The following is a 121,896-nucleotide window of genomic DNA, read 5'->3' on the forward strand; positions in this document are numbered from 1 at the left end:
TTTTTTTAGAACCGGAACGTTTTAATTGTCAAATTGATTTTCTCACAAGAAATGTGGACATTCCATTCCAGTACACAGTGCTTCTCAAAGGTCGCAAACAAAAATAAGGAATTCTTCCTTGGGATATAATTCCAACCAGCTCATATATTCTGTGTTAAAATCAATATGCTTTTACACAATTTAGTAAAACCAAATGCATAACTTTATTATTATTGATCGTGTGTATATATATATATAGTGTTACAAAGTCTATAGTGCTGGCAAACGGTAAAGCAAAACTTTAGCAGAGAGACATACATCGATACATTGGGTTTTGAGGCTCCTGCTGCAAGTTTAAAGGGGAATGAGATATACGACAATTGTATGCTAGCTAGATGTGAGATGGACATTGTGTGACTGACAAAGAGAGGCCAGTTTACCGCATCCCAGAGAGTGGGCTAACGCTCGTTATTCACACTTAGAGCTACGGGGTAGATGTGGCACCGTTGGGGTCATACTCTTGTGTGCATATTTGTTAATTAAAATAGCAAGATACAAGAATTATGTTAACTAAGTAGAGATGAACTAAAACAGCTGTTTCTTGATTGTAAACTTTCTTTGTGCTTGGTTTGAGGAAAATGTTTGATTACAGTTCAATGTAAGAACGACCACATCTCAGTCAACTTAGCCAAGTTCAAGAGATAACAGTTGCTCCCAACTAAACTACTACATCATTTAAACATTTTCACTATAGTCTACAGAGAACTCTACTACAGCAAACCACATAATCTACAGGGATACATATCTATTTTATGCCACTACTTAGTGCTCCTGTGGGCATGAAGAGTAAAGGTGATTCCTTGATTGGCCACCGTGATGCATAATGCATTTTGAATTATCTATGACAGGCATAGGTAGCCTTCGGCACTCCAGATTTTTGGACTACACCTCCCATGATGCTTTGCATTATTGGTGTAAGAGCATTATGGGGGATGTAGTCCACTACATCTGGGGTGCCGAAGGTTGCCTATCCCCGATCTTTGACTTTTTCAACCTTGACTTGCATATGGCTATGGCTAATAATTAGACCATCCTTTTTAAAATGAGATTATTATTTAGGTAGATTATAGATGCCATTTCCATGAAGTCCATAAAATGTAACCTTTTTAAGTTTGACTGACCCATTGCTTTGATGACCAATAGCTGTGTAGTTTGAGTGTTTAGAAGCACAATTTTATTATATGCAGTGGAACATAATACATCTTAATGCTATAAATACAAGTGACTCAGATTGAAATTATTCTCCTTCAGTTTAAAAAAGTCTAACGTGTAATTATGATGTCAAGTGTCTTTTTTTATAATATTATTTCGGGTTTCAAAATGAACACTGTTTATAAGACTAGATGACTCAATGTCTGGAGGTTTTTTTTGCTACTTTGACATTTAAAAAAAAAAATTAAATGTAAAGAGAATTAAAATGCCGACTATCATTTGATAGAAGAGAACACATTTATGTGGGAGTTATTGAAGGTGATAAAAGACAATTTTTTTAGGGAGTATTTATTCTTTCTATGCTCTTAAAGGGGCATTACAGACATTGCGCAGATAATCTTTACAATATGAAAAAAAAACATGTCAAAAGCATTAAAATATAAAAAGGAAGTGGGACAGAGAATATCGAGTTAATATGATGATGATGTAGCAAAAAAGTGAGCCTGGGGATCCAGCACGGGAGGCAGCCTGTGGGGTTAAAACATTTAAGAACGGTTTAACCCCTTAAGGTAAGAAAGCGCCATGGGGCCTCCTGGCAATATAACAACTTCATTAAGACTAAGCTTTCTGACCTAGGGATAATCATCATGTTAACTGTGTGACTGATCCATAATATCTTAAAGGGACCGGTATATAAAACAGCAATATTTACATTTGTCAGAGAACACACCACTAATGGCTGTCAGAATGATATCTTAAGGTCTTCTTATCCATATAATATCCATATGATGAACACACCACCAATGGCTGTCAGAATGATATCTTAAAGTCTTCTTATCCATATAATATCCATATGATGAACACACCACTAACGGCTGTCAGAATGATATCTTAAATAATAATTCCATTATGCCAAACACCAACTGTGTATTGCATTCACAGTGAGTCTGTCTTGCACATATTCCTTAAATAGGTTAAAGATTGACAGATGTCCGTATAGGGTCCATGAGTCCCTTATGAAAGCTTCATGCATTACAAGAGAATACAATAATTAATGTTTTCACAAAATATTTCTGAGAATCCACACAATAAACTGTCGATATAAGCTGTAGTCTTTTTTTTTCTTCAAATCAATAGAAAATGTTGTGATCGTTCACATAATATGCAAGATTCAACCAGATAAATTTCTTAACAAAGCCTATTGAGCCGGACCCCATAGGGAATGCCAAAGGAAGTTCTCATCAAAAGCTTATCATTAAAAAAAATCGTTCTCCATTATTTCTTTGTATCAGTATAGTGATAGAGTTACGTTTTTTTTTTTTATTTCATATTTCTGGCCGGAAATTTCCCTTGGCATTTACTTTTTTTGTTAGAATGAATGCACTTTATTTTCTGTCTCTGAATGAAGCCCCCACATCACCATCTTTGGGGTCCTTACACCATGATCTTTCTGTTTTACTGTTTTGCTACATTTATTTCTGGTCATTGTTACCTATTCTTTCTGCTATGTTTTTTAACCCCTTAAGGACACATGACATGTCTGACATGTCATGATTCCCTTTTAGTCCAGAAGTTTGGTCCTTAAGGGGTTAAAGGAACATTATAGCGTTACTACTGTAGTAAACTGTATCTAGGTATGTATTGGTGAGCAGGGGCCATTGGGTATCTATTGACTAAGAAGGGCCACTTTCCTCGCCTATAAGCAAGCAGGGTACACTTTCCTGGACATTTATTGGCAAACAAGGGGCTGTGGTTCTTGGTCGCTTATTTGCGAGCAGGGGCCACTTTCTTGAAGGGGTTCTTAGGTTCCTAAGTTAGTCTGTTCTTAGGCAATTGGTGTTAAAATCTGCAACAAAAAAAAACCCGTAAGAAACGTGCAAAACTATTTGCCTTAATTCTAGTTAGGCAAAAGGCTTTTGCCTTGGCAAATGGTGTTTTAAAGCTAATAAAACTATTTTCCTCAGCAAAAGCCAAAAACTACTATTTGCCTATCCCATATTCACAATTGGTACCATTGGAAATTAAATGGTCAAATGCAAACCTATTTCAGTTATTTATATGTCCGTTTTACAGATTGGCAGCTGTCTCACAAGCGGTTGTGGGACAGTGGGAGCATGGATCATTTGTTCAATCAGAAGAGCCTCTAGCAGAATCTCCCACTGCTGTTCCAGTGTGCTGGTCACACATAAGTTACTACATTTGTATCCTCCTGATTCTATAGTGCAAGACCAGCTCCTGGAACTATTGCTCACAACTTGGTGACTCCTCCTGTGTGTGTGTGTGTGTGTGTGCCTTTCTGTGTGATTTTCTAAATCTGTATGCGATTCCCAGTGTACACCTCAGTCTACGGTATAATGTGTGTGTGCGTACTGGTATGAAAAATCTATTTACATACTGCATACCAGCACAAAATAAACCTGGATGATGTTGGTTTTTTTTTTTTTCTAAAATCCTTGGTAGTGATGTCGTTAAATTAATTGTTATATATATACTGTATAAATATAGTTTAATTACATGTCAACCTTATGAGTGTCAGAAATGTGGAAACACATCCTATGTGTTATCTTTATGGAATGCATTCTATACTTATCTTAAAAAATTGTTACAATTCTCCACCTTCCATCCTCATACTCTAAGAGCTGTAGGAGGCTAGCCAGGCACTAAATTAAACCACATTATAAAAAAATAATAATTGAGAAATATTTAGTTTATGCCTAATTTTAGAAAGTGCATCCTGCCTTTAGATAGGTACTATTCTATGGTCGCTACACATTAAAGTGGTCAAAATGATGAGAAGTCATTCTGCTCGTTAAATAGTTACTGGTTATGATGACAGTTGTGCCCTGGCACGGTTCCCGAGTAATGGGGCGAAACGTTTTGCAATGGTTTTCCCTCTTACCTGGGTCTCCACCAATCTCCAAGGCTCCTAGCTCCTCTGCTGATGAGTTTCTCGCTTCTGCAACACTGTAGAAGCTGGAAGCTGATTCAGTCGTCAATCATTGGCTGCGAGTGTCAAAAGCATTTGCACAGAATTGACATTAGACCCTAATGACACTCCCATCACAAAAAAAAAATGTGTTACACCTCTGGCAGCAAAGAAGTTTAACTCCATATGTGCAGCATTCCGAAGCAAAACACTGGACACATAGCAGGTGGGGGATCTAATAATAATAATAATAATATACCGGGGGTCTAATGTCCCTACCCCTGCCCCCACCCATTGTCGGTGGGTTAGGGCTCTAAACAGGGGTCAAGTCCTGGGGAATAAAGTGAGGGAACTCACCCAAGATCCCCCCCCCCAAAGAAATAATAATATACACATGTGTGTATATATATGCGTGCACACACACACTGACAGGTGCACACACACACTCAGACACACACATACACTGACAGGGAGACAGGCGCCCGCCGAGGGGTCTTCTTGGGCCCCCCATGACAATAGAAACACGGGAGGCATTTGTGGGCGGCCACCCACCCTTACAATAAATCAGTCCCACTTACCCCTCACCTAATCATATTGAGTAATAATAATAATAGAGTAAGATAAGTTAATGGAGAATGATGCAGTATTGCTGAAATGATAGTAACTAATATACATGTTTCTAAAAATTAGCAAAACATAAACAGAAGATGTACATGGATTACGTTATGTTCCAGCAAATCATCCCACCTAGCAAAATAATTGTGTATTTATCATGCATTTTAAACTGTCTAACTCGGTGAACAGGGCCATATGTTTTGCATAATACTGCCAATGAAAACGATATAAAATATGGAGATTGCACCTCACTGGCAGCTTGCATATAAGAAATAATCTGGATATTCTTCCCTGGACTTTTAGTTTATGCTAATGGTATGCAGATGTTTTGCAGGACAAATACAAGAACACAGCTAAGCAAATGAAGATATGCAAACTAGGAAGGATATGAGAAAACGAAATGATATAATAGTACAAAAAGGTACAATGCATGTTAATAGATGCAACTCTGCTCTCTCTGCAAAGAAACGCCTGCTGAAGTGGTTATGGTGCCAAGTGTACCCTGGATATGATTCTGAGTCTCTGTGAAGTTACAGTAACACAAGTTTTAAAAATACATAATTCTAAATATACAGTTAAATAAAGTTACATTTAGATGTCTGGTTAATTTATCTGTAAATCTGTTTCTAAAAGAAAATTCATTAAAATGAGAACTTACACTTGGGTTTTGAATATCAGACCGTGCTGAAAAATGTTTATTAATATGTGTCATAGGACAGAGGCTACACTATACAGTAATATAACGGCTATTGGCCGACAATGAGTTTCTAGCGTTCTTATAACTCCAAGCAATTCTGATTATAAGGTTCCAATTGCTACCAAGAGCAGCAGACTTTATGACGGTACAAACCAAAGAATTTTCAATACATATACATGTCGTTACAGGACTGTAAAAAAAAAATATCAATAAAATATACACCATAGTAACATTATAACTAACTTTTACCACACTTACACAAGTCTCTGCTTTACATCCCTAATATTGACCTCGTAGATTGAAGAGAGGCCAAATGTCAAGAGCTATCTTAAAAACACAATAACATGTTAACTTTTGCTTCAATAATACTAACGTGCATTTTATGCTGTTCAGTAAAAGTTGGATTCATGGGAATTAAAAGTAAATTCAAAGTATAGGAAAACAGTTGAATTAGAAAAATTCTGCACGTCAGCAATGTTTTCAGTTTGGAAATTGTTGCTTAAAATCTTAAAATCACTTTGAAATGACATAGAATTACCAAGAATTTACGTTAGTAAATAACCCTGTTTATCATTATGCAACCAATCAACCATTCAACCAATCAACTAGCAATTGTGTTTACTAACTAAAAGCAGACAGTTCTGCATAGAAAAAGGCTAGTTATCTCTTTCATTTACTCATATGGAAGTTCCATCTATAATTCCATATATACACGTCTCCACTTGAAGGTTCAGTTTGGCTCAGTTTGTAGGGGGCACTTGTCACGTGGGCTTGTATAACCACTGGTTCCTCAGCGGTGGCCATCCTGGAATGTAGGCTTCAGATGAGATTGCAGAAAGCTCAAATCATCTCAGAAGGGGTAATTGCTCATGTCGCTTCTGCAGGTAAGTATCAGGTTGTACAGCGATGGTGACCAGGATAACCCCCATCGACCCAAGAAGAGGGATATGGGACTCATTTCAACCAGAGGAGGTCGGCCGCAAAACCCAGGCGGGCCAACGCCAGGCCGCACTTCAGAACTATTGGAGCTTCGTGGCTGCAGAATGCAGGACAGCGTTAGCAAATTACCCGGTTGATCCAAAACACTATCAGGTCTAGGCCTGAGGCAAGATATTAGTTGGGGTATCCCTTTTAAAGGCATTAAACCAATTTAGATGCAGAGCACGTTCTTTCTGCTTCTGGTCAGTATGGCGGTCAAGCACCGCCCCCAGTAATTCTATTTCTTGAATTCCACTGTACATGTCAACAGGGAAAATTAGTGATATCTATAATATTAATAATATATAAATACTGATAACCATTATAGAACATGTGTACATGACATGCAGACACATTATACACTACTATTAGAATGGGTTCCCCATGACATATTGACATATTATTCACTACTATTAGAATGGGTTCCAATGACATATTAACATATTATGCACTATTAGAATGGGTTCCCCCATGACATATTGATATATTATTCACTACTATTAGAATGGGTTCCCCCATGACATATTAACATATTATTCACTACTATCAGAATGGGTTCCAATGACATATTAACATATTATGCACTATTAGAATGGGTTCCCCCATAACATATTGATATATTATTCACTACTATTAGAATGGGTTCCCCCATGACATATTAACATATTATTCACTACTATCAGAATGGGTTCCAATGACATATTAACATATTATGCACTATTAGAATGGGTTCCCCCATAACATATTGATATATTATTCACTACTATTAGAATGGGTTCCCCCATGACATATTAACATATTATTCACTACTATTAGAATGGGTTCCAACGACATATTGACATATTATACACTATTAGAATGGGTTCCCCCATGACATATTTAGAATGTGTTCATGTAATATATTGACAAGTTATGTACAACTATTAGAACGTGTTCATGTGACATATAAACATGGATTATGTACTATTATTAGAAAGTGTTCAAATGATAGATATGTTATTTACTACAATTAGAGAGTGTTTACATGATGTATTGACATGTTATGCCCAACTATCAGAGCAGGTTCCCATTAAATATAAACATGATATGCACAACAATTAGAACTTGCTCACATTGCACAGACACTATAAGAACAAGTTCACATTACATGTAGACACACATTATCCACTACTATTTAATAACATTGCTAATAAATGACATGTTCACTTTCACGGTTAATCACTTAGGTTCAAAATGTATCAAAATAAAATCAGAATGGGTAAACTGAGGCTGTATTAAAACCATTGGCCGTGGCTGAACTGGACAATATTTGCCCAATAGCTATTTAAGCCTCAGTTTTGGATTTAAATTCAGAGTTTGGTAAAAATAAAATCCTGTTTAAGAACTGTGTAACGGTTTGATTTGTTATTAGTAACTTTTGCCTCCAGTAATCACTGACTGAAGATGTATAGGGATCGTAATATGTTTGTTATGTTGTTTCGATTGATCAGAAGAAAATGACACAGAATTCAAGCATAATATGTTGCGTGAAATGAGATGTTTATACAAAAGTGGATTTTTCATCACAATCTCTGTCTCTCAAATTGATACTGGCAGTTATTGCAGATTCATAGTGCATCGAAAGATGTTTTACTTTCTTTATGCATTGTGGAATGTGACCACAAAAATACATATATATCCAGGGGTTGACACAGCTGTTCAAGCTTCCGAGCAGCATTACAATGGTGAACACAGCATCTAAAAAAAAAGGATTTGGAAAACGATTAATTAAAGAAATACTGATGTGTTCTACTTTTTTTTTTTTTGTATTAAAAATTGCCATAATATTTTATTTTTTATTACTTAGCAGATGTGACATTAAAATCATTTCACAAATCAAAAACAAGACTTGTTTCAGTTTTGTAATGCTGCTAACATCTTCTGCATATTGTAATGGCCAGCAAACGCATGGACAAGCCATTATTTTAGTTACTTTATGGGAATACTTCCATGCTGATGTGCTAAGATCCTTATGCTGGAAAATAACTACAAACTATTAGGAAATAAGTGAAAGTAAGCACCCACTACCCAATAATGTTCCAACACTTGTTCCTTGTGGTCAGCCTAAGGCACACCTTTGCAATAATCATACCATCTAGTCAGCATGTTGATATGCCTCACCTGTGAGGTGGATGGATTATCTCGGCAAAGGAGAAGTGCTCACTAACACAGATTTAGACAGATATGTGAACTATATTTGAGAGAACTAGGCCTTTTGTGTACATAGAAAAAGTCTTAGATCTTTGAGTTCAGCTCATGAAAAATGGGGGCAAAAACAAAAGTGTTGTTTATAATTTTGTTCAGTGTATATGTAACAAAACGAAAAGAAAGAGGGCATATCGACTAAATTGTCAAAAATAAATGATGACTAAAAAGTAAAAATCTAGTAAAAAGCTGCAAAGGTAACCCTGTACAGGTTACAGGTAACCCTGTAGCTAACTTGTGTCTTCGAGGGCACCTGTACTATCGTGAATAGAAAGTAATCTAGCTATCTAGTGGTATGAACAGAACCGATTGCAACTTGTAGTTAGAGATCCTTGTGCTGCATTAGTCTTCTATTGTACAAAAATTGAAACATCGGCGTCAGTGTATCGCTGCAAGTTTAGTTCAGTTCAGAACCCCAAAGCACGTTTCGCCGGTCAGGTGGCTCTATTTAATTTTTTTTTAAAAAATAATAATAATATTTCACATGTCTCCACTGGTGATCTGTATAAACTCCAACAGAAAACAAAAAGAATGCAAAAGGGAGTCAAGAAGGTAGTCTTGGGGGACTCAAATTGAGACAGGTTGGGAAAAAGTAGACCTGGATAATGAGAACCTAACTGAACTATTTAAGGAATATGATGGGAACCAACCAAGAATGATGTTTTGAAGGCCAAGGTTATGGACGGCTTGAAGAAAGAGTGAGTGGGCAATACTGTCCAAAGCAGCTAAAAGGTTCAGGAGTCAAAAAAGAGTAATAACCTTTGGATCTAGTGGTTAGTAAATCATAAGTCCCTTTAGTAGGACTGTTTTAGTAGAGTGAAGAAAGGAAACCAGATTTAAAAGGGTCAAGGGGTCAAGGGGAGAGTTGGAATTGAGAATGTTAGTTAGATGGTTAAAGGGACACTGTAGGAACCCAGACCACTTCAGCTCACTCAAGTGGTCTGTGTGCAACTCCCATCACCCTTTAGCCTGAGCATGTAATTATTGCAGTTTTTATAAACTGCAATAATTACCTGCTAGGGTTAAGTCCTCCTCTAGTGGTTGTCTAACAGACAGCCACTAGAGGGACTTCCGGGTTCTTAGACGACTTTTGGCCTTCTAAAATGACGCTGGACGTCCTCACGCTATGCATGAGGACTTACAGCGTCGCCGAAATCCCCACAAGAAAACACTGAATAATGCTTTCCTATGGGGAAATCGTAATGCGAGCGCGGCCATGCCCATTAGCTCTCCCCCGCTGGCGGACGTCGGCGGGGAGAGGAGCATGAGCAGAGCTAAACCAGAGTTTGTTTACCTGGAACTAAAGTTTCTCTTTAAATATAAGCTGCTCTATGAAGCAAAGGAAGGTTGTGATATGGGGCAGAAGTTAGAACAAATTTGATTGTGATCAAGTCATTGTTTGGGCAGTGCTAACTTACAATATATGTAAAGACTGTGAAATAATTGCAGATTTTATTTTATCGTTCATTATTTTAAATCGGTTGTTTTGCATATATTTGAAATGCATTATCTGTACAATACAATAAAAATGCATAAAAATTGGTAGAAATTTTTAGAACTCGGCTATTGTTTCAACTTTCCTATTTTAGACTAAGATTCACAATCCCTTGGTCTACAAATATGAACCTTATTCTGATTTACAATGAGATACACTTTTAAATGTTAAACATATAAGCATCATGATTTCTAACTGAATTTGACTCATTTTTTTATGATAAAAACTGAAACAAAGAGCAAAATATAGTAAATAAAAAGGTAAAACCATACAAGTTGAAATGGTGTCTTAAAAAGGAAAATCATTCCTAATTAAAGGGACACAATAGGCACCCAGACCATCTCATTGAAGTGGTCTAGATGCACTGTTCTTGTCCCTTTACCTCTGCAACAGATATGGTCCATATTTCAGCTGGACTGGGTGCAGTCGGATGGCTAAAATTCAGACCCAGTGGCTGTGGTAAGCTATATTTTTGACCACACAGCTAGATGCAGTCTACCACTATCCCAATCCACATTTATACAAAGTTTGGTGTTAAAAAGAAGCATTACTGACTAGCCCCTAAACTTTGTTTAATGTATTATTCCTACACTTGACTTTCGTTGACCAAAGGAGGAGCTTAAGTCAGATCCATTTCCTATGTCAAGGAGGAGTGTGAGCTTTGAAGGAAAACTTTCTTTGACACGGGAAATGGCTCTGAATTAAGCTCCTCCTTTGGTCAAAGAAAGTCAAGCTTAGGAAGAATACATAAGATAAAGTAGTCCCCACTTTGTCTTATGTTTTAAAGAAAACTAGGAGAAAGGTAAGTTTGGCGAGACAGTGCCGCTTTAAGCTGCACTGTAGCTTACGTTACAGCTGAAATCTGGCTTTTTCAGAGCCTGGACTGCAAAATCCAGACTTTGTTAAAAAATTTGAACTATGTCCGGGTTTATAATTCCGGATGGCTCATAGAGCATCGAATGGTTTTGACCCATTCGGTACAGAGCCTTTCGGGCTTTAGTGAATTACCCTATATTTGTCTTGTGTTGCAGTGACCGTCTTCTTTTGTACATCTTGCATAATATAAAACCTTGGAAACAAGCACAGATGATAAACTTACAGAAGAAGAACATATACAGATGGTTGTTTTTTTCTCAATGTCAATTTCTAGAGCAAATGCAAGGCATTCATTTACCGGAGATTAATCCAAGGAAAACAACAATCATGAAGAAACATATTTAATAAAAAAGAACCATATATATATATATATTTGAGTTTGACATTTCGATTAGTGCCATAGCAACATTTCAATCAGAGATCTTTTTATTACCCTTGCAACCACTAGTTAAAGGCAATGTTTACAGCGTTTATTTAGGAATAGATAGACTTGAAAGCACACATCAGCTTACAAAACAAACAGGATCTTCAGAAATTCTGCTTTCATACTCCAGCTTAGATTTACAGTGTTACACCAAGTCCGGGACTTAAATACCAAAACCCAAGAGACAGTCTTTTGAAAGAGGTAAGTTTGTCTTCAGAATTAGATGTGCAGTGCAAACATGATACAATGTTATCGAAGCTAAAGACTGAAGATCTCCTTAAACCTTTGTAATAGTGTGGCTCAGAGCAAGCAGGAGTATTGATCTTTTCATTCGTACATTACAAAGTGTAGTTTTGATTAGATTGTTTGCCCCCGTATTACCAATGGATTTTGTACGTTTTAAACATCAATATAATGGTAACATGTTTATCCATGATGTTAAGTCTATCTCTATAGTTCATTTAGTTCAGGGCCTTATTTTAAATGAACACATTTATCATTCTCAGCATGCTATACAAGATGTTGTGGGGTTTGGTAAAGGTATATATTCAAGGAACACTCCAAGCACCATAACAACTACAACTCACTAGGAAAGCCTTGGCATCCCCCTTTGTATTTAGTTAAACCATTATAGAATGGTTCGACCTCTGGGGGTCCATTAGGCACTGCTCTTTGCCACCACTACTTACTATAGAGAAGCTTCTGTTGGCTCTCCTGAGTTAGAGGGACACTACAGGCACCCAGACCATTTCAGCTCATTGAAGTGGTCTTGATACAGTGTCCCAGGTCCCTTAACCATGCAGTGGTAATTATTGCAGGTTTTTAATAAACTGCAATAATTGCCTGCAAGCTCTATGAGACAGCCACTAGAGGGACCTCCAGGTAATTAGGTGACTTTTGGTTGCCTAACTGACACTGGACGTTCTCACGCTATGCATCCAGAGTCACCAAAGCCCCAGAGAAAAGCATTATACAATGCGTTCCTTTGGGGGGGGGGGGGGGGAGTCCTAATACGAGAGTGTTGCAGGTCCCCCCATGGTCTGATGTCGAGAGACATTGGCGCTGGAATCACAGACGAGGTTTTAAAGCTAAGTCACAGAAGGGGTTTTTAACTGCTTCTGTACCACGGGGGAGGAGGTGGCGCAAGGGAGCTATAGTGACAGGAAAACAACTTTGTATTCCTCAAATGTAAATAGTGGTTATAACAGAGACCCAGAGACAAGTATGTGCACCCAACACACTGACACAAATATACTTATAGCCTGTCAATGTTGGTAGCTGGGTACTTGGAGAAATTATCACCACTCTGCTCTCTCTTCCCAATATGGTTCCCCATGGTATGCAAGTAGGATATTAAAACCTCCACTTGTGAGCCAGTGGTCTGTTTCAGTGGCAAAGGTGACCGACCATGTGAATTCTCACCTCTCAGATCACCTCTCAGGTCACCTCTCAGATCAGCTGCTCTCCCTCCACTGAGTGAGCCCCCCATCCCTGTCTTCTCTTTGCTGCTGGCTATATCCAACCCTTGGACCCAAGGAGGCGCCTATATGATTATACGTTGACTTGCATTCTACAGAGAAGTGAATGCTGCTGACTGGGTCAGTGAGAATTCACATGGTCGGTCACCTTTGCCACTGAAACAGACCACTGGCTCACAAGTGGAGGTTTTAATATCCTACTTGCATACCATGGGGAACCATATTGGGAAGAGAGAGCAGAGTGGTGATAATTTCTCCAAGTACCCAGCTACCAACATTGACAGGCTATAAGTATATTTGTGTCAGTGTGTTGGGTGCACATACTTGTCTCTGGGTCTCTGTTATAACCACTATTTACATTTGGAGAGTCACTTGAATATTTTAGAGGTGTCTCTATACATTTTTTAGCGCACTAGCACTTTTCTCTTTTCTGTATAACTTAGTACCATTTTACCAGGGTACATTGCTGGTGCTGCTTCTTTTATTTTATTTTATTATTATATACTTTTTTTGTCTATCAGTTTGAATTTTGCGCCAATTTATCTTATTTGTAAACTTTGTATTCCTGGCACTATTGTTTACCTTTAGTTCAGACAATGTAGTGTTACCTGACTGGCTGAGAGCTGATCACTCTCAGCCAGTGAGCTAAGTGCTGCCCTGCTGTGCTTATCTCAGTAAAAAGTGTTTCCAACTCTGCATAGGAAGGAGCAGAGGGGAGGAGCAGCAACTAATCAGCACTCTAAGCCGCATAACCACCAGGATTCATGTGTCCTCCTATTTTAAAGAGTGAAACTGTTGTAATGGTTTGATTTATCACTCCCTGCACTGCTGGGCTTAGTTCAGTGTTGAAAGATTCCGGCTCTCACTGGGCAGTAGTCAAGGCATGGAGCGGCGCCCAGCAGACTCCAAGTAAGAAGTCAAACCTTTCAAAAATGGTCTGACCCTTAACAATAGGAGGGGGTCTTCCAAGGCACTCCTGGCACCATATCCACTAAATTGTGTTGTAGTGGATATGGTGCTTGGTGTATTCTTTTAAGTAGCAAAATATATGACCATAAGGATTATAAAAATTGCTTACATTTTTTTTCAATTCTGAGCTTTTGTCCTAAATTGTGCTGCTTTGGTATTAAAGGAACACTACAGGGGAGGATATTGTTAATGATCTCAAGACAGCTGGGACCATAGTCACCAAGAACACAATTGGTTACACACTACACCATGAAGGACTGAAATCCTGCAACGCCTGCAAGGTCCCCCTGCTCAAGAAAGCACATATACAAGCCGTCTAAAGTTTGCCAATGAACATCTGAATGATTCAGAGGAGAACTGGGTAAGAGTGTTGTGGTCAGATGAGACCAAATCAAGCTCTTTGGCATCAACTTAACTCGCCGTGTTTGGAGGAGGAGGAGGAATGCTGCCTATGACCCCAAGAACACCATCAAACATGGAGGTGGAAACATAATGCTTTGGGGGTGTTTTTCTGCTAAGGGGACAGGACAACTGTACCGCCAACAATGGTTTTGCCACCACGTACTAAGTCGAAGGAGTCAAATACTAATTTTACTCATTGACATGCAAATCAATTTATAACTTTTTTGACATGCGTTTTCCTGGAATTTTTCTTTTTTTTTGTTATTCTGTCTTTCACTATTAAAATACACTTACCATTAAAATTATAGACTGATCATTTCTGTGTCATTGGGCAAATGTTCAAAATCAGCAGGGGATCAAATACTTTTTTCCCCTCACTGTAGTAAAATCTAACTTTTAATTCAGTCTGCTGCTGCTGTCTCTGCCCCTGATCTGCCTGCTTGGCTGACATAATCAGTAGTAGCGATCTGAGCCAATCACAATGCTTTCCCATTAGATTGGATGTGACTGTAAAGGGGGCAGATCAGGGGCAGAGGGTGGAGACACTAAATGTCAGTCACACTGTGCAGCACTGCCCCAGGAAGCACCTCTAGTAGCCATCTTAGGAGTGGTTAGTGGATGTATCCCTAGGCTGTAATGTAAACATTGCATTTTCTCTGAAAATACAGTGTTTACAGCAAAAAGCCTGAAGGTAATGATTCTACTCAACAGAACAAATACAATAAGCTGTAGTTGTGTAAGTGTAGTTGTTCTAGTGACCATAGTGTCTCTTTAATTGATTAAAATTAAGCACAGTTTGAAAATTGTAAATCCTAGGCCAAAAAAAAGAACATTTACAGAGCGATGTGTACTGTAAAGAGCTATTTTATGTAAAACCATTGTTTAACTGTGGGCTAGTCTAACACTGCATTTACGGCAATACATGCTTTTTTTTACAATTCTATGCACAGTTACATATACAGTATGCGGTCATAATATTAACCTACACTGTTGTAATCAGGGCATGCTGTGTATTGAAAGTAAGGAAAGGGGAAATTGTAATTTTCTAGGAGTTTAAACATAATGTTGACTTATTGCCTATACTTTACAAATACGTATTTGTGAGATGTGAAAAAAATTAAATGAAATGTTAAAATCAATACCGTTATATTCTGTAAGTCAGTAAATCCATTTTAACTCCCCGGCAGTCATTGTTATAAGCTCTGTCCTTTACGCGTCGCCTGGCCGTCAGTTAATAGAGAGCATTCAGATAACAGGAGAAATTAAACAGTGTTTCTATTTCTCCTTTTCATTTGCAATGTGTTCCCAGAATGTGCTTGAACGGAATGAGGCTATGATATCGTTAGCAATTTCACATGGGAAAAAAAAAGGTTAAATGGAAATATAGTGCCAGAAAAACAGAGCTGTTTTCCTGACACTATAGCACCCTATAGAAACCACCAACTCCTCCCCTGTGCAGAAGGCGTTAAAGCCCCTTCTGTCACTTACCTGGGTCCAGGCTTGGCTCTGCCTCTTCTCCTCCACCGCCGACGTCAGCTGGCAGGGGAGACCTAATGCACATGCGCGGCTGGTAGACAGCCACTAGAGGTTTAGTTAACCCATAAAGGTAATTAATTATTGCAGTTTTTTTTTTTTATAAACTGCAATAATTACCTTTATGGGTTAAGCTGGGAGAGGTATGTGTGTATGTGTGTGTAGGTTTCTTGTGGTGTTGCCAGGGCCGGATTAAGAGCCTATTGGGCCTGGTGCTGAGAATTATGATATGCCTAATTACAGAATCTTATCGACAGAAAACATTAAAAAAGTCAAACCTCCCAAGCGCCATGTATCTGGTGGAGGAGGTGCTGGAGGAAAACACACAGGATATAGCTATCAGCAGAAAAAATACCCTATGCTAATACCTCACTTTCATCTTTCATGTAAATCCATACCCCCTAACAGCAGTATCTGGTGAAGCAAGATGTCGGTGGGCGGGGTAAAAGGGTGGGCTACTAATGTGAATCACGTAACCAGAATTGCCAACAAGGACAAACATGCCCAAAAAGGGGGCGTGTCTGCATAAATAATTATATGGTCAGCCTGGTGTGAATGTACATCAGGCTGCCTGCCAATCATGCATGCTGGCCAACTAAGGGCATACTATGCAGACAGCACCCTGAGCTTGACATAAATGTGTCTAATGATGTGCTAGCTGATGATGCGCTTTCTAAGGACTGTCCTCTAACACTCGCTGGTCCACTCCTCTCCTAACCTTCTCACTAGTAGGCAGAAGTTCCTGTTATACAGTCTGGGACAAAAAAAATGTATGTAGTGAATGCAGAAGAAAGGGAACATGCCACAGTGTTAGAGAGACTGAAGCAGCAAAGTCAGCTTTACCTTAACTAATTTCACTGTCAGCCAGTCCACACCAGGTTGTTCCCCTACATCCCTTTTATGTTTCTATACTTAAGCAAGAGTATGTGAAGAGTATGATTAATATATATATATATATATATATATATATATATTAATCAATGAGCCTATTCCTTAGGAATGGGCCTGGAGCTGCAGCTCCATCAGCCCCTATGTTTATCCAGCCCTGGGTGTTGCATGTCTGGGGGTGGCTGCTTGTTGTGTTGCATTTATAGCTTATGGTTATAGTGGACTTATATGGAGTATATAGGGGCTATACTGGGTGACAAGGGCTGTAGTAGCGTGACAGGGTTGCAGTGGGGTTACAGGGGCTGTAGTGGCATGGCAGGGGCTGTCATTAGGGTGACAGGGCTCTACTAGAATGACAGGGGCTATAGAGGGGTGACAGAGGCTATAGTGGGGTGACAGGGCTATACTGGGGTGACAGGGCTGTGATGGAGTGACAGGGGCTGTAGTGGGTGACAGAGGATGTATAAAAGTGTATCCCCACTCCCAAAGCTTTACCTTTGGCTAGAGAGGGCGATTCTGATTCCCTGGTGGTCAGGTGGGAGATACAGCATGTTTGCACCGCAAGTGGGTGTAGACAGCTGCTTTCAGTCGACGACGATAAATTACTAATTTCTTTCTAAGTGTATTTTGATATTAATATATATATATATAATTTAATTATAAGTGTAAATTTAAATGTATTTATTTATAATTGGATAATTTTTTATTAATTATATATTGGGGGACCTGCCTGACAACCCAGGCAATACTCTTGCAGCCTCCATCAGCCTCTATGTTTATCCAGCCCTGGGTGTTGCATGTCTGGGGGTGGCTGCTTGTTGTGTTGCATTTATAGTTTATGGTTATAGTGGGCTTATATGGAGTATATAGGGGCTATACTGGGTGACAAGGGCTGTAGTAGCGTGACAGGGTTGTAGTGGGGTTACAGGGGCTGTAGTGGCATGGCAGGGGCTGTCATCATGGTGACAGGGCTCTACTAGCATGACAGGGGCTATAGAGGGGTGACAGGGGCTATAGTGGGGTGACAGGGCTATACTGGGGTGACAGGAGCTCTAGTGGGGTGACAGAATCTATAGTGGGGTGATAGTAACTACACTGAGTTGATAGGGACTATACTGGGAAGCAGGAGCAGTAGTTGGGAGACAGGTTTGTAGTGGGGTGACTGAGGCTGTAGTGGGGTGGCAGGAGTTATACTGTGGTTACAGGGTCTATACTGGGCTAACAAGGGCTGTGGTTGGGTGACATGGCCTATAGTGGGTGACAGGATTGTAATGCGATGACAGAGGCTATACTGGGATGATTGGGGCTGTATCGGGGTGACAGGGCTGTAATGGAGTGACAGGGGCTGTAGTGGGTGACAGAGGATGTATAAAAGTGTATCCCCCCTCCCAAAGCTTTACCTTTGGCTAGAGAGGGCGATTCTGATTCCCTGGTGGTCAGGTGGGAGATACAGCATGTTTGCACCGCAAGTGGGTGTAGACAGCTGCTTTCAGTCAATGACGATAAATTACTAATTTCTTTCTAAGTGTATTTTGATATTAATATATATAATTTAATTATAAGTGTAAATTTAAATGTATTTATTTATAATTGGATAATTTGTGTATTAATTATATATTGGGGGACCTGCCTGACAACCCAGGCAATACCCTTGCAGCCTATCCAAGTCGCAGTGTCACGGGACTCGGTGATTCAGATAGACTGCAGGGGAACCTGGGTTATCAGGCAGGTCCCCCGATCAGGCAAAGCTAAATCGTTGGGGCGTCCTATGCTGCCCCAACAACGTTAAAGGCCTACTTTTATTGGACAGCATAGCACGCCCTAGTGTCAGAAAAGGGTTAAAGGATGAGGATATTTATATTTATTTATAACATTACAGTGTTTATTTTAAAGATTAGACCCAGGGCCCTTTTTTTGAAATGTAAAATTCTTATAATTCACCTCTAATCCAGAGCAATCCACGTCTCACTGCAGCAGATGCTTCTCACATTGTGAGACCATCAGTGATCCTGGGCCAATCCAATGCTTCTCATAGAGGAGCATTGGGACCCTTCTGTGTGCATATAATAATTCCCACACAGTGCCAATCTGTCACTTCTCATAGGGGACATTATCTCAATACTTCTCTATGTGGAGAAGTATCAGTGTTCGGCATTGCTCATTGTTGTGCATTATGCCAGGTGTGATGATGTTGAATACAAAGACTTCCAATTATTGAAAGCTTTAACTATTAAGTGACTGTCTGATTGAGAGCTACTAGAAGCAAATTGTCTGACAAATATAAACGCCAATGTTTACAATTTACATTAGGTTTATGCATTAAGATGTAGTGGTTTTGATGCTTAGAGTGTCCCTTTAAATGCTTAAAATGGACAGAGCTAAAAATATGAGTCCAAAATAAAATTTGATGGCTTCCTACCCAAAGCACCATCCTTATCCTCCTTCAAACTCTACCCTTGCAATATTCACTTGCTGACACACTCATTAATACGTACAGACAGACACATACATATATATGCTCACAGCATATATATATAGAGAGATACACGTACAGGCACACAAAGGCAGAAACTCACACATACATACATAAACACAGACAAAGCACACACAGGTACATATATATATATATATATATATATATATATACACACACATATATATATATATATATATATACACATATAGGCACACATAAGCACACACAGACCCAGGCATATGGGGAAAAAATGCTCACACATGCACATAATATAAAAATACAATCTCTCGTTCTAGATATCTAACTAACTATAGGTTAACGGTTGTACTCTTGCAGAGGAGAAGGCAGGCGGTGGTGGCTGGTTAACTGTTGCAGGACCTATAGCTGCAAGGCTCTGCCATATAAATACTGAATGAAAGCCTTACCTTTGGCCAGTCAGTTACCTGCCCTGACCCTTCTTCCTGAGTCTCACTCACACTGCCTGGATTTCAGCTGTTTAGCCCCCAAATCTCTGTGTGGCTATTGCTGCCAAGTTGCTCCCCTTGCTTGGTTTGCACATTGGGTTGAGGTCTATGGGTCGATAGTGATAGAGATGCAGAGGCACAATGCACCTCTCTATCAAAACTGTGCTACTGTCACTCCTAGCATATTAGTTAACCATACAAAGGGTTTCACATCAACCCACCTGCCAAAAAGATACGGGACCAAAGAGTCCAACATTTGGGGCTGTAACCCACTCCAAGCCACGTAGTGACGTCCCTGCCAGACAATTCACCCATGTTGCTAATCCACTTAGTATATTGTGTATTTTATTTCAGAACTGCTAAGACATAATTTTCCATAGGACATTCAAATAATGGATCAGTGGAAATCAAGTAATGGAAAAGGAAGATAAAAACTTACTTTCGGTAAGACTACTGGGAAACCAAACTGCCCATAGCTGGACAATAAAGAATGGTGTCCAACACAAAACATATGCAAACACGGTCACCAGGCTCATCTTCACTGTCTTGATCATTGCCTTTGATATGCAATTAATACTACTAGCCCTTGATGCTATACTTTGTGGTTGATCCCTACGCTCCAGGTCAATGTGTTTCTTCACGTATATGTTCATTTGTATAGTTCTACAGATTTGTATCTGGCATACAGTAAGTGTAACCACTGGAATGAAGAAGATAACAATAAAAATCCAGGTTACGTACGCCATTGGGCCCCAAGGTAAAATGAATTCAGCCCAGCATTCAGAAATGCCTGGTGAGATTTCCGACTTGGAAAAAATAAACAACTGCGGGATGCTGAAAATGAAGGAAATACACCAACTCGTACTGACTCCAGCATTCCACAAAGATCGTTTCTTTTGAAATGTTACCATCGGATAACAGATTGCTTGAAACCTGTCCACAGTCATGACTACAATCATATACGTAGACGCAAACATCCCAACAACTTGCAAATACTTTACGATTCTGCACACGGGATCTGGTCCAATGAAGACATCTGTAATATCCCAAATTAGTTGTGGAAAAACTTGAAAAAAGGCCACCACCAAGTCGGCGAAACTTAAATGTAACATAAACACATGCATCCGAGATAGCTTTTTCCTTCTTTGCCATAATACCAAAATGAGAGTGAGGTTTCCCACAGAAGCTATCAAGAATATCACTACCAGAATTGCAATCTCAATGTGAGCTAGCTGTTCGTCTCTATCAGCCCGGCTGTTTGAATCTGGCATTCTGCTCATATTTTTTTCACTGTTAGAAAGAGGGGTTTCTGTCTGAAAATACTTTTCTTGCAGAAGAAACGAGCAGTTCTTCATAGTCAATCAAACAAACAAAATAAAGGAAAATGAGTACAGAGATAGGTTGACTGCTATATTTTCTCCAAATTGGTGTAATAATGGTGGCTTCACGGGATCACTTAAAGACAAAAGTATTACCTCGGAAAGCAAAGCAGAGGAAGCTTCCTTGTGTGTGAATAGACTTGCAGCAGTGGTTGTGTTCTTTGTTAGAATGCTCTCGCTCGATGTGTACTCCTCCTCCTTACCAGTTTTAGGAGCTCTGTGCAATTGCTGTTCACTTTTTTTCTTTAGAATCATTTAATGGGCCAGCCAATAAAATTCCCAATGAAAAAAAACCAAAAAAAAACGGAGGATAATGAAATATGACGAAAGCATGGAATAAATAAATGTCAATTATAATTCACTGGAACAGGCACTTGTGTTGTCTAAATATAAAAACTGGGGATAAAGTGCCAGCATTCTGAGACAAGATACATCCAAACAGCATACTGAAAAACCCTGCATTCTATGATATGCAGACAGGGTTATTCACAAAACATTCAAATGTAGAGAATTGATTTACAAATTGCAAAATTAAGGTTAACATACATAGCCAAGCTGGCATGAAGAATCAGTACGTGTTTGCATAAATTGTGCTATCCTTTTTCAATTCAAAGTTTTCTCAATTACCCTGACAGAGTTACTCACTAAAGTGTAATTTGTCAAAAATTCAAAGTGAATTCAAACAGGTGTGAATCCAATGGGTGAGCACTGAGCACCGGAGCACAGATAGCACAGATACCCATGTCAGGTTACCCGATGTGGGTACCTGTATCATAACTTCTTACTCTTGCTTTGAGTATAGGTAAAGGACAAGGTGAACAGCAGCCAAACTGACATTTCATCATTTATTTTATTCATTGAGATAGTGTGCACAGCTGAGTGGCCTTAGACAGGAGATAGATGTCCATATCGGTTAAGCCATGTTTTTTGACCACTATGAGTTACACTTAATAGCTACGGCTATTCATGTAATTCCGTTCAGCATATTAAAGTCACACTTGATCAGGTAAGCATTTGCTGAGGTGGCAACCTTTTCAATCATATCGCCTTACCCTCAAGAATGCATACAGCATTCTCTCCGTCCATTAACCATATGTGATTTTGCACTTTTTTTTGGTAAAGTTTTTATTTTATTAAATGTAATATTTGACCATACCATTTTCATTTCTTTTATTTGCATTTTTTTTCAATATTACTTTTACTTTTTTATATTCAAATTTTATTTTTTTATTTTAATATTATTATTTATATATATTTATTTATTTTCTTGTACTTTTTTCAATGTTTATTTTTCAATTTTTTTTCAATTGTGTTTTTTTTCTTTCAACATAGTATCTATTTTATTCATGCATACCATTTTTATTTTTTATTTTGATTAATTTTAAAACATTTTATGATTTTATCTTTTTATTTAAGTGAATGTAATCTCACTTATTGTGTTATATTTTTTTATATTTTCCATGCAACCTACTATGTTTTTCTTTTATTTATTTCTCTTTAATAACTGTAATTGTAGTTTATTGTTAATGTGTTACTATAAACCTTTTGTGAAAGTGTAATTTTCACGGATGGCCCCCTTCTCTATTTGCAACAAAACTGGCAAAAAAAATGGTATTACTCACCTGGAAGCCAGCGCCGAGCAAAGCTCCCAGCTCTAGTCTTCCGGACCCCCTCTGGCATCATTGGGGCCATGTACAGTCCAATCACAGTTATATTAAAGAAGTGGGAAGGTAGCGCAAGAGTGGGTGGGAAGAGAGAGTGCCTGCAAGAGGAAGATTTTTTGAAATATATTTTTGCAGTGCATAGAGGTACAATCAGTCAATAAAACAACAGGGAAAAAGACAGGGAGGGAAGGCCCAAATAAAATACCTTGTGAAGTAGTGGAAGGCGATGAGTACAGAGCCATTATTCGATATCTAATATGAAGAACCGGAATGTCACTTTCCCGATGTCATGGAAGCTCCCGTGTCACAGCTTGCTGGAGAGGCATAACAGCTAGCCTCCTGCCCACAGACTATGGGCCTGGTCACAGACTTTAAAATTATATATAGGATATGGGGGTACATTGTGTTAATGTTGAGTTATTATGTAAAATGTTGAGCTAGATGAAAGCTATTGTGTTAAGTGTATTATGTAAAAGCTATTGTGCTATGTGTCTTGGTGTCCAGCAGGAAATTAAGTTATCATGTCTTGACCCAATTATGTCCCAGACTTCCAAGCCACTTATGTGTGACTTCTCACACCTTACAGAGTAGCTCTGCTGGGGTCCCAGCTTCCAAGAGGATTTTGGGTTGTAAGCTCTGACGTCCTATACAATCAAATTAACCCCTTTTGAAATTGACAATACCACCTCTACCACACAGCCAGTTCATATATGCACGAACTTTTGTTTTACCAAACCGATCTGAGTGCTTTTTGGATATGTTGTGCACTCAGATCGGTGCTATTCGGGAATATAATTTTTGTGGGGTTCCAATGCTGTTGTCATGTATATTTGTGATATGTAAAAATTGTATGTAAGTTTTCTTATTTGAGAGATAATTGGATTAGCTTAATTGGAGCTCATTTATCTCTCAAACACAATGGCTTGTGGGGAGGAAATCCCTGTGATTTTGTATTAGAAATCTCATGCAAGGGGCACTGCATAATAAGCCGAGTGTGGCCTAATAAAGTTCAGATTGCTGCTTTTACCCAATATGACTGGTTGCATCCATTGTATTGGGGAAACTCTACACAAAGGGAATACTTTCACTATACTCAGCTCATCTGGAATTATGACTAGTGGAGGATTGAAGGAATAAGAGCAATAGACTCACAAACCCCTGACACCTGACCACAGGAAAAAACTGCTTAGGGGATGGGAAAAGTAAAAAAGGGAATGAAAAATTAGGGAAAGAAATAATTTGATTAGTGAAAAGGGAGATAAGAAAATGTATCCAGAGACTTGTAAAGGAGAGGAAGAAAGATAATAGAAAAGATGGGGGAAAAAAGAGGAGAGGAGAAAAGTGTAATCAGTTTTACTTAAGGGTCAAAGGCAGTCAGGTCCATAAGAGGAAAATAAAAATCTAATTAGAGTAGTATATTAGCAAGGACTGAAGGGTTCCACATTGTGTCATATGATTAGAATCATGAATCTGAGCTGTGAGCTTGTCCCTTGCTTCCTCAACATTCCAAAGAACCATAGTGAGACCTGTAATTGTATCATCTACCCAAAGCTCGGCTATAGTTCTTTGTGTTGCTAAGGCTACTGTTGCAGCCAGTTTATTCTCTGCTCTCATGAAAAAGTCAAGAGGCTTTGATAACAATAAGACCCAATGGATCTAAAGGGAAGGCTGACTTCTCAGGAATGTAAAGTGCAATCTTTCTTTTTTTACATCATAAGACAATTCTTGGAATGGTTTATACAATAAGAAATTCTAACCGTTTAAAACCGGTATATACTTTATTGCCTTTAATTAGTAAAGTCATATTAAGTTTGCTGTGTAATTAAGGTGAAGGATTTTTTCACATTTTTTTTCTCCCACCATGAGCTAAAGTAATTCATGGCACGTAGTCTTTCTACAGAATTACTAGAATGAAACGGTGGTATTCCTATCTAATGATGTTGCAAACAAGCACCATTGAATAGATATGAATATATATGTATTGAAATTCTTCTGCATGTGTACCTCATTGCATACTCAAAAAATTCAAGTTACTAAATGTTTAATATTTGGAAAATGTATGCAACCTGACTATTGCAATTAATTTTCCAATTAAAGGACAACTGCCACCTCCAAACTATTTATAACTAAATAATTATTGTTAAAAAAAAAAAGTTTATGTTAAAAAAAAATGAGAACATCTCACCATTTACAGTACATGTTCCTTATGTGAGACAGCATGCCGCCCAACTGTCCTGCTTTTAGTGGGAGAGTCATGTATACAGAACCCGTGGCAACAATCTGAAACACCGGCGCTCATGAGTGCGTGACATGGTCTATACCTTATGAAGGTAAAGACCAAATAACCATCCCATTGGATCACCAAAGATCAATGTGCAGCCTCTCCCCCTGAAAGGTGATAAGAGGGAGAGGGAGCAAATGTGATACAAATATATATAAATAAATTAATTAATTAAGCCCCCATCATACGCCCTATACACACATTACACTTACACACAGGCCCTAAATCAACAGTCACACACCACACCCCACACGCACACTGCACCCCTAAAACACACATGATGCACCCCTCACACACACCATGCACCATGGTGCACACACAAACACTGCACCCCTCACTCACACTGTACCACTCACACACACATTGCACCCCTCACACAAAAAACTGCACCCCTCAAACACACTGCACCTCTCTCACACACACACGCATGGACCTTCTCTCTCTCTCACACACACACACACACTGCACCCCTCACTCACACTGTACCACTCACATACACACTGCACCCCTCACACACACACACACACACTGCATCCCTCACACAAAAAACTGCATGCTCACACACACTTTACCCCTTACACACATTGCACCTCTCTCACGCATACACTGCACCCCTTACACACATTGCACCTCTCTCACACATACATGGAATCTCTCTCACACACACAGCACCCCTCATACACACTACATCTTTCATACACACTACACCCCTCATACTGGTATAAGGGGTGCAGTGTTTGAGGAGTGCAGTGTGTATCAGAGGTGCAAAGTGTGTGAGGGGTGTGATCAGGTTGCATGCGGCACTCGGATAAATATTGTTTTTTAATGCGGCCCTCGGATTACCTACGGTTGGAAAGCCCTGCCCTAAACTACCATCACCCACTCCTTGCCGATTAGAACTGATCTCCCTTACCAACACCTAGTATAATTCATATCCCAAAACCACCTATCTGTTTATACTCATTTAAATTTAGAGATAATCTTCCTCAGTTCCCAAGATCAATACAAACGTTTTAATAAGGTAAACAAACAAAAATCCCAAGGTTTCCCTGGTATGCTTCTTTTCAAATTATTTTTCTGCTGTTACTCAGTTCTTTTATTTACTCTCTGGCACATCAGTTTGTTGATATTTAAAGCAAAAACCATTTGATTTCACAGCTGTTTAATAAAACATGAAATGTGATCTACACAGACTAATGCAATTAAAACAAAATCTCAACTTAGAATTTTCTTCTTCTAACAACCATCTGTTGAAATTATTTCAGAGAAATTCCTTATATTCTCTAAAATAGTTTTGCAAAAAAAAAATAATATATATGTATAGTATTAATTATGGCTATAATGCTCTCTATTACTCTAGTACTGAACCATTATATGCTTTTTTTTTCTTCTTCCAGGAGATAACTTTTCAAGCTTGTAAATAGAAAATGTCAGAAACACGCAATAGACACATAAAAGAATATGTTCCCCATTGACGCTTTAGCACTTAGCTGAATATTGTACATTAGTGATTCCTCCTTGATAAGTAAGACAAATTAAGGTACTCTTCCTCTGAAAGCATCTCTGACTTCACAACTGTTCTAGAAACAGCGTTCAATCAAATATAGGCTATAACCTTTATTAAACCCTAGCTGCTGAACCATTTTATTAAACGAAAAAAATACACCTGGCACCTAGGGATGGTGCTATAATAATAAATCGTCAATATTATTATAAATATTCTACATTTTTAGTTAAAAATGCATATTATATAATGTTTGTCATGCTGGTGCTGCAAATTATTTTATGGGCTTTTATGGACTGGTTCTACTCCCCTTTTTCCTTGGATGTCATAATGCAAATGACATACTGTTACTATACACCATAGTCCTGGATTAGAGTAATTTTGGACCTAAAGTGAAGTAATGCTTTCACTCCAATGTGTGCTCTGTTAAGGGTTAACTTGTTAGTATGGTTTCATAGGAATAATCGTATTAGATATTATTCCTTTTAGTTGAAGGCAGCAAAATGAATTATTAGTGTAGGACTCACCTAAGAGATTTACCTTAACGCTACAGCGTAAACGTTAATGGCCACTGCAGTGGTTCGAATAACCTATTTTATTTAAATAGGGATAGGTACAGGAAACGTTTAATTTTTTTAGTAAAGCTAAGGACTACATGGCCAAAGTATAACCCTATCTGTCATTCTTCGGGGGTTGAGGGTCTTAGGATTGGTATTCTGGTAAGCAGTCTATGGCACCATCTCGTGGGGTCTCTAAGGTAATCCGTGGCTGGTGGCTAGCCTATGTGCAACATGTGCTGTATACCTACCAGGGCCACCATCAGAAATTTTGGCCGTCACTTCCTTCCAGGACTAGTTGTGGCTGCCATTTTTAAAGGGGCCCCGGTCGTGCTATTAAAGGGCGGCAAAGCTGACCAGGCTGACCCTGAAAACATATGCTGTGCGGGCCACGGTGCAGCTGCACCAGCGGCAATTCCGCTGCTACAGATGGGGAATGTGGGGCCTGGGCAGGTCATGGTTGTCATCCCCTGATGGTGGCCCTGATACCTACAAGGTGATGAGTAGCCATTGCAAAGTAAATCACATTACAAAAATAGGTTCCTTAGACAAATAAAGCATTTTAAGTAAAGAAAGTTACAGAAAGCTGTCATTAAACATGATTTTCTTTAACTCCAAACAAATCTTTAATATTAGTTAGTTACCAGTTTTTAAAGATAGTTTATAGAGTTTTGATTTTTTTATATTTATTTATTCTTTTAGCTAATGTAACCATTTTTCTAACACAACCCATTGCTGTTAAAACTTAGGTTAAGAGAATTTCCATTTTCCATTTATGGGTGCAAAGAGCTTCTCCGTTCACAGCTAGTATGTTCTTGATGTCAGCTCATCCTCTATGTAATTGGATGAAGCTCAGATGTTTTTGTAAAAGGTTCTTTAAATTAAAGCACTGTTTCATGGGAGACACTAGCTGACTATGGGCTAAAAGAGGCACATTGAGTTGTTTCTCACTCTGACAGCACCTAGGTGATGTTCAACTTCTTATACGTTGGTAAACATGATGAAATTTGTATTGTCATATATAAACAAGAAGAACAGAACCAAATTGATTGTACCGATGAAGTAACGGAGTTGAATTGTTACAGACTTTAAAGTTCTATTTCGCAGTTGAACGTTTGCACTGTGATTGGCACTATGATTGGCCATGGCCAATTTACTGTATTATAACAGCGACGTACATTTTGTTGCATTGCCTTTTTACAAACAAAATGAAGGAGGATAAAGTTGCAGGCTGTCAACTGTAATTTTATGCTATTTACACCCATTGACTGTGTATTGATCAGGCATTACAATTATTTTTGTACTTGGTCCCTCGTTTTAAGGGAACAAAATAATTTGATAGACTAGCAATCCAAACGATGAAGTCATGATTTGTGAGCCGTACTGTCTGTTCGTGCTCTTGTATCATGCTTGTAACTCATGCTCAGAACCTTTGTTCTACGTTTTGCTTGTCAAATTTAAATAATAATAATAATAATACAAAAAACACATATTTCGTACTTTAATGCAAACTGTTTTTTTATGATGACTGCCTGATGTTTGCGTCTTAGTAATATCTTTTTGTATCTTACTTGGCAATACTCTGCTAAGCCTGTACTGCGGCCATGTTTAGTTGTTCTTTGTTTTTTATGCAATATTAACCAATGTTAGCACAAATGTATATAACGAAAAAAGAAAAAGAAAAAACGGTGCAGCACAGTATAACCCAGCCCTTGTTGGCTTAGTAGAAAAAAACTTGACTGGTTCTCTGGATGGGACAAATGAGCATATTCTTAGAGTCTTGGTAAATGGGAAGTCTCAATGTGAAAAGGCCAGTTCTCATGGCAGAAAGGCAAAATGAGAATGCTCTCAGAGTCTGATGGCATATGGACAAATTCAAGATAAATAGGCAGATTGGCGTCATCTCTTGGTGGAAGAGCACAGCCTCTCAGAGATTAGATACATTGGCAGATTTTCATGGACAGATTCTTCATCTCTGGGTGAAGAAGTAGATGATCAGCTGTGACAGGAGTTTAAGAAAACCTGCAAATATGTGTTGCCCAGGAGCATGCCAATTGTGAGGATAGCCCTGGAAATCAACGAGAAGGATTTGGGAATAGTTGCATATAAAAAAATATGTTTTAAAGGGGTCATTGATTCATTTTTTTATAAATAAAAACATGTTCTACTAAAATTCAGTGGTAACATATCAAGGTCTACTAAATTAAAGCTGGACATCGAAAGACAGACAAGGAAGCTGAGAATGCCAAAAAAGGGTTGCTTTACACTATTAAAAAAATTGTTTTGAAAGGTATATGTTGACATATAATAAACAGTTTTCAAGTGACCTGCTCATTACAAGAAATATAAAAACATTGATCACCTATTTTGGGTTGAGGAAAATATTTCACCAACAGCAATGGGACGGATCTTCAAAGAGAGAATGATAAATACATGGAATGCTCTGACACATTCAGTATTTACCTTTAAAAGACTGATGCTTTTATCAAGGATGACATTGGAAGATGAAATGGACAAAATTAATACTAGATTGTTGATATAATGATGAATCTGTTTGATCATTTGGAGCCAAGAGGAATTTCTTCATTTTTGAGTTACAATTACTAGTAGTTTTGAACTGGCCTTTTCACCCTCTGTTGAATCGACAGCACCAACAGTAACATGTATGATAGTCTTTGTTTTTTTTTCCATTAAATATTACCAGCTTGTATAATACAGCACAGGTCAATTACTAGACTTGGCGATTCATTCATTCTGTCAGAACTGCAATTTGATCAAATTTGGGATGATCGGTAATCTGTCAAATTCACAAATTGTATCCAAATCCCGAACCAGCTAAAACACGCAATGGCTGATCATGTGGGTTTCTGTCATGATTTTGAATTCAGCCACCAAAAAAGAGATGACTAATGGAAAAAAGGATGATTGATGATTAGGGGACAGTCACAAAATATGGATTTTATTGACAGATCACGTGAGAAGTGAGCAAGCGAGGGGGAAAAGGGAAACAAACAACTCTACAGTTATATATTTAACAGATATTTTTTGCTGTTACTCTTGTTTTTTCCTCTATTGGATATTTGTTCTCACATGATCTGTGACTGTAATAAGTGGTAAAATGCTCCTATGAGTGTAGTGCAAAATATATAGATCATTTTATATTATGCATATGTTTTTTTTTTTTTTACCATTTGTATGTTTATTTGTTTTTCTAAAAAAAGGAGTGGGGTACAGAAAGGAAAAGAGGGAAGAGAGGGGTGTCAAGTATAATAGTACAGCATAAGTCACAGTGTAATCACTGAACATATAATAATACAGTAATACCATAATGTGCCACCAAAAGTCGCCTAATGACCCAGAAATGCCTCTAGTGGCTGTCTGGTAGACAGCCACTAGAGGTGGAGTTAACCTGCAATGCAATAATCGCAGTTTCTCAATAACGGCAATAATTACAATTGCAGGGTTAAACTGACAGGGACACTTGAAAAAATGAGTTCATCAAACTTGCAATTTATAAAGATTGTAGCCATTTGGTTAAAAAGCTAATGGCTGTACAAACATTTCAGAATCCCATTAAATACTTAAATACAATATAAATACTTATAGAAACGCATTTCCACATGGGCATCGAACGTCTCATGACAATTGAGTTTCACTCAATTGTTAAAGCAGATGCACCTCAGACGTATGCAGTATACGTCACCAATACTAATTGCCTACCGTGTGCTCGTCACATGTTTTTTGGGCAACTGTATATAAGTTTTTTCTGTTATTTTGATCTTAAGTTCTTCTATCTCAAGTTTTTTATCTTTGTCTTGTTCGAGGGAATCATAGTGCGGACACATAGGGAGGCCTGTACCCAGAGCCCCGGGGAGGTGATAACTGACAGGGGGACTAATTCAAAGGAGAAAGAACTGCAATTTAGCAATACTGGACAGCATAGTAAGTTGTACGTAATAAAATGGTGTTGACGTTTCTATCATTGAACACTAAAGGACTCAACTCCCCGAATAAACGGAGACTGACACTATTGGAAGCGAAAAGGGCTAAAGCCCAAATTGTATTCTTCCAAGAAACCCATTTCCAATGGGGTAAAATACCTAAATTTAACTCCCCTCTGTATCCTTTAGACTTCCACTCCTGTTTCTCTAAAAAGAAGCGGGGGGTGTCGATCCTTATTGGGAAAGATGTGGCGTTCGAACTAGTAAAAAAGCGTACAGACAAACAGGGAAGATACTTAATTATACAATGTTTGCCGAATAATGCCCCGTACACCTTAATTAACGTCTATGGCTCTCATACAGCACAAGCTACATTTCTCCTCAATATTTTTAATGCACTGGACGAAGGCAGATTGGGGGACGTAGTGATAGGTGGGGACACGAATTCCATTCTAGGTACTCAACTTGATACATCTTCAGCACACACAGTGAAAGCATCTACTGAGACGGGCAGGAAAACAACCTCGGGCACCTCAATCAACTTCTCTTAGAGCAGAATTTTATAGACCCATGGAGGGTGACACATCCGCAAGAAAAGGATTTCACGTTTCACTCAGTGGCACATAACTCGTACTCCCGAATAGACCGCTTTTTAATACCAACCTCCTTGATTAGCAACGTTGTCAACACAACTATAGGCTTTATAACGTGGTCGGACCATGCACCGATTATTCTCCACCTGAACGAACAATTCCCTGCTAAAGGGAGAGGAACTTGGCGGCTTAACGAAAGCTTGCTCAGTGACCCCCAAGTATTAGAAGACCTACATAGAGAACTGGAGGTTTATTTTTTGACCAATTCTCAACCAGACACACCCACAGAAATTCTGTGGCTAGCCAATAAGGCATACATTAGGGAGTACTAATTATGCACGTGAGTAGGGCCAAAGCCGCGCGTATAGCCAAATATATAAACCTCACTAGCTGCCTCACAACACTAAACACACTTAATAAACAAACACCCTCAAAGATGCACCTTAGAGAGATTACAGACGTACGAGCGCAACTTCAAGAACTAGAAGTGGCTAAAACGAACTTCTTCCTAAGAAGACTTAAAGCAAAATTTTATGAGCAGGGAAACAGAGCAGGGAAAGTACTTGCATCCAGACTTAAAAAACGTAGCCTAGTGTCACGTCTAAACATTTGTTATGAAGGAACACAACTGCAGATTTCTTATAGTTTGAATATTTATTATCAAAAGTAAAAGGTATTGACTTTAAGTCCAATTACAGGTACTGTAGCTTTAATTAATAAACGATAACTGAAGTCCACAATTACAGGCACTGTAGCTTTAAGTAGTAAACGATAACTGAAGTCCACAATTACAGGCACTGTAGCTTTAAGTAGTAAACGATAACTGAAGTCCACAATTACAGGCACTGTAGCTTTAAGTAGTAAACGATAACTGAAGTCCACAATTACAGGCACTGTAGCTTTAAGTAGTAAACGATAACTGAAGTCCACAATTACAGGCACTGTAGCTTTAAGTAGTAAACGATAACTGAAGTCCACAATTATAGGCACTGTAGCTTTAAGTAGTAAACGATAACTGAAGTCCACAATTACAGGCACTGTAGCTTTAAGTAGTAAACGATAACTGAAGTCCACAATTACAGGCACTGTAGCTTTAAGTAGTAAACGATAACTGAAGTCCACAATTATAGGCACTGTAGCTTTAAGTAGTAAACGATAACTGAAGTCCACAATTACAGGCACTGTAGCTTTAAGTAGTAAACGGTAGTAATTAGCAAACACTGAATCAGAAAGAGTCTCTTAGTAGTATTAATGAATTAGGTGATAAGAAGTTACAATAGCTGTTCCATAGACTTTAACTGTAGCAAGACAGATGCAGCTAACTGAGATAAAGTATGAGTTGAAGTTAGCTGTAACGGGTTTGTTTTATCGAAGGACTTTGGAGACAGGAAATAACAGCTTTGAGATGCAACGCTTATCACAGAGGTTTTACTTAGCTTCCGGCACATAGAACCCTGGTTCCCGAGATCTCCTCAGAGGCGGTTATCCTGGAAGGAGAGAGTTCAGCTTTAGTCGTGGATGAGGAGAGGTGAAGGGAACTTGAAGTCTTCTAGTCCGGTCCGGTAACAGAGGGTTTTCACAACGATGTTGTAACCGGTTCGTGAGTACGGAACGTAGTTCAATAATCCAGCCTCGATCAGCTGGTGCGGTCGGATTAAATAGGGAGACCGTGTCATAAAGGGGTGTGGCTAAGCTCCGTGGAACCAGGAAGTAAGAGGATACCATAGTTAAGGCATGACAGTACCCCCTCCTTAATGAGCAACCTCTGGGTGCTATTGACTTGGTTTAGAAGGGTAACGCTTGTGAAATTGGGAAATCAATTTGTCAGCATGAACGACAGAGGAGTTTTCCCATGTATCTTCATCAATTCCATATCCTTTCCATCTGATGAGGTATTGTAAAGAGCCACGATGGATCCTTGAATCCAGTATACTTTGAATTTCGTATTCTTCTTCACCCTGGACCAATATGGGATCAGGAGAAGTAGTGACATTTCTTTGGAAAGGGTCAGGATGATGAGGCTTTAGCAAGGACACATGAAAAACAGGGTGTAGCTTCAAAGTAGGTGGAAGTTTCAATTTAACAACATTACGGTTGATAACCGATATTATTGGAAAAGGACCAAGAAAAAGGGAACTTAATTTCTTTGATGGACGGTTTGTAGAGATGTTCTTTGAGGAAAGCCAGACAAGATCACCGATTTCATAGGAGGGAGGAGGTTGTACCACCAAGAAGTCCATAGAAATGGATTGCCAAGGCCGTTCAGGAATCGGTAAATTCAATAATTGACCGAATGGTCGATGATGGACATGTTTGGATCTTTGGCATATAGAACAAGATTTGACATAAGATTCAATAGTTCGGTCTTGACGAGGCCACCAATAGTATCTCTTAGACAATTCAAGGGTCTTTTTCATACCTGGATGACCTGCCAGAGGAGAATCATGAATAAATTCAAGTACTTTAATTCTGAAAGAGGGAGGTACATAAATCCGGTCTTTAAAATAGTAGAGACCGTTTTTCTTGGATAATTTCATTGATTTAGGAAGTTCAAGAGCATCTTCACTGAGATCTTTAATGTCGTCAATAAGAGAAGATAAGATTCCAATGATTGTAGGAGGAGGAAACTCCAGTTCGGTGTCAGAACAACATGAGGTTTTAGCTGGTTCTTTAGTAGACTGAAGAATTGGAATACGTTGCAAGCATGTTTTCTTACAATAATCGGAATTGAAGGCAAGAGAGAAGGGAAACCATGAGATTTGAGGGTTGTGGTTCCTTAACCAGTTGATCCCTAATATAATAGGAAAAAATGGTGATGAGATAACATCAAATATAAGACTTTCAGTATGAGTATGATTGATGGTTACTTTTAGAGGGATGGATTAATGAAGTATTGGTCCCGATGAAATGAGGGACCCGTCAATCACTTTAACAGGCACAGAAGTTCTTTTACGAACACAAGGAATTTTATTCTTTGTTACAAAGGCTGAGTCGATGAATACTCCATTTGCACCGGAATCGATAACAGCCTTGGTTATAATTCTTTTATTGTCCCACTGTAATACAAGAACGATAGGGGACATTTGAGTATTTGCTGTAGAGGGAAGTACACTTAGGATGGAAGAGGCATGAGACTGCCTACTGCCTTTTATCCGTTTCAATAAAGGACAATCAGAGACTAAATGAACTTGAGAGGCACAATACATGCAGAGGTTTAATATACGTCTTCGATTTTTCTCTTCAGGAGTGAGGGGACTTCTTAATATCCCTATTTCCATAGGTTCGATTGGGTCAGATGGGTTGTCAGGAGGCTTTGGAGGATGAAATGATTTTTTCCCAGTTGAAGTTGAGAGAGCCTTTTCGGTCTTTCTTTCTCTAAGCCTTCTGTCAATGCTGATCGATAGATGAATTAGAGCATTCAAAGTAGTAGGGAGTTCTATTCTGGATAGTTCATCCTTAACAGCGTCAGATAAGCCGATTCGAAACTGGTTGCGCAATGCGATGTCATTCCATTGCGTTTCTGCTGCCCATCTTTTAAATTCAGCAATATAATCTTCAACGGGTCTATGGTTTTGTAGCAAGGTTCTAATTGTTAATTCAGCAGTATTTTGTTTGTATGCATCTTCATAGAGAAGAGACATGGCTTTAAGGAATTCCTCCAGTGAATCTAAGATGGGGTCATCATTGTCCAAAAAGGAATGGGCCCAGGACATAGGTTCACCTCTCAGAAATGAGATAACTGAATAAACCTTAGATCTTTCTGTGGGATAAGATCTAGGTTTTAAAGCAATCAATAATTTGCAGGAATAAAAAAACTCTTTATATTTGGAACGATCACCATAGAATTTTTCAGGGTTACATACAGCAGGATCGCTAAGTGAGTGCAGAACAGTATGAGGAGGATGTGTCTGTAAGTCTTTGACATAAGTGAGAAGTCTTTCATTAGTAACTTGAAGGTCTTGCAAACCTTGGGCTAGTGTATTGACTCGTTGATTCAGCGTAGTTATCGTAGAATCGAAATCTGCTGGATCCATTACAATGGCTGGATTATTCTGTCACGTCTAAACATTTGTTATGAAGGAACACAACTGCAGATTTCTTATAGTTTGAATATTTTTTTTTTTTTTTTGTAAATATAATTTTTATTTTTGTTTTGTTTACGTTCGAGGTTCGGAGACTCGCAGGTCTCTAGTCATATTAGAATATGCAGACAGGTTTAACTTTCAGTAACAGAAGGTCTCGGGCTCGCAGGCCCTCATGGGTGAGTAGTTAGGTTGATACAATATCACAGGTGCTTGAGCAAGAGCATACTGTGTGCCCTGTCCCTTGTGGAGGGCAGTACTTTGCATGTCCAGTTGGGCTCGCAGGCCCCTTTTAGTGTCGGACACGCAGGTCCCGTACAGCGTGTGGGTATGCAGCGTTGTGTTAGTCGTGTTCAGTGTACATGAATTAGTTGCGTCCCTATTGTGTGTTCGAGACTCATGGTAGTATTCACCTCCTGGGAGGAGTGTTGCAGTGCTTGGTAGTAGGTCTCCTTCCCGTTCGGGATCTGTTTGCTATGTGTGTCGCAGCGGGCCGTTGTGTGCGACCGCTGTGGTAGATGCTTAAACCTGTGTCTGGAAGTGTGGTGTGTTGAGTACTACTGTGGAGGTAGCATCGCAGAGTGAACGTGTCTTTATTGTGGTAGAATGGAGGTGCGCATTGGAGCTCCAGGGTGGTCTGGTCCTGGGTTTCAGTCTCGAGTCGCGTTCAGTCTAAGCTGTGATGGGAAGGGGGAGGGGGGGTCGGGGTTCAGTCGTGTCTCTGTCCTTGAGCTTGTCCAGGAAGGTGTCCTTGGCGGTTTCAAGGAGCCACTTTGTCCAGGTCTCAGCGTAGGTCTGGGGTTTGTCAGAGGTTGACATGAGCAGGTTTTCTATTGCCCTAAGTTCTTCCATCTTGGCGAACCATACCCTCAGCGGGGGTGCGGTCTTTTGTTTCCAGTAAAGGGGGACTATCTGTTTAGCTACGTTTAGTATCCTAACCGTCATAGATCTCTTGTATCTGGATCTAGATACTGTGGTGTGGTGGAGGAGCATTGCTGCCGGTTCCAGGGGGGGGGGGGGGCGTCCGAGAACATCTTTACAATTTTGTGTATGTCTTCCCAGTATGGTCTAATTGTTTCGCATTCCAACCATATGTGGATTGCGGTCCCTGTTTCCTTCTCGCACCTCCAGCAGAGGTTGGTGTGTTCTGGGTCTATGTTGTGAAGGAGGTGTGGGGTGCGGTACCAGTTTGTCAGGAGTTTGAATGCTGTCTCCTGGGTCTTGCTGTGTGTCGAGCAGTGGTGAGTGAGGTAGCATATCTGCTCCCATTCTGCGTCTGTGAACGTCGTGTTCAGTGCCGCTTCCCATTTCCCCATGAATAGAGGTTTAGCAGTGGGTGTCCCTGTAAGTAGTAGTGTGTATATGAGGGAGACACCGTGTGGCAGTGGGTCTGGGCTATCGCACAGTGTCTCGAATGCTGTCCGGGTCCTGGTGAGTGCGGTGCCTTGTGGTAGGGTGCGTATGAAGGCGGTAAGTTGTGCGTGTTTGAAGCATTGTGTGAAGGTGGGTGTCTCACCCCCTAGCATGGTTGCTAGTGGTGTGCATTTGCCGTTGGTGATGATGTGATGCAGTCTCGGAATCGGGGTCTGGGGGGTGTTTTGAAATGCTTTCGGGTCGAAGCCCGGTTTAAAGTCTGCGTTATGTACCAGAGGTGTCAGGGGGGATGGGTAGGGCGCCAAGCTATGTGTTTTCGCCGTTTTGCGCCATATGTCCAGAGTGGATTTAATATATGGGGACATGGCTCGGGTGTCTGGGTCCTTCCTGCCCCAGGGTATGGTTGCAAGCGGCATGCCCGCTTCCGATTCCTCCGCTATTTTCCACATTTTGCGGACTCCGCTTTTCGTCCATTCCATCACCCTCTGGAGATGTGTGGCCGTGTGATATAAGCGGAAGTCCGGCAGTGCTAGGCCCCCCATGTTTTTTGGTTTCATTAAAGTGGTGGTTTTCATCCTGGGACGTCTACCATCCCAGATGTATTTGATCATGGCTGTGTTTAGTGTGGCAAAAAACGCCCCGGGGAGTTTAATTGGGATGGTTTGAAAAAGGTATAGTAGGCGTGGGAGGAAATTCATTTTGATGACTTGGACTCTCCCGAGCCAGGATATATGTGGGTGTGCCCATTCTTTCATGTCTTTCTGGAAGGTGGTGAGTGTGGTGGCGAAGTTGGCTTGGAAGAGGTCTTTGCTATCCCTAGTCAGCCAGGTTCCTAGGTACCTGATTTTTTGGTCTGCCCATTGGAATGGGAAGCTCTGGCGTAGGGGGTCAGCGCGTTTTTTGGGGATACTGACGTTTAGGATGTGGGATTTAGTATAGTTAATTTTTAGGTTGGAGATCTCTCCGAATTCCTTAAAGGCCTGTTGGATGTTGGGCAAGGTTATTTCTGGGTTGGTGATGAAGAATAACAGGTCGTCTGCGAAGGCGGCCACTTTATGGTGGACGTCGCCCGTCGTGATGCCTGTGATGTCAATGTTGTTTCTGATATGTGTCAAGAACGGTTCTAAGGCTAGGACGAACAAAAGCGGGGATAAGGGGCAGCCCTGTCTGGTGCCGTTATGGATTGTGAGTTCGGGGGTCAGCGCACCGTTAACCAGGACGTGTGCCGTCGGTTCATGATATAGAGCAGTGATCCATCGCATCATGTGGGTACCCAGGCCCGCGTGTGTCAGGGTGTCGAAAAGGTATGTCCAACCGACTCTGTCGAAGGCCTTCTCCGCGTCCGTGGACAGGAGGAGAAGGCCCCCGGCTCCCACCCCCCTGCCGTGCATGAGGGTGAGTGTGCGGATGGTGTTGTCCCTGGCCTCACGACCTCCCACAAACCCGACCTGGTCTGGGTGGACCAGTCTGGGGATGTGCGACTGTAGCCGCGACGCCAGGATCTTTGCAAGGAGTTTGACATCGCAATTGATGAGGGAAATTGGCCTGTAGTTCCCGCAATGTTCCCCATCCTTACCCTCCTTGGGGATTATGGTGATGTGGGCTGTCAGGGCTTGTTTGGGGATGAGTTGGCCCTCTCTCACCGCGTTAAAGGAGTCTACTAGTGGCTGGTATAAACTGTCCGAGAAGGTCTTGTAGTATTTTAGTGGGAGGCCGTCAGGGCCCGGGCTCTTGCCTGGTTTAGTTTGTTTAATCGCCTGTGCCAGCTCTGTCAGAGTGATAGGTTCGTCTAGCAGTGCTGCCGTTGTGTCGTCTATAGTCGGGGATGTGTGAGTGGTGAGGTATGTGCGTATTTTGTCTCGTAGTCGTGTTTTCGCCGTCTCTGTGTGTGGTTGTGGTAGGGAGTAGAGGTCAGTGTAGTACGTCCTTATAGCGGTCAGTATGTCGGTCGGGAGGCGATGGAGTTTACCATTTTTGTCTCTAATTTTGTCGATGTATGTGAGCTGTCTCTTTTTGGTAAGCATTTTGGCCAGAAGTTTTCCGCTCTTGTTCCCGTGTATGGAAAAGAACGCTTTGTGTCTTATCGCGTCCCTGTGGAACTTAGAGTGGAGCAGCGAGGTTAACTCGCGTCTCAGCTGCAGGAGTTTCGTTTGGTGTGTGGAGAGTGGTGAGTGTTTGTTTAGGTCTTCCTCGTGATGTATGTCTGTCAGGATCTGGGTCAGGCGGGCCTCGGATCGTTTTTTGAGTAGGGCCCCTTGTTGTATAAAGTGTCCCCGAATCACGCTTTTGTGGGCTTCCCATCTAATCGTCGGGGACGTCTCTGTTGGGGGGTTGTCTAGGAAATAGTCCTTGATTTTCCCTCCGATGTGGTTCGTGAGGTCCGTTCTGGTCAGGAGATACTCATTGAGTCTCCATTTAATAATGGAGGGTCGGTAAAGCGGGGATTTTAAGCGTAGGGTAACGGGTGCGTGGTCCGACCACGTCGCCACACCAATCGTTGCGTCTTCTACTAGGGGTAGCGCGTATTGTGTGGTGTAGAAATGATCTATTCTGGAGTATGTCTGGTGTGGGTGGGAGAAGTGTGTGTAGTCCTTTTCGTCGGGGTGATGAGCTCTCCAGCAGTCTACCAGCCGGTGTGACCTAAGGAGTGATTTGAGGGATTGTAGCTGTTGTGGTGAGGTATGGGACGTGCCGGAGGAGCAGTCCCAGGTTGGGTCCAGTGTGATGTTGAAGTCCCCCCCTAGTACCAGTGTCCCCTCAGCGAACGTGTGGAGTTTGCGTAGTGTCTGGAGGAGGAAGCGGCACTGTCGTCTGTTAGGAGCGTAAATGGTTGCAAATGTGTAGGTCTGCTCAGCTATCTTGCCCTTGAGGAAGAGGTATCTACCGTCGTCGTCGGTGAGGCACCCCCCCTCCTGGAACGGCACTCGTTTGTTAATGAGGATGGCAGTCCCTCTAGATTTGCCTCCTTGGAAGTCGCTAAAGTATCCATGCGGGTAGTGGTGGTCCGTCAGTTTCGGTCTGTCTCCTTTCCTAAAGTGCGTCTCCTGGATCATGACCACTGAGGCCCTGTGGGCATGAAAGTCCCTCAGGGCTCCAGTTCGTTTTTCGGGCTGGTTAAGTCCCCTGGCGTTAACAGTCAAGATAGTGAGGGGGGCGGGGGTCAGTGCCATGTTTTGCCTGGTGGGGCTTCTCCGTCAGTAGTGGGGGGTGTAGGATGAGGGGGGGGTGTAGAGGCGTGGAGTAAAGGGAAGGGACGGGGTTGGGGGGGGGTGTATAGGTCTCGTCACCTTGCGGTGGCGTCTGGGTGTAGGCGTCGGGGAGCTGCGGCGCACGGTTCCACTTGTGACCCGTGTGGGCAGCGCACCTTGGATTGACGCCTCGTCCCGTGGGGTAGTGAAAGGAGGTCAAGGCTCACCTAGCGGGCAACGTCTGAGTCCGGTCCGTAACCGTCGGATCTCTCCTTGGTCACCTACTGCCGTCACAGACCCGTGTCGATCCCCTGTGGCTCCAATGCGCGTCTCATCTGTGGCTGGTGTCTTAATCCTCGCCCGAGGTTGTGTGGCCTCACGGCCTGTGTGGGAGTAAGGTCATCGAAATTTAGCAACAACATCGAAAACATCATTAAAACATGAACATTAACATTACATGAATTAGACAACGAGTCTATCAAAACTATAACATAGTTTTGGCCCACTAGCTTTGGTCATCGTGAAGCTTGCCTGTATAGGCCTATTACTCTGTGCCTCAACCCGGATCCCTCCCTCGCCTCCCCCTCCCGCACGATCTCCCCCGTCCTTTTGGTCTCTACTGCAGCGGGTAGTGTGTGATGTGTGTTCCCTGTCCGTCAGCGGTCTGGCCGCTTCGTCTTGGCTCCGGGGTGTGCCTATTGAGTGGGCTTGAGGTCACCCCCAATGTCGTCGCCCCTCTGTGTGTGCTGGCCCCGTGGGTCCCTGTCATCACTTCATCAGCGTTTTGTCTAGTCTGTGTCTGGCTACCCCGGGTTCCAGTATCTCCGGGTCACCCCGGAACCCCCTCCCCAGGTGTGGCCCGCCGGCACCACCCCTCCCGGCCCGCTCGCCGAGGGTCGTTACTGGCCGGGTGGCTGGCGGCGACAGGCCCCAGCCAGGGAGTCAGGCTCCCCCCTCCCCCCCCCCCTCCTTTTCGGCCCCGGTGTACTTGCGAGCATGGGCTCTCAGCAGTTTTGTATGCCAGGTCTGGCGGTATTAGTGTGAGCCTGGGCTCTCAGCAGTTCTGTATGTCAAGTCTGGCAGTGTTAGTATTAGTCCACCGGTATTAGTCCACCCCAGTTCTCGATGGTTCTGCTGGTGCGGTGGCGCGGCCCGTCAGGAGGGTCGCTTACAGTAACAGTTCCACAGTGCTGTGCTGGTTCCGTGTGGTGAATAGGTCAGGCAGTGTCTCGGGGGGGCATGTGGTCGGGGGTGTTCAGGAGGGCCGTGTAGTGTTAGGCCAAGTCTTTCACAATGTCCAATCTCGGGCAATATCTGCTTCGGGCCGTTAGTGTGGTGCGCCAGACGGTCTCGTAGCTTGTTGTCGGGGCCTCCTCACTCGTTGCTGTTGGCTTGGGGCTGGGGGGTTCGGCCCCTGTGGAGAGGAGTAAAAGTTCAGGGGGTCTGGCCAGGTCATTTGGACTGGCGTGAGGTGTAGCTCTCTCAGGAGGTCTTCCATGTCCTCCTCGCTTTTCACAGTGAAAGGACCGTTCTGTGTGGTTGCTTGTAGGCCCGTAGGGAAGTTCCATCTGTATCGGACCTTGTTGGACTGCAGTGTCCGTGTGAGAGGGCGCATTGCTCTCCTGTAGGCAAGAGTCGCTGGTGATAGGTCGGGGAACAGTTGTACCTCTACCCCATTGGAGATCACTTGTTTGGTGTCTCTGGCTCTGTGTAGGATGTCTTCCTTTGTCTGGAAGTGGGCAAGGCAGCAAATAATGTCTCTAGGGGGGGCATCTGGGGGTCCTCTCGGCCTGAGGGCTCTATGTGCCCTAATGAATTCTATGTGAGTGGTTGGCGGTCGGCCGAGGAGGTTGTTGAAAAGCTCGGACAACGTGTCCCTGATAGGGGTGGTTTGATCTAAGTCCTCTGGCATACCCCTGATCCGTATGTTCTGCCTCCGCCCACGGTTATCGAGATCTTCAATATGCTGCGCCATTTGCCGTAGCTGGGCTCCCTGCTGTTGGAGTTTGCAGGTATTTGCGGATTGTGCCGCTGCCATGTGGTCGCAGTCGGCTTCTAGTTGGGCCACCTTCTGTTGGGTGCCCTGGATGTCCTCCCGCATGGTGCGCAGTTCCTCTGAGAGGGACTTGTGTAAGGCGGCGTTGGCCTCTTTTAAATCGGCTTTAGTTGGCAGGTTTCGGATCATCTCGATCCATTCAGGCTGGGGGTGATGGGTGTTGTTTCCCCCTGGGTGCTCGACATGTGGTGAGGTCGGGCGGGAGAGGCCTGAGGCCTCGGAGTCATTTGAGGCCTGGGCTGGCGGCTCGGCCGGCGGCACGAGAAATTGCCTCATGGCTGAGTGTTGTGCCCCCTTCGGGGTGCTGGAGGGCTGACTAGCCTGTGATGTCCGATGGTTTCTTCCCATTTATGCGGTCGTTATCGCTTGTCGGGCGAGGATTTGTTAGTTTGAATATTTATTATCAAAAGTAAAAGGTATTGACTTTAAGTCCAATTACAGGTACTGTAGCTTTAATTAATAAACGATAACTGAAGTCCACAATTACAGGCACTGTAGCTTTAAGTAGTAAACGATAACTGAAGTCCACAATTACAGGCACTGTAGCTTTAAGTAGTAAACGATAACTGAAGTCCACAATTACAGGCACTGTAGCTTTAAGTAGTAAACGATAACTGAAGTCCACAATTACAGGCACTGTAGCTTTAAGTAGTAAACGATAACTGAAGTCCACAATTACAGGCACTGTAGCTTTAAGTAGTAAACGATAACTGAAGTCCACAATTATAGGCACTGTAGCTTTAAGTAGTAAACGATAACTGAAGTCCACAATTACAGGCACTGTAGCTTTAAGAAGTAAACGATAACTGAAGTCCACAATTACAGGCACTGTAGCTTTAAGTAGTAAACGATAACTGAAGTCCACAATTATAGGCACTGTAGCTTTAAGTAGTAAACGATAACTGAAGTCCACAATTACAGGCACTGTAGCTTTAAGTAGTAAACGGTAGTAATTAGCAAACACTGAATCAGAAAGAGTCTCTTAGTAGTATTAATGAATTAGGTGATAAGAAGTTACAATAGCTGTTCCATAGACTTTAACTGTAGCAAGACAGATGCAGCTAACTGAGATAAAGTATGAGTTGAAGTTAGCTGTAACGGGTTTGTTTTATCGAAGGACTTTGGAGACAGGAAATAACAGCTTTGAGATGCAACGCTTATCACAGAGGTTTTACTTAGCTTCCGGCACATAGAACACTGGTTCCCGAGATCTCCTCAGAGGCGGTTATCCTGGAAGGAGAGAGTTCAGCTTTAGTCGTGGATGAGGAGAAGTGAAGGGAACTTGAAGTCTTCTAGTCCGGTCCGGTAACAGAGGGTTTTCACAACGATGTTGTAACCGGTTCGTGAGTACGGAACGTAGTTCAATAATCCAGCCTCGATCAGCTGGTGCGGTCGGATTAAATAGGGAGACCGTGTCATAAAGGGGTGTGGCTAAGCTCTGTGGAACCAGGAAGTAAGAGGATACCATAGTTAAGGCATGACACCTAGCAACCAAAATAGCTTACGTTCACAACCCCCCGGGTCAGAAAATAATAAACCCTGATAAAATAGTACAGGAATTTGCTCAGTTTTACCGCACACTCTATAATCTTAAAGATGATAACCTGACATCCCAACCAACACAAGAACAGATAAACAAATTTCTAGGAACAATCCAGCTACCTTCGCTGCCCACTGATAAGATCCCTGACCTGATTAAACCAATCTCCGTTGAGGAAGTTACGCAAATGATTAAAGATTTACCCAATGCTAAATCGCCAGGACCAGATGGACTCTCCTCCATATACTATAAAACCTTCCAAACTGCTCTTATCCCACATTTAGTATCTCTGTTTAACGAAGGTTTAACACAAGGTAAATTACCAGGCGAAATGCTACGAGCTCACATAGTCACACTACCTAAACCGGGCGAAAAAACCCACAGCATGCGCTAACTTCCGCCCGATATCCCTATTGAATATTGACACCAAACTATATGCAAAAATCCTGGCAACTAGACTCAAACACTTACTCCCCACTCTAATCCACTATAACCAATCTGGCTTTGTCAAAGGCAGACAGGGCTCAGACAATTCTTCTTAACGTCCTGGAGGGTTTCAACACTAACAAACTGGGAGGATTGCTGCTTGCATTGGACGCGGAAAAAGCCTTTGATAGGCTCAATTGGCTATACATGAAATCAGCACTAGACACATTTGGCTTTCCTTCCGCATTCATAACAGCGATTATGGCCTTATACACCTCCCCAGAAGCTAGTGTCACTAACGCTGGATTAATCTCCCCCACCCTTCCCAATTTCGAATGGAACGAAACAGGGATGCCCTTTGTCTCCCCTGCTTTTTATAATATGTCTAGAACCTTTAGCTCAGGTCATTAGACAGAACCCAAACATTGACGGAGTCAATGTTGATGACCATCAATACAAACTCTCATTGTTCGCCGATGACATTCTGCTGACACTGACAAGGCCAGAGGTATCACTTCCAAACCTTATGCCCATCCTACAATCTTTCGGCTCTATCTCGTATTACAAACTTAATACGGCTAAGACACAAGCCTTGCCAATTAATCTCCCTTTGAAGAGCGCTGAGGAATTGAAAAAGGCCTTCGATTTCGATTGGAGGACGGAGTCGGTAACCTATTTGGGAGTGCGAGTTGCCAAATCAATACACACTATATACAAACTAAACCATATCCCTCTCTTAGAAATAATTCGCAAAGACCTGAACTCCTGGAAAGACGTGATGCTCTCATGGGCAGGGAGAGTTAATGCAGTGAAAATGATGGCCCTACCTAAATTACTGTACTTATTTCGTATGTTGCCTGTACCTATTCCACAAAGTTTTTGTAAAAAAGCCCAGTCCATTATTAATAGCTTTATATGGGGGAACAAACGTGCGAGAGTAGCGAGTCACACCTTGTACAGACCATTCCAGATGGGAGGGATGGGGGTACCGCAGGTGGCCATGTATCACTTGGCAGCCATATTGTCCCAGGCAGTAAATCTCCACGCAGACAAGGGGCAACTGCTTTGGGTCGACATGGAACGCAAACAATGGCCTAATGAGACACTCCTAGAGTACATGTGGTCCCCACCAGCTAAACGGGGGAAGGCACGTACGCTCCTGTCTACAACAAAACTGACCGTACACGTATGGGATAAGTTTCGAGCAATTCAGACTAAGACTCCCAGATTTCATAGACTGGCTCCATTAAACGCCATGTCCACAGTGTTACCATGGCTCCCACTATCCACATGGGCAGAAGCAGGCATCACTAGTATCTCCCAACTATTTACTGGTACGGAAATCACTCCATTTGCTGAGCTCCAACAGGAGTATAGCCTAGCCCCTAGATATGTATTCCCTTACCTCCAAATTAAAAGTGCATTATTGGAGCATGTAGATAGGACCACAGAGGGCAAGGCAGGGGAACCTAATCAGCAATGTGATCTCCTTATGACATGTTGGAAACGCCCCCTTAGGCCTAAATTGCTCTCAAGGTGCTACAAAGCAATATCGAACTTCCCACTGTCCCCGTGCCTATCATTTATGTCCCAATGGGAAAAAGAAAGTGGGACAACTCTTCTTCCCCACAAATGGCTAGCACTGGTCAATGCACTGACTGGTCATACTGCATGCTACTCCCATATGGAAGCTCACAGAAAACTAATGTACCGATGGTATCTGACACCGGACAAACTTAGCAAAATATACCCAAGTACTTCTGACAGATGCTGGAGGTGTCGAGCCCAAAAAGGCATGATGCGACCTTATTCAGCCATTGTGGTTGGAGGTCGCTAGGTTCTTAGCAAAGTAGATATCATTCCCGCTGGAGTTTGGGTCCTGCCTCTGGTTGGATCTTCCCGCCAGCTGGACGAAGCAGGAGAAGGCACTGGCCGCACAGGTGATACTGGCAGCTAGAGCTCTTATAGCGCTCAATTGGAAATCAACCAATTGCCCGTCTGAAAAGAACCTCATGGACAAAATCCGACTAAATTATGTGTATGACATCTCTTCTGCGATAACTGCCAATCAAAAACATAAAATATCTAAAAACTGGGAAACTTGGTGTCGCCACTACCAATTCCAGCCTCCATAAAACCATCAACCGACCTAAGAGCCGGATCATACACACACCTGTTAATAATAAAACTAAAAAAAAAAAAAAAAAAAAAAAGGACTTAAGTGCAGGGAGCTCCTTATTCCTCCCCCCCCCTCCCCCCCCCCCGGTCTCTATCACCGCCTAAGACGACAGCCATAGGAGCCCAGATAAATGCTGGATAGCAAGCAGATTTTGTTTTCCCTCATGTTAGACTGTTTTTAAATGTATTCTATTTTCTTTTTCTGTTTTCATTTTGTGTTCAGGGATGTTCAGGCTGAGCAACGCCTTGACACTTGAGCAATACTTCACAGGTTACCACACTTCTGGGGATACATAGGAGGCATTAACAGTGTATGCAGGGAGCCTTGTCCAGTAGATAGACTGTAAGATTCTAAAAACAAGGGGACCAAAACTTGAGCCTCCTTGAACCCCCCTGAACGTCTAACAAGGTTAGGGTATGCAACATATAAGCGAGTCACATAACAAATAGACGTGAGATAACCAGAGCATCACCCCTGCATGTATGTAAGAGGCTGATAGCTACACTGCCTCAACGAAGAGATACACTTGGAGGTTGTAAAGAGGGGTATAGGTAAGGCCCGATCTGACTTGGGGTGAGCAGCGACTACTTCGCGCCCAAACAACTGCGTACATAGATAGGTGGTGATTAACATGAAATGTGAATGTCATTGTAATGTATCAGATCCTCTGTATTGTAACCCTGAACTCCTTACCCTACCCTTTTTTTTCTTCTGTACCCCCACCCTTTTCTCTTTTGTGATTGAAAAATAATAAACTCAATTAATAAAAAAAAAAAAAAAAAAGCAGATGCACCTCTAGTAGTTGTCAGTGCAACATACACTACATGCAGTGGCGTACATACCGGGGTCGCAGGGGTCGCGGCTGCGACCGGGCCCGGCCCACCAGGGGGCCCGGCCGCTCTGCGACCCGGTATGTATGTCACTGGGCCAGCCTCTTCTCCTGGGGGGCCCAGGAGCCGGCCACCTCCGGGCCCCCCGAGGCTGGCCCGGCTGTCATCCGGCTGGCCGGTACTGCGGGCGTGCGAGGGAGCACTGTCTCCTGTGTGCTTCCTCTTCAGCTCCCTCGCGCACCGCACTGATACCGGAGCCGGAAGATGACGTCATCTTCCGGCTCCGGCATCAGTACGCGGCGCGCGAGGGAGCTGAAGAGGAAGCACTCAGGAGACAGTGCTCCCTCGCGCGCCCGCCAGCCTGCCTGCCCACCGGGTGACCGGCCCCCCAGGAGCCCAGCAGCACCACTGGACCCCAGGGAAATCCCTCAGCTCTCCCACAGGTAAGGAGGCTGGGGGGATTTAAAAAAAATGTGTTTGTGAGTGTTAGTGTTAGTGAGTGTGTGTTAGAGTGTGAGTGTATGTTAGTGTGTGTTTGTGAGTGTATGTTAGTGTTAGTGAGTGTGTGTTAGAGTGTGAGTGTGTGTTTGTGAGTGTGAGTGTATGTTAGTGTTAGTGAGTATGTGTTAGAGTGTGAGTGTGTGTTAGAGTGTGAGTGTATGTTAGTGTTAGTGAGTATGTGTTAGAGTGTGAGTGTGTGTTAGAGTGTGTTAGTGTTAGTGTGTGTGTTAGGGTGTGAGTGTGTGTTTGTGAGTGTGAGTGTATGTTAGTGTTAGTGAGTGTGTGTTAGAGTGTGAGTGTGTGTGTGTGTTTGTGAGTGTGAGTGTATGTTAGTGACTGTGTGTTTGTGAGTGTATGTTAGTGTTAGTGAGTGTATGTTAGTGTGTGTTTGTGAGTGTGAGTGTATGTTAGTGTTAGCGAGTGTGTGTTTGTGAGTGTGAGTGTATGTTAGTGTGTGTGAGTGTATGTTAGTGTGTGTGAGTGTATGTTAGTGTGTGTGAGTGTGTGTTAGTGTGTGAGTGTGAGTTAGTGTGTGTGAGTGTATGTTAGTGTGTGTTTGTGAGTGTGAGTGTATGTTAGTGTATGTTAGTGTGTGTGAGTGTATGTTAGTGTGTGTTTGTGAGTGTTAGTGTGTGAGTGTATGTTAGTGTGTGAGTGTGTGTTAGAGTGTGAGTGTGTGTTAGTGAGTGTGTTAGTGTGTGTGAGTGTATGTTAGTGTGTGAGTGTGAGTGTATGTTAGTGTGTGTGAGTGTGTGTTAGCGTGTGTGTGTTAGTCTTAGAGTGTGTGTGTGAGTGTATGTTAGTGTGTGTGTGTTAGAGTGTGTGTTAGTGTGTGTGTCTGTTACTGAGTATGTTTGTGTGCATCTGTTAGTGAGTGTGTATGTATGTCTGTCACTGAGTGTGTGTCTGTCAGTAAATGTGTGCGTCTGTTCATGAGAGTCTGTGTGTGTGTGTCTTAAGCACTTACCTTTCTCCAGCGCCGGACTCCCTTGGCGCTGGGAATCTCTCCGCCTCTCAGCTCCGAATACGCATGCGTGGCAAGAGCCACGCGCGCATCCAAACCGCCCATAGGAAAGCATTATTCAATGCTTTCCTATGGACGTTCAGCGTCTTCTCACTGTGATTTTCACAGTGAGAATCGCAGAAAATCCTCTAGCGGCTGTCAATGAGACAGCCACTAGAGGCTGGATTAACCCTCAGTGAAACATAGCCGTTTCTCTGAAACGGCTATGTTTTCAGCTGCAGGGTTAAAACTAGAGACCTGGCACCCAGACCACTTCATTGAGCTGATGTGATCTGGGTGTCTGTAGTGGTCCTTAAAGTGTATGTGTTTATGCATGCACTGGCGTACATACCGCGGTCACACAGGTCGCAGCCCTGCGACCCGGTGCCCGCCGCCATGTGTTGCGGCCCCTGCCCGCGCAGCGTAAGCGCGCGCGCGGGGGGGCCCACGGATCAGTTTTCGCACCGGGGCCCCATGGGTTGTGTGTACGCCACTGACTACATGTGTGTTAAACACTTCTAGGTAAACATTGCCCAGCTTCCCAGTGTCATCTCTGTCACCACACAGCTTCCCAGTGCCATCTCTGTCCCTATACAGCTTCCCAGTGCCATCGATATCCCAATACAGCTTCCTAGTGGCATCTCTTTCCCAAAATAGCGAATCAGTGCCATCTTTATCCCTATACACTGTCCCCACACAGCTTCCCAGTGCCATCATTATCCCAAAATAGCTAATCAGTGCCATATTTGTGTCCATATAGCTTAAAAGGACACTGTAGGCACCCAGACCACTTCTGCTCATTGGAGTGGTCTGGGTGCCAACTCCCACTACTCCTAACCCTGTAAGTGTAATTATTGCAGTTTTTTATAAACTGCAATAATTACCTTGCAGGGTTAACTCCTCCTCTAGTGGTTGTCTGCTAGACAGCCACTAGAGGTCTCTTCCTGGTCCATAGCACAGGAAACCTGTGCTAGAGCGTCGCTGGACGTCCTCACGCTGTGTGAGGACCTCCAGCGTTGCTCAAATCCCCATAGGAAAGCATTGAAATTCGTTTTCAATGCTTTCCTATGGGGAGACCTAATCCGCATGCGCGGAATTGCCACGCATGCGCATTAGGTCTCCTCGGCCGGTGGGCGGGATCAGTCTCGCCCGCCGGCCGACGGAGCCAGTAGGAGGAGCGACGCGGAGGAGGAGACAGCGGCGAGGGACATCGCCGCTGCCTCAGGTAAGTGACTGAAGGAGTTTTCCCCCCTTCAGTAACTGGGGATTGGTGGGTGGGAGGGAGAGGGACCCTCCATTGCCAGGAAAACGGATCGTTTTCCTGGCACTGGAGTTTCCCTTTAACAGTGCAATTTTTGTGCCCAAAAAGCTTATCAGTGTCAAGGGCAGTTCCAGAACCTAATCGTGAGAGGGGGACGTGTATTGAGTTGTAGTGGGTTATTAGGGGCTGTAATTGAGGAGTAAGGGGCTGTAGTAGAGGGCTAGGAGCTGTTCTGGGAGAATAGGGGCTGTTGTGATGAGGTAGGGACTATTGTTGGAGAGTTAGGGGCTGTAGTGGAGGGTATGGGCTGTAATTGGGGGATTAGGAAATTTAGTGGGGGATAGGGGGGTTAGGGGTTGAAGTGGGAGGATGGCTGCAATTGGGAAATAGGCTATAGTGTGGAGGATATGGGCTGCAATTGGGAGCGAGAGACTGCAATGGACTGTAGAGTGGGGTAGGGACATAAGTTTGATGTGGAAAATATGATTAATTTCAGCCTGTGTCTTATGCAATACACATCAGCAGTTTGTATGCAATTATTAGTGAAAGGTGAAACGTGTATTTATGTTGATTCCATAAAGCTTTTCAGATTAAAGATCTCTACCCCTAGGGGTATAGATGGAGATCTGTTGCTCTCTATGTATTTATGAGATATTATGTATTTTCAGATATATACAGGTATCTGACCAATATAGTATTGCTGCAGTTGTATATAGGTATGCTGTTGTTTATACAGGTTTTTTATATAGGATTTATATATGTGCAATTCGTCTCGTTCTGAATGCAATTCGGATCATTACGAATGTCCGAAGTTCTTCGGAATTCCGGAAAAGTGGCAAAACAGAAGATGGTTGGGTTAGGGATTGGGGTAGGGTTAGGGGTTGGGGAAGAGTTAGGGGTAGGGTGAGGGGTTGGGTTAGTGGTTGGAGTAGGGTTAGGTTAACCCTAACCCTTTTCATAACCCTAACCCAACCCTACCCCTAACCCTACCAAAACCCTACTCTTACCCCTACTCCTAAACCAACACTAACCTACTCCTAACCCTAACCCTAACCCTGCTCCTAACCCTACACTTACCCGATGTGCCAAAGTTCCGAAGTGTCAAAGTGCCGAAGTCCCGAATTTCGAAATGCCGTATCGAACCGAATATTGTTCCCATACACATCCCTAATAGGTTTGATTTAAGAAAGATACTTATTTTTAGCTCATATTTGTGCAATATACATCAGCAGTTTGTCTGCAATCACTGTCATGGTATTTATACAAATGAAGAGGACGGACATTAGCCCAACTGTCCCAAAGAATAGGAATTGAAGGAACTCTCTGTAACAAAACCACAGCCCCGGACCAATATGAAAGCAGGAGGGTAGGCGTCAGAGACGTAAAAGAAGGGGCTAATGACCTATGACACTGTCGCAAGAAGCCCGAGAAGGTGGGTGAATTGTGTCACACAAGGCGTCACTAGAGAGGTGGACCTGGAAGGATCACGTGATCGGGACTAGCGAAACCCGGAAGTGACTGAGGCAGAGTGACGAACTAATGTGGGTAGTTTTGCTGGCATATCCACCAAATGCAAAGTAAGAGTTTTAAACCTTTTTTGAGTTCTCTCTTATACCCCTTATTGTGTGTTATATATCTACTCACATAGTCTGCACTATATTTGTTTTCTGTTATTCATTTTCAGACATTATTTCATCAGTTTAAACACTCATTTTGCATTTTGTTAATATTATGTGATTTTGTTTTACTTTATATATATTATATATACAAATATATTATATATATATATTTATATATATATATATATATATATATATATATATATATATATATATATATATATGTAAAAAGCAGATACAATTCGAATCTTGCAATACCTTTTTTATTGGACTTACAGAATTTTTTTAATGACAGGCTTTCGGGAGAACCTCCCTTTCTCAAGTCTAAAGCATTTCTGAGCATGACGACACACAGAATTCAAAGTTGAGTTGTGATACAGGGGTTAAAGCGACATGAGTGCAGATAAGACGCAGGTTTGTTAGAAAATAGTCAATATTCTTGCAGAGGGTCGTAAATATCACTCACGACCCGCTGCAAGAATGGTGTCCACTCTCTATCAAACCTGTGTCCCATCTGCACCCATGTTGCTTCAACCCCTGCATCACAATTCAACTATATATATATAGTCTGCCAGGACAGGTGATTAAAAAAAAAAAAAAACAATATTGTAAGACATGGCTAACTTTGGAAACTCTATTTTCTCACCATTATCTAAATACATTAAGCACACTATATTATACACAGAAGTTAAACGTTTTTAAAATCTCCAAATCCTGTAACTATGTTGATCCCCCTGCCCCTTCTCTCCCTGGGTCTATGTTGGGCTGTTGTGAATTCGCGCTGGCAGCTTTTCTGACCCTGCGCGCTCGCCGTAGCTCCCCAGGATGAATCACGTCACGTGACCCGTGTACGGAGGAAAACATTCCTGTAGCCGGAGCGGCTGTGACAGGAGCAGCCAGTCTGTCAGCCAGTCAGCCATAGGACATCGGCCGGGAGCCCCCACCTCCGAGCAGGGTGAGTGACCTGACCCCGCGGGCCGTTACGGGAAGGCTGACCGCCAGGGATGGGTTAACCGTCTGAGTGCCAGAGGCGTGCCAGGCATCCTGGCTGGCTGAGAGTGATGAGAATCACTCCTACAAACAGCTGGAGAGCCAGGCATCCTGGCTGACTGAGAGTGATGAGAATCACACCTACAAACAGCTGGAGTGCCAGGCATCCTGGCTGACTGAGAGTGATGAGAATCACACCTACAAACAGCTGGAGAGCCAGGCATCCTGGCTGACTGAGAGTGATGAGAATCACACCTACAAACAGCTGGAGGGCCAGAGGTGTGCCAGACATTTTGGCCGGCTGAGAATGATGGGAATCACATAGCAACAGCTGGAGTGCCAGAGGGTTAGCTGCCAGCAAGGAAGGGGGTCTGTCATGGCGCCCCCCACTGTCTGTAATGCTGTGTGTATTATTATTATAATAAGGGAGCTGGTAATCCTGACAGGCAGGGGGAGGGAGGTGTGGCTTTCATGGGGTAAAGATAGGTCAGGCCATGGGGTGGTGTGATAATGCTGTGTATGGGAGGCGGGCACTGGGTGTGCGTATAATATTATATTGCTTAGTTAGTGTGTAGAGTCCAGGCATAGTTAACCTTAGGCATTGCAAATATTTTGGACTACACCTCCCGTGATGCTTTGCCAGCATTATGGGTGTAAGAGCATTGTAGGAGATGTAGTCCACAACAACTGGAGTGCCGAAGGTTGCCTACCCCTGGCGTAGACTTTGACAGGGGCGTTAAACAACCTTTGGCACTCCAGATGTTGTGGACTACATCGCCCATGATGCTCTTAAATCCATAGAGCAAAGCAAGCATCAGGGGAGATTTATTTCACAACTACTGGACTAGGAGATAATGTTTACGGTTAGTGTAGTATAGGGGATCGTGTGTAGTCTGTTTAGATAGAGTAGGTGTTAAGGGGCGGTTGTACTGTAAGGGCAGCATTGGAACATATAGTACACACCACAACGCTACCTGAAAGTAGTGAGAGATACAGTCCCAGGCTTTGGGTATTTCAGACGCCATCAATTACCATTCAGCAGTGTACTCCCAGTAATCACACACACAAACATACAGGGTATATAACTGTAAAGCATGTTTTATGGACAAATCATGCCAATGGGCATTTCTAGATTGACAGTTGAGTGGTTAGTGAGTGTCCACATTTACTTGATGGTATTGTCTTGTAATGCACATTTCACCATAATGTTTAAATTATTTTATATGATTTATTTTTCATTTGTATTTGTCTCAAGCATTGCTTTAGTCTCAGGGGGACATATGTGTCATGGTCTCGATGAGATTAGGGGGTGTTATACTCCCAAGCAACAGAAATTTGTTCAGGTGAAAATCTTTTGAACACAAAAATGTATACAAGGATTAAACCTACCTGCATATTCGTTTATAGAAGTATGCTATGTTCACATAAGCTCTCCATGGTCTTTAGTAGAATTTTATTTTGAAATATAAGGGTTACTCCAAGTACCATGACCACCACAAAGATGTGAAACGTCGTGTCATGAATGTGGGCTATTTGCCCAGCCGAGACAGTGGGGTGAGTGTGGAAGGGAAAGCTTTAAAGAAACCAGACCCCATGTTACTTGTTTCTAGTCCCAGCAACCACTAAATTAACCCCTGCAATCCCTTCTACACTAGCACCCTAGTACAAACTTTACTGCCACCACGAAGACTTTAAATCCGGGCGTCTTCGGTTACCCCACACATGGTAGAATTACAGGGTCACAACCTTAATTTATTGATCAGACATACATAACGTGTGGTAACGTGTTTACCTCAGTTTCCTCAGAAGAGTGAGCTCATAGAGTACAAAGAAATAAATGACACACAGAAACACAGATAACAAATTGCAAAACAATCCATCAAATAAAATAGGAGAAAACACAATAAATTCCTTACATATATTTACCCCTTATATATATAATTCTTATGGGAGATTCAGATGTTGCAGGTCTCCAAGTAGTTGTTGAAAAAAGAAATCTCAGACTGGATAGTAAAACATCCTCAATATATACCTTAAAACTAGTTGTTTCTAGGTTGGCAGACCCCTGTGTGGATCAGAGGGGTTTGGCCTGGCAGTTTATCGCCCACTCCATATTATCTTAAATTATGATATCCTTTGAAGACCCCAAAGTCAGAACATATGCACCAATACCTTTTACAAAGCCCTATGTCCAGCTCTGGTGATGGTAATCTAGTAGTTTTATGGCTTAGGCCTGGTGTAAAATCAAGCCTACAATAAATGTTATCCCAACGTTTACACAAACAGCTCATAACATATATCAAATGCCAACTCCAGCTTTGGCATGCCATTGTATATGTACAGAGATTAACCCCTTGGCAGCCAAATTGGTAACTTGGGGTCACACAGGCAATGGTGGCATGCCGCCCTCCATCCCTTCCCTTTTTTCCCCTTAGTCTATCCGCCCTGCCCTTCCTTTCCCTAAGGCACATGGAAGAAACATTAGCCAAGTAGGATCGAGCTGCAGGGAGACTGCGTGATGGAACGAAGGTGAGTTTCACTGCTTTTTTAAATTGCTTTTATCTTTGTAGACAAAAGAGCCGGGAACACACAACCTTTGACAATCTCAGGTTTATTGGGGCAACATTTGGTAAACATAAAAAAACTGGTTTATGGAACCCATAGACGCTTGGCAGCTAAAGTCCTACGCTGAACTGTAGTGGTTGTTTTGAACAAAAGCTTTTTTTAAAAATGTATTTATTTTTTTAATAGAAGAGAGACAAGTGTGTCTACTTTTGTAGCTCTACAAATGAAATGCAGTGCTTGATTTACGTTATTTTAACTAGATGTGGCAGTAAAGGTGATATATTAATTGCTTGCTGTGGTGTTTACAAACTTAACTGATCCTTAACTGATCCTTTAGTATACTTCTCTTACAGCACCTGTCAAAGTCTTCATGTTGTTACAATGTGAACTCTGTAATAGTCCTGTGTTCTGCTGATACTATTTTGCTATGTAGCTGTCAAAGGAAAGAGGTGTGTATCTGTACTCTGGTCTGTGATTGGCAGGAGGTTAAGGGGTGTATCTGTTCAAAGATAGGGGTTTTCATATACATTCAGTGTGTCAGGTTACTAATTTAATTAAATTCTTCTATCTTCATGTGAAATTAAAAGCATCTCGCATTTAGTCTCAACCAAGGTTTAATTTAGTTTAAATATGCATTTAAAAATGTTTTAACAATTCAATATTCTTGTTGTTGGAGCATAAAATAAATCAATTAAAGGACACTAAATTCTCTGAAGAATTAATTATCCCAGGTATTACAATATCTCTGACTATATTTAAATAATATTGCTCAATGTGAACATATCTGTCAAAGTAAGCAGTAATCAGGCAGAGCTTTCTTTAATTTCTACCTTTTTGTTTCCTTTGTTAGTAATATCATGCGTTTACAAGTCTGACTCTTGTTGTAACAGCTGATATGTGGAGTTATCTATTTCTGATTAAATGTATTATTGTCAGTGTTGTAGCTAATTGTCTGCACTGATGATTGCGCACTTTGCACAATACACTGCTCAGTGAACTGAAACAATGCGTGTGTACAGGAAGGCAGGATGGGCTAATAGCATTATTTTGAGGGTTGGAATTTATTGGGAAATGGTTGAGGAGTTAACATGTTGTCTATTTAAGGAGTGAATCATACAAATTAAATGACTCCTGGAATTTTAGCATCTTTGCTGTGAGTCAGTTTAACTACTAACAAGTTAATTATAACTTCATTCGGTAATTTTGATATTCGCAAAACTTTTGTCTGAAACATAGCGGGCATCTTAAACTCCACCTCCTCTGATATTGTTGAACTACAGTTCCCATGATTCTCTAGCCATCTGTTGCATTCAAATAAATCTGAGAGTTGTAGTCCATTATAACTTCTGTGGTATAACGTTGGATATCTCTCCTTTAAAAGAAGATTCCAAGCAACATTTGCTCTACGGCTTGTTTAACTGCAGGGCTTTGTTCAGGAGAGCTAATGGAAGCTCCTGCTTAGACCCTTTGGAAAAAAGGTATTTTTACATGCCATAACATTGTGTTAGGAGCAGTGCTTTCTGGATCACTCTCTGCTAGGCTATGATTTAAATATTTTTTTTTAATGAAATTGTATTCTGCCAAATCATGTTTTGTCTTTGTGGGTATTTTAAATTGTACTCTGGTAATATATTGGTAACTTATGATTGGTGTGCATTCTTATTGTGTGTTTATTATATAAGTCCTCTCCTGCAACTCTGAAAAATAACATGTTCTCAGTGATTGCTATACCCCACTCCCTCAAGTATGTAAGCTCATTAAGGAGGTCTCTCAACCCATCTGTTTCTGTGGGTCCATTTGTCTGGTTAAAATTACTTGTCTGTAAGTCCACCCATTGTACAGCGCTATGGAATTTACTGGCGGTATATAAAATTAATTAATGGACTTTAGCACTTCAGGGAGTGCTTTATAGGTTTTGCACTTTTACAATTATTTTAATTCTTCGATGGCTGAAATATATTGTATATTTAATTAAATCTACTCCTATTCAGTAACATTAAGCAGGCCACTGTAGGAATCCAGACCACTTCAGCTCATTGCAGTTTTAGAGAAACTGAAATGTTCACATTGCAGCTCTAAGTCTGCCTCCAGTGGCACTTCATAGATGTTAACAGAATTTTGGTTTGCATGAGGACATCCAGCGTCCGCTATACCCATAGGATTCAATGCTTTCCTAAGGGTAGGGCCTAATGCCTGCGTTGCGAATGCCACACATGCGCATTATCGCCCCCTTACCAGTAACTTCGGAGGAGGCGTAGGTGCAACCCAGTAAATCCCTGCATGAAGCTATATTGATTTCCTGTGTTGTTGAGGAAACTATTGCATTTTTGTTTCATATCATACTTTGTTCTCTGTTCTCCTGGAATGAACTTGACATGAAGCACATTGTATGCTTTCTGGATCGATGGAGTAAAAATACCCTCACATTATACTCCGACCAGATAGAAAAGCATGAATATCACCCTACCGCTCCTCATATTTCTATTCCATGTTTCACTATTAAAAATAACAATACTGAATTCATAGTTTCAAACCCGTCTCAATTGTGCTCCATTTTCAAACCATTATTAGACCACAATGTGTTGTGTTTTTTTTTTTCTTTTTCTTTTATTGACACAGATACTTTTTAGCTGTGCCCATGCGACTGTACCATACCACAAAATTATTTACAAAGGACCAGTGAAGACATCCAGACCACTTATTGAAATGGTTTGGGTGCAGTGCCCCTTTTGGTTTAGCCCCGCAATATTAAAAAAAAAAAAAAAAATGCAATTTCAAAGAAACTTGTTAAACACACCTCCAGTGCGGAGGTAGGCAAGCTTCGGCACTACAACTTCCATAATGCTCTTGCAAACTTAATGCTGTCAAAGTATCAGGGGAGCTGTAGTCCACAACATCTAGAGTGCCGAAGGCTACCTACCTCTGTGTCACAACATCCAGGCATTTCCGCCCAGGGCGTTGGCCTGCCGGTGGTGCTGTTCTCAGTCCCATAGTTTGCAACCTAAGGCACATGTACCATTCAAACAGGCTCTGGCCTATGAGAGAGTCCCAAAGGGGCTTTAGATATCTTCTAGTGCAAATCAAGTGGTGACTGCAGGTAGTTTGGGACAATCCTTAATTTGCGCATTGCAGCACTTATGGGAAGAGATCTCATATCACTTTCTCCCAGCACGTGTGAACGGTAATCTGCACTAGAGTAGAGCAACACACGCAGCTATTGCATCTCCTGCCTTTGACTTGCACCCCAGGGAAGCCACCCACACTGATATACACAGAGCTGCAGAAGAAGCCACCTCCCAATACAAATAAAACAGCCCACAAACACAACACCACTGACATACATGCACTCAAGCCTAAAAACAGCCTCATATGCAATACCACAAGCACCCACACACATAGACACACCACCAAACTCTCTGTGATATATTATCTACAAACACGATTCCACAAGAATCATCCAAACAAAGCCCACATTTATAAGTATCATACACAATTCCACAAACTACTCATGAACATATAACAGCCAACATCCGCACAAATACGATGCTACAAAGCAACGTTAGCTACCACAAGCAGAATATGGTAACATGCACACTTAAATAAAAAAACATAGAACCAACATAGCAAGGCACTTCAAGATCTTGTTTTGGCACAGTACTACTAGAAACATAGAAATATAGAATGTGGCAGCAGATAAGAACCCTTCGGCCCATCTAGTCTGCCCATCTAGTCTGCCCAATTTTCTAAATACTTTCATTAGTCCCTGGTCTTATCTTATAGCTAGGATAGCCTTATGCCTATCCCACACTTGCTTAAACTCCCTCACTGTGTTAACCTCTACCACTTAAGCTGGAAGGCTATTCCTTGCATCCACTACCCTCTCAGTAAAGTAATACTTCCTGATATTATTTTTAAACCTTTGTCCCTCTAATTTAAGACTGTGTCTTCTTGTTTTCATAGTTTTTCTTTTTTTAAATATAGTCTCCTCCTTTACTGTGTTGATTCCCTTTATGTATTTAAATGCTTCTATCATATCCCCCCTGTCTCATCTTTCTTCCAAGCTATACATGTTAAGATCCTTTAACCCCTTAGTGACCAGACCGCTTTTCAATTTTACCGTTCTGTACCAGGGCTGTTTTTGTATCTCTGCGGTGTTTGTGTTTAGCTGTAATTTTCGTCTTACTAATTTACCATACCCACACATATTATATACTGTTTTTCTGTCCATTAAATGGTCTTTCTAAAGATACCATTATTTACCTCATATCATATAATAAACTATAAATTTTTTTATAAAATGATGAAAAAATTTAAAAAAACACTTTTTCTAACTTTGACCCCCAAAATCTGTTACACATCTACAACCGCCAAAAAGCCCCTGTGCTAAATAGTTTCAAAATTTTGTCCTGAGTTAAGAAATACTCAATGTTAACATGTTCTTAGCTTTTTGGGGGAATAGTTATAGGGCTATAAGTACAAGTAGGACATTGCTGTTTCAAAATATACATTTTTAAAATGTATCAATAGTGACATTGTAACACTGTTATCTGTCATAAATCTATGAATCACACATTAGGAAAAGTCCAAATCAGCCAAAACGCGACTTTATTCAGACTTTTACTAATATTTTTTTATACTCCACATTTTTGGTTTTATTTATTACTTTTATTTGGAACCAATAACATTATTTTTTATATATAGATATGTATTTTTGAGGTTTGAAAAATAAAATGTGAAATCTAGAATTCCAAAATGAATTGCTACTATCTTTGAATTGCATGCTTCTACCTAGGCTCCCTGTGAGCCATTGTTGTAAGCTATGCCTTTCGCACCTGTCCCTCAACCTAGAACAAGCGTAGAGAGAGAGAGAGAGAAATGGACACTATATTTTGGTCTTTCTCTTCTTGCTGTGCCAAGCATGACTTGGCTGTGCCAGGACAGAACTAGATTGGGATGTCAGCTACGAAATATTGAATACACGTTTAAAAGAAAATGGATCATCACAATGCTTTAGAACAGTGTAATTTCCAGAGAAGCGATTATTCCCTTGAACATCTCTTATAATAGCCATATTTTTGCAAATGCATTCTGTTTTGTTTTAGATCATTGTTTTAGTGTTCAGAAGTCCACAATAGAACACTATTAATGTAAACAGTTTGAAGGAAATTGGTATATTTTCAGAGAATGAAACTTAAATTGTGTTCAGAATTGTGGAAAAGTTACACAGTTCAATATCAGACATACTTTTTTTTTTAAATTTAAATCCAGTAATGCTAACAAATTATTTTTTTTTTTTTATTATTTTTAATTTTTTTTTAATTTTTTTTAAAGAACAGCTGGCTAGAGAAATTCTAGACTTTCTACTTCATGTGATTGTCTAAATCCTGTCATTAAACCGTTTCTCAGCTTTACAGGAATTTTAATCTGATGGACATTTTTATGTAGTTAGCTGTTTGTACTAGTGTTAATCAGGTAGACATAATTAAAACTCTGAAGATTATTTCAAGGGTCACTATGAAGGAACACTCCATAAAGAAATATTTTATTTATAACATTGGAGTGATTTAAAACTATTTAGACTTCTGGGCTCCCCCTACCCTACAAAAAAGTACATTTACTCTGAATCCAGCAGTACCTCCGTGTAACACCATTGTAAGACTTCTAAAGTGTTTTGGGGATATGGATATGAACTTATTCACAAATCCAACCTTTTGATCAACTTTTTAGAAATGTTATTTTTTTTAGTCTTTTTTTCAGCAATATCCAAATGTATAAATATAATATTGTCAGGTTCTAATTTTTGTTTGGTCTTCTTACTGATAATATGAAAATACAGCTCTTTGGTTTTGTTTTTTTGCTTCAATTTCTGAAAGTTTAAGAGTACATTATAGACGTGGCCACTCACTGTGTTCCCCAGGTGATATTTTGCCCATTATATAAATATAAATTATATAACTTTCCTGTCCTAGCATACTTCCCTAGCAGTTAAGGATCTTTAAACAAACCTACATGTTAAAATAAAAAAATACAAAATGAACAATTTGTTAGGACAGATAGTATTGTTTTCAGCTGGAGATTTTAAGGGTAACTCCAATCACCATAACCACTTCAGTGATTTGACATGTTCATTGTGCTTAGAGTCTGTATGTGCAGCGTTTCCGTAGGAAACTGAATACAGTGATACTTGGTCTTCCTGTGGGCGTCTAATGTCAATTCTGTACATACTGTTCACACAGAGGTTCAGCTGACGCTGTTGGCCAATGACTCACTGGCACAATCTGCATCAGGCTTCTGATACTCTGAAGAAGCTAAATTCATGTCACCAGGCATGTTTAAGTTCAGGTAATGGCAGGGGAACTGCACAGGGTACTCCAACCACGACATCATGGTTTGCTCTGCCCCTGTTTGCCTCAGACCTGCAAGCTGTCTGCTGACATAATCAGAAGTGTTGTTCTGAGCCAATCACAGTGCTTTTCCAAAGGATTGGCTAAGACTGTCAAGGAGGCAGATCACAGGCAGAGCCAGCACAAGTCAAACACAGCTCTGGCCAATCAGCATCTCCTCATAGAGATGAATTGGATCAATGAATCTCTATGAGGAAAATTCAGTGTCTGCATGCAGAGGGTGGAGATACGCAATGTTGTGATGCATACTAGGCAAGACTGAGATGGGAAGCAGCCATCTAAGGAGTGACCTGTGGTGTTATCCCTAGGCTGTAATGTAAACACTGCATTTTCTCTTAAAAAAAACGTGTTTACTGCAAAAAGCTTAAAGAGACTGATTCTACTCAACAGAACAAATACCATAAGCTGTAGTTGTTCTGGTGACTAGTGTCCCTTTAAGCAGCGAGTCATTTGGATATTATGGATTTTTGGCACCAGTTGCAATTTTGATAGGTGTCCCCTTTTTTCTTTGGTTTTGTGTGTGCACATATTTTGATACTTTCTTTTTTCTACACGCTATAATTCACTTCATTTGATATATTCTTTTTATTTCAGATATGAACTATCATTCAGTCATCCTGTGTATGAAAAAGAACACAATACTAAGTGATGTCAGGATTGGTGTTTTTGGATACATATCTGTATTTACTGACTGCTAGAAGAAGTTTCTGGAAGATCCGGTGTGCAAGGCCTTTGTATTCCACTAATCAGATTGGAATTTATTCAAGGATCCAAGTTTTTCGCTTCTTTGCTTCATTTCAGCAAAGTAAAACTCTGTGTAGCAAAGTTGGACAAAGAACACTAAACCGTAAATATCTACGCTCTACTTCTTCAACGGCAATAACGGCTATAAGAAAGTCTATGTCCCGAATTAAGAACACCTTTGACTCCGTGTCTAAGGCTGTATCCAGCACACATAATGAATTAAGAGCACGTATTGTACGTCCAAAGCCAAGTCCGTCCAGTGTTGTAAAGGAAGAAACTTCACAGATAAACAAGAGTAATGCACCACAGCCAGATCCCATTGCTAATGAAGTTAAAAACAACAGCAAAAATCAGATTACTAATTCAGAACGAGTTGGCACAGCAGATTCCCTCCCTTCAGTCGAACAGGAGATTTCTCCGCATACCACCAAGGGAAGCGCTGATCCAAAGACTTGGTTATTCCATGCAAACTCTTTTGCTAGTAACTTTGGGGAAACTTACAATTTCTTAGCTAATCATATAAACTATTATTATTTTGGTGAGACAAGTATGGAGAAGAATAAGATGATACAACATGGAAATACAGCCGCGAGCAAAGAGGTGTGCAGTGACGTTACTTCAGAGGCAGCTGTGGAAGAGAACACTCCAGTTTCTACAAAGAAAAGCATCTCCAACTTTCTGTCCAATCAGTCCAGTAACGTCCATGCTTTGGTGGGAAGCTACCTCGGTGGCTTGGTTCCAAAGCGGAGATCCGAACCAAAGGCCATGTTGGAAGAAAATGGAAAAGAACAAAATGGTGAGCTGGCTGAGGGCAAAGTTGAACAAGAAACTCCTAAAGATAGTAAAGGAGCAGACGAAAGAGCTAAGAGGCTGTCACTTCAGAGAGAAAAGGTGGGTAAATAACTAATTACAATGATGTACACTATAATGCATTCTTACAAATAGTAACACCATACAATCCCTAGTGAAAACCAGTAAAATAACCAAAATATTCCCTGCGGCAGGTAAATGGGACCTTCCGACATCCCTTTGGGTGTATTCCACAGAGAATACTATAGAGATACAATAAGGATCCATTTAAAGTCTAAATCTTTAATACAGTGTAGAGATGATTTCAGTTGGGAGGAAGTGGCGTTGTATGCTTTTGGAGATTTGCACGCAGGTTTTATTCTCGTTTTTCCCCTTACTCTTGGTAATTTTCATATGTGCGCACTTACTATAAATGTAGTAATTCTTTTTTTTTTTTTTTTTGAATTCTTTATTTTTGATGTGCAGGTAGGAACATTGCAAGGAAAAACGCCACAACAGCGTACACGTTGCATATAGAGTTAACAGTGGCCTAAGTACGAGCACAAATTTTTCTTTTGATGGCTTAAATACATTCTTTTCTCAAACTATGAGTATACATAAATGAATATTATTTCAAACTATGAGCATACATGAAGGAATATTATACACAGGCTGAGCGCATAGCAAACTTCTGGGAGTTACATTCGGTAACCCTTGCTGGTTGTAAACTAAAAAACGTGTAACACAAATGAATAACTGTGAGAGTGGGTAATAGTGGTATATCATTTTGTTGTGCTTTGCTGGTGGTTATACATACCGCTATTCGGGCAGGTGTGCCTATGCAATATTTTTCGCGGAACTAACCCATGTGGCGCCCTATCAGAGCGTAGCATGTGGCTATAAAAATGCATGCATCCAAGGAGATTTTAGCAAATAAGCGATGCACATGTGACGTTCATGGAGTGTATTAAAATAAACTAAATTAGGTTAGCTGTCGCGATGTCATCTAAATAAAATGTATATGCCTTTGTTATAGCTGGGCAACATTATAGCCATAAAAATGACCAGCGTGGTCCGAAAATACGTCCCTGCTAGTGGCTGTAGCGGGCCCTAGGGCTCCTGGTGTTACTCAGGCTCGTTAATGTGAACTGCTTTTGGGGTGTGTGTACCGTGGAAGGGGTACCCCTATGGTCGATTGAGCGGTGTCCGGAGGTGATGGGCCAGGGAGTGCCTTGTGGAGGACGGTGTCTTCCCTCCCCTTCTCCTCTGTATATGTTAGCATAGTTTGGTACGATATTTGGGTCTCGGGTGTATCTAAACCCTGCCTGTCTACTATTCGTGTCTTGTGATGCCTAGTTGGCTTCTAAGGCGACAATACATGGGCCGGGGTGTCCGGCCTGGAGTGAAGCGTTCCTATGTGTGTCAGACAGGGAATTAGCTGGTAAGTATGAGTAGGTGAAAGTAAGGAACACAAAAATAAACAATGAAAAATAAAGTCTAAATCAACAGGTAAGTATAGTAGTTCAGTGAGGCATAGAAACACCAGTTCCGAAGTAGTGAGGTCTTACAGTCTCAGCAAGTCTCTCATTACTGTGTGGACAGATCTTGGGTCTTTCACGCCGGGGTGTCAGTGTGGGAGCCAATTCCGGGCTTTCTTGGTACAAAATTCTTCACCACGTCTGGGTTCCAGCTATGTCGCGGTTTGGTGACCCCGGAGACTGTCGTGGGCTGTACAGCATCGGGAGGTAGTCCCAGTGTGGGCAGCAAGTCCTGAGCTCCCTGTAGGTCGAATATCTCGTAGGTGACCCCGCCATGGGACACCTGCAGCGAGCGGTTGAAGCGCCACCGGTATGGTACGTTGTTTCGCTGGAGTAGCGTCGTAATGGGTTTGAGCGACCGTCTCCATGCCAGGGTACTGCCAGACAGGTCCGAGAAAAAGGAGAGGGACATATTTTCGAAGGAGTACTGGGGGAGATTCTTGACTGCCGCCATGGTTGTGGTTCTATCTGCTTTGCGTTGGAAGCGGAGTATAACGTCCCTGGAGGCCGTTGGTGGGGCTTTGGCCGATTTGGGGACTCTGTGGACCCCCTCAAGGTTCATTGTTTTGACCTGCCGTGCGGGCATGAGTGCTGTTAGGAGCCTCCTCGCGAGATGTGGGAGTTCTTCAGTCGGCAAGTCGTCAGGTACACCCCGTACTTTTATGTTGGTTGCCCTTCTAGTGTCCTCCATCATGGCGAACCGCCGCTCAAAGGCCTCTGTTGTGGCCCGCAAGCTCGATCTCTCCTGTTGCATAGCTGTGATAGCGGTGGCACTATTGGTGGATGTATTCTCCAGAGTGTTCAGTCTCCCGGTTATGCCCTGGAGATCCGTTCGGAGGCCTGCCATTTCAGCCTGGATCGTGGTCTGCAGGCCCGCCAGTAATGCCTTGAGCACCGCGGTCGTGACTGGTGCATTTTCAGGGTCTATTGGTGTGACTTTGGCTGCCGATGGACTGGGAGAGGGATATGTGTCCTCCTCCTGGGAGAGGTCGTCCGACAGGTCGGAATAAGTCTCCGGGTATTCGGCCATCTTGGGCCTAGCTGCTCCGCGGGCTTGGCGCCACATGGCTCCGATATCGAGGCCTAGTCTGGGCTCATCGGGCTTCGGCTTTTTGTTTTTTCGGCCCATGTCGAGTCCCCCGTTATTGCCTGAGATTTGTGGTTGTTTTGATCGATTTTGCTCTCAGATTGGGTGTTTTTTGGCTTGTAGTCGCAGGAGCTGCAGTGCCGTGCGACTTCTCTGCTCTGCAGCTTGGCTCCGCCCCCTAAATGTAGTAATTCTTGGGGTTTTTTTTTCTTCTTTTACTTGATGCATCATTTATTTGTTTTTAAGATTTGACTCTCTGATGTCCAAATGTAAATGTTGTAAAAAAATTTTTTTATCAATGGCGAACTAATGGTTGGCTTAGAGCATCAGCTGACCGCTTAAAGTCAATCCGTTGCACCCTTGCCCCAGACACGCCATGCTTTCTCAAATTGCATTAGAGAAATCAGATGTTGCTGGGGACAGGGAGACATGATGCTGGAGAGCATCCTTTCTTGAATGGTTTAACCCTTTAGATAAGGTAGGTCTAAAGTAGTTTAGTTTAAAGTATATTTTGTATATTTCTCAATTTCTTTGTCGTTTTTTTTTTTTTTTACACCTATCTAGATTATTGCTCGACTGAGTGTTGATAACAGAACCAGAGCTTTAGTACAGGCCTTGCACAGAGCCACTGATCGCAGGCTATGTATCAGCAGGCTGGAAGAGCTGAGTTGCCACCTTCTTGAGTTCCCAGATACCCGAGGAGTTGCTGTTAAGGTAGAGTATACATGTTAAGAATATATACTATTAATAAATCACTTCAGGCATGTTCTTTGGTACATTGAAAAGCATTTTTAGAATGGGAGATTGTGCTCAGTAAGAATATTGGTTGTTCTGTTTGTTTTTATGTGTATAAATGCATATTATATAAAACCGAACCAATTTACACTGCATTACATTTTATATTTTCCCTTAGGAGGCCAGTGCCTTTTCTGCCCCTACAACACAGGTCTAAATGGCTGTGGATGTTGTATGGAGACATTTATAGTAAATATGTGCCATGCAAAAGCTTTTTGAGGAGCACCTCAGGTGGATGTTCCTCAAGTCAGCTATTGTTACGTACTTGGAGTGTAGACATACCTAGTAAGAATTGTGCTTTCAGTTTTGGCCAAATCAATAGTCGGCCAAATTTTGGCAGATCGCCTTAAAGGAACACTACAGTTGTGTGTTTTTAACACAATAGTGTCCCTCTGCCCCATCCACCCAGCAAATAAAGGGATAAGAAACATTTTTACACTTTTCGAAATCCTGTGCCGAGGTGAGTCTCCTCAAACGTTTGCCTTTGGGGGGGAGGAGTAATGAACGTGCTCGTACTAGACGTTCCCCCGGATCCTATGGGGATTTGGAAGATGCTGGATGTGTCGCACTGACTTCAGGAAACCTCACCCACCACTCCTTTCATTATTATTTTAACTGGTGGGACCTCTTTTATTTCAGGCCTATTATTCGTCACTTTCAGCACACTGCAATCGACTTGTTCCTAATAGGTATTTTATCTCTGTTGTCAGTCGACCTCGGTCCCGGTCAGTACACAAGTATTCATTTTTATCTGTCCTTGAACATAAATGACTTGCTGTATAAGGTTATTGTGAACTAAAAATCTTGGACTCAATTAGATGGAACATAAATTACCAACAGAGTGGCTTGGAGTTTTGTTTTGTTTTTTCCGTTTGACCTCTGCACCTAAGAAGGGTATATAGGTGAAAAACAGAACCGATTTTGTTCTAGGCAGCAGGAGCTTTGACACTATGTGTTTGTAGCTCACCAGATGCCAACGTTGCACAAAACTGTTGCCTCCTGGCAGGAGGAGAGTATTGCAGATGGCTTGTTAACAGCTCCACTAAATGGCCTATACACATAAAAAGGTGTTCATGTCTAGAATTAAACTTTTTCTTTTTGTTAACTTCTTACTTTTTATAAGGGAACGTCTGAAGGTCTTTGCACTATACTCTCCTCATTAAGATGAAGTGGTGCTTATGTTGACATTTTCATGTCAGCTTTGCCCTTGATTACTGCAAGTCTTGCCTGTGGTTCTGAAACAGCTAGCCTCTGTCTAGTTTACATTTATCCATAATTCACTGTTTAGAATAAAACAAAATATTTCTTTAATCCTGTATACGGTAATTCAGCCTGCCTTTTTCTCCACTGCAGGAACGAGTGATTCCTTGCTTGCTACGACTTCGACAAGCTCACGATGAGACTCTTCAGGCAGTTGTGAGAGAAGCTCTTGCCTTGGTTGGTTATAATGACCCTGTGAAGGGAAGAGGGATTCGAGTTCTCACAATTGACGGTGGAGGAACTAGGTATGAAAAACCGCATACTTCAGACACGTTAATGTTGCAAAGTGCTGTAGTCCACTTTTTAACAAAGTTACTCTATTAGGCTGTATTAAAGGACCACTATAGGCACCCAGACCACTTCAGCTTAATGAAATAGTCTGGGTGCCAGGTCCAGCTAGGGTTAACCCATTTTTTTTATAAACATAGCAGTTTTAGAGAAACTGCTATGTTTATAAATGGGTTAATCCAGCCCTCAAATCCTCTAGTGGCTGTCTCACCGACAGCCGCTAGAGGCGCTTGCGTGATTCTCACTGTGAAAATCACAGTGAGAGCACGCAAGCGTCCATAGGGAAGCATTGATAATGCTTTCCTATGAGACCGGCTGAATGCGCGCACAGCTCTTGCCGCGCGAGCGCATTCAGCCGAATGGGAGGAGAGGAGGAGGAGGAGGAGGAGGATCGGAGGAGGAGAGCTCCCCGCCCGGCACTGGAATAAAGGTAAGTTTTAACCCCTTTCCTCTCCCCAGAGGCCGGGGAGGGGGTGGGTGCACCCTCAGGGCACTATAGTGCCAGGAAAACGAGTATGTTTTCCTGGCACTATAGTGGTTCTTTAAAGGATGCTGTAAATATAGGGGGGGGGGGGGGAGGAGGAAATCAATACATTTTTCAGAGTACAAAAAGTACATAAAGACTTTTACACTTTAACACTTTAATTATGTATGCTCTAATGCAGGGGCAGGCAACTTTCAGCAGTCCAGATATTTAGGTCTAAATCTTCCATAATGCTCTTGTAGCCTTAAGGCTGGAAAGCAACACAGGCAATTTAGTCCACAACACCTAGAGTGCTTAGGTTGCTTACCCTTTCGCTAATGTGTACATATATTCAAGATCATTGGTGAAACTGGTAAACTGAATCCTCTGTGTGTTCATCTGTCTATATAACTTATTTTTTTACATTCATATGACAGCTTAATTTTTTTTTGTAAATATTTTCTTTATTGAGAGGTTTTCGGCTCAATAGCATGTCTTAAGCATTCAGGAAAAACTTAGTTGTGGACTCGCAGGTCCCATGAAACATAAGTGAACAATGTAATGAGTTTTAAACTGGTAAATTATTGTGTCAATGGCTGCACTTCTTGCATACTTCGTAACAATTCGGACTCGCAGGTCCCTATCAGTTTGGTGAAGAAAGGGGGAAAGGAAAAAAAAAAAGGGGTGGGGGGCAAGGAGGGGAGAGGGGTGAGACAATCAACTTATGCTCATACCTCGGTGGCGCGCAGGCCGCTCTTTGATTTTCGTACAGATATAGCATCGGTCTCGCAGGGCCGATATACCGTTGTCCCTACATATGACAGCTTAATTTATACAGCTAAGTGGCGCAAATCATTTTTAACTTTTATCCAGGATACACAAAAGTAAGAATGCAACGGATGATGGATTTTATTGAAGACATGCCTTCTATTTAATAAAATAATCAAGCGAATACCGCACTCAAATTGATGCAATTTTTTTTTAATTAAATATAATCAAAATGTCATCGAAGTGGGCAGAAACAGGTATTGTATAAATTCATATATAATTAAATTCATATATAAAAAATAAAAAGACAAAAAATTAACAAAAATGTAAAATGGTCAAGTCCACTATATAGAAATCCATAAAGGCAATAAAGAGAGTTAGTCCATAGTGCAAAGTCTTTAGGTTCAGGTAGAGGTCCTTGACTGGGCAGAGGATCGGCTATCTCCTGGGCTGCTCGCTTGGGACCATGTTGTCTTTTCAAAGGCCCAACTAGCTCTCTTTACCAGGACAGACAATCTACAGAAGGGGTAAGATCCAACCATTTCTTCTATTTTTTCCATATTTTTCTCCTTTTTGTTCTACAACTGCCTCCCCGGATTACCAGCAGATTTCTATATAGTGGACTTGACAATTTTTCATTTTTGTTAATTTTTTTGTCTTTTTACTTTTTTTCATTTTTTCCCTTTTTTCCCCCCCTACCCTTTTTTCCATTTTTATTTCTTCCAATTTTTCGGATATTCAGAAAAACTCACTTAATTTTCAATTAAAGAACAATATTTATATACATATTAGATGGTGGGTGGATCCAGCAGATTCATAATTTAATTCTTATCACCGTACTATTGATTAACTGATGCTCCATTGGATTAATGAATGTCTGATTTTGTTTTGTCTATATTATTTATCAGTGTACCACTCATTAATTGATGCTCTCTTTGATGAATTAATCCTGATGGATATATTCTCAATTAGTGCACTATTGATTAACTAATCCTAATGTTGGATCCTAATCTGTATATAGTATGAATTACTTGTAAATATTTTGTGATATTTGGGCTATATGAATTAGTACAATACCTGTTTCTGCCCCCTTTGTTGTAATGGCAGTATATGTCTAACTTTTTGATTATATTTAATTACAATTTTTTGGCAGAAATTTGAGTGCAGTATTCTCTTGATTATTTTATTGTATACTTTGTGGAAGTTATATAAGAGGATGACCTCAATACCACCTGTTAAGCTGTAGAGTGCCAATATCATCAAAACTATTTTTGGGTACCTTGTATTTACACAGATTGCATGATGTCAACTTTTGGTTTCACCATAACACTAAGCACTCCCGTTATCACCACTTTGTCTTATGTCTTTCGATTGCATTGGCATTTTATTACAAGTTTTTTTAATGTTTTTTTTTTTTTTGGTTTTGTTTGGTTGGTGCAGATGTGGATTTGCATTCCCTTGCTATAAATGTTAACACCGCTACCAGCGCTTGGAAAATAAGTAGTGCTTCCCCCCATGGATGTTGTGTAGGCCCATGAATAGGAGGCTTCTCTCAGGTGTGAGAGTGATCTTATGTTGTGTGGCTCTAGAGATAATGTTTTCTACCATTTGCCAATATGGTTGGATTTTCCCACACGTCCACCAAACGTGATACATTGTGCCCTCAGCCTCCCCACACCTCCAGCATAGGGGTGATGTTCCTGGGTATATTTGTGCCAATCGTAATTACAAGTTTTTAATACACATTTTATCTTGACCTTATCTTTATTTCCTTCATTTTATTTGTAACTTTGTAACTATACTTTTTTTTTTTTTTTTTTAAAAAGCTCTTTTTATTCAATTGTTGCAGCATCATCGCCAAAAATAAATTACTGTCCCTATAATTCGGACAGGTTTTTTTTCCTAACCCATGACTCAGATACTCGTGTTTCATATTACATTTTACTTACATTTCCCATCTCTTGGTTATATGGAAGGTATATATCCCATCATGCAACTAAATAACACTTACTGATTGGCCATGACTTTTCCATCCTTTTAAATATTTATTACACATTTTGTAATTAATGGTAAAACTTGAAATCAGAAATATGAGTGCCCAGAATACCGTTTTCACAACAATAGTTTGAAAGTCCTTGTACAGCCTATTTCGCAACTAGTAAACGTTAGCACAAAGTAGCATGCGTTTTGTGTTGTATTAATTAATGATATTAATTCATTTCTTGTAAACCAACATTTCATCCTATTGATTATTTACAGTGAAAGAAATCCTGCTGCATGCAGTTATATTTTCTGTTTAAATGTTGACTATTCATATATATGTATAAAAATGTTTTATATATATGTACATATATATATATATTTTTAAATCTCATTACAGAGGAATTGTAGCACTACAGACTCTTCGTAAACTAGAGGAAATGACAGGAAAGCCAGTTCACAATCTTTTCGATTACATTTGTGGCGTCAGTACAGGTAAAACTATAATTAAACTTGGATAACAAAGATGTCACATTTGAAACACTTTTTTTTATTTTAATGCAAAGTGAAATGCTTACTCAATATACTTATATTTAACATAGTTTAACTTAAACTTGACAAATCTGCCTCTGCAATATTGGTAACGAGAAAACCTTCGGATCACACTCACTATATCTCATGTATTTCTAGTTCTATGCCTAAAAACACTGGCTTCTCGTTACCAGCCTGTCTGTCTGAGATGTTATTAGTCCAAGGGTTTATTTTTAGTGGACTGTAGTGAATTAAAAACCATATTAAAATAAAAGTCAAAGTAGCTGAGTAAAAAAAAAGTCCTCCAACTTGGCTGTTTCAAGTCTCTGTTTTACAGTTCTGTCTATTATTCACTTTTCGGTAAAATGTGTAAAAAAAAAAAAATGTTCTTGGCATCTAAATCTATTTTATATTGTTTTGTAAATCATTACAAACTGTACGTAAGCTATGTTAAAAATACATCATTTGTAAATAATTGAGCCTCTGATATTATATAATAAAAGATCACAATAGATCCAGGTTATGTTCACACAGTTTTGTCTCAATGATTGATCAAATCTGAGATTTCTTTGCTATTGTGATCCATTTATATGGCCTTCAACCCCTTAAGGACACATGACATGTTTTTACATGTCATGATTTCCTTTTATTCCAGAAGTTTGGTCCTTAAGGGGTTAAGCAAGGAAGATCACAAATAATGTTGTTGAAGATGTTAAAAGGCTCTGCCTTCCCAGAAACCTTTTACGCATCTGCCAAAAAATAAAAATGAGAGCTGAGAGTGATCTGCGCTCTATCTATTCATGTCACGCCATTACTTTATTATTCATGTCTTGAGATTGAAGCTGCGTTTCTTCCTCACATCATCATTTTTCAGTTTACCTTCTTGAAGGACAAAGAAAGCCTAAGGTACATTTTGTTCCCTTCGTTAAAACTTGTAAAACATTACACATCACATATTGTAAGGATGTATATAGATTGTAAAATATTAAGGTAACAAAGACTTGATTTTCTTTAAAAACATGTTTTTATATGCTCGTCTTGATTCTTACATTGTTCAAAACCGCTTGTAGAAGTTATTAATTTACCTGACTCTGATAAACTTGGATGGGTTCTGTTATTGTACAGAGAAATCAAATTGTATGACAGACTAAGTGACTACATAATATTTAAGGTGTTAGTTAGCAAACTCTTCACCCCCTCATTTCCTAAATTGATAATTATTGCACAACATTGGTATTATAAGGGTTGGTGTTGGTTAGTCTCCCTCCATCCCCCCCCAATAATGCCGTGATTCATCTCTAATCCTGCAGTTCTACTCCATCGGCCAGAAGATCACCAGTACAAGTGCCAACTTTTCTTTTGATTTTTGCATCTTTTTAAAAATGTGTAAAATGAGGAACACTCTTTTAACTTCAGCTTGCTGAAGTACTTTAGCGCGGGAGTGCATAGCTCAAATAATTATATAGTTACATAGCTGAAAAGAAAAAAGTGTCCATCAAGTTCAGCATTTCTCACATCTGTTTTAATGGTTAATCCAGCCTCTAGTGGCTGTCTCATTGACAGCTGCTAGAGGTGCTTCTGCGCTTCTCACTGTGATTTTCACAGTGAGAAGACACTTGCGTCCATAGCAAAGCGTTGAGAAATGCTTTCCTATGGACTGATTGAATGCGCGCACAGCTCTTGCCGCGCATGCGCATTCGTCGGAAGAGGGAGGAGAGTCCTCAGTGCCAAAGGAGCCCGGCGCTGGAGAAAGTTAAGTGTTTAACCCCTTCCTCCCCCTAGAGCCTGGCGGGAGGGGGGCCCTGAGGGTGGTGGTGGGCATTGTTATGAAAACGCGTTTGTTTTCCTGGCACTATAGTGGTTCTTTACTCAAATTTACATTGCAGGACTAAGAGGGACTGGGGCCCTGCACCCAGACCACTTCAATGAGATGAAGTGGTCTGGGTGACTATAGTGTCCCTATAACTGTGATAAACTTTTTTTAAAAGTCACCAAAGTAAAATGTTCATGACAGTTGTCCTTTAAATGTATCTTTGACTTGCCTGGTTTTAGGAAATATTTCCTTTGTGATCATTGCTATATAAGTGCAGTAGATGGCGCTGCAGGACCATTTTAGTAATTCATGCTGAAAAAATTCCAGGTCTGTTTCCCTCTGCAAGCAATTTTTAATTAAATTTTCAATCCCATCTCTCTATAAGCAAAGAAAAATTGTGTTTGAATTTACGTTTCAATATTTCACTTCTGAAAGATGAAACACATATCTTACACCGTTTTAATATAAATCAGTGTTCTCTTTAGTTACTGACAGCATTTATGCTAATTTTACAAGCCTAATGAATGATCGAGTTAATGTTTTTACCATTTGATTAGAATACACGTTATGTTTGTGGAAAAAGTATTTACAAACCTTTGATAACAAAATAAGCTGCTTTGATTCTTGGTAACTAAATCATACCGCACTGCCTGGCCAATAATGGTAATCTGGAAGGGAGACCTTTAAAATTAATACAAGAAAACAGGCAAGGATAGTCACAAAAGTAAAAATTGTTAAAATCCAAAGCAAATTTGAAGTGATCAAAAAAACTTTAGACCAAAATAGCCCATAATGCATAGCTGACTTTTTCCAAGTGTTCCAATTCATTTATCGTGGCCTTAAATTTGAAATTCGCTTTAAATTCCTGACAATCCCTTACTTTAGTGACTAACCCTCTATGGGTTAAGTTGGACATTTTAATCTGTATTTCCCTTGTTCCATTTGGATATACCATCCCTCCTTATAGTTGTGTGTTTATGCAATATATACAAAGGACACGTCACCCATGGTTATTACTCCATAAGTTTCAAATGAAGAATTATGTGTGGGAATGTAAGGACATTTAAAGGACATTTTAAGCCAAAATGAACAACTCCCATGATTCTCTGGCTATCTATGTAATTCAAAGAATCATGGTTGTAGTTGTAGTTCAGCAACATTTGGGGGGCTGGAGTTTGAGGACCCCTGCTGTAAGGTGAGCCAGCTCCAGAGACCTGACACCATACCAATTTCATTTCAATGAAGTTGTTATAGTTATTGGAGTGTTCCTTTAATCTCCCCACAATGTTGTCTGTTTTGTTTGTTTTAGTAAAGTAAATAAAAATACTGCTAGCCAGTAAAGTTTTTTTTTTTTTTTCTGTATAACTGTGAAAAGGCGCTGATCATCTTATTAGCTGGAGATTGGAACACAAAAAAAGCAACTTTGACTGTCTAAGCATCATGGGAATTGTAGTACAAGGGATTGACGAAGAGGGATGAACAGCAATTGCACAAAACCTATAAAATCATTTCCGCATAATAAGCTGTGTTTTTTGGCATTTCTTTTTTTCCTGAAACACAACCAAAACCAGGTTTGTTTACAGTCATAGGTAGCACATTATGCTTTCCAAATGTCCCCTTCTACTGGTTGCTATGACGGTCTCTATGTATAATATATATGGCTCTTTTCTAAACACATGTTGTATATAAAGTCTTTATAGCTTTTTTTTTCTGGAGGAAATTACACTGACATCAACTGACACTGACATCATTGTTAAATAAATAATTCCAGATTCAAAATGATGTCACTATCTGACTTTCCTTTGCAGGTGCTATTCTGGCATTTATGTTGGGATTATTCCGCATTCCTCTTGATGAGTGTGAAGAATTGTATCGGCAATTGGGAAAGGACGTCTTTAAACAGAATGTTATAGTTGGAACTGTTAAAATGGGATGGAACCATGCCTTTTATGACAGTGAGATTTGGGAAAAAATGCTCAAGTAGGTGTGCCTTTACTATTAAAACATATACTTTATAATTTACTTTGTTAAACACGTATAAGCCATCACAAGCTGTTACCAATAGTTTTATTATTTGAACGTCAATTAAAACACATTTCAATGAAATTAAACTTAATAGCCAGTTCATTCTTTTGACCAGTGTGTGTTTTTTTCCCTAACCCAGGCATTGGGGGGAGAGAATGTAACACTAGCTTGGTATACCATTGAGTTTGCTATAAATGTTTGCCTGTGCGGTCTTCAAATTATCATTAGGAGAACTCTATCTGCCCTCTCTTACAAAATCCCTCCTCCTAACCAAATTCATGTATTAAAACTGACTAGTAGTTTAAAAAAAAAAAAAATCACGCCACTCCTTATTCGCACCTATAATCCAAATTGTCCTCTTTCAGTATGATCTGTCTGCTATTCCCTTCATAATATGGGCAAAGGTGGGAGTCATTTCCTTATAGCTCTTTTTATACCATGCTGCCAAACCCTGAAACCCTTTCCAACTAAGCATTCCATATTTCCCAGACCTTCAATTGCATAATTTCCAACTAAAGCTCTGTGTACATATCTACTCTCAATGCAAAAAAAAATGGAAGGGTAGCTTAACACTTTTAGAGCGATGGTCATATCCTCCTTGGTATTTATAATATGATGTGGGAGATCCATACACATGGTTTTCTCCCAATGGCTGTTAAACGTATTACGGTCATGGACACACTTACATACTTACATCTTTATCAGCTGCAACCTTCTACGAATTGGCCTTCACTACATTTAGCCTTGGCTGATTCTTTCTGGAAATGTTAACTGCCAAATGGAGTATTGTTCTATTGTTGGATTGTCCATTTAATATTGTCCAAAGCTCCCTAAGACACAGGATATGCTATACTTAGTATTCTCCCACCGTCTGCAAATTCACAGAAAAACTGTAACATCTATTACATTTCTGGAAACTGTCTGTGAAACCTTAGTTACCCTTCTTTAAAAAAAAAAAAAAAAAAAAACTTTTGTATTTGATTTGGTTACAAATCCTCTTGTACTTTTGTGGATTTAGTGAGGAATCATAAAGTGCTGCTGATGGTGTAAAAATGTACTTATTGATGCTTGACACTTTCTTTCCATCAGTGTACCAAATCCACATTAGAACTCACACCATATGCATAACGCTCAGTAAAAACTTTCAAATCTCTCACATCTTTGAACATGCTTTAAAACTTAAAATATAAAATGGATAATAATAATTATAAATCAATGAAAAAACATGGCACTACCGAGAGACCGCACAAACCAAAATGCAAAACTCTCTACATGCCTTATAACTTATAACGTAAAACTTATTCACAGACAAATAAACAGCCACACTTATCTAGCCCAACAAACCCTGCTGGCAATTAAAGGGAAACTCCAGTGCCAGGAAAACAATCCGTTTTCATGGCACTGCAGGTCCCTTCTCCCTCCCATCCCCCAGTAGCTGAAGGGGTGAAAACCCCTTTACGTCACTTACCTGAGACCCCGCCGATGTCCCTCGGCGGTGGTTTCTGCTCGCCGCCGCTCCTCCCAGTCATTACGTCTGCCGGTGGGCGAGACTGATCCCGCCCACTGGCCGGGGAGAACTAATTAGAGCCTTAGAGCTCCCTATAGGAAAGCATTGAAAATGCTTTTCAATGCTTTTCTATGGGGAATTGAGCGACGCTCTAGCACAGGTTTTCTGTGCTATAGAGCAGGAAGTGCCCTCTAGTGGCTGTCTAGTAGACAGCCACTAGAGGAGGAGTTAACCCTGCAAGGTAATTATTGCAGTTTAAAAAAAAAAAAAAAAATGCAATAATTACACCTGCAGGGTTAAGGGTAGTGGGAGTTGGCACCCAGACCACTCCAATGGGCAGAAGTGGTTGGAGTGTCCCTTTAAGTAATTGACTAATTAAAAGCATACAGTATTCAAGTGGAATACAGCTAAATGAATATTGTATTGGTACGTGAATAAGAAGTCTAGCAGATTTATAACAAAACCACATTATAATGCTTTCCCTGTGGATGTAGGCTGCAAGAGCCTGTCTTACTCATACTACAGATGTGCATGTTGCTGTGAGACGTTGACTCCAGATATTGACATCTGTTCATAGGGTTTGTTTTAAGGATCTTGGTAACAGGTATTGCTAATTTCCAATGTCTAGCTTTCAGAGGCATGAATGCTATCAAAATGTATTCAGATTTGTGTCTTAGGAACTGATCGTAGTAAAGAATATAAAGTTTTGTTTTCCTTTGTCATCGCTAGGTCAATGTTGCATGTTTGATTTTCTTGCTCTCATTTAATTTTCCCCTTTTGTACCACTCTGCTTCTTTGAGTCTTTTTCTTATTTAATTGCATATAGTGCCCTGAGCTGAATTAAGAAGTTATATTTCATGATGATTCACATAATGGGTCTGTGTAACAAATTTTCTAATATTGGTAGTATCGTAATGTTTGACGTTGTAGATGTATTGAGTGTGTGTCTAACATAGTTTAAATTATACCTGCTGATCAATGGCCGATGTGCAGCATTTAATAGAACTATGACTTTTGCTAACTAGTAACTGTCTGCCACCCATAATTAGCAGTGTGTCTTGTTTTCTGTAGTTCTCGCTGCTTGCTAAAATAAAAAATAAAAATAAATTTATTTTCTCTTCTAAAGGGAAAGAATGGGCTCAGATCTTCTAATTGAATCTGCAAGAGATCCGCGGTGTCCAAAAGTAAGCATAATTATTGTAACTCTTACAGCATTCATTTGTTATCTATTGTCTGTAGATGATTTTATTGCAGGATTATTTAATTTTTTTGTTTACAAAATGCGATTGCTGATTACATTTATCATTAGCCCTTCAAGGACTATGCCATCATAACAATCTGTTCTAAGTCTCATGTTCCATATTGTAATGAATTTCTTACTATAGCTTTTGTTGACCTATTCCTTTTTGGCTTGGGTATACAAGGAATAGATTGAGATGATGTGATGCCATGCATTGTGTAGCACAGGGGTATGCAACCTTTAGCATTCCAGGTCTTTTGGCCATAATCTGCCATAATGCTTACAAAGCATCATGGGAGGTGTAGTCCACAACATCTGGAGTGCCAAAGGTTGCATACCACTGGTGTAGCTGTTGGTCATCAAGGTTTCAACAAGATTACATTTGTAAAAAATATCACAATTAATAATGGCTAACCCCTTAAGGACCGGTGACGGTTCAGGACCGTCATCGACATTTTTGCGTTGCCAACCGCTGACGGTCCTGAACCGTCACAGCGGTCTTATGTACTTACCCGATCGCCGTCGTTCCCCCGGCGGTGCTCTCATGTGAGTCCATGTGTCTCCCTGCTAGTGTAAAATCATAAAAAAAAAAATTAAAGGTACATGTTAACAAAATAAAATTATATAATTTTATTTTGTTAACATGTACCTTTAATTTTTTTTTTTATGATTTTACACTAGCAGGGAGACACATGGACTCACATGAGAGCACCGCCGGGGGAACGATTATATATATATATATATATATATATATATATATATATATATATATATATATATATATATATATATATATATATATATATATATATATATATATATATATATAATGTCATACTAGGTGTATTTTTATGTTAATATGTACATATACTAAATATGTACATATATATATAAAATATACTAATCAAATTACACACGTGTGTATGTATTTATATATATATTTATATATATATATATATATTGTGTAAATGTTATTATAAAATACAAATAATTAAATGTAAAAAATTAAAAATAATAAAAAAAATTATATATCAAATTTTCTTCTAACTGTATTTTGATATTATATATTTATATCATAATACACTTATAATTCAATTGTATATATATCTATGTACATATAAATAAATAGAAATATACATATGTCCATATACATAATTACATAAATAATTATATAAATATACATGTAGACTATAAATATATAAATATGCATATATATTTAAATTCTACATACTTATTTATGTTATATTTTTACATAATTAAGTAATTTTATTGATTGCAATTTGAGGGACCTGCCTGCCAACACAGGCCGAAAGTCCAGAGAATTTAATTTTTTAACTTTCTATGAAATCCTAAAACCTGTACATGGGGGGTACTGTTTTACTCATGAGACTTTGCTGAACACAAATATTAGTGATTCAAAATAGTAAAACATATCACAGCGATGATATGGTCAGTGAAAATGACTTTTTTTGCATTTCTCTCACACAAACAGCACTTTTACTGATGATATAATTGTTGTGATACGTTTTCCTGTTTTGAAACACTAATATTTGTGTTCAGCAAAGTCTCCCGAGTATAACAGTACACCCCATGTACAGGTTTTATAGCGTTTTTGAAAGTTACAGGGTCAAATATATGGGTCAAATATTTTTACATTGAAAATGGCCAGGTTGGTTACGTTGCCTTTGAAAGCGTATGGTAGCCCAGGAATGAGAATTACCCCATGATGGCATACCATTTGCAAAAGAAGACAACCAATGGTATTGCAAATGGGGTATGTCCAGTCTTTTTTAGTAGCCACTCAGTCACAAACACTTGCCAAAATTAGCGTTCAATTTAGTTTTTTACTTTTTTCACACACAAGCAAATATGAATGCTAACTTTGGCCAGTGTTTGTGACTAAGTGGCTACTAAAAAAGACTGGACATACCCCATATTGAATACCCTGGGTTGTCTACTTTAAAAAAATATGTACATGTGGGATGTTATTCAGATAATTATGACAGATAATAGTGTTACAATGTCACTATTGATACATTTTAAAAATGTATGTTTTGAAACCGCAATATCCTACTTGTACTTATAGCCCTATAACTTGCAAAAAAAAAGCATGTAAACACTGGGTATTTTTAAACTCAGGACAAAATTCTGGATCTATTTAGCAGTTTTTTTCATTCGCTTTTGTAGATGAGTAAAAGATTTTTCAAGTAAAAGTCAAAAAACATGTATTTTTTTTCAATTTTTCTTCATATTTTTTTTATTTTTTTTTTTTTATTAAAGTACATGAGATTATATAAATAATGGTATGTAAAGAAAGCCCTTTTTGTCCTGAAAAAAACAATATATAATTTGTATGGGAACAGTAAATGAGAGAGTAGAAAATTACAGCTAAACACAGACACCACAAAAGTGTAAAAAGAGGCCTGGTCGCAAATGTACAACATCGCAAAAACAGTCCGGTCCTTAAGGGCTTAACAGCTCTTTTCTTTTTCCTCTTTTACTAACCTTTTACAGGATTCTGAAAGTGCCAAGAGTGGTTAATCAATTCTCATCATATCCATTTGATACAGTAAACAGAGGAGGCTAAAGTATTGTCACTAAAATATGTAATTTCAAGACATCATCAGATTGAGCACAGGGATTGAATTTGTAAAGGTTTGGACACTAGGAGTGTCCTCTTTTAAGTGAAGTGGTTACGGGCAGGGCCGTCATAAGAATTTTTGGGGCCCCTAACACTGCTCAAGGTCTAGGCCCCCGGGGGCCAGCCTCCAAGCCCACCCCCAAATCCCACCCCCAAATCCCACCTCCAAACCCCATCCACAGGAATATACAAACACACGTAGGGATACAAAAAGGACACAGATACACACACACACGCAAAGATACACACATACTGACATATATATATATAGAGATATATATATATATATATATATATATATATATATATATATATATAGATAGACAGACAGACAGACAGACAGACAGACATATATATAAAAATATACACATACTGACACACGTACATACAGACATATGCAGATAGATACATACTGATATACATACAGATACATTCATACACATACATATACAGACATACACACAGAAAGACATACATAAAGATATACATACATACTGACATACAGACAGACATACACACGTACATATACATACATACATACAGAAATACAGACAGACATACACACGTACATATACATACATACTGAAATACAGACACATACATACATATACATACATACTGAAATACAGACAGACATACACACGTACATATACATACATACATACTGAAATGCTGGCATATACATACATACATACAAACGCACACAGACACACATACTCACTGAAATACAGACAGACGGACATACAAACAGACAGACCCATACATACATAGCTGATTTTTTTTTTTTTTTTTTTTTGCAGGAGGGTGGCTGGGGCTCATGGGAGTCTCTCTTCCCTCTCGCGTGGAGGGTGCTGGGAGGAAGTGACTGTCCGTCACTTCCTCCCAGTACTAATTTGCGGCGCCAATTTTTTAAAGGGGCCCTGTCGCGCTATTGCACGGCCTCAACGCTAAAATGCTTGGGCCACTCGGTGGGCCCTATCAGCATACGGACCCCGGTGCAGGTGTACCGGTGTCAGTGCGGTCGCTAAGCGTGGAGCCTGGGCCGCCGGGCCTGTGACAACCATCATGGTTGTCACACCCTGGTTACGGGGCTTGGCATTTCACGTTAATGTTGTTATACAGATGTGCTGTATCATTGCAGTGTGTGTTATGAAAGGCAGTGACATCTTGGGCCTAAATACTGGCTGTTCAGTCAAATCATCACTGAGGTATGTGTTGGCACCATTTATAAATCAATTTATTGGCAAGTGCTTCATTATATGAGTTGAACAAATATTTTGGTAGTCTTTTCTTAAAGTAAATCTGTCATGAAATAAAAATATTATGTGTTGATTTAAATGGTATCAAAGGTTAATGTTTAAAAAAATAAATAAAAATATATATATATATATATATATATTTTGGTGACAGTACTAAGACAAAAACACCAGTTGTGCTATACCAGGATTTGACTGGTTTCCATTAAATTTTTTTTTATTGAAATTCAAAGGTTTATACAGATTAATGTTTGCTGTTACAAAAAACTTCCTTCTAGACAGATCTAAAATAATGAAAATGAATTCTGCTTTTCCGGTCTTCTGAAGTTATTTGACAATAGGCTGTTTGTGAAAGACTTGTTTTCATTCTTTAAAAGGCATCACTTACTCTTAAGTGGATCAGTTATTCAGTTAGCATAATACAACTGTGGGTTGGGGAGTTTATTCACTGTTATGCTGTGCTTTATCAAGTGCTGATGTAATGCCATTGGGTTTCTGTACAACACAAAGACCACTTTATAAAATGTAGCATTGCAAATAGTAATTCGATTGATTGAGGCACCAGACATTCTGTTCTCCTTAATGTCAGACATGCTGTTTGTATCACTGGAAAAATCCTCGATCATTGGTACCAACATAAAGGTTTTTATTTGACTACGCCCTTCTACTAAGAATTCACTTGATGACATAGCTTTTCCTGTCTGTGAGCATTTGTGAAAATATTCAGGATTCTAATGGCCATTTCATTTGTTCTACTGATGAGAACTGTAGCTATTTAAAATTAAAGGGATACCATAGTCACTATAACCATTTCATCTCTTTGAATTGATTTATAGTGCCTGGAGACTCCTGGCACCATTCCTCCGTTCAGTGTTAAACCGCTTTAGAGCAATCTAACACTAAATAAGTGTCCTTAGCCACCCACAGTCCAGCCCCATCTGGAGGTGTAGCTAAGGCAAAGATGACACACTTCCTTGTAGACATACCCATTCATACTGTCAGTTGGAGCTCTGATAGGCTAAAAGCAGTCAGCTGACACTCTAATACACTAGCACATGCACAGTGAGGGAAATTTACCAAAGTGTTTTATTCTAAAAGTATTTAAAGTGGGACGATCACTATGGAAACAAGTGTACTAGCAGGCGCATTCCATTGGTGACTTTTATGCATCATGCAAAAATAAACTTTGTATGAATATTTACTTAATACTTTCTGATGAATCTTTGATTTGGATAGTTGCAGTCTCCAGGATTTTGTTGTCTTTTTTCTGTAAACTTTTTTTAGATAAGGTTACAAGCTTATTTCTGATACAGTTAAAGGAACACTAGTGTTAAGAATACAAAACTCTATTACTAACAATACATTGTCCCTCTGTGGTTTTTCCACTTACCTGAGTCATGCCCCGAATTTCCCTTGGCACTGTGTTAGGCTCATCTTCCGGCCGTGTTATGGTGATCCGAGAACATAGTGTTCATGCGTGGCAAGCGCCACACACATTAGGCCTACCCCATAGGAAAGCTTTGAGTCAATGCTTTCCTTTGTGTTTTTTCAAGAAGATGGATTTCCTCATGCAAAACTTGAGGACATCCAGTGTTGTTTCATGATGTTAAACTATGTGTAAATGCAGCAACTGCCTCTAGTGGTTGTCTGGGACACTATAGGCAGTCTTAAAGGAGCATTCCACTTCCACATAGCAAAATGAAAAGAAAATAAATCACTGTATAGTAGATATACCTTCAGTGAATACATGCATGAATTAATTGGGTGTATATCTGAAAAGAGCTTGCAAAGGTTATTTTCACAAGGAAATAACCAATCAGAGACATCTCATCGAGACGTGGCGCATGCAAGTCTGAAGCTTAGAAGCTGGTCTGCGGTCTGAGAGTTAGGGGGAGACAGGCACACTCAAGTAGCTAATGGAAGTAGGAAGGATCCTCCCTGGCTGTTAATCAATAAAAGGGCTGATTTCTCATAGAAATCAGCACTTTTATAAAATGGGTTAAACTAGGGTACTCCTCACCCATAAAGCACTTCACCAAGCTGGAGTGGTCCTTTAACACTGCAATGTTTAATATTGGAGGGTTAAGGAGACAGACACTGCATCCAGACTAGTTCAAAGAAATGAAGTGGTCTCTGTGCCTATAGTGTCCCTTTAAGGCAATATTTTTATTGTGCCCATATCTACTCTGTCCAATCACTAGTTACGAGATGCAATAAAGCGGAAATAAAGGTTGGTAAAGTCCTATTGTAATCTAATGACCAACAGATAGTGTACCGGTCATTCCAGGTACAACTTATGCTCCTTTAAAAGAGCATTTCATTTAATCTATGCATTGTGAAACCGGATTTGCTAACAAATGTATAGATTGGAAGAAAAGCATATTTAAAATAGGTCTTTCTCCCACCTGTCAGTCAGTTCTTCAGCATAAACTCTATGCCAAAGAATTGACTGACAAGGTAAAGAAAAAAAGACCTCCCACCACTGGAATAGATGTAAGGTAAGCATATATCAATATTTTACATTTGATATATCATGTATTCAATACATCATCTCTTTGTGATAGATCATGTATTCAAGGTATTTGGGGACACAAACATGCATTCCTGACACTATTGTGTTAAACAAACTATTTTTATCCTGGCCCCCCTTAAAACTAATTTAAAGGGTGATTTTACTTACCTTTTCTCCCTCACCGCTCCAGTCTCTCCATGGCCAGGTCTGCCTCCATTGCTGGGTTCATTAAACTTGATGGTCTGCCAGTCCAATGTGTTCCCATAGGGTGTGGGCACGGGGGGGGGGGGGGGGAAACTACATCCCCTGTTATTTCTCAGGCCCTATCCCTAAGCGCCACAGACTCCTTATAAGTATTTTTTGCATATGAAATATTAGTGGAAATATTAGTGGAAATATTAGCTAAACTTATTACTGCTTAGCTCGATAGAATAATAATATTTCAATATTGTTTTTAACTTGGTTATGGAATACAGCTTTCACGTGACACTAACACAGAATACTGAGTTGATGAAAATCTTTCACCATACCTTTGACCTATTTTCCTTTGTATTGTGATAGGTTTCTGCAGTTAGCACTGTTGTTAACAGAGGACTACCTTTAAAAGCGTTCGTGTTTAGAAACTACAACCATATTCCAGGTGTTAAATCCCATTACATGGGAGGATGTCAATACAATCTATGGCAAGCAATTCGAGCTTCCTCAGCTGCCCCTGGATATTTTCAAGAATACGTTCTGGGAAATGACTTGCACCAGGTAAGGTTAATGAATGGACCAAAAGAGACTAAACTCTAATCTGGTACTTGATTTATATACTATACGTTTGTGTGTGTGTGTGTGTGTGTGTATGTTTGTGTAATTAAACATAGTATTATTGTGCCTGCGTAATCATAATAATAATAACAAAGTATTTAACCAGGAAAGGTACATTCAGATTACTCTGGTTTTCAAGTACATCCTGGGGATGTTACCTTAGCCCAACATCCAGGGGTTCTTACTATATAAATAACAATTGCTAATACATTCAATTTTAGTATGTTTAATATTAAATAATCAAAGTCTGGTGTTGATGGGGCTCTCTAAGCTATCTGTAGTGGGTCCTCCAGTTTTATCCCATGATTTAATATAAAACATTTTGAAGAATGATTAGATCTAAACAGAGGATCTTCCCAGTTTATGTCTGAAAGTTCTGGCTTCAAATTAGTACAGTGCTCTCAGCGAATGAACGTTGTCTAGATTAAAATAAATTGATTGATAATACAGGACTGCCAATTCCCTATTATTAATGCTGGTGACTTTTCGGGTGCTAGGAAGCTCTGTTATTGAATGGCTTTACTTTAAACCATGGGACAGTGCCAGGATACTTTACGCAGCATGTTGCTCATAGTGCCCCTTTATTATGTCTATAGTTATTGAATTGCAGTAAGTAATGTCGTTAAAAGAGGACTATTTAATCTTTCCAAACTATAGTACATATCCTGTAAGGTCAGTAAAATGTATTATGAGTGGATGGACATGCATTTGTTCAGGTAGGTATCATTTTGTGGAAAGAACAGAATGAAGTGCTACTTAAAGCATTATTATAGTATGGATTCTTTGTACATTGAGTAATAAATTGCGACTTAAAAAAACAAACAAACAAAAAACAGTTTTTTGTTTGTTGTAACCCTTGCTTCCACCCCACCATAGCCCCATAAATAAATAAAAACTCATCAGGATTTAGTGCCGAGTCAAAGTTCTTCCAGCAGACTGATCTTCCTTGCCTGATGTAACTCACACTCACTGAGGGTGACATGGAGGCATCAACAACATGTTCTCTGTTCTGGCGACAAATGTTTTTTTTAGGCACAAATTAGTTAACATAGATGTTAGTTTTAACATTCGTTCTTGTTCCAGGCTGGCTAACAATGTTGCCCAAGATGAAATTACACATCCAGCAGCAAAACAAAATGTGCCTATATGTGCAGCATTTCACACTGAAACACTGCCCACACAGACACCAGGCACCAAGGCCACTTCATAGTACTTGGAACAACCATTTAAATTACTGTATTTATGCAGCCCTAGCCACGCTTCCTCTGGCTGTGAGTCACACAGCCTCCCTGTGTGATTTTCACATTTAATTTCTGTACCAGTGTTTACTTTAGAACTTGTGGGTGTGCAGGGTCCCTCCTACATCCCTGCTCAGAGCTCTGAAGAATTCACAACTCTGTTAATTGCCTGCTAATGAGCATAAATCATTGCCCCCCTGCCAGTAGACTGTGAGATAAGATAAGGGTCTCTCAAGAAAACTTAAAAACCATCAAAGCCTGCAGATCCCAAATGAGAAGACCCCAGCGTCAGAGAAAGTACACGGTTACTGTAGATGTATTTTTTTTTTCATGTTATTTGTAAAATAATAAAGGAGTATATTTATTTATTTTTTACTGATATGTATTTTAATGTATCATTTTCAAACGCTTGAGAAATATTCACTAAACTAAAGGAATTATTTATAGTCCGGTCAGGTCTATTCTTAAAATGTGACTGACTGTCATATTAAGCCAAAAAAGCTTCAAATTCAGCAATTTTTGCTTAAAATTTGCATTTAATTTTGAATCCACACTTCAATGGAGCACTGTAATAAACTTTTATATATATATATATATATATCCTCATATTATTTGATACCATCATATTTTTGTTTTTAATTCATGTATGTCAACATTTTTGAAGAAATTTCTTACCTGATTTTTACCACTCGTCCGTTCTAACAGCCACCTCTATACATCCCCAGTTGGTCTGTCAGTTATCTGAGAGTCTGACCAAATCTGACAGTAGCTCGTTATTTTGCATCCTTTTGTTGCTTTTCAAAATGTCCTGACAGAGCACTTGAACAGACAGACAGAGCATCCGCGCAGTATAGATGTTTCCTGCTATAGGTCGATTATACGAGAGAAGATGCAAGCCTGTGGTATTTGCGGAACATGTAGGAACCCCAATTAGACAATATCTCTGTTTGTTTTTTGGGGAGTGGGTGGTTAATTACATTTATTATTCTAATAATTCATTGTTTTTGTGCACAGTTCTGGATAATGGTTATGGATAATGCATTAAAATTAAATTAGCCAACTGTGATATGACGTGTTTACTAACCGATGCTAATATTAAAATCTATACATTCCAACACGTATATTTCTTTCCGTTATATAACTGTACATTCAATCATAACTACGCACCCTAACCACACTGTTGTTAAGTAATAAAACTGCAGAAAATAGTTCTGCAAATAAATATGTTTACTATTAAAAGACGCATGTTGGCAGATGATTTGCAGTTTCTTACATTCATTGATGGTCAACAAAGAAATCAGGCTGCAAGAGGAACTCGTAATGCAAAGCATGTCTTTTAGAGCCACGATGTGAAATGGTTACTATGGATTCAAGGGACCTCATTCTCAAATATTAGTCCTCGATGTGCCAAGTCATACTTCTTTTAGAGAAATCGCCATTCTCCGCTCTCTTTATTGAATGGCTCTATAGTAGGGTATCAGTCAGAGATATTCCTCATTAAGGATTTTATAGAATTGCTATTTTTCCTTCTGTGTTATTAGTAGCGGTTGAGGATTTATTAGACGGATAATGTATGCAAACTGTACATGAACCGTTACTGTAAAGTGAGAATAAAGAAAAAACTGCCTTTCATTGTACTTCTAAATAGTATTCTACAAATGGTTCTGAACCACGTAAAAATTGTATTGGCTTTTTGCAATGCTGTAGGATAAACACAAAGCTTTTATAACTACTGTTACAATTTTTTATATATTTTCCCTATAAAAAAAAGATATGTTCCCCTTCTACTATTTTCTGTCTGAATTTGTGAAGTTTGCAACTATTGTATAAGCATAATAGATTAGTGTAGTTTAGGTTGTATATGTGGCTATGAGCTTCCTAGCTACGCTGCAAAATGTATGTAGGCATCAAACTTTGTACATAACACTAGCAAAAATGATAAAAAAATTTTTTGAATGCGTCCTTTTAAAGTTCCAGTTCTCGCGTGTCAATCAGCTCTCCTTCAAAGTGTATGTCGATATCTGGGTTGTCCGGTCCTTGTAACACTATTAAAATATCCTTTCCAAATCACTATGTCCCTAAATACGTGTGGGCATAGTGGTTAATTTCAAACATTTACCTGTGAAAAATACTTTTCAATTGCCTAATCCAATGTAGTTTACTCACTTAATCCAGTGTTGGGATATTACGTCACATGTATCCTCATCTTTGAAGCTTAGAAAAGAGCATCCTATAATATAAGAAACCCTCTATGCATATTAAAAATATGACAATACAAGCCCTTTAGAATGCACAAAATGGACACGGATGACTGCTGGAGGGGATGCGGAGCTCGAGGAACATACATACACATGGGATTGCCCGAAGATACGTAGTTTGACTTCTGGAGGGGATGCGGAGCTCGAGGAACATACATACACATGGGATTGCCCGAAGATACGTAGTTTCTGGAAATCGGTGGAGGACTTGCTGAAACAGATCTTTGACAGGCCCTTGGATATGGACCCGTGGGTATATCTGTTAAACAGATCACTGGGATGGGTGGACTAGGAGAGAGCAGAAACTAGTACATAAGATCACTCTAAGTGCACGTAGAGCAATAGCAACCGCATGGCTCTCACCGGAGGGCCCAGAGTTCCCAGGGGTGATATCCAGGATTAGAGAATGTCAAATTATGGACGACCTAACGGCTAGGGTAAGGGGGACGACATCAGCATTTCAGAGACTTTGGGAACCATGGGACAATAGCTTAGTGGGTTCGAGAGGGTGACCGGACAGGCGTGTGAAATCGGGCCAGCAAAGGAAGACCGCCTCTCGAGGAAGGTAGACGTAGCATAAGACGGGGGAGTCGGTTCCGGGCTCCCTCCCTCTCCCCCCTCAATTTTTTTCTTATTCTATACCTTTTTCCTTTCTCTCTCTCTCTCTCTCTCTCTCTCTCTCTTTTGTTTTTTCTTCCTTCCCTTGCTTTTCAAGGGACTGACTTTAATCAGGCACAATCAAACTGTTGGAGGACCATGGAAGCCCATGAACAAGGGTAGCCTCGGGAGATTTAAGGGCTTCATGTGCGGCTTAAACACCTGATTTAAAAATAAAAACCCTCATTAGCAAGTCTTAATGGTCCAAAGAATTGACTTGTGCCGTTTGATATAAGTTGCATATTGTTATCAAGTGTGGAATACAGGAAGGCTTTTGCACAAGCCCAAATGTTAAAGTCTACTTCAGGGGTAGGCAACCTTTTAGCAGCACTGTGCCGAAATAAGATTGTGATGTCCCGTAGCGTGCCGGTCCTATTTTAAAAAAAATTGAAGTGTGTATGTTGCCGTATTCTGCTTGTGGTATTTATACTGCAGTTGCTTTGTATTTGTGCGTATATGAGCTTTTACATTGTATATGTTCAAAAGTAGTTTGTGGTGTTGTGTATGATACCTATGAATGTGGGTTGTGTATGGGGGCTGCTTGTGGAATTGTGTGTGGATGGATATGTCACATTGTGTGTTTGGTAGTGTGTGTATGTGAGGGGCTGTTTGGGGTATTGCATGAGAGAGGCTGCATGTGGGGTTGTGTGCATGTATGTGGATTGTTAGTGGTGTTGCGTTTGTGGGGATTGTGTGTATGTTTGCATGTGGGCTGTTCGTATTATTTGTATGAGGGGAGGGTTATTCTGCATTTCTGCGTACATCTAGCAGTGTGGGTGGCTTCCCTGGGCTCCAGTGGGGACCAGGCTAGCCAGGTACAGGTCAAGGGCAGGAGCTGAAAGAGCAGCTGTGGGCTGCTCTACTCCAGTGTGGATTTACATTCACAAGTGCTAGAATTCAGTGATCTGAAATCACTTCCTCTATGTGCTGCAATGCATAAATTGAGGATTGTCCTTTGCCACCTTTTCGTATTAGCAGATATCTAAAGTTTCACTGGGACACCTGATAGGAGAGAGAGGCCTGTTTGGCTCTAGCGGCCTTGAGTGCCGTGCATGGCACACATGCCATAGGTTGCCTACCGCTGGTCTACTTGCTATACCTGCTGTGTGGAAAAAAAAAAAAAAAAATGACAATACAAAATGCGGACCCCTCAGGCTTAATTTCTGTACAAAAAGATGACCTTACAAACAGAAGGTTTGTATCCTTACAGTAACATGCTGAAAGGCACAGTAGATTAACTCCAGCCAATATTATGCTTCCTCTCTTCAGAAGAGCAATGGAATCATGGGGGGAAAAAAGATTAAGAGGTGACTTTTCAATGTTTTATTCATTAGTATAAATCCCAGAGAAATGACCGTTCCTCATTAAATACATATTTGCTCTGAATATCTAGTAGACCAAATTGCAAGTTTCTCTGGCTGCATCCATTGCATGGAGTTTGAAATATGGTACCGTTTATATGAAATGGAAAAGCTGCCGTAATGTGCTTTGTGTTCTGACGCCCATACGTTCAGTTTACTGTAAAAACGTTCTGCTTATTGCCAACCTAATGTATAAACAAGCAATTCCAATCATTACCTAGCCTTTTATTGTTAACATGTTGGTGCCCCGTTCTCCTTCCAGCCAAAATATACTGTGTGGGAGTTTAAATAGAAATTGGACAGTTTGATTTTCTAAAATAACAAATGTGTGCATGCTGTGTTCGTTTATCGCCCATCATTTAAAGTAAATATGTTTCCAGATTGCTTCTAAATTACTGTGAATGCCAAAACGATTAATGTACCAGGAGATCTACAGCAGTTATTTATATTGCATTATCAGTTTCTTTAGCGATATTGCTCATATTTCTTCAACTGGTTTGCACAAACATCGACAAAATAAGCAATTTTTAAAGAGCTCACACCTCTTCTTAGCAAAATAGTTTGCTTTTTTTTGCTTCCTTTTTATCCCTCCTTCTTTAATTATGTGTATTGTGGATTTTTCAATGATAAACTTTTATCTCTTCTATTTTTTTTATGTTTCCACAAACCCGTCTTTACACTCAAGAATACTTGCTAAGATTCTTGGTTATTACTTTGCCCAATTTAACATCACTTATTAATCCTGTGCAGCTGTACGAAAATGAGATTCCTCCCAGTGTGAATCGGCACTAAATAATTTAAGGAACTCTCTTAAGGTTCTCTTCAAAAGAAATCAAAAAGATGAAACCTGGTCCATGGGGATAGGAGAGAATAGGAGAAAGATTATCAATTGCTAAATTTCATGCATTGAAAATGAGCAGAATTGCAGATGATTTGAAGATTATATGAATCCTCCCCTCCCCTCCCCCCCAATTAGTCTCTTACTAAAATTAGAGAATTCTACTTGGCATTCATAATGGATATATCCTCCCAGCTAACTTGTAGTGTAGTCAGTATTTGTTATATTCTATATATTCCACATTGGGTTTAAAATGAGAATGTGGTTATAATTAACGTGAACCTGTCTTAACAGGTTCAGTTTAAGTTTGAACATCTCCTTAAAGGGGAACCATCACTTAATTGAAAATTACACCTCTGAATAAAACACTCAATATCACATAAAACTTTTTTTTTTTTCACGTGATGCAACCTTTACTTTTCTTTTAAATTTGTTTTCAAGATTTAGAAAATGACATTACAATCCACAGTTAGGGCACACATTGTCTGAATTCTCCTTCTCAATAGTCTGTTTGGAGGCTCAATGACTGTCAGGGAACCAAGATGGAGGCACCAACTTACAGGATATAACGGCGTTGATTTGCTATTTATTTTATTTTTCACACCTCAGAAATATATTTGTTAAAGGATCACCATAGTGTCAGGGAAAAAAAACGTTTTTCCTGACACTATAGTGCCCTGAGGGGGCCCCCACCCTCAGGGACCCCCTCCCGTGGCGCTCAGGGGGTTAAAACCCCATTCAGCAGCTTACCTTATTCCAGCGCCGGGCTCCCTCGGCGCTGGTGACTTTTCCTCCCAGTCTGACGTCAGTGGAGCAGACTGTGCATGCGCGGCAAGTGCCGTGCGCGCATTCAAAGTGTACATAGGAAAGCATTTCTCAATGTATTCCTATGGACGCTCTGCGCGATAGATGCGAAATTCACATCCAGCATCGCATCCGGAAGACAACCACTAGAGGCTGGATTAACCCCAAATGTAAACGTAGCAGTTTCTCTGAAACTGCTATGTTTGCATCTGAAGGGTTAAAACCTAAAGGAACCTGGCACCCGGTCTACTTCATTGAGCTGAAGTGGTCTGGGTGACTATAGTGTCCCTTTAAATATTTTAATGCATAGTATCAGTTCATTGGAACAGTTAAAATGGAATATTGGTTCAACTAAACTCTTGCTATATAGGTCAGAATTCTCAGCACACTCTGTGCAGAGTTGTTACTGTCAATCACAGTTCAAAGTCGGAAAATGTAATTATTATGAACATATTTATTTTTATATAGGAAATATAGCGTATACGTAAACATAATATTAAAACTTCTGGGCAGTGGCCATTCCCTTTAAAGGGGCACAACTGTCAGGAGCTGACCATATATGCGTGCTTGTGTGGCTCAGTTTAAACTCCGTTTGTGCTCTAGTACTTATGCCTTTCAGGCTCCTCTTTCCACCACAATACAAGGATGGGGCAGCCGCTGGTATCGGTGGGCACCATTGAGAAAAATAGTATGTATCATTTCAGTTTTTCACAGTGGCCATACTGTGATCAGCTGAGAGTGTCAAATGACAAATTCAGAATATCAGCAGCTGCACAGCTAACCCTTCCTTGTACTGCAGTGTAGATAGGAACGTAAGTTGGCAGAAGTAGCCCGACTGAACACTGCCAAACGTGTTATCCCCTAAAGGCAAGAAGACACCCAAACATTCCTTCCTCCATAACAGTTTATTATGGGGTGGAGTGTTCCTTAATGACTATACTTTTTTTAGAATTGATTGTGTAGCTAAAGAAATGTCTTTGATCTGCTTTGTGGACTTGCCATTGTTCTATGTCAAGAAACATTATACGGTCTAAATGTGCTCACTTTATATTATACACTTTCTATTACTATTATTATTGTGGTTGTTATTATTGATTTAATTTTTACTGTATATTTCTACCCTAAATAATTTGTAATTTATTTATTTATTTATTTTATTTTTTGTGCAACCCGAGTTGTAGAGTAACGAAATAACATTTACTATTTCAGGATGGAGGATTACTTATTAATAACCCATGCGCACTGGCAATTCATGAATGCAAGTGTCTCTGGCCAAATGTGCCGTTTCAGTGCGTTGTCTCACTTGGCACCGGACGTTTTGAAAGTGCAGGAAAAAGTACAGCCACGCATACCAGCCTGAAAGCCAAACTGACCAATGTCATCAGCAGTGCTACGGACACAGAAGGTAAGAGTTCTCTTACATCTAAATTTCATTTAGAAGTGACACCTAAACAACACATTCAGAGGGTAAATCCACAAGTATCTACTCAGAGGTTAAAGTGCTGTTGTAATATGACGTTAACCCTATTTTTAAGATACATTTTTAAGATATATGACGGCATAAAAAAATATAACGAAAGGATAATACACAAATATAGCAAAATCTTACTGTATTCAAGCCTGAAGCTGTAGATCTGCATGCTGTTTGCTTTAAAAAAAAAAGGTCTGCTGGCATCCTCAGAAGTAGTAGCGTGATCCAATCACAGTGCTTCCCCATAGGATTGGCTAAGATTGACAAAGAGGCAGATCAGGGGCAGAGCCAGCATGATTCAAACACAGCCCTGGTCAATCAGCATCTCCTCATAGAGATGAATTGAATCAATGAATCTCTATGAGGAATGTTCAGTGTCTGCATGCAGAGGGAGGAGACACCGAATGTTTGGATGCATTTTAGGAAGCAATGACCCAGGAAGGATCTCTAACAGCCATTTGAGGAGTGGCCAGTGACGTTATCACTAGGCTGTAATGTAAACACTGCATTGTCTCTGAAAAGATGGTGTTTACAGCAAAACTCTTGAAGATAATGATTCTACTCACCAGAACAAATTCAATAAACTGTAGTTGTTCTGTTGACTATAGTGTCCCTTTTCTTATTCTCAACAATTCTATGTCAGAGAGATGAACAAATCTCCCAACCCCTTGTCCAGAAGTGATTCATGGGTTTTGAGCTTCACACTGTACAGAGAGGTTTTTTCATGAAAGGCATTAATAAACATAAGCATTGCTTTTCTTAACAATAGATCCATTTGTTGGTGGTTGTAGAGCTAGTTGCAAGCAGAAAACTATTAACAAGGTTATTAAAGAGTCTGTCACATGAGATGGGGAGATATAAGGAGTTCTTCCCCTCGTGATGTGATGTACTGTTACATGTTGGCCATATAGCTGTAACGGAGCAGTTGTGGTTCTTCACCAAAACGAACACAAGGAACGAAGGTTGTTATGGTGTTTGATAGAGTCCATTTAAAATTGTACACATGGACCCTTATGAACTGTGTTTCTGCAAATAGATGTACACCACGATTTAAAATATAGAAAACCTTTTGTCATTGGGCTTTTGTTGGAGCAGAACTCGAAGAGAGCAGAACTAAATGAATTTAGACATGTTTTGTCAGTACACAAAAAGGACATTTGATAACACCAATAAAGATAGAAGGATAGATAACACCAATAAAGTTGTATATTTCTCATATCATGTGCTTATATTTGACTTGCTTATATTGACCACCAGTGAGAAAGTATTCTGCCTTGTTAAAGAACATGCCGGGCACCTGAAGCACTTCAGTTTGAGGTTCTATAGAGTTAAATCACAGGTCCTTGCTGGTATATTTAGTGTTTTATCTGTGATGTGCCAGTACAGGTACGGAACACATCAGCGTTGATCTATGCTTCTCCCTCGGCATGTCACAGCTTTAATGTGAGATTGGAATAAAGGATATTCATTGTCCTTTTATCCATGTGGATTGAGGCAGCTTTCCTTTCTTTGGTGGAGATTTGTCTATCAAACTATATTTTATAAAATTGTCATCTTAAAGAGGAGAAATCACTTTTATAAAACACCTATTTTGGCACCTTCCCAGCGATCAATCAGACAGCTGGGAGCGTTTCCCGCACCAATCTTACTAACGCAGCTTTTTGAGACATATATATGATTGGCTAGATATGCCTGCTTCCATAATTTATCCTGAAAGCTTCTCAATTAAAAGCGTCTGATTAGACCTTGTCAAGCACAGACTGGAAATCTTACGCTGGACAAATAGGGGAGGTTTTACAGTACCTGCTGAAACTAGGTCTGCAGAATGGGCAAAAAACCCACAAAAAAAACATTAAATGCATGTATCTTTAGGGATGTAACTTACACATTTACACTTTTTTCCTCTGGAATGTTCCTTTAAGTATATTGGATCTCATAAAATGTAAATCACAAAATTAAATTCTGCTTCTAATTATTTTTCACTGTTAGAATTGCCTTTCCATTGGAGAATTCTAAATGTCCCCCTCGTATATAGAGCAAGGTACTTAGCAAGGTTTTCTTTTTATATTAAAATTCAAGCAAGCCATTTAGTTATTTTTCTTTCATATTCTTAATAATGTTGCATATATTGATATTTCACCTGTATGTAATTTTTTTTTTTTTTAGAAACCGATTTTATGTAACATTTTAGGCTTCTTCCCACCCCAGTTTCTGCAATAAACCTTCCTTTTGAACAGCTGTTTGTTTTTTGGTCATATTGCTACTTGTACTTCTGTTTCACTCTTTCCATTGACAATGAGAATGATGTTGAGGCTATTTTTAATCTGCTGAATTTGTCTTGCTCTGCTTGCTCAGCATATAGACAGGTTGAGTGGAATGCAGTACTAAGCAGAGCCATTAGTCAATTCACTTAAAATCTGACTGCAATACACGTTTCAGAGCTAATTCACTTAAATTGTGACCGTGATACACATTGCAGAGCTAATTCTGAAAAAAAAATAGATCATTGCACATGATTATTCTGTTAAATGATTTTCTGCTTCCTGATACATCAGTACCCAAATTCTTAAAATGACAGTTAAAGCACCACAACCACAACTCAGCTTATTGTAGTAGTTATGATTCTAAAATGCAGTGAGTACAGTACAATTTCTTTTCAATTCTCCAAACCATTTGCAGTTGGATTGAAATGGTAACTGAAGAATTATGCATCGCATATAGCACACCGTTACCTTGTGACTATGTAATGAAAAATGTCCTAGTTCTTTATATTGTATATATTGCCTCCTGATAGATCGCTGGTAGATCTGGTTATTAGGCTTATTAGTACAATTAAATGCAGATTGACAAAAACAAGAAAACAAACCTAACCCAATAGGAATGCACTTAGGAATTCCCAGCACCATTACCACTGTTCCTCTAAACCTTTATGCATCTTTGCGGCTAATGGATCATTTCCATTGCATGTTAACATAAGACAATAAGGTATGGGAATACTAGGTATATCTGTATAGATGGCAAGTTAGATAATACATGGATAAATGGATCTTGGCATGGATTTAAACAATTTGTCTTTTCTTTTGTTACTTTAGAAGTACATAATATGCTTGATGCCCTGCTACCGCCAGACACCTATTTTCGTTTTAACCCCGTCATGAATGAAGACGTACCTCTCGATGAAAACCGCAAAGAAAGGCTTGCTCAGCTTCAGATGGATGGAAATAACTATTTAGAGAGAAATGAGGAAAAGCTGAAGAAAGCTGCCAAAATTCTGTCCCAAGAGAAAACAAGCATGCAGCAATTTAGTGATTGGTTTAAATTAAAGAGAGACATGTATGACGGCCTTCCTCTTTTTTCAAAATTGTAATGCTAATATTTTCATATATTAAGAGGCCTCCATAACTTATGATAGATGCCCATTTAATCTTTTGACATTTTTCTTTAACATACCAGTATGTGTTGGGTTTACAACCTCTTTGGTAGCCAGCGTTAAAGGGAGCATTACATTTGAGGACACTGTCATTTTTCTGATTCAGAATAGGCTGGAAACAAAGGCAGATACTTTCTTCTGGAACAGAAAGACCAGTCTGTGTGAGCATTTTATTTGACAAAAGGCTTGTATATATTGTGAATATTTATCATTTTATTCTATATTTACTGCCCAACTGAACTAATTTGAAGCCGCCTCATACATGATTATTTATTTAAAACTTGCTATTGATTGAAATCTTGATGCATCGTCGAGCACTTATCAAGCACAGAATATTCTCGTAAATTCCGTCCTCTCTGCTTGTACAAATGTCCAAACAATCTGAATTGTTAACCCATTCATTTTTTTTTACTTTTTTGAGTGCTGGAGGCATATGTAATATGGATTTCTCTTTTCTGGACCTCAGCGGGCTACAATGATCCCACCGACACTTTGTATAATTCTCTATGCTGAAAATTCACTATTAATATTTTATATGCCACTTGACGTAAAACTTCTGTTCATACTTTCACTGAGCAAGTATCCTAGTCTTTTCTTTAAGTTGTACATATCAGGATACAAGAAAATGAAAGAAAAAACAATATTTTCTTATGCATGTGAGTTCAGGTGCTTTATATATCTAATATAATATCTAATTTGGTTAAGCAGCTGTAGCACTCTTGGGGTCCTCCTGTTCACCCAGAAAACAGAAATGCAAGTAAACACCACTTGTGTGAGAACAAGTACACACACAGTAGAATATAGTGCAGCACTAGAAAAAGGCTGAGCCATACAATATGGGACGTTTCTCATATACAGCCGAAAATACAAAAAATAAAGCAATACGTAATAGTACAATACTGTTATAAACAACTGGTATAGACAATGAAAATTAGAGAAATTTATGCTCACAAATCAAGAGCCTTTTAGACGCTATGGCTCTGAATGTATGTGCTTGCTGTGTGCCTTTAAGGTAGCAACAGTAACCATATCAGGATGCTTTTCGTTTTCCAAACAGAACTGCTGTCTTTTACAAATGGTTCTCAGCCTAGTCTTTAAGGCTCATTAACAATTTAGGATTTGGACTTTACCCACTTGTGTTCCAGTGGGAAATACTGACAAAACCTGGACCGTTGATGTTTTTTGAGGACTGAACCATTGGTCTATAGCAGTGATAGCTAACCTTGACACCATAAATTGATCTAAAAGCTAACTGAGCATCATGGGAAATGTAGTCCAGAAACAATTTATGGTGTCAAGGTTAGCCATCACTGGTCTATAGAATACTCCGAAAATAAATGCAACAGCTGACACCAAAAACCCAAATATATAACTAAAAACGAATACCTATTACAACTTCCTAATGTTTTATATATTAACATGCTACGACATATAAAAAAAAAAAAAAATCAGTTGTTACTCCAGAAGTTCAGTTTTATTTGAAATAATTTAAAATATCCTAAAGAAAATAAGCTGAAAATACCCAACAGCATTATATGTCAAACAATCTGTATAAACAGGGCTTAAAATTTCAAGTACTAAATTAGTAGTCAGGCCTTCAAAGCAAGAGTGGAGGGTACATGGCACACTTTCCAGGGATGAATTTCTACTTGCCAGTGCTATAGTTTCACTTGCCAATGATTAGGAGGCCTTTATATAAATCATTTATTTTTTATTTTTGTGTAGGTTTGAGAACAAAGCCTGGCTAGGCAGCCACAAGCATCCCAAAAAGGCTGTATGATACAAGTTGCCTATCGGTGGTGCAATGAAATAGACGGTCATTTCTGCAATGTGACCGTTTTTGGGGTGTGTTTTTTTTTTTTTTTCCATTTATGTACTGTAACGTTAATTTCATTTATGTGTTTGCAAAAAGAAAAGCCCACTTTTACTGTTATTCAAATAATTTATACTAAAAAATCTTATGGTAATATTCAAAACAAAATCTATTGTTGGAATAAGTGCACCTAAATTTAAACCAAATTTAGTATTCACTTTTCAAGATAGTAGTGCATTTAATAATTTTCTTAAATTGCATTTATGATAGCAAGGTAATTTTGTGTTGGATTTTCTAAATCGATTTTAGGATGTTATCATAATGGACAGTTAACTGCCTCCTTATTGCTTCAATGGCCGTATTTATGATAAATTAATCTAGGAGGTTCAGTTTATCAAAAAAAATTAAATACTTACGGGTACCTTTAATACAATATTCTATATTGCATTAAAAAAAATATTCCAAACTTACTCTCATTCCCTATTTTTCCCCCTCGAAATACATATTTCTATCTGACCTCATAAGTTGTATACTTCATATACTAAATATATTCAGATTTTACAATTTGCACTGTGATCTTTGTTTTACTTTTTTTGGTGTGTGTGTGTGTGTGTGTGTGTGTGTTTTGTCTGCTTTGGAAGCTATGTATAAAGAAATTAAATCTCTAAGCACTGTGAGAGCATGCCAGATAGTGACCAAATATAAGTAAAGATATGGTACCAGCAGATTAGCAAACTCTGTTAAATACTCTATACATAGAATGTTAAATGAGAAACAAACTTTATATTGTGCTTGCAAAATTTATGAAAAAATAGAAAAATCTATAAAGAATAAAACCTTTTTTTAAAAAGTGAAAAAATGTAAATGATACATTCCATATCAAGACACAAAAGTGTGAATGCCATAACAGATAAATAATAAATAAAACGTAGTATCACACCTTACCATAGGAGTGTTGAAGCCACAATGAAACATCTGATTCTTAATGAAAATATCATTGGATGAATGATTTGGATTTTTTGAATAAACCAAATTTGGAACAATGGCATTTTATATCCTTGTCACTGTAACGAGAATATACCCCAACACGCAGGATTCAGCTAAACAGAAGACAACACAGAAGGGAGATACGTCTACCGGACCTTAGAATGGCCGGACTCGACGTATATAGGAGAAGTACAGAGTCAGTAACGATCCGAGGTCAAGGGCACAAAGAGACAGCGTAAACTAGGACTAGCCGGAGTCTGGTACACAGTAAACAGCAAGCCGGCGAACAGAACAGATAAGGATAAAGAGATAACGTAGTCAGAAAACAAAGCCAAGGTCAAGTACAAAGGAACACAACAAGCGCTAAAGGGAACTGAAACAGAAACGACGATAGGGCCAGGAACCAAGGGAAAAAGGTGAGTATAAATAACTAAACATCTGTTTTGATTGGTCCCTGTTATCTCCACGCCCCCAAAAGGTAAGTGTATGGGGAGTGTGGCATGACAGGGACCAATGGGAGGCCTTTTCCAATTTAGGCTCCCACGTTCCCTTTAAGAGCGCACCCAAGACCCGCGGCGCGCTCTTAGAGTCAGGCGGGACACGTGAACGCTTCTCGCGGTCACTGCCCACCTTCCTGTTCCTGCCTTCGGATGAGCTGCGCACGGCTCGTGCATCAGCAGGACCGCGCGTGGCTCGAACAGAGGACCCCGGCTGGCCCCTGGAAAGGTTAAGTACCGCAACAGTCACATTCTGGTTCCTATGGACTTTTTGAAATGAAGAAATATTCTTGTTAATTACTACTGGCAACTTATTTTTCATAAAGGACCTCTTAAAGTCTTAATTACCAAGTTATTCCATAGTTGGTTTTTAAACATAAATGACAATCAGTAACCAGTATTTTAGTTATGCTTACCTATGTATATACAGTATCTCACATTTTTGGAAATATTTTATATCTTTTCATGTGACAACACTGAAGAAATGACACTCTGCTACAATGTAAAGTACTAAGTGTACAGCCTGTCCTCTCAAAATAACTCAACACACAGGCATTAATTTCTAAAGTGAGTGGAAATGTCCAAAATGGGCCCAATTAGCAATTTTCCCTCCCCGGTGTCATGTGACTCGTTACAAGGTCTCAGGTGTGAATGGGAAGCAGGTGTGTTAAATTTGGTGTTATCGCTCTCAACATCTCTCATACTGGTCACTGGAAGTTCAACATGGCGCCTCATGGCAAAGGATCTGAAAAAAAAGAACTGTTGCTCTACATAAAGATGGCCTAGGCTATAAGAAGATTGCCAAGACCCTGAAACTGAGCTGCAGCACAGCGGGCAAGACCATACATCGGATTCACAGGACAGGTTCCACTCAGAACAGGCCTTGCCATGGTCGACCAATGAAGTTTCGCGTCATTGTCATATCTTTGTGAAAAAGACAGCTGAGTGCTTTGCTGCAGAGCTTGAAGGGGTCGAGGGTCTGCTTGTCCATGCTCAGACCATACGCCGCACACTTCATCAAATTGGTCTGACTGGCTGTCCCAGAAGGAAACCTCTTCTAACGATGATGCACAAGAAAGCATGCAAACAGTTTGCTAAAGACAAGCAGATTAAGGACATGGATTACTGGAACCATGTTCTGTGGTTCGATGAGAGCAAAATAAATTTATTTGGTTCAGATGGTGTCAAGCATGTGTGGTGGCAACCAGGTGAGGAGTACAAAGACAAGTGTGTCTTGTCTATAGTCAAGCATGGTGGTGGGAGTGTCATGGTCTGGGCCTGCATGAGTGCTGCTGGCTCTGGGGAGCTACAGTTCATTGACGGAACCATGTATGCCAACATGTACTGTGACATACTTAAGCAGAGCCTGATCCCCTCCCTTCGGAGAACGGGCCGCAGGGCAGTATTCCAACATAACGACCCCAAACGCACCTCGAAGATGACCACTGCCTTGGTAAAGAAGCTGGAGAAAAAGGTGATGGACTGGCTAAGCATGTCTCTAGACCTAAAGCCTATTGAGCATCTGTGGGGCATCTTCAAACAGAAGGTAGGGGAGTGCAATGTCTCTAACATCCACCAGCTCTGTGCTGTCGTCCTGGAGGAGTGGAAGAGGACTCCAGTGGCAACCTGTGAAGTTCTGGTATGAAAGAGGCTAACAGGGCATCTGCCAGGACGCTTAGGAGGAGGTTTTTTTTTGCCTCCCCCCTAAAAGTGCCGCCGCAGGCAAATGCCTTGTTATCCTCATGGGAAATACACCACCGGGTGTACTCACTTTTGTGAGATACTGTATCTAGAAATCCAGGCCAGTCTGTAACCGTCCATGAAGCAATACAAATTAAGTAATGGCATCCTAAATTCAATGAAAACTCCAACTCCGGTTAATGCTGAAAAATTGTAATATACAAAATGTGATCGACAAAAAAATAGTGTTGACAGTGTAATAAAAGGTGAGTTATGTGAAGGTGAATTAAAAAGGTGAATTATCGTCCTATATCCTTACTAAATTCCGATATAAAAATATATGCAAGTATTTTGGCAAAGAGATTACAAAGAGTACTCCCGTCCATAATCCATGGAGACCAGGTTGGATTTATGAAGGACAGACAATCAAATAATAGTATAAGGACAGTGATTGACATTTTGGAACACGTTCAAGAATCGGGCACTCCATTGCTGGCCCTGTCATTGGACGCGGAGAAGGCCTTTGACAGGGTCAGATGGGACTTCCTTTGGGAGGCATTAAAGGCCTTTGGTTTCGAAGGCTGGATTCTGAGCGCTATCATGGCCCTGTATAGCTCCCCAATGGCAAGAACAATCGGTAGGGGAATAACCTCTGAGTGGTTTAACATAAGAAATGGGACAAGACAGGGGTGTCCCCTGTCCCCGCTGCTATATTTGATATATATAGAACCCTTGATTTGTGACATCAGGTCTAATGAGAAAATAAAGGGAATAACAATAGGTCAAGAGGAACTTAAAACTTTACTTTATGCAGATGATGTCCTAATCACTATATCAGACCCTATATTATCAATAGACGAATTGTTAAAGGCGATTTATGAATTTGGGTACTATTCCAACTTTAAGTTAAATGTAGATAAGACAACCATTCTTGCCAAAAATATAAAGAAGGAAGAGAAAATATATATTAAAGCGAAATATAGTTTCGAATGGGCAAAAAAATGTATTACCTATCTAGGCATTAAGATTTCCAGTAATCCCTTTAGGATTATGGAATATAATGTTCTACCTCTAATGATGCAAATTAATAAACAACTAAAGGACTTGAGAACAGCAGAGATATCATGGACAGGTAGAATTAACATTGTAAAGTCTTATTTGGTTCCTAGATGGAGTTATATATTCCGTATGTTACCATTGAAAATGCCTAAACCATGGCTCATGATGATTCAAGCTGCTTTAGACAAATATATGAGTTAATAAAAAAATTCTGAATTTAAAGCCTAAATTGGGAGGGATAGGAATCCCTGATATTATGGACATATATGAAGCTTGTTCATTTGCGCATGTTATTTCCTCTATGAAAGAGAGTTCTCGTGGTGAAACATGGGAAAAAATTGAGGCTAGGAAAGCGGCAGTTCCGGACTTAACGACTTTATTCTGGAGTATAGATAAGTTTGAGAAAGATGATATGGGTATAATCCTAGCTAACCTATTGGGTCAATGGAGAATCTGGAAAAAAAGACTCAAGATTGAAGATAAAATTATCATTGATCTACCACTGCACGTATTGGCCAGTAATATGGAGGATTTAAATCTAGAGCCATGGTTAAGTAAAGGTATTAATAGAATAGATCAGCTATTCCAACAGCAACAAATTAGACCTTTTGAGGAGATTAAACAAATTTTTTTGCTTTCTTATAGAGAAAGTTTTGCGTATTTAAGGATAAAACATTTTCTAATGAGACACAGAATAACTGAGATTTCCGAGGGATTACAACTTTTTGTAGATTTGATAAACATCAGACATAATAAAAATTTAGTTTCTAAAAGCTTAAAACTTTTTAGTAAGTATAAGGCAATCCCTGAATTTCCAGCCCTAAAAGCATGGGAAAGAGACTTACAAATTATAATTACGAGAAAGGAATGGCTTAAGGCCAATAAAGCGGTACTGAAAGCTTCACATTGCCTAAACTTAACGGAAAGTCATTATAAAGTCATCAATAGATGGCATTATGTTCCAACTAAATTAACAAAAATATATCCAGGATCTCAATATCTCTGCTGGCGTTGCGCTTCATTGAGAGCAGACTACATCCATATATGGTGGTCATGCCCGATTATATCTTCATTGTGGCAAAAGGTAGCGAAATTCTGCAGGGAAGTAATAGAGGTAGATCTTGATTACACCTGTAGTTCTATGATATTGCACTTGGGCTGGCCTATAATTCCAAAGGATAAAAAAGAGTTAATAATCCACATTCTCATTGAAACTAAAGCTACTCTTGCAAGATTCTGGAAAAACCCAGACTCCCCGACTTGGGAGCTGATAAAACAGCAGGTCTTGAATAACTGTAAAATGGAAATAGGGATATTAAGACAAGAACACTACTTTAATCCGAGAATTGAACAATGGCAGAAATGGATTATAAAATTAGGTAGAAGAAATGATTCTTAATTTACACTAAGATGTATATGCTATGGATCTGTGGCTGGGGGTGAACCCTGTGCATTCACCTTTAAGATACTTGTGGTTATGAGAAACCTGATTAGTAGTTAGAAGGATGTGTGTTGCCCTTCGGGTTCTTAAGACTGACTCGGGACTGACCCTCGGCGGGAGTGTGATTTTCTTTTTTTTTTCTTTTTCTTTTTTTTTTTTTTTTTTCCCCCTAGGTTTTGTTAATAGAGGGCCAGGGCAATAGGGAAATCTAGGGCAAGGTAGAAACATCTAAGAAAGGGACTTATAACCAAGAGGAAGGAGGAAAGGGGAATTAGAAAAGGAAAGGGCCTTAACAAATTATTACACATACTTAATACCATCTTCTTCAGAATGAAAATTGCCAAATTAGGACTGAAACGTAATACGTTTCATAGAGTCTTCCCCAGTCTTCCTCTCCATGACTCTTGCAACAACACATGATGTGGGTCTTAAGGTCATGGGAAAATAAGAACGATAGACCGATAGGTATACAAATATAAGGCTCTGTAGTATAAAAGGACGGTTGGAGACAAGTATCTCTTGAACCCTGGTTATTGTGCTTCATAGCGCTTGAAAAAGTTTGTTCCCCCTAACCCTCTCCCCCTCGAATCTTGGTATAGCGAAAGGTGTGTGTGTGTGTATTGTTGTTTTATTGGGAAAAAATTGACATAGAGAGCTTGGTGCTTCTTAGTACAGGCAGATGGAGTCTGACCACCTCATTAAGATAGGCTGTGCAAGTTTACAGAAAAGAATTTTTATTCTTATAAACTGGACATTTGGGGATGGGGAATGATGGTAGAAAACGGAACCGAATACCCAAAAATCCATATGTAATGTCAACATCGGAGAATAAATGTTTTGATTTTTTGTATTTGTCTGTTGCATGATATGGAATTATTGTTAGAAAAGAAGTGGAAAACACAAAAAGACTGGTTCTGAATAATAGAATTTGTACTGCAATTGAAAGAACTTTAATATGCAATTTTTGTACCATATCTCTTTGTAAAATGACAATGTCTTTGTATGAATGTTTATATATATCTATGTTAAAAACTTAATAAAATATTATAAATAAAAAAAAAAAAAAAAAAAGGTGAGTTATGTGTTTAAAAACCACACTGTGGAATATCCTTAATATGATGAAAAACTAATTCTAATATTGTGAATACAATGAAGTTCCAAAGGAACTAACTAATAGATATGTAAAGTCTTCACAATATTTAATTAGCCTAAAAAAAAATAGAAACATACATAGTGAAAAACTGTAACAAATATCAAGTTAGTATTGTAAGTACAGCACACTTACAAACATGAAGCGCTGAAAACACTTTATGGTCCTCGGGACCCACTTAGATAACCTCTGCACTGGAATCTCTTCAACTAAGGTAATACTTGTCTATATCCCGTGTAACTGAGGGATACGTCTCTACAGTGCAGCAAGTTCGTCTCCAGAACTGGGATGTGGGTAAGATACAGTCAAATGCTCCATTCCGACTGGTTCTGTCTGAATGGACTTGGTCAAGGAGAGTTCTCTCTTAATTTCTCATTTCACTCTGCAGTCAATTGCAAGCATGTCCATAATGTATAAATGCTTTATAGGCTGGCATCCTGATTAGCTCCAAATACTGTCGTTTTACATAAAATATCCCAGTGGTTCAGTTCTGCCACGAGATTATCGTCAACCAGCCCAAGGACAAACCTACATAGTGTTGGGCTAGCAAAGGCATTGCACAATTCCTGTCTGCTGCTTCACTGAGATATTCTGCCTACAGGAATCCCAATGGACCTCTACTCGCTATTAATCCGGAAAAAGAAAGGTGGTTTGAGGCTGCAACCATGAACCCTGTATGCTTGAGACCCTGGATGCTGTTGTCTTCCTCACACTCTTTTACAGCCTTCCAATCATAGGGCTAAACATATTTTGAAGATTACATATTTACAAAAAAATTATCTTACATATAAATTAATAATATGTTGTCTATTTTGTCTCAATTTATTTAGAATGCTTGAATTTAGGTGTTTCCCTGATTTTTATAAACCTTTTATGTAACATAAAATGTTCTTATATGTACTATCCCTTGTATTCCTATATACTTAGTAAGGGATGTAGCCTATGTTGACATGTAACATTCCTAAAAAATGTCCTATGGGTAAAAAAAGCACTGTAGTTATGTAGTTTATATATCTTCAAGAATTTATTGAATACATTTTGCTTGGTGATAATGTGATTGTTCCCATATTGTGATACATCCTACAGTAGCCATAAAAGCTATCTGAGGATTAACATACCATATACTGATCTGTAAATCAAGACAGATGGGGTTATGTTGTATCGATTTGCAAAATCACAATACTAAGAGCCCTGGGAAACTCTATGACTGCCATTGTTATCATGTCATAACAAAGCCAATGTGTGTTTGCAACAGGACTAATACATATTTAGGAGGGTCCATAGCGGCAGTTATGGCAGATTTTAATTCTGATCAGGATTGTGATCTCTTGTGTTTTACTGCCAGGCAGAAGATTTGAGGTAATTGTATTTTGGAAACTTTCCCAAATAATCAATCTCCCAAAGGCGCCAGAGGAACACTGAGGAGATTGCTGGTTCTCCTTGAGCTAATTTAGAAAGTTACATTTTCTGTTTAAATATTAATAAGGGCCTGGATTCCCATTTTAAAAATGACTTCAGATATTTGCTATTCACATTTTAGCTTGAGATACACTATTAGTTTACATTTCTAAATCAAGATTTCCATGTCTGTCTCAAGGCAAAGTCAGAGAACATTTTTATCAATATTGATTGCCAAATAAAATTGTCATATATAGTTGGTATACATTTCCCAATGAAGCAGTGGTACATGGGTATTTGCAGAGATATATTAAATCTCATTATGGTGTACTGCCCAGTGACAGTATAAACCATATTTTATAATAGAGATATTACAATATTCCTTCTGCAGTAAAATAAATAATTTCAGAGACGTTTGCCCCTAATATCAGATTTTTACTATATCTGCCATGTGTTTTATTTTTATATCTGCCTTGGATGTGTTTTATTTTCACTTTCTAATGTTCTGAGATTTAGGTCCACGAAAGGATGTATAAACAGAAGAGCTCTAACCATTATAAAGTCTTAAAAGCAGCTGAATTACAGGAAAAACCTTTCTTCACTTACTTGTTGCCGTAAATTAGGGCAACGTCTTTTGTCGCAACCAGTGTTTGATATTCTACCAACATATGCATGGGCAAAAATTCGGATCGATTTGGAAATTCGAGTAAGTAAAAAAATTTGTCTGCTTCGGCAATTCAGATCAATGGCATTCAGTTCGGCAATTTGGAACTTCGGCACTTCAACATTCGTAAGCATCTGAAAGTCTGAATGGCATGAAACGAATTGCACATGTCTAGTAATTGGTTGTGGTGGCAGTCCAGGCACTGGAAACCCTACAGATGTGTAAGTGGTTGTGGTGGCAGTCCTGGCACTGTGATCCCTACAGATGTGTAAGTGATTGTGGTGGCAGTCCTGGCACTGGGAGCTCTTTAGATGTGTAAGTGGTTGTGGTGGCAGTCCTGCCACTGGGAACTCTTTAGATGTGTAAGTGGTTGTGGTGGCAGTCCTGGCACTGGGAGCCCCCTGCCCATAATGGTGCCAGGACTGCCATCACAACCACTTACACATCTGTAGGACTCCCAGTGCCAGGACTGCCACCACAACCACTTACACATCTGTAGGTCTCCCAGTGCCAGGACTGCCACCACAACCACTTACACCTGTTGTGTAGTAGAAAAATGAGAGAAGTGTGGAAAGGGTAGCATAATCTGTCGACGGTATATGTCATATGGGTCAGGCAATAAACATCCAGCCGTAACTTGAAGTCTTGCTCATGAAAGTAAGGTAGTCGTTCTCATGAAGACAAATGTCTCCAAACTCACACCATAATAAAGCTAAGGGTATTCCCATTGCCAAATCCATCAAGTAAACAGACAAACAGGCCATCGGTGAGCAATATTCCAACATATTTTAGGGCTCAAGACTGGAGCTGTAAAAGATGGCTGTCAGCTTGACTGGCCCTACCGCCACCACCAGAAAATACTTTAATCAATTAAAACCCAGCCGGAATCTTGTGCTTTGTAAAGGGTTAAACACACTGGGCGGAACTGGTGGCTCTGGAAAATGAAAATGTACCGTAAATAGATTCTCTGATACAAATAAGAGAAGGCTGTGTGCGCGCAGCAAAGCAACGTGAGCAATTACTTATACCTGCCCCATAACCAAGGCTGAAAAATAATCTCCCTAGGGAAGTATATTTGTAAAATGCTTCCCAAATCAATACATAAAGTAGACCTAGGACACATTTCAGAGTATTGAGTCAGCAGAAGAGTCTGCAGAAAATAAACAAAATATCGCTCATATGATGTCTAAAATACATAAACACTCACCTAAGCACCCCCAAGAAAGTGGTCTGTCTTTAGAAAGACCCTTAAAACTTGATGTCGATGGTTTTATATTGGCTTGTTTATTTATGAAAAAATAATAAAATAATGAAATGTTTTCAGCTAACCTTCTAAGAACTATTTGCTGTACGGTGGCAAGCTGTTTACTAATCTGCAAATCCCAGACTCTGTTTGGTTGCCAATAACATATCTATAGACTTTTTTTAAAGCAGTCACTGAGGGTTTGATGCAATGCCACAATGGCCGCATCCACAATGATTTGCTGTTGTAATCCCCAATACATTTCTTAGCTTGATTAGATGAAAATAATGATCTATGTTTTAAACATAATTATGAAAGGCTATTTACATTTGGCAATTTCTCTTTAATGATTTATGTTTGCATTGATCCAGGCATTAGTCGATAGACCTGAAAGGGCCAGTGAGTGCTATTCACAATCTTTCCTAACCCATTGTCTCCCAATTATCTATAATTATCTTTATTTAAAGGAAAACTCCAGCAATATACATAGACATTTATTTATGGGGGGATCCGGCACAGACGTGGCCAGACAGCCAAAAGTCAAGAAAGGCGGCATCGGTTCTTGATGATACAGTTCCCAGAATTAGAAGCAACAACTTGTAAACTGAATACCAGGAAGGGTAGCCGGAAAAGGAAATCAGAAATCAGTTACACGAGGAAGGTTGTAACAACTGAGCAATAAGCGTCCCGTCTTCTGATTTTATGTCGTTAAACTACGGTAATATAGTGTCATTCTACGTATTGCAGAAATAGTGCTACAAACAGCCTTAAAGGGACACTCTAGTCACTGTGCCTGCTGCATCTCATTTAACTGGTTATAGTGTCTGGAGTCATTTGATTCAGCATTAAATTGTTTTTAGTTGTTTTATGTTTTAATGCTAAATTAGAATTGGCAAATGAGGAAGTATTAGTCGGAGCAGCAATCGGCAGCTGTGACTGGCTGAGAATGTCAGCTGACTGCTTTTAGCATCTCAAAGATCCAACTGACTATATGAAGGGTATGACTACAAGGAAGTGTGTAATATGTGCCTTAGCCACACCTCTAGAAGGGGTCGCACTGTGAGTGGTCTGGAGACCTCTATTTAGTGTTAAACTGCTCTTAAATTCAGTGGTGTATTTTGGATCTGTGCTGCCCTAGGCATGACAATACTTGGACACCACCTAATTTACATTTGCCCCACCCTTCCTGTAAAGACCACACCTCTTCCTGTTAAAGACTAACACATACTTTGATTGACAGAAACACACACTCACTGACAGTCACACACTCACTGATTTGACACAATCTGACAGACACACACACAATCACTCACTTATAGACACACGGACAGACACGCACACTCAATGACATACACACATAATCACTCAGACACACACCCATCCACATTCACTGACAGACACTCACTCACAGGCACACATTGACAGACATACACACATTTACCGATAGACATACACAATCCCTCAGACACACATGCTTACTCACAGACATACACACTCATTTAGAGAAACACACTGACAGACACACACTCATGCATTCACAGACACACTGACTCAAAGACACACATTGTAAGTCACACACACTCACCCACAGACATACAGACACACACACACACTGACACACACATACACACTCACTGACAGACATACACACTCACTGACAGACACACACACACATTTCCACCCAACACTCAGATAACTATTACTTATTTTAGTTTAAATCCACCAAGCCTCCCTACCTTTGGGAGAGCTGGGTGGATATTTTTCACCTGTGGTCCAGTGAGGCTGCTGGGCTAGCTGAGGCTGGGCTGTTGGGTAGACAAGCAGGCATGTAGGTGGGCGGGCATGCAGGCAGGCGGCCAGTTCGGTCCCAGGGGGCCAGGCTCCCAAAACAGGCCAAGCCGGGCGTGCAAAGCAGACAAAGCTCTTCCTGCTCAGCTCCCTCGTGAATCGCAGAGTAATGCTGGGAGCTGGAGTGATGTCATATTCCGGCTCCTGGCATTACTCTAGGGCACGCAAGAGAGCTGAGCATGAAGAGCTCAGCACCCTTGCTGCCTGCATTGCGTGCTTGACCGCCTGGGACAGAACTGGCAACCTGTCTCGGGGGGCCCAAAGGTAGCCAGCCGGCCTGCTCTTTGGCCCCCTTAAAACAAGGCTAACAAGGTATTTGCCTGGGCATTTGGGGGCAGCGTTTTTTGGCGCCCCCTGGAAAGTGCTGCCCAAGGCAAATGCCTTGTTAGTCTCGAGGAAGATACAACACTGCTTGAATTGTTAAACACTGAATAGAGGGACAGTCCCAAGGGATTCCAATTCAAAGAGTTGGAATGGTTATAGTGACTACACTGTTCCTATAATAATAGAGTGTTCATATTCTTGATACAGACATACATATTTTCTTTGGTTTGCCTGAAAACACTTTGTAAAATAAAAATGTTATCTAATTTCCTGTTTCAAAAAAGGAGACATAACTCAGATACTCTATCCTCAAGTTTGGAGGAGGTTCTACGAATGGTTAAAGTTAGGAATTTCTTCATTCTCAAGTTTTCTGGAGTTTTCTAAAGGTCTATTCAAACAACAAGTCTCATCCATATCTTATATATATAATTTTTTATAGCTATCTCCAGATAATTGCCACAGAAGAGAGAACTCATCCCTCATTGGTACCTAAACTTTGTGTTGTTATCCTTGTGACACATCCTGTGAAAGTCATTTTGAACTCTTGGAGCCATTAGAATGGAAAGTGCTCCTTTTGAAGACTGTGCTGCTTTTGGCAGTAACAAGACTAGTAGAGCTCCAATTCCTTTCCTGTAAACAACACAAAGTGTTTTACCTTGACAAAGTAGTACTTGCCTTAATTTCTACCTAAATTTGGGGCAGATCGGAATTTAAACAGCGAGGTGGTTTTACCCTCATTCTGTGCTAACCCTATGTCATTCCTTGAGTGAAAGGTCCACTATCTGGACATTCGCAGATCTTTACTATAATATATAAATGCTATGAAGAGTTTGTACATGAGTAACCAACTTTTGGCATCTTTCAAGATCCTTGCAAGGAAAATAAGGCATTGGGGCATTAAGAACAACTCTCAACTGATGGGTTAAGGAAGCCAGCAGGCACGCTTATCTGGATTCATGTCAAAATCCTCTGGTCTTAATTCCCTCACAGTTTAATCTACATGAGCTATGGCCATATCCTGGGCGACTTCTGTTTTAGGAATTTCCAAGCAAATTTGTAGAGCAGCCACTTGGAACTTTTATCATGCATTTTAGGCTCAATATTATGGTATCAGAAGACACACCTTTTGGGTAAAAGTTGATGCAAGCAGTGGCAAAATCTTAATTCTGTGGTCCCATCTTGTTTTTCTTCTACAGCTACCCTCCTACCCCCGCCCTCCCACTCCCTTTGGACCAGTGGGGGTTATCCCGGTCTCCACTGGACTGTCGCATGCCACTAGTGAGGACAATACTGCATATCGCTGGTGTCTTTGTGCCTGCAGCAAGTCACTAAAATAGCAGCTATATGTTACTCTGATGTACAAGGCCTACGTCTGCCTCATGAGCTTCCTCCCAATACCCTGGAACATACCATGAGGAAACTGGACAAGCTGTTTCAGGACTTCTGGCTGAAGCTCCAGGGCAGAGCACAAGCTACCGAGCAGGAGCAGCTGGGGGAATCCAGAGGCAGTTGGCTGCTGGGACGAGACAGGAACCCTCTGCGTAAGCGAGCCACACAAGCATTTCCACGCCATGCTGTCAGTCCTCCTGGGCCGAGAGCCCCCCTGCATCGGCCACACCGGTGGAGGATCACCTGCCACAACAAGAGCAGGGTTGCCCGCCGACACAAGCACAAGAGCCCACCATCTCGACCCTCTGATCACCCTGGACAAGGAATAGACTTCACACAGGCTTTGGGCCAGAGCAAAGCCCTGCTCAGCCGTAAATCTAAGGAAGCGTTCATTAAACTCCCTATTATCGTGCCACTTCTGCTACACCCCCCCTACTGAGACCAACTGCCTCCCAGCACTAGGAATTGGGTGAGGGAGTCTCATACAATGGGCCCTGGCTTTAGAAGCCCTGATTTTTGTTTTTAGTGGCCTTCACTCAGCCATGCCAGTGTACTTTACTTACCTTATTAATTTTGGCATATGTCTTTTCACGCTCATGCACTCTTATGTTTATGATACTGGCAGACACAGTTCCAGTGGTAAAAGCTTACCGTTCAGCATGCTTGCATTTAATCCCCTCTACATTAAGCTAAATATAGAACAATAGCTTGACCTTATTTTATGTGGTATATACAAAATGCACTGCTATTTGTTTTTTCAGGTTGAAAGTAATTGAAAGTAAACAATTAGAGAGTTATGAGTCAAATTACACAGCGTGGGAAAATTCCAAAGAACTTTCCCACGCTGTGTAAAACGACACAGAGTTGTGTAAAATGACACAGAGCACTCTGATTTACCTATCAGAGTGCTCTGACAGGTAAATGAAGAGACTGACAGGTAAGTCTCTACATTTACCTGTCACGGCACTCTGATTGGTTAGCTTAAACCAACCAACCAGAGTGCTCCGAGCCTAATAGCAGGGCGGGGCAAGGCTTTATAAGCCTTCCCCAGCCCTGCAGATCATCAGTCTACGCGGAGCCCTCCATGGGTGAAGATGGATTTTTTTTTTGGCGCTCTGTTTTTTTTTTTTGTTTTTTTTTTAAGTGCGACGGTTATTATGGATTTTTATTTGGCCTTTTTTGGGGCTGAGAAAAGAAGACATCAAATGGTAAGTTTTTTTTTTTTACAGGTACCAAGTTGTTGGTCCCCCCTCGTTATTTTTAGGATGAGGGGGGTAGGTAGGGGTTAATTAATTTTATGGGAAGGGGGTGACTAGGGGTTTTGGGACCCCTAGTCACCTGGGGGGGTTAAATTTTTATTTAGGGCCCCCACCCGCCACTCAGGGGTGGAGGCCAGGGGGGAGGACAATAGGTCCCCCCCTTATTGGTATTTAGAGCCCCCATCCACCGCTCAGGGCAGGGTCAAACTGGCCCACCGGGATACCGGGAAATTTACCGGTGGGCCGAGGCATCTGGGGGCTGCACAGGTATGTGCCACCGGGTGGCCGGTCCGGTGGCACACACAGAGGGGACCGGCCGCGTTCCACGCTGGTGCCGCCGGGCCGGGTGGCAGCCTCGCCGGTCCGGCGGCACTTCTAATGCTGAGGACGGAAGGAGGAGGGAGGAGCATATGCTGTGAATTGTGGGAACCGCGAGGGAGCATGGTAGAGAGACATGCTCCTCCCTCCTCCTTCATGCTCCTCCCTCCTCCTTCCATCCTCAGCATTAGAAGTGCCGCCGGACCGGCGAGACTGCCACCTGGCCCGGGCACCAGCGTGGAACGCGGCCGGCCCCCCTCTGACTCCTCTCAGGTAAATGGAGGGGATGGGGGGGGTGTAATATAGAGACACAAGGGGAGGGGTAAAAATAAAACAGAGAGAGGGTGAATAGATAGGGAAGGAAGAGACAGTGGGAGAATAGAGAGAGACAGAGGGGGAGGGAGAGTGCCACAGGGAAAGGAGGGAGAAAGAGACAGAGGGGGGAGAGTGAGACACAAGGGGAGAAAGAGGGGGAATAGAGAGATGGTAGAGAGGGAGAGAGAGACAGGGAAAAGGGGGAAAAAGAGACAGAGGGGAAGTGAGAGATACACAAGGGGAGGGGGAGAAAGAGACAGAGGGGGAAGAGAGAGACTGGGAAGGAGAGGGGAGACATGGACACAGAGGAGCAGTGAGGGGGAGAAAGAAACATACAGAGAGACTGGGGGAGGCAAAAAGGCACACAGAGGGGCTGTATATATGACTGGTGGATCCAGGGGGGCAACGGGCAATTGCCATTTCCCCCCAAGATGCTCTCCCCTGCTGGCCAATGCAGGGCTTGCACTGTCCAAGCACCATGTACCTTCACGGACCGGAGGGGAGATCAGAGATCTCCCTCCCCGTTCTGGAGGCACCATGCAGGCAGCCGGCAGGGGATGGAGGAAGAGAGGACCCGGGAGCTCAGCCTGCAGCTCCTCCGGGTCCTTCTTGCGCGAGTACAGAGCGTTGCCATGGTTACAGTGGCAACGCTCCAGCTCTCGTGAGAGTTAACTCTAGCGCTGGAGCTACGGTCTAGAGTTCACTCTCACCACTGCGACCTCTAGCCCCATACACACACTGCCCCCACATACACACACACAGACCCCCCATACACACATTGCCCCCCACACACACAGCCACCTAAACACACATTGCCCCACACACACTACACACTGAACCTTTCACACAAACTGCACCCCTCACACATTGCACCACTGCTCCTATACCCTACTACAGCCCCATATCCCAGCAGATCCCAGGTAAGTTGTCAAACTGTTCTTAAACGGTTTGACTACTTACTCTGGGAGCGGGTCCCGGCACTCCTGGCACCATAACCACTACACAGAGCAGTAGTGGTTATTGTGCATGGATTATTTCTTTAAATAATCTATAAGTGCCCCTCCCGAGATCAGGCTCTGGATCCGCCACTGGTGTGTGTATATATATATATATATATATATATATATATATATATATAATGTATATTAATGTGTGTATTAGTAATATAAATATAATTATGCCTATTATATTTACACATATATTAATGTACATTTATATATGCGTAATACACAGAGAAATGTAATTGATAGGTACCATATGTAATGAGCAGATATTGGCCCCGTCTTGTTGCTTGGTGCATACTCCAGCACAATAACATATTTAACCCCTTAAGGACACATGACATGTGTGACATGTCATGATTCCCTTTTATTCCAGAACTTTGGTCCTTAAGGGGTTAAAGTGAAGAGCGCACCCACAGGACTTCAAAATAAACAAGATTTTTTACAGTTGTGCCCTACATACATTCACCATTTCAGTCCCATTACCAAGCTTTTCTTAATATGTCAAGGTAGTTGGACTGAAACATTGGTTATATGCAAAGGCACGTCTGCTTAAAATAAATCTGCACTCTTGTTTTTTTACTTAGTATTAGTAAATTTGGCTGAAAGACCAATTTACCGTGGAAATTAGAGAGTTCTCTACTAAGCGGCTGCAAGAGAAGTCCCGAAGTGCTGAAGTCCCGAAATTCCGAAATGCTGAAGTTCCGAAATTCCGAAATGCTGAAGTTCCGAAATTCCGAAATGCTGAAGTTCCGAAATTCCGACGCGCCGAAGTTGCAAAGTGTCGAAGTGCCAAAGTCCTGAAGTTCCGAATTGCCGAAATCCCGAATTTCCTAATAAGAATAGGAATATGAAAATGTAGAACAGAATCATAGAACTGAAAACCCATAGAAATTCAGCTATTGCAACCTAAAACATTTTATTCATTTTGAATGCTCTTTGAATTCCCAACAATCCATACTTTTAGGAATAACCCTGTAAATTATTTTGTTAAAGGAGACAGACATTCCAGCAGTTGGAATTCTTATTACCTTTGCAGCTGGCAATATAATTAATCTGCAGAGGTAATATGAGCAAGAAGTAGCTGACATGGTTGACAAAATTAACAATCATTACAGATTAAAATTGAAATCAGAATCAAGTTAGTTCTTAGAGTCACAGTCCCAGTCTTGCAGTTTGAACATTCACCACTTTTCAACTAGTCATAGCACAAGTTCCTTAGCTGTAGAGTGACTAAGAACTTTAAAGAAGATGGTGATTATGTGCAGAAGGAATTGTTAAAACAATTAGACACCCAATTTAATTAGACACCCATCTCTGCACACAGGGTGACTGATGGGTGGCAGTGTCAGTCTGGGACTATTTTGAGTTGGATCTCCATGTGACATACCCCCTGCTTTTGGTTCATATACTCACTGGGGTACGCGTACCACAGGTTGAGAATCCAGGCCATAGACAAGCCAACTTATCCGAATGGTGAATATGGTAAATTTTAACTAGTTCTGTTGCAATCTGGTTCTAAGAGGATGAAACTCTTGTTAAATATTTGCCTGTCCTACATTGAAGAATTCTCACCATAGGTATTTGTATGGTCCTGTAGAACTATCCATTAGTTAGAAGACACTGATAATTTAGAATCTTTTGCAAAGCAATGGGAGAAACTGTTTGATGATAGTAGTCATAGACAAACACATCACACGTATAAAGCCCCGGTATTTGCTAAAGCCAAGAATCTGCAAATACAAATGTGCTCTTTTCCAAGGTAAATGAATCTATTCTTGCATTTTCAACTGACCTGTCTGTGACCTTTGTTCATTTTTTCAGTACACATCAGTAAGCTAAAAAGCAAAGACTATAGGGCTGGGAGATAAGAGTTACCAAATTAAGAATTTGATATATTTGTATTGCAAAATCCAGCTTGACTGTGTAAAATGCTTTTCTGCTTTCTGATTCCTTTTTTTTGACAAATGTAACAGTCATCGTGGAACTTTGGAACTTTGTTCCAGGCTGGCTAATGACACTGGTGGAGGTGGAGATGCTAAAATGGTACAAAGTGAAATGCTGGACAAACAGACTCAAGGAACCATGATCACTTCAAATCAATGATGTGGCCATTTTGCTTGGAGTAATCCTTTATTGTCCCACCAATGCTTAGATTGTGACCAGCTGAAATGGGCATTTAATGAGAAAGACCTAAAGCCAGGAACTGCACTGTTTTTGTTGGTAAGGGTACATCGTACGACAACACTATCTTGGGGCAGTGAGCATTCAGGAGAAGGTCCTTGGTATTGTGAAAGTTTTTTTTACAGAATGCTGCTGTTACTAATTTAATTTTGTCTGCTTTACGTTGATAGGTAAGGAAATATTGCGGTGTGAAGAGGTAATTGGAACAAAGCTTCAGACAAAACTGTCCACTCCATCTGCGGGTTACTCTATCCTCCTATGTGGACAGTCTTTGCCATAAACTATTCAATTAGCTGTCACTAGAGATGTCGCGAAAGGGCGAACCGGGCGAACCGCCATAGATTTCAATAGGCAGGCGATGTGATGGAAAAGTTGTTTCAAGGAGACTAACACCTGGACTGTGGCATGCCGGAGGGGGATCCATGGCAAAACTCCCATGGAAAATTACATAGTTGATGCAGAGTCTGGTTTTAATCCATAAAGGGCATAAATCACCTAACATTCCTAAATTGTTTGGAATAACGTGCTTTAAAACATCAGGTATGATGTTGTATCGATCAGGTAGTGTAAGGGTTACGCCCACTTCACAGTGACAGACCAAACTCCCCGTTTAACGCACCACAAACAACCGCAAACAGTCCATTTGCACAACCGCAAACTCCCCATTTGCACAAGGCTCGATACCAAGCTAGCCATGTCCCGTTCCTTGTCCTCACTGATGTCATTGAAGGTCTCTTCCTCCACCCAGCCATGTACAACACCAGGGGTCCCCGAAAGGTGACAAAAAGCCCCCTGTATTTTTTTTTTAAATGTACACTACTGTTACACCAGATATGAGTTGCACTGGTGTGACACTGTGCCCTGGCAGGCCCTGAAACGCACACGTGTGAAGGAAACTGACTGCTATTATATGACAGTCAAAAAAGTTTTTTTTTTTTTAAATGCAAGCTATTGTGACACCAGATATGAGTGGTGGCACTGGGCAAGTGGGCACAGTATACACTGTGAGCCTGACACACACGCTGGCAGGCAGGCAACTGCAATTAGATTACACAGAAAAAAAAAGCAGACTGATGTTCACCCAGCCACGTACAACACCAAGGGTCCCCGAAAGGTGACAACAAGCCCGCTGTATTTTTTTTTTAAATGTACAATACTGTTACACCAGATATGAGTTGCACTGGTGTGACACTGTGCCCTGCCAGGCCCTGAAACACACACGTGTCAAGGAAACTGACTGCTATTATATTACAGTCAAAAAAGTTTTGTTTTTTTTAAATGCAAGCTATTGTGACACCAGATATGAGTGGTGGCACTGGGCAAGTGGGCACAGTATACGCTGTGAGCCTGACACACACGCTGGCAGGCAGGCAACTGCAATTAGATTACACAGAAAAAAAAAAAAGCAAACTGATGTTCTAGCCCTAAAAAGGGCTTTTTGGGGTGCTGTCCTTACAGCAGAGATCAGATGAGTCCTTCAGGACTGTAGTGGACACTGAATACACTAGCCTAGCTGTCGATTTCCCTATTAAATCAGCAACAGCTACACTGTCCCTCCTCTCACTAAGAATGCAGCTTCCGGGGGGCGGGGCCTAGCTGTCATGGAGGAAAGACGCACTTCGTGTGAGCTCCCTCAATATCTCACTTTAAGCAGCTATCAACAAGCGAATTTCACCCCAGAAGGGGATGACCCAGCAATGTTGCTCCTACCTGACCGACCCGACATGCTTAATAGCGGTCAGCAACTCGACAGAGTATTACTTACCTCCGCGTGGCAAGTGTGGCCTGGTGCTGATCTTCGGCTGATCTCCCGATCCTGGGATGCCCAGCAGCAGCTACTTCCTGGCAGGAGCTCCGTTACCCCCCCCCTCGGACCGGTGGGGGTTATCCCGGTCCACCCCTGAGAGGCTGTCTGGAGCTAATGGACGCACAGAGCACAGCCACCCAGGCTGACATACTCATCTGCGACTCTCCCAATATGGCGGCAGCCGCGTGTCCTCCTGGTACCAGCAAAGCATGGCAGGATATTGAGTCTAAGCTGGACAGACTCTTTAATCAATTTTGGAAGCAAATAACAAGCAGGAAGCCCCAACAAGCTCCACCACAGCCCCAACAAGCTCCACCACAGCTAAGCGAAGCAGTCCCCATTAAAATCCACCAACGCAAAAGGCGTCGAAGACGGGACCGGTGGCACAAACAGAAATGCAGAGCCTTCCCCACGTCAAGCACTTGCCTCCACCTTAAGCCACCACAATCCCGCACCGGACGTGAAGCACCACCGGGACAGATCCGACCACCCGACAAAACAAGCTTCCACCACCTCAAGCCGCGAACTCGGCACTCAACCAGAGACTTGCCTTTGTTGTTCCAGGTATCAGGGACTCCCAGGGTCTGCACCTGGCGCCCAGAAGGGATCGGATGAGCACAAGCAGTATACAGCAGCCTGCCAAGCGTGTCCCACTATAGCCGATCCTCCACACCATGCCTTTGATCACATGAACTGCTCTCTGCACATTAACTAATCATAAAGTAGCAAGCGTTTAAACATGTCATTATTTCACCTCCTAAAGAGTTTATTGTCGTAGTTCCTTACATGTCTTTACCTTAACCGTTCATGTATTATGTTATTCACTAGTCTCATCTCATGGGGCGACTCACACTTGATTTATAACTAGTGGTGGAGCTGCTGATATAAATACACAGTTGATAACGTGCAAGCTACACCATAAACATGACAGCCATCTTTAACAACAATGTACTGCTATATACTCATACCATCAGTGCAACTAGCCATACGCACGTTCAGCCTAGCATGCTCAAATATAACACACTTCTGTCTAAAAAAAAAAAAAAGAATGCAGCTTCAGAATTAATCTAAATTGTATTCTGTCTAGGAGGTGGGAGGGTCTGGGAGGGAGAGTCTGCTGCTGATTGGCTGGAATGTGTCTGCTGACTGTGAGGTACAGGGTCAAAGTTTACTCAATGATGACGAATAGGGGGCGGACCGAACATCACATATGTTCGCCATCCGTGGCGAACGCGAACAAGCTATGTTCGCCAGGAACTATTCGCCAGCGAACTGTTCGGGACATCACTAGCTGTCACTTATTTTTTTTCCCTTATTTTAGTTTGAAGTAATATTCACGATACACTAATGTTATGTTCATCTAATAAAACTACAGTCAATCTAGCTGCAATAAAACATTTGAACATATGTTGGTTTTATATGGGAGAGGTTGCCATCAAGTCCTTAGTGTTACTGATACAAAATACAGGGGTGCAGGCATTGAGTTAATGTCTGGCAAAATATAGATGTACATCAGGAATTTGTAACACTACCCTTAGTGTTGAATGAAGATAAAATATCACTTACCTTTTAAAATATATCCCAGGTCCTCGTGAAGTTTTCAGATTCCCATATTATATAAAAAAATACCATAACAAAGGAAAAATCTCTGTTTAACCATTTTTGTCCCAACAAAACACAATTTGGTACAAAATATAATTATCAGATGAAGTGTTTTTCTTTGTCAGCAATACCCTGCTGTTACTGACAATCTCGTTTGTCTTGATCAGAGACATCTTCTGTCTAGGAGAATGAGATTAACACTCTACTGGGAATTAAC

At 40.5% G+C, this 121,896-nt stretch overlaps 2 protein-coding genes across 2 annotated transcripts; one reads left to right on the forward strand and one right to left on the reverse strand.

Moving 5' to 3' along the window:
* Window positions 1–7,888: 7,888 nt before the first annotated feature.
* LOC134600724 (mesotocin receptor-like) lies at window positions 7,889–21,011 on the reverse strand. Its single transcript, XM_063445106.1, has 2 exons — window positions 20,096–21,011; window positions 7,889–8,144 (listed from the first exon to the last, which is right to left on the reverse strand). The coding sequence occupies exons 1-2, from the start codon at window positions 21,009–21,011 to the stop codon at window positions 7,948–7,950; spliced, it is 1,113 nt and encodes a 370-aa protein (XP_063301176.1). The 3' UTR covers window positions 7,889–7,947.
* Window positions 21,012–52,469: 31,458 nt separating this feature from the next.
* PNPLA8 (patatin like phospholipase domain containing 8) lies at window positions 52,470–98,237 on the forward strand. Its single transcript, XM_063446919.1, has 10 exons — window positions 52,470–52,589; window positions 62,188–63,228; window positions 66,316–66,465; window positions 67,900–68,051; window positions 71,706–71,800; window positions 75,458–75,629; window positions 78,308–78,365; window positions 85,392–85,586; window positions 94,009–94,204; window positions 97,363–98,237. Exons 2-10 carry the CDS (start codon window positions 62,242–62,244, stop codon window positions 97,635–97,637), a joined length of 2,280 nt encoding a protein of 759 aa, XP_063302989.1. The 5' UTR covers window positions 52,470–52,589; window positions 62,188–62,241; the 3' UTR covers window positions 97,638–98,237.
* The last annotated feature ends 23,659 nt before the right edge of the window (window positions 98,238–121,896 follow it).

This window comes from Pelobates fuscus, chromosome 3 (genome assembly GCF_036172605.1).
Source record: "Pelobates fuscus isolate aPelFus1 chromosome 3, aPelFus1.pri, whole genome shotgun sequence".
In the NCBI taxonomy this organism is placed as follows: Eukaryota; Metazoa; Chordata; class Amphibia; order Anura; family Pelobatidae; genus Pelobates; species Pelobates fuscus.

Excerpts from the sequence above, each read along its gene's own strand:
- LOC134600724 (XM_063445106.1), bottom strand. The coding sequence starts at position 21,011 with ATGAAGAACTGCTCGTTTCTTCTGCAAGAAAAGTATTTTCAGACAGAA. Across the intron at positions 8,145-20,095 it reads TCCCAGTAGTCTTACCGAAA|ATGCTGTGTTCACCATTGTA; the intron begins GTAAGTTTTTAT and ends CTTTTTTTTTAG.
- PNPLA8 (XM_063446919.1), top strand. The coding sequence starts at position 62,242 with ATGTCAGGATTGGTGTTTTTGGATACATATCTGTATTTACTGACTGCT. Across the intron at positions 63,229-66,315 it reads TGTCACTTCAGAGAGAAAAG|ATTATTGCTCGACTGAGTGT; the intron begins GTGGGTAAATAA and ends ACACCTATCTAG. Across the intron at positions 78,366-85,391 it reads GAGATCCGCGGTGTCCAAAA|GTTTCTGCAGTTAGCACTGT; the intron begins GTAAGCATAATT and ends GTATTGTGATAG.